The sequence below is a fragment of the Rhineura floridana genome, chromosome 1 (assembly GCF_030035675.1).
Source record: "Rhineura floridana isolate rRhiFlo1 chromosome 1, rRhiFlo1.hap2, whole genome shotgun sequence".
Taxonomy (NCBI): Eukaryota; Metazoa; Chordata; class Lepidosauria; order Squamata; family Rhineuridae; genus Rhineura; species Rhineura floridana.
The window spans coordinates 247,906,217-248,050,395 of NC_084480.1; positions in this window are offsets into that span (position 1 = coordinate 247,906,217).

Sequence of the window (144,179 nt, forward strand, 5' to 3'; positions counted from 1 at the left end):
AATTTAGAACTCTTGCAGAACAAACCCACTGTCCCCCAAAGTCGTACTTTTTGTGATAAGGAAAGTGACAGGAAAAAGTTCACACTTACAGGCAAATCTCCCTAATTCACACTTAGAATAATAGAATCATAGAGTTGGAAGGGGCTTATAAGGCCATCAGGTCCAACCTCCTGGTCAATGCAGGAATCCAAATTAAAGCATACCCAACAGGTGCCTGTCCAGCTGCCTCTTGAATGCCTCCTGTGTTCCTCCAGTGTTGGAGAGCCCACCTCCTCCCTAGGTAATTGGTTCCATTGTCATACTGCTCGAACAGTTTTTCCTGATGTTCATCTAAAATCTGGCATCCTGTAACTTGAGCTCATTATTCTGCATCCTGAACTCTGAGAGGATTGAGAAGAAATCTTGGTCCTCCTCTGTGTGACAGCGTTCAAGTACTTGAAGAGTGCTATCATATCTCTCCTCAGTCTTCTTTTCTCAAGGCTAAACATGGCCAGTTCTTTCAGTCTCTCCTCACAGGGTTTTGTTTCCAGTCTCTCCTCGTAGGGCTTTGGATTACACTTGCTTGGTTCAAGCAACATCATCTATCTTCTCCTCAAAAATCAGAATGAATGTTCAGTGAATAACCAGTCCCATCTACCACACTGCACACTTCGGGCAAACAAATCAGGATGAATGTCCAATAAAGAGGCCATCTGTCAATTTCGGTTTTGTCTGTTTCTCACGTTTCCAGTCTTAAATTCCGTTCTGCATTTCTGCAGCAATTTGTGCTTTAAAAAAATCCTCATGAAAACTCATCAGCATTTTAGTATGATTTTATCCTAATGTACACATTCTTTATGCAGTTTTGACAAACACTATTTGCAAGCACTTTTCCCTAATATAAAGCATGTTTATATGTCATTTTCACTAATATACACATTTACACGCACACTTTACATTTATATAAGTATTCTGTACATATTATTTGATTGGATAACTGCATTGCAAAATTTGGAGAAATTTGCATTTCAAAGGATGTCTCTGTTGGTTTGCAAATTGTTTCATAAAGTGTGAATTGTGTAAGTTTGCTTTTAAATGCAATCTGAATATAACTCCCCCCCCCCAATTTGGAAGTGACCTTACTTTCAACACTAGGGCAATGTACCTGAGGAAAAGCAGGCTCACTTAGGGGTCATAGGGCTCTGTCCTGCAACATCTCACTGGTGTCTCCTTCCCCTGGGCATCTGCTGCCTGAGGTGGCCACCTCACTTAGCTGAATGACCTTGAAGACTCTAAGACACTAAAACATATAATACACCCAATTAAATTGATAGACACAGCAAATACGACCCTCTTACTATAACACAATATGCTAGCTAAGCCAGTCCTGCTAATGACATCCATTGCTACAGTGTCCACCAACCTGGTGCCCTCCAGATGTTTTCAACAATGACTCCCATTATCCTCAGCCAGGACACGCTGGCTGGGGCTGATGCAAGTTGCAGCCCAAAACATTTGGAGGGCACCAGGCTGCATTATGCTATGCTTAAGAGAAAATAAAATAGAACAGGTCCTGCCAGTGGTCTAAATGAATCATACGAAAATTGACATATGAGAATATCTGGGGGGGGGGAAGGGGGGAATGATCTGCAGATGGGCACCAACCAAAGATCAGATTCCATTGGTTAGTCTCTCATTTCATAGTTTTATAACCACTGAAAAAGTCTGCATTTTTCTATCTGCATTTCCCCCCCTTTCCGAGGGCAGTTACATCTTTTGTTACTTCGGGGCCTTTTGTGGATCTATTCTTGATTGACAAGAGGTGTAAATGATGGGAGAAATCAACTTGGCTGTCTTTGTGTAAGTTATCTATCCTGCCATATCTAGCACTGCTGATTTCATTTTAACTAAAAGCTGATACAAGGCAATTGTAGCACAGTAGGTAACAGCCTTCATCTTGGCACTAGCCAACAGTATCAAATGTTTCTCTCTGCCCCTTGCTAGTCATACCACTTCACTCATTCCAGAAGAATTACCCTCCCTCTTGCTAGGGTGCTATGCTGTTCCATATGGGCTACCAAACAAAGACCACAAAATATACTGCTCAGCATTAAAACAGCAGTTCACTCTGCTATCGCCTGACCTTTACAACCCCAATCAGAAATGAAGTGTTATGCTGTGAACAACACTGCTGACTAAAAAGACATACTACAGGTATTTTGTTCTTAGTTTCAAAAATTCTTCCTTAACCATATGCCCTGGAACGAAGATGAGTAGTTTTGCAAGGATTAAATACTCTTCCGCCTCTTCGCTAAAATCTGGGAGTGTTGTAGGTCTGGATATAAGAAGCCTTATGGGGGATCATGTGTATTTAGAAAGCAGGCATCTGGAAGGCCAGATCCAATTAGGCCGTACAATCTATATGCATCACCAACAGTATCAGGCAATAGTGTTGCTAAAGTGCTCAGTTTAGCTGGTACTCTGTGCATGCTCTGAAACAACTTAGCTCCTGTATTTTTCCCATACAGGTGGCTGTGCAATGAATATAGGCTCTTGTCAGCATAAAGTCAAAGGAAACCTTGGTGGACATGAGCTAGTACACATCTTTGTTCTCACTGAATGAGAGAAGCACATACTTGGCATATATGCTAATGCACCTGATCTATTTGCCAACTGCCAACAGAAGCACATGCCTTTCTTTGGTCATTAACTAGGCCTAGTGAAAAAAGAAGCATTCTTCCACTTGGCACTGCCCTACCAGTAACCTTGTCAATGCTCATTTGCAAAACGTAGGGTTAGGTTTTTCCATTTCCATTCTACATCTTTGTTAGACAAGTCCAAATATGGTATGTACTTATCACATTTTGTCTTGATTGCCTGAGGCCTCTCACCTTTGACCCTTTGTTATTGTTGTTCTTATGCACCTTCAAGTCGATCACAACTTATGGCAACCCTATGAATCAGCGACCTTCAATAGCATCTGTCGTGAACCACCCTGTTCAGATCTTGTAAGTTCAGGTCTTTGGCTTCCTTTATGGAATCAAGCTATCTCTTGTTTGGTCTTCCTCATTTTCTACTCCCTTCTGTTTTTCCTAGCATTGTCTTTTCTAGTGAATCGTGTCTTCTCATGATGTGTCCAAAGTATGATAACCTCAGTTTCATTATTTTAGCTTCTAATGATAGTTCTGGTTTAATTTGTTCTAACACCCAATTATTTGTCTTTTTCACAGTCCATGGTGTCCGCAAAGCTCTCCTCCAGCAGCACATTTCAAATGAGTTGATTTTTCTCTTATCCCCTTTTTTCACTGTCCAACTTTCACATCCATACATAGAGATTGGGAATACCATGGTCTGAATGATCCTGACTTTAGTGTTCAGTGATACATCTTTGCATTTGAGGACCTTTTCTAGTTCTCTTATAGCTGCCCTCCCCAGTCCTAGCCTTCTTCTGATTTCTTGACTGTTGTCTCCATTTTGGTTAATGACTGTGCCGAGGTATTGATAATTCTTGACAAATTCAATATCCTCGTTGTCAACTGTAAAGTTACATAAATCTTCTGTTGTCATTACTTTAGTCTTTTTGATGTTCAGCTGTAGTCCTATTTTTGTGCTTTCCTCTTTAACTTTCATCAGCATTTGTTTCAAATCATTATTGATTTCTGCTAGTAGTATGGTATCGTCTGCCTACCTTAAATTATTGATATTTCTCCCTCCAATTTTCACACTTCCTTCGTTTTGGTCCAATCTCGCTTTCCATATGATATGTTCTGCATACAGATTAGAGTGATAAAATACACCCCTGTCTCATGCCCTTTCCGATTGGGAACCAATCGGTTTCTCCATATTCTGTCCTTACAGTAGCCTCTTGTCCAGAGTATAGGTTGTGCATCAGGACAATCAGATGTTGTGGCACTCCCCTTTCTTTTAAAGGATTCCATAGTTTTTCATGATCTACACAATCAAAGGCTTTGCTGTAATCTATAAAGCACACAGTGATTTCCTTCTGAAATTCCTTGGTCTGTTCCATTATCCAACGTATGTTTGCAATATGATCTCTAGTTCCTCTTCCCTTTCTGAATCTAGCTTGGACATGTGGCATGTCTCGCTCCATATATGGTAAGATCCTTTGTTTCAGAATCTTGAGCATTACTTTACTTGCATGGGATATTAAGGCAATAGTTTGATAATTACTGGGATCTCCTTTCTTTGGAATTGGGATGTATATTGAATGCTTCCAGTCTGTGGGCCATTGTTTAGTTTTCCATAGTTGCTGACACATTTTTGTCAACATTTGGACAGATTCAGTCTCAGTAGCTTGTAGTAACTCTATTGGTATGCTGTCTGTTCCTGGTGATTTGTTTCTTGCAAGTATTTTAAGAGCAGCTTTCACCTCACATTCTAAAATTTCTGGTTCTTCATCATACGGTTCCTCCGTGACCCTAGGTTTGCCCAATCATGATATGGTAGGATACTTGGATTGTCACACCTCCCATAGATTATCACATCATCTTTCCTCTTAAAGTATGCTTTCCCCATTCCTAGCCTCACTCTGTTTGTTCTAGGTAATGCCTTCCTTCAGATAACAGAACCTTTAATTCTTGTCCCCAAGAGACTGCATTGTTTGATCTGCCCAGTCTCTGAGGAGTTCATGTTGCTCAGACTTCCATGTGATAATCCAGGACAGATTGCTGCAACCCAGTTTATTCCTCTCCTTGTCTCTGCCACCCCATTCCCTTGCCTCATTTCCATGTTTGTTGTTTTCTTCAAGTTAGTCAGGAGTCCTGAGGAAACATGAAGCCACATGTTTTCCTTAAGCACTCTTCTATATTTGGAATCATATTGGGAGGATTCCGAAGAACCCAAGTTGCTTGCTGGCAAACCACACAGCATGGAGCAAAAGATTTCCTACTTTTGGTTTTGCTATCATAGCCTTTTTTGTAGATTTTTGCAGATAACAAGCAGCATACTGTCATCAAACAGCCAGGCAGATTTGCCACTCAAGAACCTTGGTCTATAGTCCTGACTCCAAATCCTTGGGTCATGAATGCAATGCAATTCAGTGTAAACAAGTGTAAAGTTATGCCCACTGGAGCAAAAAATCTTAATTTCACATATATGCTCATGGGTCTGAATTTGCAGTGTCTGACTAGGAATAAGACTGTGGTGTTGTAGTGGATAACTCGAAGAAGATGTCAATGCAGTGTGCAGTAGCTATGAAAAAAGCAAATTTTGTGCTAGGGATCATTAGGAAAGGTATTGAATATAAAACTGCCAATAGCATAATGGCATTATATAAATCTATGGTGCAGCCACATTTGGAATACTGTGTACTGGTTCTGGTCACCTCACATCAAAAAGGATATTGTAGAACTAGAAAAGTTTCAGAAAAGGGCATTCAAAATGTCAAGAGATGGAGCGACCCCTCTGTGAGGAAAGGTTGCAGCATTTGGGGCTTTTTAGTTTAGAGAAAAGGCAAGAAAGGGGTCACATTATAGAAGTGTATAAAATTATGCATGGCATGGAGAAAGTGGATAGAGAAAAGCTTTTCTCCCTCATAACACTAGAACTCATGGACCTCAAATGAAGCTGAATATTGGAAGATTCAGGACAGACAAAGATAGTAGGTACTTCTTTACACAGTGCATAGTTAAAACTATGGAATTTGTTCCCATAAAAGGCAGTGGTGGCTTTAAAAGAGGATTAGACAAATTCAGGGAAAAGAACACTATCAATGGCTACTAGTCATGATGTCTATGCTCTGCCTCCATAGTTGGAGGCAGCATGCTTCTGAATACCAGTTGCTGGATACCATGCGGCGGGGGGAGTACTCTTTGCACTCACGTCTTGCTTGTGGGCTTCCCACAGGCATCTGGTGGCCACTGTGAGAACAGGATGATGAACCTGATGGGCCATTGGGATGATCCAGCAGGCTCTTCTTGTGTTGTTATGGACAGAGAAACTCAGAAAACATCTTCCTTCCTTTTCTGTTCTCCTTGAAATAGGTAATTATTACTGTTTCACTCCACTCTCCTTCATTTCCTAAATCTCTCTTTTTATGCCTTCATGTGTTCCAAATCTATCTCATTTGCATTCAAGCTTCCCTAGTCTTCTAGGACCTCCGTTTGAGTCTCCCCCGATCCCTAGGGCCACTCCCCATTCCTTATCTTACAACAGTAAGATTCCTCACTACCATCTATCTCTATCATAGAAACAGGTAAGTGTAAGCTATTGTTCAGGTAATGTGACTTTGGGTAGCGTGAGTATAAATTTTACTTCAACTCGCCGTTTTATTTTTCTGGAACATTTTGGCAATTCAAGCTGCACAGCTATTTTACTCTTTGATGTTATTTTATCACTTGTAAGAATGATAAATATATTTTCTTTGAATGCAAATTGGGACTCAGTGGTTCTTGCATATCCCCCCATATAACTGATGCATACAGTGTAACCTCCTCATCGAGGGCCGTGACTCTGGATAAACAATCTCAAATTATCATGCCTCCCTGGCTACATGTGTACACACACACTAGTGTATCATGTGTGATCAAGGGCGTATGTAGGCTTGGTATCAGTATATACACACTCAATATTTTGGAACAAAGCAGGATGAGAAACTCCAACAGCAGAAGCAAACAAGACAAATTCCAGAGTCTGATTTCAGAAAAAGCTCCAGAATGCAATCTAAGAATGGAAAGAACAGGATCTGACACTAATCTGGGAAAATCTAGGCTAACATACCAGGGCCACGGGCCTTTTTCACTATAGCTATGATAGGAACTATTAGAGTGGTAAGAGCAGTCCCCATTTAACTTTTGCTTTTCTGTTTCCCACTTCATTATTTATTACATACCCTTATTTGTCAGAACCTTTTCAAACTTAATTACACAAAGCTTCCGCAGAAAATAATGAGTGTTAAAGCGAGGGATACTTCTAGGTAAAAGCACCATGTGTACCAGCTGCCCCTGTGTTAGTAATAAAAAGTGACAACAATTAATAATCATTAATATTTTCAAAAAATGCAATTAGCTTCAGTGTGGGAGACTCAGTTGATGCTGTAACATAACAAACACCACTTATGGTTATTTATTCTTGGTAGAGCACATATGTATGGAAGCCTGTGCTTAGTTGCAGACACCCCAGCATTTTATACGAGATGTACTCGCATGGAACTGGGTGCTAATATGCAGTCTGATGCTTGATGCTTGAGTGGAGCACAGGCTGCTGCACCGTTGTAAATTTTATGGCATCTCTGCACATCCTAGGAACGCCACTTAGGAAAGGCACATGTTACCAAATTCTTCCAAGCTACACAGGAAGTGGATTGGACTGTGAAAGACCAACCCAAATGGGGTTTGCATTTTGACCAATTTGTAGGGCAGTCCAATATCTCAGAGAGGAGTTCAGGTCTCCTGCTCCCCTGGTGCATTCACTATAGCGGCCCAATTTCCCTGCTTTTTACAGTTTGATAGAAATAGCTGTGGGCTACATGTATGTTCTTAAACCGCAAGGTTTTTTGCCTATTAGTCAATATTTAACTATGTGAAGATTATCTGGAGAACATTCACTATCAAAATACTCAGAGGAGAATTCTGAAGAGAATTTGGTGTGTGTATGTGTGAATGCATTTTAGCTGTCACTTAAGTGAAGATGTTCTTCTGCCCAAAACAGAAATATAGGAAGCTTCCGTATACCACGTCAGACTCTTGGTCCATCTTGCTCAGTCCTTGACTGGGAGTGGCTCTCCACGGTTTTGGATAGGGTTGCCAGGTCAGAAGCATCCCAAAACCTGATATATTAGGGGCGGGCCCAAGTGATGTCATGGGGCGGGCCCGAGTGATGTCATGGGGCGGGCCCAAGTGATGTCATTAAGCATGATACATTAAGCATCAATCACAGTTGCTTGGAGTGTACAATTAAAAACAAAATCTGATTGGAAATTAAGCTAGAAATCTTAGCTAAAACATGGAGCCTGGGTAGGGAACATTTAATCTAGCCTACTTGCTTTCGGCAAGAAGGGTTTAAGTGCCTTCAGGCCAGGCCAGTCACCAGAAGGTCACTGTAGGAAGAAAGGAGCCTAGTGTTGTGGAGATGTTAGATGGGAACATTCAGGAGTAAAGATGGATGCCCCTGAAGGCTGCAATTGTAAACACACGTACCATAGAACTCAACAGGACTTACTTCTGAGTAGATATAGTTTGGATTGTGCTGTTGTTAAAGCTTAACTAGGGATCCTCTGCAAAAACATCCATCTCCAAGCAGGGTTGGCAACCCCCTGCCTGGAATGCCCTGCCCTTATCTTTTAATGTGGCTGCTCCAAACTTCTTTACAGATTTGACCCTTCACTTCAGAAAGAAGTCTGAGAAATGAGTAAGAGTAAGAAGATTCTCTACCCTTTCTGTCTGCATAGATGCCCTCATCCTTCTCCTGCGCCCAGCAGAAGCTCTGCGCCAGGCGGGACGCGGTGGCATCTTGTAGAGGACACCCTCCCCTTTCCTGGGGTATTTGATTTGTGCTGCCGCAGAGCACATTTCAGGGTGGGTACCCTCAGTTACTTACTTTTTTCTATGTGTTTTTGTCCATTTTGATTTTGCATTGATGCACCCGTGCGTGCCCAGTGCCCAGCAGAAGCTCTGGGCCGGATGGGACGCACTGGCATCTCGTAGAGGACACCCTCCCTTTCCTGGGGTATATGATTTGTCCTGGCCCAGAGCAGATTTTGGGGTGGGCACCCCCAGTTACTTATTTTTTCCTGTATGTTTTGGTCTGCTTTGATTTTGCATAGATGCCTTCCTCCGTGCCCTGCGCCCAGCAGAAGCTCTGGGCCAGGCAGGATGCAGTGGCATCTCATAGAGGACACCATCCCCTTTCCTGGGGTATATGATTTGTCCTGTCCTAGAGCAGAGTTTGGGGTGGGCACCCCCAATTACTTATTTTTTATGATTTTATGACATCATTATGTATTTATGATAATATCAGAAGCCTGATGATTTTGATTGCATAAATGTATTGTTATTCTTGACGGGGAGAGTCCCCCGATCACAGCGATATATCATACAGGGTACCCCAACATATATTTTGGGGTTCAGAGACATGTTAAGTTTGGTTTGAACTTGCTGTAGTTGTCAACTCTTCTTCTTTTTTAGTGTTTTGAACTTTCAAGCAAATAAGGAACTGGGAACTAGGAACCAACTTCAGCGTCGTATCAGTTAAATAGATTAAACAGTCGTGGGGGGCGGCGGCTGACGTTTTGGTGTATATCTTGGGAACCAGACCACCTAGAAACTTATTTTTTAAAAAAATTGAAGCTGAGAGTCCGGAGATTAAGGGGTGCTAGCCGGAGAGCCGGAGGGGCTCCCCAAAAAAGCAGAGACTCTGGCCAAAAAGCAGAGATCTGGTAACTCTAGTTTTGGACAGGGCTCTTTCCCAGGCCTACCTGGGGATGCCAGAGACCGAACCTAGGACCTTCTTCAGGCAAGCAGATGTTCTGCTACTGAGCTCCAGGCCTTCCCATGGGATTTTGTCGGATTTCCCATAGGATTTGCAAAAGCAGAGAGAGGGTGGTGACTAGATGCCAACCAGGTAAACAGCAGAATGACAAAGGATTAGATGGGCTCATGATGGACTTGGAAAGGGCTGTAGCTCAGTGGTACAGCATCTCCTTGGCATGCAGAAGGTTCCAGGTTCAATCCCGTCACCTCAAGGTAGGGCTGGGAGAGACTCCTGCCTGAAACACTGGACAGCTGCTGCCAGTCAGTGTAGGCAGTACTGAGCAAGATGGGCCAGTGGCCTGACTGAGTATAAGGCACCCTTCTATCTTGGTACCATATGAAGATAGTCCTTGTCCTTGGGCGTTCATTCTTAAGAGGAAAAAATTGTCCTTTTGAAAAGAGAGGGTTTTTTTCCTGTGCGCGTCTTCCTTCTGCTTCCTCCCCTTTTGCCTGTTGTAGCTAAGTAATCTACCCATGTTTACCCTTTCATCTATAAATTATATCAATTCTTTTCCTCCTGTCCACTTTTATATACACTGTGCAGCTGGGATACTTCTTCATTTGCTCCATTATGGATGCATTTGAGAAGTGCTGCCTATGGCACATGTGTTGCACAGATGTTTGTGCTCTTGAGACCCGGGAGGGGGGGCATGCACCTCAGCAAACCAGGAACCAAGAGAATGGAGGAGCCATCTTTCTTCCTTTCACTCCCAGGGATCAGTAGAAAACTGAGCAGCATCAAATCAAAAGCAAAGCAGGCAAGATGCTGGAGAGGAAGCATACGCAAGATCTGGCAGATAGACGTGCCGGACAGCTAGACAGCTAGAAAAGAAGCTCATTCAATAATATTCATCCCAACATTTCATCATGACCCTTTCAGTTAAGCACACTGTGGGTGTGGGGCAACCCAATTTTTTTGTTTTTTTAAGCCCTAAAATAAATTTATCTTGCCGTTTTTGCTTTACTAGAGAATATGTAACGGTTGGCAGTGTAATACACTTTTTATTTTCATGAGTTATGGATGTGCATGGCCATCTCTAAAAACCTGAAATAAAAACTGTATTACACCGCCAAGCCTCATATATTATATTTATATCATAGCAGAGGAGGTGTCTGCAAAGCAACTATGAACATAAACTTTTATTCTATCTGTACTTCCTCGTATTATTAATATAGTTGTGAAAATAATAGGATTTAGCAAACATTGTTACTCTTGGTAGCGCTACTGATATGATATAATAGGAGGTTCTATATGATATAGTAGGAGGTTCTACAAGTAATATATTGATCTTTGGACTGGATTGAACCATTGTGACAGGTTCTAAAGTGGAATCACCTGCCAAATAATTTAAATGAGGAGGCTGAGTTGAGCAATGTTTTATGTGCTGTTATTGTATAACCTGTACTAAGAAAGAAATATTTTAATCCAAATCTTGTACCAAGAAAATTATGCAAAGCTAAATTATATAAACCAAGTGGATCTGCAACAAAATGTTGCACTGTGAAGTGCTGCTGTTCAGGAGTCTAGGTACTCCATTCTATTTCCTCCCTCCTCACCCCCACCCCAACAGGCAGTCTGCACTCCATTACAACTGAACTCACTCAGTCCTCATTGGACCCAAGTTAGGGTGTTTTTCTAAATAATTTCTGGAAACCTTGGTTTTCCCAAACCACTGATACCTTCCTCTTGTACATAGGTAGTGCTATTACACTATTTAAACAATGGGACTCACAGCCTGAGGCCACATTGACACCATATAAAGCATCCCCCCAAATCCTGGGAACTGTAATTTGTTAAGGGTGCTGGAATTGTAACTCTATGAGGAGTTCCCGGGATTCTTTGGGGGAAGCCATGCACTTAAATTTGCTTTAAATGTATGATGTGTAAGCAACCTGAATATTGATAATAGAAGGAATGATTACTTTGTTTAAATTATGCAAACATTGCAAATGTTATCATACATGCTTAGTCTGCATAACTGAGTCTGTTAGTCGGGGTGGGGCAGCACAGCATGTTGGTGGGACCTAGACAGCATACACCACAGAGACTTCGTTTTTTTTAAAAAAGGAACCATCGTTTCATATTCTTGAATAAGATTTTTTCTTGTTCTCTGGACTGAGTTTTCTCCCAATTAAAACTTTTTAAAGCCCAGATCTAATTGGAATTTTCTGTTCCTTAATACATTCCATTTTGTATTTATTAATTGACAGAGGCCAACTAGGCTGGGCAAAGTCTCTGCAGTCTGCGCTTAATTTAAGCTCCACCTTCTGACCATTAACAATCCAGTTCGGTGCCCCCAATCCTAGCCTCAGCTTCTGAAATTCCATGAAGCATAGCACATTTTCAATTTTAGCTTTACAGCCTTATAGAATCTTATGCATGTTTACTCAGAAGCAAGTCCCATTGTGTTCAGTGGGGCTGATACCCATGAAAGTGTGAACATGATTGCAGCCTTAAAAGCTATAAACTTGTTTTTAAAAAACTGAAAGCTGAGATTCAAGATGCTGAACTCTGGACCCCATTCCAAATCCAGTGCTTGGGCTGTGAAAGCACAGAATCATGCAGTGTACACAGTCCCATTTGTACTGTTATAACATTGCTCTATCCCATGGCTGGGGAAACCTTAGGCCCAGGGGCCAAATGTGGCCCTCCAGCCCTCTCTGTTTGGCCCTCGGAACTCTCCACAGGCCACACCCCTCACTGGCTCTAAGTGCTTTTGCCTGGCTGGAGTATGTCCTTGCATTCTGATAATGCCTCTTGCTTGCCTGGAGAGAGGTCAATGTGTGTGTCTGTGTGTGTCAGTGGTGTGGTGCGTGTGTGAAGAAACTATCCTCCTGTGTAGAAGTTAAATTTACATTAATTGCTCCACCCACTTTAGCCTCTGCCTTCACCCTCCACTGGCATTTGGCCCTTGGAAGTTTCCTCACCCCTGCCCTGCTCCATCCTTTGCTCAAGAACTGCTATAAAAACATCCACTGCAGTTATCAGCAGCTGCTTATCAAAAATTATCTGATTCATAAAGTTCTGTTTTAGATACTATGAAATAAAAATATTTCCTATAGAGAAACGTATAGGAAAGTAACGCATACTTATCAGGCGATAAGGACAAAATTTGACCTGTTAATATTAATTTAAATATTTTGGCTAATAACTGGAATCTTAGCATTCATGTATTTAAATATCAACTTACTAGTCCTGAATAAGGCAGAATGATTACAAGTATTATTTTAAACAAAAATGGTGGCAGATTGGTTCTATTTAACAGAATGTTGGTTCAGTCCTTCTGGAATTTTAATTGATAATGACAACTTTTGCTGGCTCATTTTGGGCTCAGTTTTTATAACAACTATAGAACAGCATACACTTTTTTTCTTTTAGTATTACATTAAAGAGCCACATTTGCTCAGCAGATATAGAACTAGAGGGAAAAAAACATTATTTCTCATTCTTGCCCTTACACTACTGCCAAAATCAATTTTGAAAAATTATTTCAAAGTTGCTTTCAACTCAGTCTGGGCGTGCCTTTATGGCTAGAATATTACCCCATACTCTGGGATCTTTATTACATCACACTAATCTAATTTAAATGCATTTTTACTGTACTTGGTTTAATGAATGTGGAATGTGTCACTATGAAATTGCACCATTAATTTGATAAATAGGACTTGAAGGTATAATTTTTTCCAGCATTGCAGACTAATGAAGCTAAAATACATATATAATAAGAAGTGTAAATAATAAATTATTCTTAGGAGCAAAAAAATTAATTAGATCTTACCACAAATTACATCTCAATGTCAATGGGTCTGGGGGATGATTTTTTTGTAAGACTACTGACTTTCAAACTAGTTGAAATACAACTGCAATCTGTGAAAAGTTTTGCATATTGCCGCCGCCGCCACCACCTCTTCTTGAGAAAGGCAACTTTAAGGAGTTCCACACCAGAGTTTATTCCTAGACTCATTTGCCTAAAAATTACATCTGCTTAGAATCTCAATTGACTTCAATGGAATTTACTTTCCAGTGTGTTTAGGATTGCAGTTTGGAATCCCAGTTCATAGAATTATAGCCAGAAGCAGTCACATGGTATGTAATTCAATGTCCTGTGCAAATATCAGTCTATTAATTGTCCAAACCTCTCAAAAATTAACCTACGTAGCTTGGACTATATGGTGCTAAAGGCAGCAAGGAGATGTAATGAGGAGCAATTGTCTTCAGAAAGGTGATATTACCTTCAGGGGAAAACAAATGTAAAGCATTCATACTCAGCATGGATTTCACAAGCCAGGCAGATTAGCTACTTTACTGGTCTTAAGAATAGCCAGGGCTTTTTTTGTGTGTGACAATATTCACTGGTATGGAGTACCGGCACCTCTTTTCTCTCTCTCTTTTGCTGCCCATAGAAGCTATTTTGTGCTGGCACCCATGGCACTTCTATCAATACATGAGTACTGGCCCTGAGAATAGCTGTGTTAGTCTATTCAGCAAAAACAACAGAAAAGTGAGGACAGCACTTCATTGCATCTGACAAAGTGGGTTATGGCCCACAGAAACATAAATTCGTTAGTTCTTGGGTGCTACAGTGCTCCCTCATGTTTTGATCTTGTTTTGTGGTTTGTTTTAAGACAGCAATTTCGGTGTCTCAGCTTTGATTTGATTGCTTTATTGTTGACTCACAGCCACCTTGAACATATGAAGAGGCAGCATACCCATTTAAATAAAAATAAATAAATCAGAAAACCCCTGTGGATCACTCAAATAAGTTAAGTCAAGCTACAAACTGGAGAGGAAAGGCAGGAGAAACTCCCTCTGAATGCCTATGGTTCACTTAGATCCTTCCTGACAACAATGAATATTGGGACAAGTCAGTAAAACCCATCCACTTTCTCATACTGACAAAAAACATTCACACACCCCAACATCATGTCTGTAGTACAGTGATTCTCAAACGGTGTGCCGGGGCACACTAGTGCGCCGCAAGAGGTGGCTAGGTGTGCCGCGAATATTATGAAAGTATGTTATTATTAAGTTATTTTTATTCATAATTTAAAATATATTAATATATTTTTAATTTTGTACACAAAGTGCGCCAGAAATTTTTTTTATATTTTACAGTGCGCCGCGAATCAAAAAAGTTTGAGAACCACAGCTCTAGTAACAGTCCTGAAGCGATTATGATGTCAGACAGACCACCAAACTGAAACAGATTGAGATTATGTAGCAGTGGTCCTTGATAAGTTTCTCCTGTGAGTAACCTGGTCCTATTAAGACTGTTGTATCTGCAGTACAACAGATACAACACTGAGAGCCAGTGTGGTGTAGTGGTTAAGGTGTTGGACTATGACCTGGGAGACCAGGGTTCGAATCCCCACATAGCCATGAAGCTCACTGGGTGACCTTGGGCGAGTCACTGCCTCTCAGCCTCATGAAAACCCTATTCATAGGGTCGCCATAAGTCGGAATCGACTTGAAGGCAGTACATTTACATTTATATCTGCAGTACATTCTCCACTGTAGACTCTACTATGCGCTGAGTTTCTTAATATTAAGATATTTAGGACTGAAAAGTCCTATGGGTTATATCCAACTAAGTTTTACTCAGGGTAGACCCATTGAAATGAATGCACCTAGGTTAGTTGTGTTCATTTCCTTCAGTGGGTCTATTCTGAGTATGGCTAATACTGCTGGATACAACCTCGTGTACTGAGTTTCTTCATATTTTTAGTATCCATGTGTTTTGAGAAATGGAGAGGAAATGGTGGTTGGGGAGTATTGGTGCTAGGTGGGTTTCTCTATTATTCATCCTGATTCATTAAATACTTCTCTAGTTGTATAGCTACTTGTTGTTGAATGTAGCAAATATCAAAATGAAGCCTTAGCAAGACTGTATTTTTAGATACAATGTCAAGACCTGGGAAAACATGTGTTTATTATATATAGCCTTGCTGGAAGAAGAAAAGAAGGATTTCTATGCAAATTCTCTGCAGAAGCAAGTACATACCTGAACTAGAGTTATAAAACTGAGGAAGACAATGAAGCTTTTGCCAATGAGTGAAATGGGGGAAGGAATAACTGCAAAAAGCACAGCAAACATGTTATGCTTTTCCACTGAAAAAGTCACAGCAGTAAAAGTACACAAAGCAACCAAGCAAGCAAACCCCCCCCCCCAAAGAAACATGCTCAGCGTATTGTATCCCAAATCAATTGTGTTCCTTTTGTCAACTGGAATATTTTTCCCCCACCACTTCTTTGTTCAGGGAGTAAGGCAAAAGTGACATCTGTTTCCGCGCCCACCCAGAATAAAAACACTGAGGGACTGCACTGATCGTGTGGAGTTTCTGCTACCATTTCATCTACTCACAGATGGGCATTTATGAATACTCAGAAAGCTAAACCATTTTCAGGCCTCTGTTCAGTTGCTTGATGGAGGACCCTTGGCCAAAATGTCATCTTTTACTTTTCTTTTCTTTTCCAGTCCCACAGTTTTAACATTTGGATTCCCTGTTGCTTGATTTGCAGCCAAAATTCTGATGTGGCATCAGTTTGGTTGCCAGATAATGCATTAAGCCTTACTAAGGGGTAAACATAATGATCTTCATTAAACCCTCTCAATGAACCTACCTCCTGCTTCTTCAGGTGGAGAAAAGCTTTGACAAGGAACACTCTTAAAGCCCCTTGTGCTTTTTTTCTTCCAAGCTGAAGGAGGGAGAAATGAGTGGCAGCTTTTAAGAAAGGGGGGGTGGGAAGTTCGGTAAACATGAAAAGGGCTTGTCAGATTTCCTTTCCTAATGGCAAAGTTTTTCAGCAATAAATCACAATTCAGTCAATGCCATTAGTTTTGGGGCATTATATCCCTCATTAAAGTGCATAAACAATTATATTTACTGAAGGTAATGTACTGTGTAGTGTATTATAACGATGCTCATTAACATATGTAATCATCATTTGAATGGGCTTTACTACAATGTAAACTGATAATGGTGTGATTACCCACTGGGTTATTAACTTTTCAGTCCTAAGATAATAAAAGGTGAAGCAAGAAAGAGAAAGCACATATGCATTGCCCTCCGTATGTGATTTATGGGTTTTCTCCGTTGAGCTATGAACACAGGTACCCATCATTTGGGGACTGGCTCTTTATTGCACATTGTATCTGACAGAATAATAAATGTAATTGAGTGGTTCTGGGTGACCATCTAGGGAAAAAGAGTCCTTGGAATACGGAAGACACCACGGCAGACTGAGAGTCCCTGCAAAGGAAATAATTTTGTCTGTCTCCCTGTCTGTGCTTTGCTGGCTCTCTGTGGTTAGACATCTATACAGTGTCTGTAAGACTCAGACATGGAGAGGAGGAGGAATCACCACAGCCTCTTTGTCAGCCTTCTCCAGCACACATCCACAGAGTGAGGGAAATATCAGAGCCAGCCACAGCAAAATGAAAGTCCCTGTCGCACTGTTGGGTTAAATTTTGTCAGGTGTTAACACTCTTTGCTTTCACAGTGATGGGCCAGTATATCCGGCTCAACATCTTTTTCTTTAACCTTAGAAGAGAAAATATACAAAGCATTATCAACATTTTATATGATGGAAACTCTTGAAAGGTTCCAAATGGTGTTTACAGATGCAGCTGTAATCATAGCCTATGCAAAGTGATGGCTCTAGATGTGAATGCACATCCACATTTGCATCAAATCCAGGTGGTTCAACAGGGCACAGATATGCATCACAATGTGGAGATACCTCCAGTTGTGCAACTGCATCAACAATGCACCCAAAAGAATGTGCATGGATCATTCTTGCTGGCCTGGGTGAATGCATACTGTATAAACTGCAAATAATTTTGTGAGTGTGTGTGTGTGATTTTAAAGCAGTAGAAGTCAACCAAAGAAGAAATCATTATTATTTTTTTAAAAAGTTTATTTTCTCTCATTAAAATAAACCCCTCTGTCTCTGGTGCTTTCATGATCCTGAAAGTAGAAGAAACAGTGCACTTGCCAGAAGACTAATCCACCAAGTTATTTAATGGTGAAATGAAGCCCACTATTTTGAACAATCTTGTTAATTACCTTGATGTGTAGATGTATATAACATTGAACAGGATTACCATCATAGCTTTTTATGTGTATAGAGACAAATGTGAACAACTAAATTAAGGGCCTAAGTTTTGGATCTTCTAGAATGCTGTTGCATAGATTCATTAAAATAGCAGAAATGAAATTATACAAAAGCTTTTCCCTGGTTTACTAATTCTACTATTTTAACAGTGCAATCCTATTACATGAATGCACACTTAGATCTGAGAGTAAGTGCATTTAACTCAATGGGACTAACTTCTGAGTAGATATATATAAGACTGCACTATGAGGCACAGACTTTTTGGGTGGTGCAAGGACACACAGATTCTTTGTGTACTTTCTTTTGGCATGATTTTGGTGAAAGACTGGATACCTTCTTGCTTTAATAAGATCTACTTTGACCATGATATTCGTGTTCTACTCACCTAATAGTGCTATAGCATGTTAACTTTTTTTTCATTTCATTTCATTTAGAAAATGTATATATTGCTTAATATTTTTGGCCAAAATCCCTTAGCAGTTTACAGAAACGACAAAATCAAAATATAATAAATACAATAAAAGATAAATAAAAGATCAGAATACTATAAATACATTTACAATTCATCATTGAAAACATAAAGTCAGCAAATGAATAGGGTAACACTCTCAACACATGCAAATAAGACTGGGTAAACAACTGAGATTTTAAGAGAGTGAAGCATCCAACAGATGGAGTTTCCCAACTCTCTTTTGGGAGAGTATTCCAGAGGGTTAGTGCTACAACTTCATTTGAGGTTATTAGCATCTGAGGTAATTAGCAAGTTACTGGCAATTAAGGTAAGCTTTAGAAGAGCTGAGTTTGTTAGATGCAAGTAGATTGAGAGATATTAACCAGTCAGAAGATTTTAAAACAATATAATATTCTTCTAGTACAAGTACTTATAAAAATTGTGGGTGTCTAGTCCCATCTTAGAAGAGGCGTTTCCTCCTCAATGAGAGCAAATGGGGAATGCCTCTTCCAAAATGATTCCTGCTGAGGCACATGCATACATAATTTAAAAACAAAAAAATATGTTTTTAATTTGAAAGGATACCTTTTCTCACATGAAAATTCATACAGATTGCATCAATTAATTAATTACTTTGTTGGTTAAGAAGATTAATTGACTACGATGTTTTTAATTGGATGACAACCCTAAAAAAACCCAGGAAGCAGTGTCACCAATAGTGTGATCCTATACTTGTCTACTAAGAAGTAAGTTTCATTGAATTCAATAAATGGGAATAGGATGGTAACTATGTAACTGTGTGCGTGTGAGAGAGAGAGAGAGAGAGAGAGAGAGCTGGTTTGCTACTGGCCTGGCACTGGTCTTGTGCCAAGAACATTCAAGGTCAGACATTGATCACTTCCCCTCTTCCAGTTTCAACTCCTTTTTTGGGGAGGGGGAGGTAAACATCTGAAAACCGCTTAAATCTTCAGTTGCTTTTTGGCTGATGGGAAGGCTAAACCTCTGCTTCCATCTCTCCAAAGAATATCAGAAATCTTGAGAATAGGTTATAGATGGCCATTGGCTTATGTTCTAACAGAGACGTAAGATCAGTTAAGTGGGAAATTTTTCCTATGGAAGGACATAGGCAACAATTTCTTGAAAAAAGTCTCAGAGCTCATGAGGCACGGGATCAGAAGTAAGTAAATATCAGTTTGCCCACTAAGGGGAATTGCAACTTGGAATTTTGCTATAATGTGCATGCAGTTATTTAGGCTCTGTATAGGGCCAAGGTAACTAATGCTTTTTGAAAGCCATACTAGTTGGTAGTGATGGAGGATAAGGCAATCAATGGTTACTAGCCATGATGGCTATGTTCTGTTTCCACTGTTGGAAGCAGTATGCCTCTGAATGCCAGTTGCTGAGAATCACAAGTGGGGAGAGCAGTGTTGTGCTCTGGTCCTGTTTTCAAGCTTCCCATAGGCATCTGGCTGGTCACTGTGAGAACAGAATGCTGGATTAGATGGGTCACTGGCCTAATCCAGCAGGCTCTTCTTATGTTCTTATGCCCTAATGGGATAGCAATTCACTTCAAGAATGCCCCTACAGGGAAAAGGCACAGAGAGCAATGCACTTTCCAGTGACCTGCAAGTGACGTCCAAATGTCTACTGAAGTCCTCTTCCCTGTAGATCCTGTTCATGAGTTGTGCTAAACCATCACACAATTCAAGGGCACTTGATATACCCATTTGGAGTCTGGTGACTCACCAGTTGTCAAACTGAGAAAACTCCAGAGCATGGTATTTCTGCCCCCATCTATATCCTAGTCTGTGGTGAAGAGGTATAGTGCTTAGTGCTATGAAATGCTTATCAAATGATAGCGAAAAAGTTTTTGCTTTGCAAGATCAAGATCATGCAGCTGTGTCTCAGGGAGAAGGTGAGGGGGACAGGAAAGAGAGTTCCCCATCATAGATGAGGGTTCCGCTGCAGATTTCTTTGAGACACTAAGGTAGTAACAAAAGCTATATACAGATTAATATCACATTTTAAAACCAAAGACATTCAAAACCAGCAACATTAACCCAAAGACACTGGGTAATCAAACTAACATAATGGCATGCTCCCAAAGACTAACATAAACATGTAAGATAGCCATTTATAGTTTTAGCCTCTATGAATTCATGTATAGCCCCTTAAAAACCATCCAAGGGTGTGTATACACCATGCATTTAAAGTAAATTATTTTCACCCAAAGAATCCCAGGAACTATAGGTTAGCCCTCATAGAGCTACTATCCCCATCGCCCTTAACAAACTACAGTTCCCAAGATTCTTTAGGGGGCAAATAATGTGGTTTAAATGTATGGTGTGCCCAACCAGTAAGTTGGTGGCCATCATATGTCTATAGTTTTTTAACATCAAAAATAAATATTAAATATTATTCAGTTTTAACAATAAGAACACTGCCCAGGCTTTAGACATAGCCTAGAAAGCATATACTATATTTTCATGAGGACATTTGTTTTTTGTTTATTAAACGTTGCAATGATAAAACTGCTTGCATCTGCCAGGACATGGATTCCATAACTTTAGCAAATCAGTCTGATGAGACATCCAGAGTACTGGCTGCCCAGCATTGACAAACGAGTTTCAGTTGATGCAGCCTGAGGATGTGCACAAGGCACCTGTTTGGGTGTGTGCAACCACTTGTGTCCTTGTAAGATCTAGACATGAGAGGGTGTCTGGTTGGATCAGGGAGATGATTAATGCCTCATTAAGAGAGGGAGTGGTCCCAGTCACCTGAAAGAGGCGGTGGTGAAACCATTCCTAAAAAAGCCCTCCTTTGATAGAGAAGATCTTAATACTTTTAGGCAAATGTTCCCTCCTCGGCTTGGTTCTGGAATTGGTGGTTGCCAGTCAGATCCAGATGCTCTTGGATGAGGCTGATTATTTGGATCCATTTATATTCTGGAGATATTTATATTCTGATTGTCTCAACATTACCTTGATGTTTGGCCCTCCAGATGTTTTGGACTCCCATAAGTCCACCCAGCATGGCCAATTGTCAGGGATGATGGGAGTTGGAGTCCAGCAACATCTGGAGGGTCATAGGTTTCCCATAACTAACCTAGTCTGATCTAACCACTATATACAGTCGCACACTTTTATTTATTTATTTTTGTTTTATTCTTAAATTTATATCCTGCCCAGGGTGGCAAACAAGTGATAAAACAATAGAAACATTTTTAAAACAACATCTTAATACACACTTTAACAACAGAGACACATGCATCTTGGTTAGTTCCCTGAGAACACTCTCAGAACGGTAATTTCAGGACATGACTACAATTTCTCACTTTAAAAACGACCCAAGAAGTAGGAAAAACCCCAAGCTTTAAGCACATTGTCATAATATGAGCAGTATGGAGTTAAATGTAGAACCTTTTATTATTATGAGCTGGAGCAAGACTCTATCCATAGATATTTTCCTCCCAGTTCCAGCACATTTTCATTAATTTGGACACCCTAAGGAAACCCTGGTACAAATAAATAAAAGGCATATATATAGATAAAAGGCAAACTTAAATTACATTAATGTAACTCATTTCTGCAGGGATGGCCAACCTGTGGTCCTCCAGATGTTGCACAATTACAACTCCATCATCCCTGACCATTGACCATTGACCATGGAATCCAACAATGTCTGGAGGGCCAGAGGTTCACAGTCCTTTCATTACAGCATTAGTGAAAACTTTAGTTAGTGAAAGTGAGTGAATTTTGGAAGTGTGTTATAGATTTGTCAAATGCGTCTCAATTAAATTATTTGTATTTTGTGCCTGAGGCACCCAAACAGCTGTGTACACAGGTAAGTTGCCCACTGGCACTAATTTAATGTACTGCCAGCCCATGGATTTGTGATAGGGAAGATCCATCCTCAAGTTTTTATGTTGTTTGCTCTATAAGCGTACATAATAACTGTAGTTTAATTTTAGAATGACTCATGATGTACTCAGCACAGAATGGACATTAAAAAAAAAGGCAGCACCTTGATATTGCCTTGCCCCCTGAGCAGTTGTTCCACTTGTTTTTCAAAGTTTTAACACAAACTTAAGAGCTCTGCTTGAAAGGTACAGTGGGCTTGGTATAATTACCACAGCTGCCACAGATGGCTCATTTTAACAGGAGACCCTAGGTAAACCTACTTGTTTAGCCTGCAGCATAAACAGAAAAATATTCCACTTAAACAAGTGGATTTGGGTTCTGCAGAGATGAAGCTTAAATCTGCCTTGCTAGATTGTGTCACTAAAAAGATCCAAAGGCTGTTGAGGAAATATGGATCAGTTCAAAGCTCATGTTTTAAAAGGTGTATTCAGTTACTCAAGTTTATAATGTATTTCAGAAGCAATACTACCTTGATGGCAAACTATCCAATCCAACAGATCTTACTATGCAGAAGGTCACTTCTCATATTGTAATCTAACAACATCGGAGCAATCCTGCCAATCAGTCTTGTGTCTGTGTCTGAAAATTTAATGCATGTAGTCAGACACAACTGGGTCTGTCTGTGTACATTTATATCCTACTCTTTAAGGGTTTTGAATCTCCCCTCCCACCCCTCGCATGTTCATCTAGGCATTCCATACTCCAGATTTGGAGTAATTTGGATATATTGGCTATAATGCATCATAGATTCAGAATATTTGACATGTTTGATTATAAGGATAGTTATCTAGGATCAGTATTATTCATGTGGAACAAAAAAATCTGAGCTATAGAAAACCAAGAACAAAGTCCATCTGAGATCACAGATATCTCAGGATGGAAGGGTCACATTCCATATCTTCAAGTAGAGCCCCCATCTATTATGCCAGCAAGACTGAATTGTTGTTTTGTATGTTTGTTCAATAGAAAGTCCCTAAACCCTGCCTTAATGTCATATGGCTTTTCCTGTCCATACTTGCCTAGAAATTGATAAATCCTTTCTTTAGGGAGTTGCTAAAGGCAGTGAAGAAACATCTATTAGGATAATGCGGGGTTAGAACCAGAATTCTCCTAGCCAAGTCTTCCCCAGCCTGGTACACTCCCAAAGTCGTTGAAATATGTATTTCCCATCATCCCTGACCATGGACCATGCTGACTATGGCTGATGGGGGCTACAGTCCAACAACATTTGAAGGGCACCAGGTTGAGGGAAGGTTGCCATAGTCTGTGTGCTGGTGCCCCTTTTTGTGAGCCATTCTAGACCAGCAATCGACATACTTCAGACTTGTGGGATCTTCTGTTTTGTTTTATATTTTAAATCTAAACCCAGGATCCATCAATAGGATCTAGTCATAACATGGCAACTTGGGGTAGCTTGAAGAGCTCATCATTATTTGCTGCACCCCACTAACCATGGATGATATCTATTTTGTGTTTGTTCAGTGGACCTTTACTTTAAAAAATGAATAATGACAATGAACAGAACAAAGAAATCCAGAGGGAAGGGTCCAAATAGACAGTATCTTTCTATCCTTCTATACATAACAAGTAGAACCTGCAACAAAATGCTGCAGTACGGCATTGTCTTGGGGTGCTTTGACAGAGGAGCCTTATATCACAAATGGATTGCTAAGATCTGGTTTTTTTGTGTCCCTTGCCCTTCTTGGCTTATTAAAGCTTGCAAAGGGGGTTTGACCGAGTGGATCCAGAGTGTGGTCAATGCATCATTGCGGGAGGGAGTGGTTCTGGGCACCTTGAAGGAGGCGGTGATCCGACCACTCCTGAAAAAGCCCACCCTGGACCCATTGGTTTATAACAACTACCAACCAGTTGCAAATACCCCCTTTTTAGGGAAGGTGATTGAAAGGGTTGTGGCGCAGCAATTGCAAGTACTCTTGGATGAAACAGATTATCTTGACCCATCCCAGTCTGGGTTCAGGCCTGGTTATGGGACTGAATCAGCCTTGCTTGACCTGATGGATGACCTTTATTGGGAGAAGGACAGTTGGAGTGTGAACCTGTTATTCTTACTTGATCTGTCAGTGGCTTTTGATACCATTGACCATGGTGTCCTTCTGGGCCGACTTGGTGAGATGGGTATTGGAGGTGCTGTTTTACAATGGTTCCGATCCTATCTCCAAGGTCGCTCTCAGAGAATAGCATTGGGTGACTGTCTTTCTGCCCCCTGGCAGCTGTGCTGTGGGGTGCCGCAGGGTACCATCTTGTCCCCCATGCTGTTTAACATCTATATGAAACCCTTGGGAGCAGTCATCAGGAGATTTGGGGCGAGGTGTCAACAGTATGCTGACGACACCCAGCTCTATTTCTCCATAACATCTGAATCAGGAGAGGCCGTGCAAGCCCTGGACCGGTGCTTGGACTCGGTGGTGGGCTGGATGAGGGCCAAGAAACTGAGTCTGAATCCTAGCAAGATGGAGGCGCTGTGGGTTGGAGGTTCCCGAGTTCAGATAATTGGTCAGTTGTCTGCTTTGGATGGGGTCGTAAAAGGAGTGCCTTTTACCAGCTTTGGCTGATAAGACAGCTGCGGCCATTTCTGGACCAGGATAGCCTGACCACTGTTGTCCACGCACTGGTAACCTCTAGGCTGGATTACTGTAATGCACTCTATGTGGGGCTGCCCTTGAGGTTGGTCCGGAAGCTGCAGCTAGTGCAAAATGTAGCGGCGAGACTGCTCACTGGGCAGGGTATTGCCAACATGTCATCCTGCTGCTGGAAAAACTGCACTGGCTACCCATTTGCTACCAGGCCAAGTTCAAGGTTCTAGTTTTGGTGTACACAGCCCTATACAGCTTGGCACCAGGATATCTGAAAGACCGTCTTATCCCTTATATACCTAGTCGATCACTGCGCTCTGCAGGTGAGGTCCGTTCTGCACAACATAGGAAACGAACCTTTAGTGTGGCGGCACCTCCCCTTAAATATTAGGCAGGCATCTCTGTTATCTTTTTGGCGCCTTTTGAAGACTTTCCTCCTCCAACAAGCCTTTTAAGTTGAGACCAATCCCAGTCTGCGTCTGTGTTAGAATTGCTTTTAATATGTCTTTTAATATCTTTAACCCTTTTCTTTTTAAAGAATTTAATTTTAAGGTCTTTTTATGATGTTTTAAAGTGTTTTTAGTGTTTCTATTTGCAGCCCTGGGCTCCTGCTGGAAGAAAGGGCGGGGTATAAATAAAATAATAAATAAATGTTAGCTTCTACACACACCGTGTTGTTGGTATGGATAATCATTCCTATTCCACTGCTTGCTGTCCACACTAATGGGTGGAACTTGATGAAATATGTCTGTTTGTGCTCCCACCCACTCCCTTCATTCACTCCTTTCCCACTCTCCACTCTATGTCTCCTTTCCGAGCATGCATGTAGGTATTTATATATCTGCGCGTACCACATACCTTTTTTTAAAAAAAATCCCAGAAAGTATACAAGAGCAAATGTTACCAGCCTTAGGTATTGTGTTTCACAATGAGCAAAATGGAGGGTTGTGCTTTTCTGTGAAGGGGGGGGGATATATATTTCCATCTGACACTTTAAATCTTATGCACAAGTTATGAGTTCATTATGAGTATACAGGATACTGAAATGTGAAATGTAAACTGCAGGCCTGCATATACTGTAGATATATAATGTGGGAAAGTTGTACTCTATGTTTTGGACTTAATTTTAGGATTGTCTATACAATTCCCCCTCCCCCAATGCATTTATTTATTGACAATGTTTTTATACCACCCATCAACAAAATCCTTTGGACAATTCACAAAAATTGTGGAATTGTAGCAGGTGCTGTACCCAGTTTTCCTGGTGGGGCAGCCACATTTCTAGGTAGTACATGGGGAGTGGAAGAGGTGCATAGCACAAGCCAATCCTCCCCCCTCCCACATACTGGTGGAGAGGTCCAGGCCAAGGGAAAGGCAATGCAGTAACCTCCCTCACTCCTCCATCCAGAGAAGGTGCTAACTTATATGAATGAAGTTTAATCTGTTGAATTCTCACTCTTTTTTGAGAGATCCCCAGAAATACGAGCCTCAAAAGCTTGGCTTTGCCTATAGCTTTAGTCCCTTTTCACCTATGGTCTGCCCCTGTGTACTGATTCTTCATTAACTGAATTATTCTGATAATGAAAGTGAGCTTCTGAGCTTGGCTTTGATGCTGCATTAGATGTCTCAGTTTTTGATACCACCTGAAAAATAAACTTTTCCATACTACAAGGGGAGGGCAGAGAGAAAACAAATACTTTAGGGTGTTTGTTAACTCCTCTTTGAGAGTACCTCCTTCTAGTTTTGTTCCTGACTTTTAAATTTTCTTTCCTGTTGGACAAATCAAGGGAAAACATTTTAACCGGCTGCTATATAAAGCACTAACTAACCAATTGGAAACTAATTGTGGAAAGCAGTTGTATTTTTTTTAATGGTTGCTGGGTTGATTTTTTGTCTGGAAACCTTGAAAAGGCCTCATGCTGAGCTGCATATTTTGGGAACGTAAAAACTTAGGCCTTACAGCCTAGGTGGCCAGCCAGCCAGATAGCTAACTGCAGTGTACACAGCAATATTTCTATTCCTATAGGGTTGTTTTCATCCTTTGCCATCAAGTACTCAAGAAAAAGAAGAAAGTATAGCAACTATGATTGTGAGTATAGTAAGTGCTTTAAATGAGTAAAGAGTAGCCATTTTTTTCAGATCACTTTATCTCTTTATTTCACCCTTTAACAATAAACACCAAATCCTGCTCTGCTTATCGTTATACAGCCACGAGAGTAGCTGCATACTATAGCCAGCATGGATTTTTCACATTCTGCAATGTTAAATTGAAAATACCCCCATACCATTCTGCTGCTTCCCATAAGCACATTTCAAAACAAAACCTTACAAAACGTATAGTCCTGAACTCAGAAAGGCTTGCTTAACAACCCTCTAAGTTTTCAGAGTGAAACACTCAGAGAGACTCAAGACTTAAAAGTGTAAAACAAGAGAAAAAAATCCAGACCCCTGTTGGACTTTTTTCTGTCAGTGGCCTCATAATTTGTTGAAATTAATTAAAAAACAGCCATGTTCACAGAGTGCCTGTAATCCTATTACTGATCTTGCTCCATGCTCAGACCTTCATCATTTGCAGATTAAAAGTTAAAAAACGCTGGACTTATTTTTAATTAATTTAAGAAATTTAACACTGACGTCTATTATAACGTTGGGCATGCTCACTAAGAACCAATTGTCAGTGTTTTAAATGCCAGATTCACAGCTGCTTGGCTTGGCTAAGCAGGAGACCATACCCATGCCAGACCTTTATTTTACTTTAGACAGCCATGGCTTCCCCCAAAGAATCCTGGGAAGTGTAATTTGTGAAGGGTGCTGAGAGGAGACTCCTATTCCCCTGACAGAGCTCCAGTGGCCAGAGTGGTTTAACAGTCAGACGATCTTCTGGGGATTGTAGCTCTGTGAGGAGAATTTGGGGGAAACCATGACTGTGAAATAAAGGTCTGATGTGGATGTGGCCAGTGACAGCTTTGGTTTAAATTTGGGTGGGAGGCTATAAGTGCCTGCTGTAGAATGAAAAGGTGGGGGAAACCTTGAAAAACAATGATACTGTTCACAATGTTTTCCTTTTGGAAAGGAAAGGGGATTTCGCTCTGCCCAGTGCTGCCCACCCAATCTCCCCTCCCTCCCTCCCTCCCTCTCCCCCAAGTCAGTTCCACCTATCCTAAGCACGATTGTACAGGAATATATCCCACTGAATTCAAAAAGCATGCAAATGATCAAACTTGCCTCCCCCTCCTCCCCCTCCTATCCCCTCCCTTTTGCCCCTTCCCTCCTCCTTCCTTTGACCCTCCTTCCCCTCCCTTCCTCCTTCCCTCTCCTGTCCCCTCCCCTCCTTCTCCTCCATGGTCAGTTTTAACAATTCTAAGCATGATTGCACAGGAGTATATCCCATGAAACTCAATAAGAATGCAAATGATCAGACTACCTTTTCCCTCCCCCTCTCTCCTCTCCTTCCCCCTCTCCTTCCCCTCTCCTGTCCCATCCTCCTCCCTTCTTCCTCTTCTCTCTTCCTTTTTCCTCCTCCCCTGCCAACTATCAAACTTTAAAAAGTTTCTATCAAACTTTAAAAAGCAGGGGAAATGTGCAGCTATAGTGAATGCACCAAGGGAGCAGGAGACCTGACCTCCTCTCTGAGATACTGTACTGCCCTACAAATGTGTAAAAATGCAAGCATTATTTGGGTTGGTCTTTCACAGTCCAATCCACTTCCTGTGTAGCTTGGAAGAATTTGATAACTTGTGCCTCTGAGCATATGGTGTGGTGGCAATACCTGCAATCAGCCCAAATAACAGAAACAAGACATGTGCTGTGCTGATCTTGTTTTAGCAGGGAGGAAGCAACAATATTAAGAAAGTTGATATAGTTCAGAAAGTCACTTTCAGTATGTTTGATTTACTTTGAAATTTTAGTGAAGTTTCCTATAGTAAATCATTTTCTTTTGCTGATGTTTCTGTGAATATGTGAAGTACAGCAACACTCTGAAAAATTTAGACTAAAAATACTCCAAAAACAATTGTCGAATAATGGCACTGACTATTCTGCAGAATAGTCCCCAGTAGACATGAGGAGTGTCTCATTTTCAACAAGACAAAATAGTGGGAGGTGAAATATATTCTAACAAATTTCTAGGTGTGCTGTGTGTTTTTAATAGACCCTGCCCACCTTTCCTTAAGTGAAGCGGATTAAGCATAGCAGGTTGAACACATGCATCTTGGGCAGGCCAAGTTTGGTTTTTCCAACAGCTAGAGTCATTGCTTAAGTAGCAACATATTGTAATCCATCTGATTTTACATCAAATTGCAGTTTCAGATTCAACTGTTAATGCACCCAAAATGGAAGTAGAACATAACCTCCAGTTTGAAATACAAAAGGCTGTCTTCACCATCATATGACACTGACCAATAAAAAGGCTTTGAAATTAATAAAGTAAATTTGACATAGATTTCTAGGATAAATAATGAGAGAAATATAATTTTCTAGGTTAGATTCTCTGTAGAAACAGTAGTAACACAGGAAAGAAGCAAAGTAAGAAGAACACCAACAAACATACAAAAATGTAATTCTCCATTTTTGGAGATGGCAGGTGTTGCCACCACTCTCCATATGCTCAGAGGCACATGTTATCAAATTCTTTCAAGCTACACAGGAAGTGGATTGGACTGTGAAAAACCAACCCAAATAGTGATTGCATTTTTACACATTTGTAGGGCAGGACAGTATCTCAGAGAGGAGGTCAGGTCTCCTGCTCCCCTGGTGCATTCACTATAGCTGCCCAATTTCCCTGCTTTTTAAAGTTTGATAGAAACATCTGTTGGCTATAGGTACGTTCTTAAATTGCAAGGTTTTTTTGCCTATTAGTCAATAATAATTGCAGAATAAACAAACACTTCTTACTGCAGGCAAAGAAACATGCTTCTTTATTGCTGGCTGGGTAGAGCACACAACTGAAACACAAAAGCAGAGCAAAAGAAAGTCCAAGTGGTGGAGTCTAACTCTAGCCCATAATACCAAGTTCTAATACTTAACCCTTTAAGAGTTATGTTACTATAGAGACTGTTATTTTCAGGATCACTTAAGTAATTATTGGGTGATTGTGATAATGAAAAATCTACCCTCAGTCTTGTGTGAGCAGATGATGTTTTTTGGTTATACATTCACCCTGCCTTATTAACTGAATTTTGCAGAGGGTCCTAATCTTAAAACAAGCTAAATGTTCTTTAAATGGAGGATGTTATTGTCTGTCATGTCACAAATTAAGAAGAAGACAATTTCCCCAAAAAGTCCTTGGGGAGGGTGAAGCACAGCTCTGGGGGGATGCCTTCATTTGCCCCTCCTCCTCCTGGCTGCAAGGCTGGCTGGGAGGGAAGCTAAGAAGAACTGAGGGGTACAATGGTAAAGATTGAGGGGTACAATGGTAAATGGGAGGGATTGTAGGTTTGAAAGTGTCAGTGCTACATCATGTACTGAAGTGATGTTTTTTCATGTGCATTTACTGATGATGATCTACAGGGCCCCTAAGGATTTGGCACCTGTTTAGAACTGGGCAGTGTAGAAAACATACACAGTGAAATAGCAGCTTTCAGATACCGGCCTGACACTGAAAAAATCTAGTATGAAGCCTGTGAAAGGAGCCTGGCCTTGGATGATATGCCAAGGGACTTTTTATCCAGAAACTTCTTTTTGTTCCACTTCTTTCTTGCTTTCTTTTTTACACATGCACAAAATCTATGGAAATGCTGCATTTGTGGAAGCTCCTGGACAATATTTCGCTTTTAGCTGTTATAAAAATGAAAATAATTGTGAAAGCAGAGAGAAATCTGCAGCTGCTCCAGGCTATTCATGCCATAAGAGATCCCATCAGGCCATCTTTATTGTTGCAGTTTTTGGCAAATTATTTTCTTATCGCACACAACCTATTCACTTCTGTTCCTGCATAACCACTTAGGCTCATAAAGCAGTGGGTCAGCAACAGTTTAGCATACAGCACATGGATCGGCTGGCCATGGGGAGCACTGGTGCCTGCCCCTCCGAAAAGCAGCAACTGGAGTCAATAAAAATCTGGCCTGGGCAAGCCAGGCTATTAGCAAGCCCAGCTCTGTCACTCCTCGCATGGCTTATTTTGTGCTTAGCACAACCCTCCTGGTACTGCCATCAGGTCTCACCTTATGGAATGGAAACTAGTGCTCTGTTTTCCCAAGAGCAGATTGCATTGCCCCCATTCTTCTCTTTGAGCTACATGTTTTTCCCTGATGTTTGGGGCAGGAGAAAAAGGGAAAGTACATGCCACGCATGCAGAATGTGCAATCCCAGTTTTTGATGGGCAGCAGTGCTGCAGTGTCGGCCAGTCCAGGCAATGAGTTTATGGCGCCCGGCACACATGTGCACTGGACAAATGCTCTGGCATCTTCAGCGTGGGCAGAGAGCATGCCACTCTTATTATACTAGCCCATTAGGGAAGCAATTTGAAGAAAAATATTTAGCAATTTGGAAGGAAGCTAGGTTCCAGAATGGCTTGTTTCTGCGTGACAGCCTGCCATGTACAGATGAAAGAGAAGGTTTATAACAAATTTTCATTACGCACAAATAAAAAAAGGGGGGTGAGAATAGCAACAGCAGGCAGAGCAAGTGTTTTGAGGCAGGGAGGTGTGGCCAGAAATTTACCCAGGAGGCCACAAAGGAGACTCAGCAAAACAAATCAATCAGTCTCTCAATCACTCACACTTACATAGTTCCCTTTATCGAAATGGCAGTCAGTGCCTGACAGCCTGTCAGGTTTTGGCCTTCAAGCCCTTGCCTGCTAACTATTCATTAAGTTCACCAACATGCCCTCTCCTCAGTGTCCTTGCTCACCTTCCCTCCATGGCATTCAGTGGTTCTACAGAAAAACAGCCGGCATGCTGCACCACTGCGACTGAGGTAGGTGGCAACACGCGGTCCTGAAGTCATTGTAAACAACATGGGGCCTATTCAGAATGCCTTTGTTTCTCTCCTTGGCTGCAGATTTGGATCCAGCATTTTGCATCTGAGTCAATGCTTCCAGGAACTCTACCGCAGTAATTGAAGTGTATCAGAGTGCTGGGTGTTTCCCTCTGCCCTTGCCATTTTTGTCTCTGGCTGCTAACTCGCCCCAAAGAATTTCTACGGAGTGCAAAATGCAGAGAGCAAATGTGGCCATTACTATGTGAGCAAAAGAGAGCTCACTCACCAAATTCCCACTCATCTCTGAATTGATTTGTTCTCCATTTGAGTTCTCCACTAAGTGCACATAGTTTTACTAGGGAATTGGGTTCTACCATACAAAAATGGCTATTATTTCACAGGGATGATCCTGATTATTGTAATATGATCTATGTGGGGCTGCCCGTGAAGATGTTTTAAGACTTTTATTTCTATATGATGCTACAGGGTTGGGCATGGCTGAGCCTGAAGATACAAGCACAGGACACCTATACTGAAACAAGGCGGCGAGTGTGCTTTCAAGCCTCATTCATGGCATTGGTTTTTGACCTGGAAAGCCTTACATGATGTGTTGCTGGGATATCTCAGGGAGCCCCTTCTCTCATCAACTCTTCTTGAAATGTTAAAATTTGCCAGTGCAGCCTTGATTCAATTTCTCTCTCATGTGCAGACCAAATTGGCCCTTATTAGAAGCAAGTCTTTTATGTGGCCAATCCAGAGCTCTGGAGCAGTTTTCCATGAGTGGTTGGTTAATTTGGCTCTCTCTTTCACAGCATCCCAGGTGCAGACACTTCTCTTTGATTCAGCTTTTGAAAAGTTAGCTGCTGCTAGGTGGTTTCTTTTTTTGCTGTTTCTGATAATGGTCACTTTGCCTGTACCAGAACTTTCCATGTCAATTTCAATGTGCAATTTTGCAATGTTTCAGGGAATTGCTCTACACACCTCTATAAGTCTAGAAACAGGCTGGCCATGTTATCCCCAGATTAGATCATGACTGTAATTCATTATATGTGGGGCTGTCTTGGAAATGGCTGTGAGTTCAACATGACTAGTAGTGCTAACTGGGTGTGTGTGTAGGGGGACTGGTCAATGGAAATATCTTTCACCAGAGCTTAAAACAGCTGCACTGGCTCTTGGTCTGTTTACAGCACAATTGAAAGTACAGATTCTTACCATTAGAATGATTTGTATGGCTTAGGACCTGGGCTCCTGAAGGATCACTCCAGTTATGAGTTGGTGGTTGTTGTGAACTTTATTGCCTGGCCATAGGCCTCTGCAAATCATACAATCAATATAAAATCATACAATCTGTATACATAAAACTCATTAAAAGAAGCACTTTCATTAAAATGTCGGGGGTATATCCTTAAGTCCAGTATAGAATTTCAGTTCAACATATCTACCACAAACCTGGTGACTACCAGTATCCTGACAGGAGGCTGGCTATCCTACGGCTGGTCTGCTTGAAATTTCGTCCAGAGCTTCTGTGCTGCCAGAGCAAAAAGAGCGACACGGTACATGACCGTTGGGTCAGTATTGGACAGGAGAAGAGCGATGGAGGGAGCTATCTGTTCAGAGTCCACATGGGGCAAAAGGCCATTCAAAAATTTGGCACGTGGGTGGATATAAAGTGGGCACTGTAACAAATAGTGGGGCAGATCTTCCACCACCAAATCCCCACAAATGCATAGCCGCTGGGACCAGGGGATCTGATTATATCGGCCTTCGAGGACTGCACTTGGCATTGTCTGGAACCTAAGGGCTGTAAATGCCTGCCTGAGGTTTATCGTTAGGAATTGGTCCAGATATCTTGCTCTAAAATGATCACATTTAAAAACTCCAAACCATTTGGAGAATTTAGAGTTAATTATTGCCAGCCTGTTGAGCCAGGCACTATGCTGAAAGATGACCTCTCTAAGCCTGGACTTGTTGATGGAAGTTGAGAGGACATGCAGGGGTATGTGGTGAGAATGACAGATCTTCACAAATTGGGAAGACCAGAATTTATCCTTTAGAACTCTTTCAACACAGGTTTTTAAAATTAGCCTAGCTGGGGCGAGTGGAGTAGCTCTCCAATAGTTTAGCAGAGCAATATGGATCCATGCTCTAATAGAGGGGAGACCCACCTCCGCACGCAGTAAGGCCGCTGGTGTACTGATAGGCAGTAACAGGAGTTTTTTCAAGAAATTGTTTTGGACTGTCTCAAGAATGTGTATATGAGAATCCTTCCAGCCCCAGACGGGAGCTCCATACAATATCTGAGCTAATACCTTGCTCTGTAAGATTTTCAGTGCAGGTGTAACTAAATTACCCCCTGCTGAGCGGGAAAAATTAAGAATAGCTCCGCAGGTTCTTAAAGCTGTAATTTTGGTAAATTCAATATGCTTCTTCCAGGAAAGGTTATCGGTGAAATAAACACCCAGATATTTGAATACCCGGCATTGGTCAATCGGATGGCCATTTATTGACCATTTAAGATTATGGGGGCCTATTTCCAAAAACCATGATCTTTTAGTAGTAGATAGTTTATTTGCAGGCCGTAGGCCATCGCAACACATATATAAATACAGCAGTTACGACAATAAAAGCATCAAGATGACAGAGATATAAAAATTAACAGAATCAAAAGATAAGACATTGGCGTTTAAAACTATTACAGCACAGAATACCACAATAAAACCTTGATCTATAAGATCTGTATTTATCTCATAGACCAATCTTTAATAAGCTACATCAATTATAGTTAAAATGCCGACAGGTTTATAGGTACAGCTCATTTAGTTCTGTAATCCTCTGTTAATCAGAAATTTTGTCCTCAGCTTTTGAGCGGCGAGGGCGAAGTGCGCTACAGAATAGGTGATTTGAAAGTTATTGTCTGCTAATAGAAAAGAAACAAAACAATCGTCCTCCTCATGTCTAGGGTGGGTTATCAAACTGTCAAGATATTTAGATCTGGGGTGTGTATAGATCGGGCATTCAAATAGGTAGTGGTTTAGATCGTCCACCTTCCCTAGGTGACAGATACATAGTCTTTGTTCATATTTAGTCTGTTGATATCGGCCATTTATAATGGCGTTGGGCATAGATTGAAATCTCAAAGCCGTAAAAGCATGTCTTATCTGTATAGGTAAAGGATAAGTCAGATAATTGGCTCTAAGATGATTGGTTTTAACTAAACCATACCATCTGGAGAACTTAGAATTTAAGATAGCCAATCTATCTCGCCATACACTGTTCCTCTCTATCTGAACCCGAAAGTTAAACTTGTGCAAAGAGGGAATTGAATGTATTGAAATGTGATAGTAGGATAGTGCCAACTTAAATTTAGTGAGCCAGAATTTCTCTGTCGTTGCCACATCAAAGCATGCCTTTGGATGTTGTGTTGGGTAATGCAGCCCAGTATGTCAAGAGTGTTTCATGAATCCTTGCTGAGACTGAGAGTAGGCCGGTTTCGGCTCTCATAAACGCGGCCGGGGTACCCGGGGGTACAGATAACAAGCGCCTGAGAAAGTTATTTTGAATGGCCTCTAATGTCGGAAATGAGGGGACCATCCATCCCCAGATAGCCGCACCATATGTTATCTGTGAGATGACTTTGCTCTGAAATATTTTCAAAGCTGGAGAGGCTAAGTATCCCCCTGCCGTCCTATAGAATTTAAGGATCGCCCCTGCGGTTCTAGAGGCGGCTAATTTTATAGCTGCCAGTTGTTTTTTCTAAGCAAGATTATATTGAAAATAAATTCCCAAATATTTGAATGAGCGACATTGCTCAATTGGGAAATTCCCAATAGACCAGTTATGATGGCGATATCTATTACTGTAGACCATGATCTTAGTCTTCTTATAATTAATTTGGAGGCCCTCCTTATTACAGTAAGATTCTAGTTTCGTCAAGAGTCTTCTCATTCCTATAGGAGTCAATGATAGAAGAATCATATCGTCCGCGTATAATAGAAGAGATATCTTTCTGCAACCTACAGATGGAGGAAAGAATTTTGGGCCCTCTAACTCGGTGACAATATCATTCAAATATAGGTTGAAAAGGGTGGGGGCTAATAAACATCCTTGTTTGACGCCTTTATTTATTGATATAGAATCTGTGAGATTATTACCCACTCTGATTCTGGTGGAATTAGAGGAGTGGAGTTCTCTAATTAGGTATAAAAGGCGCCTGTCCATGTTTGTTTGCCCCAATTTAGTCCACAGGCGAACTCTGTCTATTGAGTCGAAGGCAGCCGCTAGGTCTACAAAGGCGGCGTAAAGGTGTTTTGTAGGACCCCTTATCGATTTCCTAGCAAGGTATAATAAAGTGGCGCAGTGATCTATAGTACTCTGCCCACGGCGGAAACCAGCTTGTTCTGGGAAAATTATTGAATTATCCAATACCCACTCTTCAAGCTTGTCTAAAAGTAGTTTGCTATATAATTTGGCACCAGTATCTAACAGGCTAATAGGGCGATAGTTGTTCGGATCGTCTTTCGGTCCTTTTTTATGTATGGGGATAATTATGCTTTGTTTCCAGCCCTCCGGAAAAGTACCCGTATTATTTATCTGTGTGAATAATTTGGCTAGGATGGGAATCCACCACTCGGGAAAGTTATAAAACAATTCCGGGGGGAGCATATCTTCCCCTGGGGCCTTACCCTTTTTCAGTGTAGAGATGAGCAACTTTACCTGCAGTGACGAGACCGGGGGCCAGTTTTCTTCCATGCATCTCGTGGGAGACGCCACGGGTGCCGTCGGGTCGTAATAAATCTTGGTAAAGTCATCAAACCAGACTGAGGCTGATATCTGACTAGTTATAAAGTGTCTAAAATTTCCTGTACCTCTTGCGACCAAATCCCAAAAAAGGCGTTCATTTCCCTCCGCCAGGGCTAGGTGAAGTCGTTGCCACTGAGTTCTCACATATTGTGCCTTTTTTTGTTTGATCAAATTTTTATATAAGGAACGGAGGGTAATTAAATGAATTTGATCAAAATTAACAGGGTCCCTTGTCCTGTTTCTTAGGTGGTTAGATAGTTGTCGCTTTGTCTTTTTACATTCTGAGTCAAACCATCTGGAATTCCATTGGCAGGTGGTTTTATAGGACTCTTTCCGGGTTAGCACAGGTTTTAACACGGAGGTTATCTGTCGATAAGCCTCTTGAACATCGATTTTTGAGACGATGATAGCCTGTCTGAGAGCAAGAAGATAATTATTCTCAAGGTGGCTTAGGACTGAGATATGCAAATTTGTAGACCAGCGAACTCTATGTTCAATTATTTGGAGATCTTCCAAATTGGGGAGGATCGGACATCTCACAGGCAGAGTAGTACTTAGAACTGTTAGTAGAGGAAAATGGTCACTATCATATCTATCAAGCACCGAAAACTCGAGTACTTCCGATACAAGGGAACTTGAAACCAGCGTGTAATCGATCACGCTGGCACCTCTGGAGGATAGGTGGGTGAATGTGCCATTAGACCGATCCACATTTGAGCCGTGTAAACACTCCAAGGAGTGAGAGTGAATTATTTCTAACAACCTCAGGTCTTGTTTGTTTAGTGTCTGATCATAGGAAACTCTAGCGTTGTGAGGGGTAGTGTATATCGGCCCATGGTTTGAACAGGAGTCCTCAGTCCATCCTGAACCCAGCCTGGCATTAAAATCCCCACATAAAATTAACTTATCGGCGGGGTATTGGGATTCCAAGGAAATCATAAGTTCTTTGAGGAGATCCCATACACAGCCTGAGTTCAATGTGCTGGCCATGAGGGGAGGAAAATACACATTTATAATAACAATATCTCCAAACATAGGGCCAGTTAACTTCAGGACCTGTACATACTGCTTACAGGTTGAGCTTAACACAGAGATGTCAACCAATAGGTCATCCGAGATGAATATACACAAACCCCCACTACCTCTGCCATTAAGGTTAAGTTTGAATGCAGGAAGGGGAAAAGCACGGAAACCTGGGAGGAGTATCTCGGTTTCCGCCATTACCCAAGTTTCCTGTAGACAGATAATCTTAAACTGATTTAAGAAGGAAATAAAATCAGCGTCCTTAACTTTGTTGTTCCATCCCAAAATATTCCAAGACAAAAACCCGAGCTGTCAATTGGAACCAGGAATTTGAGAAGGTACAGCCTGGGCTGGAAGTCGTTTCTGGGCTGAATCTGTGTTCATCGTATGCTGCGTTAGACTTAACTGAAGTTCAGCAGACGGCAAAGCAGTCCTTTGGGGTAGCTGAGTCATATAATGGGGAGTTATAGAGTGTAATTCCATTTTTCCTTCCAACATCTTGCCTCCTTCTCGAGATGGAGGGGGTGACACTTCTATCTGTTCATGAATAACTGAGAGGCGGAGCGAAAGTTGGACCAACCTATCAAGAATAGCATTCCGTTCTGTTGTAGGTAGGTGCACAAATGAATGTTGCAAGGATTGTTCCTCTTCAGTCAAGAGGATATCCTGCGTCCCCGATTGATGTAACTGAACGACTGAAGTCAGTTGGATATCACTCTGAGGATAGGCAGAGGAATTGTCAGCATCCAAAAGGTCATCCTCCTCCTCACTCTTCTTCCCAGGGGGATGATGCCGTGGCTGAGACGATAATGTTTTCCCCAGACCATGATCTTTGATTTGGAGCTTTTCAGAGTCACAGTAACTATTGAGTCTTTCCAGAGACCTTCTTAGGCCTATGCAGGTGATAGATAATAAAATCATATCATACTCTGGCTCCACCCTTCAGGGAACACTCCAGTGTTATTTATTTGCGTAAATAGACTGGCCAGGACTGGGGCCCACCAATCGGGGTTTTTGAAGATTTCTGGGGGCAGCATATCCTCGCCTGGCGCTTTACCCTGGCTGAGGGTGGAGATAAGTTCTTTTATTTGAGCAGCTGAAACTGGCGGCCATTGGGGCAGCGATGGGTCCCGTAACAAAGGAAGGGACTCCCAGCCTGCAAACTGGGGTAATTGAAAGCTAGCAAAATGGTCATGCCATGCCCTAGCGGGAATCAAGCATGATATCGTAGGGCTTTTTGAACGAGTCCCTCTTGTCACCAATTCCCAGAAACGGCTTTCATTTCTATCAGTTACCGCATGTGCCAGTTGGTACCAACCTAATCTGGCAAATGTCTCCTTTTTGTATTTTATCAGAGCCTTATATGCTGATCTTAAAGATATTAAACTCTCACGGGAGAATGTTGCTGAATCTCTAGTTGCTCTCCGAGCATAGTTCATCAAATGTTTTCTAGTCAATTTGCATTCTGTATCGAACCAGGTGCTAGCCCAGTACTTAGGAGACTCCAAGGATTTTTTCTGGGTCAGCCAAGGTCTTAAGATATTAGTGATGGCTTGATAATGGGTCAGAATCTCCCCCTCCGAGTTCAGAAGTTTTTGCCTAAGTGAGTGTAGGGGCTCACGGGACAGGAGATACGCCATCATGGTATGAATGGAAGCGGCCCAACGGGTTCTCCGTTCTGGGACCTGCATTCCCTCAGGGTTATACCTGGGGGGGGGATGGATGAGGAAGCTTGAGACACAGCATCAGGGGGAAATGATCACTTTCCACCCTGTTGTCTACTTGAAACCTTACAACCTCCGATTGCAAAATCCCCGATACAAAGATATAATCGATCACACTGGCTCCTCTGCTAGTCATATAAGTATAAGCACCTTTAGATACATCCACTCCTGAGCCATGGGGGCATTCTAACTGGAACAGATTGAGTAACTCTGCCAATCTGCGGCCCTGTTTATTAGACTGGGTATCCTGGGAAACCCTATTGTCCAGTGGAGAGATGAAACTGGGACCCTGGTTCGAAGAGACCTCTTCCTGATGTCCATTAACTTCCATTCTGGCATTAAAGTCACCACATAGTATCACACTCGCGGCAGGAAATTGTTCCCCTACTTTGGACAATATTTATTTATTTATTTATTTATTTTTAAAACTTATATACCGCCCGACTAGCAATAGCTCTCTGGGCGGTGAACATAGATACAATAAAATACAATATAATACAAAACATCAGTCTAAAATCAAATTTCACAGTCTAAAAACAGCAAAGGCTAAAATCAAATTACAAACATTACAATCATTAACAAAAAATTAAAATGCCTCGGAGTAGAGAAAGGTTTTAACCTGGCACCGAAAGGATGATAGTGTCGACGCCAGGCGAACCTCCTCGGGGAGACTATTCCATAGTTCGGGGGCCACCACTGAGAAGGCCCTTGATCTTGTCACTGCCCTCCGGGCCTCCCTATGAGTCGGGACCCGGAGGAGGGCCTTCGTAGCAGACCGTAGTGTACGAGCCGGTTCATAGCGGGAGAGGCGTTCCGACAGATATTGAGGTCCCGCGCCGTATAAGGCTTTATAGGTTAATACCAACACTTTGAATTTGGCCCGGAAGCGTATTGGAAGCCAGTGCAAGCGGGCCAAAACAGGTGTTATATGGTCAGACCGCTTCGTTCTTGTTAGCAGTCTGGCCGCCACATTTTGCACCAGCTGTAGCTTCCGAACCGTCTTCAGAGGTAGCCCTACGTAGAGCACATTACAGTAATCCAAACGTGAGGTTACCAGAGCATGTACTACTGATGTAAGATCCTCCTTACTCAGGTAGGGACATAGCTGGGCTACCAATCGACGTTGGTAGAACGCATTCCGTGCCACAGAGGCTACATGAGCCTCAAGTGACAGGGAAGAGTCTAGAACGACTCCCAGACTACAAACCTGTTCCTTTAGGGGGAGTGTAACCCCATCCAGGACAGGATATGTATCCACCATCTGATTGGAAAAACCATCCACCAACAGCATCTCAGTCTTATCAGGATTGAGTCTCAGTTTGTTAGTTCTCATCCAGTCCATTGTCGCGTCCAGGCAACGGTTCAGCACATTGACCACCTCACCTGAGGAAGATGAAAAGGAGAAGTAGAGCTGCGTGTCATCAGTGTACTGGTGACAACGCACTCCAAAACTCCTGATGACCGCACCCAACGGCTTCATATAGATGTTAAAAAGCATGGGAGACAAAACCGAACCCTGCGGGACCCCACATTGGAGTACCCACGGTGTCGAGCAATGTTCCCCAAGCACTATCTTCTGGAGATGGCCCGCCAAGTAGGAGCGGAACCACTGCCACGCAGTGCCTCCAACTCCCAACTCCGCAAGCCTCTCCAGAAGGATACCATGGTCGATGGTATCAAAAGCCGCTGAGAGATCAAGGAGAATCAACAGAGTTACACTCCCTCTGTCTCTCTCCCGACATAGATCATCAAACAGGGCGACCAAGGCCGTCTCAGTGCCGAAACCGGGCCTGAAACCTGATTGAAATGGATCTAGATAATCGGTTTCATCCAATAGCGCCTGGAGCTGGTCAGCAACCACTCATTCCAAGATCTTGCCGAGATATGGAACATTTGCCACTGGTCTGTAGCTGCTGAAATCCTCTGGGTCCAGGGAAGGCTTTTTCAGGAGTGGTCTCACTGCTGCCTCCTTCAGACAGCCAGGGACCACTCCCTCTTGCAAGGGGGCATTTATCACTTCCCTGGCCCAGCCAACTGTTCCCTCCTTGCCAGTTTTTATTAGCCAAGAGGGGCAAGGATCTAGTACCGAAGTGGTTGCACGTACCTGTCCAAGCACCTTGTCCACGTCCTCGAACTGAACCGACTGAAACTCATCCAACAAAACATGATAAGACTGTGCACCAGACACCTCACTAGGGTTAACTGCTATAAAATGAGAGTCTAGGTCCCGACAAATGCGTAAGATCTTATGCTGGAAGTGCTCAGCAAACTCATTGCAGCGGGCCACCGAAGTATCTACAGTGTCCTGAAGGCCTAGATGGAGTAGCCCTCGGACAACTCTAAAAAGCTCCGCTGGGCGGGAGAGAGATGCCTTAATAGCGGCGGCGAAATATTGTTTTTTCGCCGCCCTCACCGCTCCTATATACCGCTTGGTGAAAGCACAAACCAGTGTATAGTTGCATTCATCAGGAGTTCGTCTCCATCTCCGCTCAAGCCGCCTCCTATCTTGCTTCATCGCCCTCAATTCTGGAGTATACCAAGGAGCTGAATGAGCTCTGCAAAGGAGAGGGCGCGCAGGAGCGATCGTGTCGACAGCCCGGGCCATCTCCGCATTCCACAGATTAACCAGGGCTTCAACAGGAGCGCCAGTCCTATCAGCCGGAAAATCCCCCAGAGCCCTTTGAAAACCTTCAGGATTCATTAGTCTCCGGGGGCGGACCAATTTAATAGGTCCCCCACCCTTGCGGAGGGAAAAGGTCGCTGAAAGTCTAAACTTCAGCAAGCAGTGATCTGTCCATGACAAAGGGAGAGATGTAAAACTCCCCACATCGAGATTTATTTATTTATTTTTATTTATTTATTAAATTTATATCTCGCCTTATGGCCAAAAGGCCCTCAAGGCGGCTTACAAAAACACGAATATAACACATCATAAAGCATAAATACAATAATGCAATTCTCAAAATTAAATAACAAATAACATTATTAAAAGAAAAGAAAAAACATTTAAATGTGTCACAATAAGAGAACCAAACACTTTATAAAAAGGCCTAGATAAAGATCTTCAATTTCCCAGCAAATAAGTAGCATTTTTATTTTAACATATAAATATACACAGTATATAAGTAGCCAAACAATAATAATAAACAACAAACTAATGAGAACATCTCAATAAATATACAATTAAACAATCCCCACACACTTAACAGTGTTTAACAAAAATATGCTATAGTCCAAATAACAGCAAAAATGAATCTCCAAAATTAAATCTTGACCCCCAAAACAACTAAAAAACAACTAACCCCAGTAGTCTATAGACATCCCGAGCAGCAGGTTCACGCACACATACACACACACACGGTCTCTGGCCCCTTCAGCAGTTGCTGCTTTTGTAGCTGGAGAGAGACAGGGCCCCACCCTTCCAGGCCAGGTGGAAATCAGCCAGAAATGCAGGGAGCAGGTCTTGCAGAAACTCACACAGGTAGATGGTCTCTGGCCCCTTCAGCAGTTGCTGCTTTTGTAGCTGGAGAGAGACAGGGCCCCACCCTTCCAGGCCAGGTGGAAATTAGCCAGAAATGCAGGGAGCAGGTCACTATCCCCATGTCCAGTAACAAAAATAAGGTCGAGTGTATGCCCCGATATATGTGTTGGGCCATTAACATATTGGGACAGCCCCATGGTTGTCATGGAGTCCATGAAGTCCTGAGCCGCCCCAGACAAAGTAGCCTCGGCATGAATGTTGACATCCCCCAGTACTAATAGTCTAGGGGATCTCAACAATACCTCCGAGACCACTTCCGTCAACTCAGTTAAGGAAGCCACTGGGCAGCAAGGTGGGCGGTACACCAAAAGGATTCCTAGTCTGTCCCTCTGGCCCAACACAAGGTGCAAACATTCCAGACCAGTAGTTGTATGGACAAGGTGCTTGGTGAGTGAGATGGAACTCTTATAGACCACAGCAACCCCACCTCCCCGACCCTCAGATCTACCATGATGCTGAACCAAATACCCCGGTGGGCAGATCTGGGAGAGACTAACTCCTCCCTGTTTGCCCACCCAGGTCTCGGTTATGCATGCCAGATCGGCTGCCTCGTCCATAATCAAATCATGGACGAGGGTTTTTTTATTATGAACCGATCTGGCATTAAAAAGCAGCAGCTGAAGATCTGAGAGTTGGCTGAGAGGACAACCAACAACCCTGCGGGTATGAGAAGGACCGGAACAAGGCACAGCCACAACATGTCTGGGCCGCGTTCCCCTTACCTGGCACGTCCTTCTCATAACACCATACCTCCCTCTGCCCGTCACTACGGCAATTGGGGCCCCCTCATGTCTCCCCGCTAGACAATTGGTCCCAGATAGAATCGGGGCCCACAGACCTGGCCATAGCTGGGGGAAAATAGACATTAATACAAATAAGGGAGCCTATTGAATTACCCACGAGTCTAATAACCTGCACGTATTGTGGGCAATTATAACACAGAAGCTCAGACTCCACCAGAAGGTCAACTGAGATAAACGTACTAAGTCCACCACTAGCTCGTCCTTTGACATTACGTTTTGTCGCAGGGCTAATATGTGCCCGAAAACCATGGAGAAGTGGAGCCTTCTCAGGAGGGAGCCAGGTTTCCCGAAGGCAGATAATCTTAAATTTTTGGAGATAAGAGACCCAATCTGCATCGCAGAATTTATTATCCCAAACCATTATGTTCCAAGACAAAATTGGGAGTAGTCAGTCCTGGCTAATTAAATCAGCACCCTTAGAGTAGTAAACACAACCATTCGCTTTATGGCGGAGGGTGGGCAGCTCCTGACCTGGGGTGCCACTCTCTCTATGATTTGTTTTGGGAGCACTCTTAGATCTCATCACATCATCTATTCTCCCACGGGTCGCAGCCAGGGTTTGAGGGCAGAGCGTCTTTACCTCAATAGGTACAGGTGGAATGAGTTGGTCTCTACACTAAGCAAATTTTTGGAGGTCCCTCTCTGGGTGCTCCCCCTCTAGGATGCACACCTTAATGTGGTGAGGAGGTTTGAGAGTGTTGAAGAAGCTGACAGCAATGCCGTCAGGAGTCTAGACTGAGAGGCTAGACTCCTAGCAGGGGCACCCAAGGAGGAATGGTCAAAGCTGAGACACCAGACTAAGATGCATCCAAATTCAGAGGAAGGCAGTGGTAAACCAATATCTCTTACCACAAAGACCCTATAAACAGAGTATCCAAAAGGCACTCACCGAGCTACTGGGGAAGAACAAAGGACAAGTATGAGTAGCGCTGTGACTAATGATGCCATTGGGTCAAAGCCGAAAGGAAGCCCAGAGGCTGATGCACACAGATGCGAAAGGAGAGTCTGGAGTCGTACCATGCACACATTAGGAACATGGAATGTGAGAAGCATGAACCAGGGAAGTTAGAAATTGTCAAGCAAGAAATGGAACGTATCAACATTACAATACTTGTCGTGAGTGAATTAAAATGGATGGGAATGGGACATTTTCAAACAGGTAACTACAAAATATTTTATGCAGGAAATGAGAAATTAAGAAGAAACGGGGTTGCTTTAATAGTGAGAAGTGATGTAGGAAAAGCAATTAGGAGCTACAGCGCAAGGTCTGAGTGAGTGATATCAATGAAATGGGAAACCTTTTAACATAACCATCATCCAAGTCTGTGCTCCCACAGCAAATGCAGAGGAAGTGGAATTGGAGAGATTTTACACAGAAGTACAGGAAGAAATTGATCACACATCAAAACAAGATGTGCTGATAATCATGGGGGATTGGAATGCAAAACTGGGGCTTAGGAGATAGAAATGAAGCAGGAGAAAGTTTTATCGAATTCTGTGAAGCCAATAATTTGTTTCTCACAAACACATTTTTTGAGCAACCGAAAAGACGACTGTACATGTGGACATTACCAATGGTCAATATAGGAATCAAATTGATTATATAATTGGTAGCAGAAGATGGAGAAGCTCCATACTTTCTGCGAAAACAAGACCAGGAGCAGACTGTGGTAGAGATCATAAATTGGTGACATTGAAAATCAGAGTAAAGCTAAAGAAGAACAACAAAGCAATCATGATGCCAAAATACAATTTAAATAACATCCCAGAAGAATATAAAGATCAAATAAGGAACAGATTTGAGGATTTGAAGTCAGAGAGATTATCAAGGAAGAATGCAAAAAGACAAAACCTCTAGTTAAAAAGAGAGAAAGCGCTCAATGGATGACTGAGGAAACTCTTAAAAGGGTTAAAGAGAAAAGGAAAGCAGAAGCAAAAGGAGATAGAAACACAGTTAGAACCCTAGATACATCAGTACAGTGACTAATACATAGGGACAAAGAGAACTATTACAATAGTTACTGTATAGAAATAGAAGAGGACAACAAAAAGGGTAGAACAAGAACACTATTCCAAAAGATCAGAGAAATTTAAACCAAGAGTAGGGATGTTGAATAATCAACAGGGGAACACATTGACTGACTGAAACAAAATAAAAGGAAGATGGAAGCAATACACTGAAGAACTCTATAAAAGAGATGCAAGGATGGCAGATTCATTCATGGACGAACCATATGATGAAGAACCAGAAATTTTAGAATGTGAGGTGAAAGCTGCTCTTAAAATACTTGGAAGAAACAAATCACCAGGAGTAGATGGTATACCAATAGAGTTGCTACAAGCTACTGAGACTGGATCTGTCCAAATTTTGACAAAAATATGTCAACAAATATGGAAAACTAAACAATGGCCCACAGACTGGAAGTGTTCAATATACATCCCAATTCCAAAGAAAGGGGATCCAGGGGAATGCAGTAATTATCAAACTATGGCTCTTACCATATATGGAGCGAGAAATGCCAGACATCCAAGCTGGATTTAGAAAGGGAAGAGGCACCAGAGATCATATTGCAAACATACACTGGATAATGGAATGGAGCAAGGAATTTCAGAAGAAAATCACCCTGTGATTTATAGATTACAGCAAAGCCTTTGACTGTGTAGATCATGAAAAACTATGGAATGCTTTAAAAGGAGTGGGGGTGCCACAGCATCTGATTGTCCTGATGCGCAACCTATACTCTGGACAAGAGGCTACTGTAAGGACAGAATATGGAGAAACTGATTGGTTCCCCATTGGAAAGGGTGTGAGACAGGCGTGTATTTTATCACCCTATTTGTTTAATCTACACGTAGAACATATCATACAAAAAGCAGGATTGGACCAAGATGAAGGAGGTGTGATAACTGGAGGGAGAAATATCAATAATTTAAGATATGCAGATGATACCATACTACTAGCAGAAACCAGTAATGATTTGAAATGAATGCTGATGAAAGTTAAAGAGGAAAGCACAAAAACAGGACTACAGCTGAACGTCAAAAAAACTAAAGTAATGACAACAGAAGATTTATGTAACTTTAAAGTTAACAAGGATATTGAACTTGTCAAGGATTATCAATACCTTGGCACAGTCATTAACCAAAATGGAGACAATAGTCAAGAAATCAGAAGAAGGCTACGACTGGGGAGGGCAGCTGTGAGAGAACTAGAAAAGGTCCTCAAATGCAAAGATGTACCACTGAACACTAAAGCAGGAACATTCAGACCATGGTATTCCCAATCTCTATGTGAAAGTTGGACAGTGAAAAAGGCGGATAAGAAAAAAATCAACTCATTTGAAATGTGGTGTTGGAGAAGAGCTTGAGCATAGCATGGACTGCAAAAAAGACAAATAATTGGGTGTTAGAACAAATTAAACCAGAACTGTCACTAGAAGCTAAAATGATGAAACTGAGGTTATCATACCTTGGACACATAATGAGAAGACATGATTCACTAGAAAAGATAATAATGCTGGGAAAAACAGAAGGGAGTAGAAAAAGAGGAAGGCCAAACAAGAGATGGATTGATTCCGTAAAGGAAGCCACAGACCTGAACTTACAAGATCTGAACAGGGTGGTTCATGACAGATGCTCTTGGAGGTCGCTGATTCATAGGGTCGCCATAAGTCGTAGTTGACTTGGAGGCACATAACAACAACAAATCACTAGAAACTAAAAGGATGAACCTGAGGTAATTATACTTTGGACACTTAATGAGAAGACATGATTCACTAGAAAAGACAATAATGCTGGGAAAAATAGAAGGGAGTAGAGAAAGAGGAAGGCCGAACAAGAGATGGATTGATTCCATAAAGGAAGCCACAGACCTGAACTTACAAGATCTGAACAGGGTGGTTCATGACAGATGCTCTTGGAGGTCGCTGATTCATAGGGTCGCCATAAGTCGTAGTCGACTTGGAGGCACATAACAACAACAAATCACTAGAAACTAAAAGGATGAACCTGAGGTAATTATACTTTGGACACTTAATGAGAAGACATGATTCACTAGAAAAGACAATAATGCTGGGAAAAATAGAAGGGAGTAGAGAAAGAGGAACGCCGAACAAGAGATGGATTGATTCCATAAAGGAAGCCACAGACCTGAACTTACAAGTTCTGAACAGGGTGGTTCATGACAGCTGCTATTGGAGGTCACTGATTCATAGGGTTGCCATAAGTCGTAATCGACTTAAAGGCACATAACAACAACTCTGGGTGCCTACACCTAGTGGTGCAGGTAGGAAGTTTTAGATCCTGGACTTAATGGTCTTATGTCCTGCCCGCCACTTTGTAGTATCACTTCAGTTGTGAAGCACACAATTAACATTTATCTTCTCCCCTCCTCACCATTGCATGCTTTACAACTGCTTCTTCATTCGTGATATGTGTGTGGCCCAGGGGCCACATGCAGTCTTCCAGGCCTCTCTATGTGGCCCTTGGAACTCTCTCCAGGCCACATACACTCCTAAAACAAATCCTCACCAGCCCTGCTTTTGGCTGTGTACATACCACATATTTAAAGCACACTTCCCTCCCCCCATAAAATAATCTGGGAGCTGTAGTTTGTTAAGGGTGCTAGGCATTGTAGTTCTGTGAGAGTGAACTACCGTTCCCAGGATTCTTGGGTGTGCGTGCTTTAAATGTATGGTATACACAGCACGGATGTTTTTGCCTAGCTGGGATGTGTCTTGAACTCTGATAATGCTTCTTGCTTACCTGAATGGAAAGGGCTGTGTGAGTGTGCACAGAAACTAGCTTACTGAGCAAAGTCCATGTTTGTTGCTGTGCTCACATTTGCCTCTAACCCCACCCACCAACTGGCATGTGGCCCTCAGAACAGTGCCCAGAAGGGATTGTGGCTCTTGAGCTGAAAAATGTTCCCTAATCCCCACACATGGAAAACTAACAAAAATCAGTTTGTCAAATCTAATGAAAAAAAAGATTCTGAGCATATGCAGTTTTAAATTTTAGCTTCACTTCAGATGTGGGCAACCTTTTACCTCCAGATGTTGTTGAACTACAACTTCCATCAGCCCTCGCAAGAATGGCCAATGGTGAGGGATGATGGGAGTTGTAGTTCAGCAAATCTGAACCAAAGATTCCCCACATCTGGCTTCAGTCACCATTACGACTACAGGAATAAAAGCAAGGTTTGCTTCTGTTGCTAAACACCTGTACTTGGGAATAAACACGTTTTTTATTTGGTAGAACATTGTAATACATTTTCAAGTAAAAAATAATAAATGGAGGATCTAAAACCCTGTACTGTAACCATGACTGGCTCAGCTAGTAATCCCTGTCTTTAAAGTGTTTTTTTTTTAAATCTAAGGAAGCTGCAGTGAACAGTGCTAGCTGTTTTGGCCCCAAGGTTCAGCCCTAGCTGTTCCACTGACTCCAGTGCAGGGGGGGGGGCAGAATTGGGGAAAGAGGGCCTCCTTATTTATAGTATTCCGCTTGCGGAATGCTCTCCTTGGCAAGGCTTGCCCGTTGCCTCCTTTCTTGTTGTTTCTCAGCACCACATGAAGCGCTTTTTATTTTCCCAGGTTTTTAATCTGCAACAGATATTGATCATGTTCACACCATCAACTAGCAGCTTAAGAAGCCAGGATGTGCATGAGCTCTGTGTATTCATGTGCAGCCCCTTCACTCTTTCCTTTTTACAAGCTGGGACATATGTCAACAAGCTGCAGCTGTAATGAAAAAAGAGGTAGATCTGAGTCATCTCTCCAGACCCCCCCCCTTTGGCCTAGGACTTTGGTTGTATACTGGGACTGTCGTTAAACCAGTTGGACAAACAGTAGCCTGGCCAATTCCCTTTTGTTGGAAAGATTGGAGCTGATGGGCTTAAATGGTTGGCATTTGCACAACTAAGGAACTGGCCAGAGATTCCTTCTGCAAGGAGGCATGTCCTCCCCCACCTTTTCCCTCACTGTGGTGGATGATGTTATCCAGCTTAGTGAACTGAGATGGCAGTTTTGATGATACACAGAGTCAGGGAGAGAAGCTACATTTTAGGTCACATCTGCACTATACATTTAAAGCAGTATCATACCACTTTAACAGTCATGTCTTGCCCTCCAAATCCTCGGAACTTAGTTAAGGGTGCTGAGACTTGTTAGACCCTTACTTCCTTTATACAGCTATAATTCCCAGAGTTCCCTGGGAAGAGGGATTGACTGTTAAACCACACTGAGAATTGTAGCTCTCTGAGGGGAATAGGAGTCTCCTAACAACTCTTGACACCCTTAACAAACTACGGTTCCAAGGATTCTTTGGGGGAAGCCATGACTGTATAATACTGTTTTAAATGTATAGTGAGGCATTAGACTTTAGAACATTAAGAGTTTTGGAGGAGCTGTCTGTGTCCCCCAGTGAACTTTGGCACATTTGTTGGAGTTAAGCTTTGTCTCCACCAATGCTCACCTGTATATATATGTAAATAAAACCAAATACCACAAAAATGCCACATGCCTGCTGTGTCCTTCTTCAAAGGAAGCTAGACCACGATGCACACTGAAACCCCGGAACCTTCTCACTGCTCAGGGATTGGGGTGGGGGAACATTTTCCAGTAATTTCCCATTGTGTGCAAGATTCATAAGCCATCTTTAAACCATGGCTTCCTATCTCGACTTCTTTGGGAGCCATTAACCATCATTTCCCAGTTCACATGTTATGGGAAGCGATGGTTAACTCTGGCTTCCTGGGTAGCTTCACCACTTCTGCAAAGGGAAGAGTGATGCAGGAGCAAAGGGACTTCTGCATGACTTACTTGGGCTGTAATCTTACACACGCTTACCTGCTGGAGTAAGTCCCATTGACCTCAATCGGACTTACCTCTGATAAAGTAAGCCAGGATTTGATCATGTGACCCAGGTGTTTTGTTTTTAATGGCTGGCTGCTGTTTTTATTGTGCTTGCCTGCTTGCTTGCTTATTTATTATTATTATTATTATTATTATTATTATTATTATTATTATTATTATTATTGGATTGTTGCTATGGTTTTTGTATTGTTTATTGTTGTGGTAGACTTTATTTGGTAAGCTGCCCTTGAAATGCTTTTGTAAATTGAACAGTGGGAATAAAACAAAATAAAGGAAGTAAATAAATATATAGTGCTTAATTTTTTTTTTAAATACATAAACAAAAGGCCCCTCCAACATTTTGGTAGGCATCGATCATCCTGGTGCTCTCTTAGACTGCCATTGCCATGTCAAGCCTTTGGTCCTGCATATGCTTCCTCTGCCGGATAGGCACAAATGTGACGATAGATTCAACATTGATATTTTCATGGAATGTTAGACAGAAGTGTAGCTCCTAAGACTGCTTTTTAAAAGTCAGTCCCCTTTACACATACCTTAACCAACATAATGACTGCCTACTCCAGGCTTGCTTCCACGCATGGGGTTCATATACGAGGCCACATTCCCTTCTGGGCAGCCTTCTGGGGGCCACATGCCAGTGGTGAGTGGGGCCAGAGGCAAAACTGGGCAGAGCAACTAGTGTGAATTTTGTCTTTGTACAGCAGGTTGCATATTTGTACAGGATTTGACATGTGGGCCTGATATTCTCCATTCCCAATGTAAAGCCTTCCACCTATATGCTTCCTTTAAGAGAGGGATGGAAGACCTATTGCCCTCTTGATGTTGTTGAACTAAAGCTCCCATAATCTTTGACTATTGGCCAGCATCTGCAGGTCTACAGTTTCCATTGCCTGTAGCCTAAGTGTATGTTTTGTATAGCACATGTGTGATATGCCTTCCAGGGGGCCATGAGTTGCTTGAGTGGAATGTGAAAACTCACAGCTAAAGGTCCCACATGGGTGGAAGCCTGTGCATAGCCCACAACTCGCATGGGAGCAACCACAGAGTCTGTGGCAACAGTGCCATCCAGTGTGTGAATGTGCGTGTCATGGAAGCATAGAGTTCTGTGCTTCTATACTGTACCATAGAAGCATAGAGTTGGAAGGGTTCTTCAAAGACATCTAGTCCATCCCCATGCTTAATGAAGGATCTTGCATGCAGCATGCAATCACAGCACCTCTGATAAATGGCTGTCCAGCCCCTACTTAAATAACTCCAGTGAAGGAAAGCCCCTTCTCCCACTTCCAGAGGCAGAGAATGTCATTAGCTCTCTAAAAGGAGTTTTAAGATGCTTCACTTACAAATCCATAGTTCCCATTGATGTCAACAGTCAGTTTTTTAGATCCCTATACTTGTGCAAACCTTTTCCAGCCAATCATAGCCCACAGTGCCTATGTACCACATTTATCCTTGGGAATGGTGTGCTCTCCTTTTGACAACAATCATGTCTATCAAGCCCACACTTTTAAAACCAGAGAGAGATGTTTTTTTAGAAACCAAACCATGGTTTTGATCTGAGGATCTGCAGAAATGGGTGGCTATGACAGAACAGAAGAATGAATCGTTGACATTTCAGGTTCATTCATCACAAACAATACTTCCATCTGCTTTCCCATTCCTTTCTTGCTCATTCTTAGAAAACAAACTATTGATTCTTCTAGCAATTCATTGAAAGTACGGTCACAGATAAAAATGGATCATGAGCAAAGCTATTTAAATGAAAATATAGATTAATTCACATACAGCCTTTGGTACAAATCCAATCTCTTTCTCTAATATATAGGTATAGGACTGACATTTCAATAATCTTATTTATGAAGAAACACCACCTAACTCTTCTTATAAAAGGTAAAGGTGTCCCCGCACTTGTAGTGCGAGTCGTTTCCGACTCTTAGGGTGACGTCTTGTGACGTTTACTAGGCAGACCATATATATGGGGTGGGATTGCCAGTTCCCCTGCCTTTCTTTACCCCCCAGCATATGCCGGGTACTCATTTTAACAACCACGGATGGATGGAAGGCTGAGTGGACCTCGACCCCTTTTACCGGAGATTTGACTTCCTCCTTTCATTGGAATTGAACTCCAGCTGTGAGCAGAGCTTCGGCTGCGTTACCGCCGCTTACCACTCAGCATTTCTACCAGCTTACTGCATGTCTACTCAGAAGTAAATTCCATTGTGTTCAGCAGCACTTACTCCTGGATGTACAGGATTGCAGCCTTAGTCTCACTGTCTTTGACACCATGATTCTAAAGATAGTGGGCACAATCCACCCTTAGTTAGTTGTAAGACAGACCAGTTCTCATTAACAGCTGATGAGGTGGGACATCTCTTTCTGGACTGTACCATTTTAGACTTGGGGAGGGGGCTAACATAACTGAATATTTTGTCATATAAAGACAGTCCTTGAACATAGAAAATTAACGTGTCAGAGAGAAAGCTAGAGTAGAACCCTTCACCCTGTCAAGTTTTCTATTTGCAGGATTTTTTTAAAATTAAGATAAACCATTCATTCACTTGAACTCACACTGACAGTCTGACATAATACAGCCCAGAAAAAAGGGATGTCGCCTTATCAATGATCAATATAACTTAAGTCCCGATAGACCCCAAACACAGTTAGATGCTAATGTCCTGTTGATTTCAGTAGGACTCAGGTTGGATTATATCATACATAATCATATATTTTCATCCATAGAGAAAAAAGCAGCTTGACATAGCAGTTTTGCTCTCTCAACCACACTTCTACCACAGTAGCTGCTTTTCACTTTTTTTAAAATGGGGGAAAGTTGCATGAATTCTGTGTAATGTGTAGGTTGGCCCCTGGTGATTTGTTCCAGGCTGAAATCCCAGCAAGAAATCTGAGGGTGGGTTTAAAATTCCTCTAGAATACACAGAACCATATTAATTCTGCCACTGGATTTTTTTTTAACAAAAAGTTCTGCCTTATCTTAGGCACAGTATAAAAGTAGTAGCAGTAGTAATTAATAATAATAATGAGGAGGAGGAGGTGAGGAGGGTGTGTTGCAGAATGCAGCATATTTCATGCTTCCCAGATTTACATATGATGGGGTCATGGATTGTGGCACAGATACTAGGGGGGGAAAGGGCCAACTTCTTAATGAAAGTAAAGTTTCTTGGAGGAAACACATAATAATCATCAGTGCAATCCTATGCATGTCTTACACAGATATAAGGCTCATTGAATTCATTTAGTTTTCCCCAGGTAAATCTGTACAGAACTGCTGATCCCATTCATTCTCACAATAACCTTGCAATGTTGGTCTCTTTTATTGATAGTTGATAGTTCAGGGTACTAAACTGGGAAGACAGCACTGTAACCAAGGCCAGTCACTCACTGTGGCTAAGGGTGAGCTGGGACTGGAACCCAAAGTTTGGGTCTAAAACTCTATCTAGAACCAGGTACCTGCCGCTCTCCAGATGGTGCTATGCTGCAACTCACATAAGCCCTGATCATTGGGCCTGTGGAGTCCAACAACATCTGGAGGGCTGCAGTTTCCCCTCCCTGATGTACATTAATGATCTAATAAGGTTGCCATATTTAAGGTGTAGAACACACATATTCATTTAACTCTCCTGATGTGATGGGAAAGAAGGCAGCCATGACATCTCCTATCCATTCTCTTCCTGACTCTGTCATCCACCCCATCTCCAACCCACAGTAATTGATCAGGTGTCCAGGTATGTTAGACAGCAGATGGGGTGTGCATGGATGACAGGGCTGGAGAGGGAACAAACATTGTAGGCTGCTACATCAGGAGATTTAAAGATACCCGATTGTTCTCTAGTTTTGAATCTCCCAACCTTATGTAATAACAACCATAATCTAGTGTCAAATGTAGTCTCCACTCTCTATTGACTTTCCCTTGGTTGGAGCATCTGTTATTAAATTTTGTGTTTGCTTTTCTAAATTGGAAATGAAAAGATTACATTCAGGGTTTCCCAACTTCTTAACCAGACCTGTGCCGGCCTTTATCAATGTACAAAAAATGAGAAGGATGAAGCTTTTTCCTGTTGTGGAGATAAAACAACCTGGAAAAGCTTCATCTTCTACCTGTCGGTAATGTCAGGCTGCTGTTAAAGTCACAGATGTGGGGCCAGTCAGAAAGCCATCTGTTCAGGGTCACCCATGGCGGTAAGGTCGAGGGACAGGAACCAGACAAAGAATGATCCAAGAATGTCCTCAACGGGCAGAACAGGTGGAGGATAACAATGTGTATGTTGCAACAGCTGTGAAGGCGGATGAAGGCTGCAGCAGATAAAAGACTTCCAATCGTCGTGGTACCCATGCCATTGGATCAGAGCCTTTTTCTGTCAAGATTGTGTGTTGATCGTTGTGCGCCAATCTCCCCACATAAAACAAACTCAAGTACAGGCGTCTTCCTAAACAAAAGTCCCATGGCGGTCGTTGAATGGCAATGGGGGCAGGACTGTGAAATCCAGAAGCCCCTATGGGCTGTGGATACGGACCCACTGTTAAAGACTTTATTTTGGAAGACAATCTTGGTCACAAGTGATTGCCAGTGAATGAATGAATGAATTTGCAATGAAGAAATGCTGTGGACTCATGCAGTCCTTTTTAAAAGTTTCCCCTCTAGTGAGCAAAATGCTGCAGGAAATGGGTGCTTTCAAAGAGGGTGGTCTTCCACTTGTGTGATTTCCTTGGCTATCGAAGAGACTTTGTATACACACTCTTCCAGAAAAAGGTGAAAAATGCAGACGTTCTGGCATTTAACAAAAAATACCAACCACAGCAGGAAGTCATCTCTGCCCAATTACAAGGTGATCGCAGTTCATTTTATGGTTTGATTTTTTCCCCTCTATCACATATGTTTTCAAACACAGTTCTGATCTCCTGTGGGGATGGCTTTTGTAAAGAACCAGGGCTTCTGATTGAAGGAGCTTCAAAAAATAGCTCTCGTACCCTTCTGTCTGGAAGAAAAAGCACAGCCTTGTAATAACACATTTATTTGCTTTGAAAATGAGAAGGGTGTCAGAGAGAAAGTTAACAGTAAAATTAGCTCTATTTGTTTGGTGGTCCTGTGATTTTTATCGTCAGATGTAGTAGTGGGGGGGGCAGTTTGTTTAATAACCAGAAATTACTATTAAAATGTATGTCATGCTCAAAATCAAATCCAAACAGAACAATCAATTATACAATCATTCTTAAAAGAGCGATGAAGAGAAGGGGAAAAAGCAAAGCTTGATAACTATAGAAGATTTTTCCTTATAGTCAGCACACTGTTCAGTCATCACGTTCAAGACACAGAAAATCTCATTAATTTCGATATGAATGATCTGCACTTCCCACCAGGTTCCCCCCCCCCCCAGTGCTGTGATGGATGCTAGCTGAGCCCATATATAATGCTGTCCTGGCATAGTCGTGAGCTGATTCTGAACGCCCTCTTATTCAGGATGCTGGTGGGAAAGCTCTGAAAGTTGCAAAGGTGTGGATTTTTCTTTTTGCTGTAGGGGATGCTATATGGTACGAAAACAAGGTAAAGGTGTCCCTGCACTTGTAGTGCGAGTCGTTTCCGACTCTCAGGGTGACGTCTTGCGACGTTTACTAGGCAGACCATATATATGCGGTGGGATTGCCAGTTGAGAATTATTCTTAAACTGCACTGTTTTACTCATTATGCTTTGTCTAGGCAATCTCCTATCTAAAACACCATGGGCATTTCCAGACTGCCACTATTTTTGGGTGGGATTTACCTCACCTTGTGCAAATAAAGTGGATCCGGAGCTCCTGAGCAACAAACCAACCTTTCCCAAAATGGGGAATTGCACTGGAAAGTGCAGGATAACATTTGTTTGATGCAATGATGTCTAACCTCACCACAAAAAAAAATCAGAATGAATGCTCAATAAATAATCAGCATAATCTAATCTGCATGCAAATAAATCAGGATGAATGCTCAGTAGACAAGTTACCTGGAAACAACCCAACCGCTTAAAAAAGGTATAGGGTAAATTATTGATTTATATGATGGAGCAACATGGTCAGATCCTAATGCCCAATATGTACTCTGCAATGTGTGTTCCAATAATAATACAGTCTCAGCCATGATTTGTTAGCAGGTATCTGCATGGCAGTTTTGAAGGGGAGGCAAAGACAGATCCTTATTGATCCTCTTTTTTTAAAATATGAACCTTGGGGGCTGGCAATGCCCACTTAAAATACAAGGTGAGCATTACCATCCTGTCATTCTTATCTTAGGTGGAGGGGAATGATAACCCCTCATTCCCCATTCAGCCATCTCTCTAAGTCCCCTCCTTTCCACATACACACAATTCTCTTATCACCACTTCCTTGGCTGCTGGCTCTGGTGGTGGTGGCAACAGCAGCAGATCTCTGTCCCCTCCAGAACTTCCTAAAGTGCTTTGAAGTGCAACAGGTGCAAGAATACCTGGGAAATGCAATTTCCCTAAGGGCTACAAGCATCTGTAGTAGCCCCTGGGAAAATTATATTTCCCAGGTCTGCTTGTGGCTGGCTTACTGTGTAGCACTGCTGTGTAGCAGTGTGCCAGGACCGGAAGCACCTGTTGCCACCACTAATGGCAGCAGCCAGGTGAGAGGGGATTTAGATATGTGGGAGGACATTTGGAGGCTCCTAGGTAAGTGGGAGCAAGAGGGGAAAACGGTATGTGCAGGCAAGAGGGCAGGACAGCTTGGAAGCTCACTAGGACCAGGGAAGGAGTCAAACTCCATCATACTCCCAATGAAATTATCAAGGGCATGACGTGGTTTGTTTTGCCCATAAGTAGGATAAACCAAAGCTAGTTTCCAAGGTGGGGAAAAAGAGGTTTGAATAATGATGCCCCTGAAACTTGAAATTGGGCAGTTCATGTTCATAGGTCAAATATGTTAGGTTTGGAAATATTTTAATGTGTGCCAAGCTCATCCTCTATATATACTTAACTTGTAATGTCTCACTTTAAATATTTAAGTTTTTTAGATAGAAGCCCAGCTCGGCACACATGCAGATTTTTCCAAATCTAATATAGGCCTGTGCACATACCCGCCTGCCTGCTACTGCTGCTCTCTATCCACTAACACTGCCACCCACTTATGCACCCCATCCCCATGTGTGAGAAAAGCCTTCTGGGTGAAGTGGTCTGGAAGAGTGTGTGTGCTGTTGCTGCTTTGCTCTTGGAGGAGACTTCACCCACAATGCCTCACTCTGCTGCTATTAAGACAGCAGGAAAGGTTTTTTTTAAAAAAAGTGGGCCAGGGAGGCAGAGAGGAGATAGAGATACGATTAGCGGAAACACTCATGAAATGTCTATTCGTTTCCACTCCATCCTTTCTGTTTTTTTGTTTGGCAATTTTCCTCACTAGTGCTTTTGACTTGTGCAAAAATCATATTACTTACTGGACCTCAGAAAAATGGAGAATTTTCATCCAAGCTTTACCATGGGATTTGTAATTTGTCAGAGAATGATCATTCCACATGGAGTTCAGTCCACCAATCCCTAGTTTTGAATTGTATACCAAATTACAAGCCTAATGAGGAGGGGATTTCACTACATCACTAACTTTTTAATACAGTTCAGTTTCAACAACTTCAACACCACCAAGGCCACGTGTGTTCACAACTTTAATTTAACTTTAATATTTGTCTTCTTTACATCACTGCCTATTGATGGTATAGGCCAGAGGTGAAGACGCTCAGGTCTGGGGGTCAACTTTGGCCCTCCAGGTGTCTCTATCTGGCCCTTAGGACTCTCCCCAGGCTTCTCCCCATTCTCAGGCCACATCCATCACTGGTCTTGTCCTGCATCCTCCTGAAGTACCTAGGTGGAATGTGTCTTTTAGCTGTAATAACTCCTCTTGCTTACCTGGCTATAGAGATGTATATTTGTGGGGGTGAGGAAACTTCTGGCTTTTGTGTGGCTGGAATGTAGTCTAAAGGTAAAGGTTGCATCAATTGTTCTGGCCACTTGTTACTTCTAGCTCTGCTTGCCATTGGCCTGCGGCTCCCAGATTGTTACCCATGTTCAAGGGTTCCCCACCCTTGTTCTAGAGATTTGTTTCCAGACTAAATTTTCATCCTTGAACATTTTCAAACTCAAGAAACCTTACATTCCTTTTTTGTTTTTGTTTTTTGAACTATTTTTTATGTTCATTTCTCCAGAACTGGCTGCTGCTTCAGTGGCGGTTTTTAAACCTTTTCTAGTTGTTGTTTTTTAAAAGTGAGTGTGATGATGTCACAGAGCTATGTAGCCAATTAGATTTAGCTATCGGGTAACAAGCAGTGAGGACAAACCAAGTCACATGGCCCACCTTTGAAGCCCTGATCCAGTTCTAGAATGTGCACTGGAATGAACATTTGGATATGCATAAGAATAAGTATTCAACCATATACCCCTTTGAGAGCAATATATTGAGGATAGACAACATCCATGCTTAGATGCACTCTTTGATGTACATCCAAACCAACAGCCCTTGCATAGTGGAGGGTTAATTGCTGCCATAGCAGAGCAGAATAAAACAGGGAGTTCTGGGCCAGTTGCTGAGACCATAAGGATGGGTGTCCTCCTCCCCTGCAAACACTCCCCATCTTTTAACATCCAACAAGTATTTTTACCCGCCTTTTCAGCCACAAAGGCACCCAGGGTAACTTACATAAATTCTTGAACCCTTTGATACCCCTCCAAATCTCTAGACATTTTTGAGGGGTGCAAAAATGGCCAGCCTCCTCTCTCAGTTGGGCTTAGTTTTATTTGTTTTAAAACCAAGGGTAAACAACTGATTTCTAATGACTTGGTTTACACCATTAAAATCCCACAGCTCCTGGCAAACATTTCAAGATATTTAGGTTGGATGTGTTTGTGAATAGTCTTTCTTTCTTTCTTTCTTTCTTTCTTTCTTTCTTTCTTTCTTTCTTTCTTTCTTTCTTTCTTTCTTTCTTTCTTTCTTTCTTTCTTTCTTTCTAAAATGATATAAACAGAAGTGGCTGGGCTGGTGGGACAGAGCTACTCTGCTGTTTCCCTGGCAAGTGGGTCGCTGCTGCTTTTCGGGAAGGGAAAGGGGAAAGAGGCTGGGAGACAGTGCAGAGCAAGCACATAGGCAGAGCCAATCCGGTGCTCCTGCTGCTGCGTTGGCACTGCACTGACCTCCCCACTGCCTTGTTCTTTCCCCTTTCCCACCCAGTATGCAACAACCACTGGGCTCCTGCTGGGAGGAAGGGCAGGATATAAATCAAATAATAAATAATAAATAAAACCACCCACCTGCTAGGAAGCCAGGCTCTGATCTGCCTGGCAAGTTGCTTCTATATATGCTCTTCTGCTGTTTACCTTTAGTGCCATGATTTTCAGCACACCGGCTTTTCAAAAACACTGACAAAATTTCCATTGGTCATCTATGGATACATCTGAACTGTAAACTTGTCAGATAGGTCCAGTCGGTTTAGGGACATGATGGGGCAGGGCATAGGTGAAACAAGACAAGGGAGGAAATGGTTGGGGATGATAGGAACTGTAGTCCAGCAACCTCTGGAGAACCACAGAGCAGCCTTTGCCAACCTGGTGCCCTCCAGATGTTTTGGACTATAACTTCCATCAGCCACCAGGCCTGATGGGAGTTATAGTCCAAAGTATCTGCAGGGTGTCTAATGGGAACTTTACAGAAGACATCATAGCTCACCAAACAAATAAGTTCTGAACATCTTTCAAAAGCAGGCACTCTAATCCGCTGGTGTTCACTTAGCTACTCAAATACTCCATACATGCGTGATCCTATCCATCTATAATCTCTGTCCAGATCTTTGGCAGACAGCACAGGCAGTATGAGATCACTGATGAAATGAACACAGGGAGAGGAGCCTGAGAGACTGAAATGTTCGTTATCAGCTAGGCTTTTCTTTGGGAGCAAAAGGCAAGTGCATCTATGTAGTGTTCTTTGTGTATGTGAAAATTAAGCAGTTCTGGTCAACAAATATGTTTCCCTGTAGGAAAAGCCCACCTAGAGCTCTTTCTTTAGAGGGAGCAGTAATGAGTGACATGCAGGTGTGGAAAAACAGTGACACCTAGTGGGTTAAGTACAGAACAGAAGGAGTTTATCATGCCAATCACAGCTACCTGTATACTTGGTTAGTGCAGAAAATGCGGTCCTAAAATGGTGCAGCAATCAGTTTGCGCATCTCTTCTTGCTCAGAAGTAAAGATGCTCCCTTTTACTACATAAGAGTAGTAAAGCAATCAGCTTTACTTACCTGGGGGCTTATGCCTTTGTGACAATGAGGCACTATTAGCAAACCTGTATTACTGTATAGAATTTGGAGCGTCCATTCATAGTGTTTGTCTCAACAATCAGCATAACTTGTTGGCACATCGTTACACATGCATGCTCTCTCTCTCTCTCTCTCTCTCCTTGTCCTCTTGTGGATAGTTATTTATATGGCTTTAGGAGCAGAAATTGAATAGGATACAGATACATGTTACAGGGAAATATATGTGTGCACTTACGAGCAAGAACTCTGAGGATCCAGGGAAACGTTTTGAGTATATCCCTTGTCTTTTGTATTACTAACTATTAATAAAACTTAAGAGAGCAGCATTTGGTGGTGAGGAATGTGGAGCTAGAAAAGAAAAGCACATTGTGCCTAATAACAAACAGAAATAAACAAAAGGGATAGGCTAGTCCCAAGGCTCCTCATCACAGGCATTCTGTATAAAACCTCAAAATGAATGCTAAATAATGTGAAAACAATTGTTTTTGCTATCAGTGTGTATACAGCGTCTTCTCCAATGGGATTCAGTGAACTGATAAGCTAAGTTTCTGTAGGAATTGTTTCATGTGGACACAGACCTTTATCATATCATTACCTGGGACAATATTCAAGAACAGTACAACTTCATTTATCCCCTTATTTGTATAATCAGACATAAGGTGTTAGGAAATTCATTTGTTGTTTTCAGATCATGTAGAGTACATTCACACACTAGCTCCACCACCCCTTCTCCCAGCATACGTCCCAGGAATAGCCAGTGCAGACTCCATCACATCCTGGATGGGATGCATGTGTAACTACAAGCCACTTTTAAGCATGTTTAACTGACTCACACAAAGAACCCTGAGGATTATAGGGTTGAAGACAGACGTAACATAAAAGAGGGATCAAAGTGTATTCCCATTCATGAAAAAGGAGGACTTTGTACTAGTTTTCCCTATCTACGACCACCCAGATTTCTGGATAACACTGATTATCTTGATCCATTTGACTTGTTTGTTCTATCTAGTTTTGGAATGAATAGATGTGGTGTCCTGTGTAGATGAGGAGATGGATAGGGATGTGTTCCTCTTGGTTATCCTGGATCTCTCTGCAGCTTTCACTGCAATTGACCACAGTATCCTCTTGGGTTGCTTGTCCAGGGTATTTTTACAGTGGTTCTAGTCAGTCACTGGAGAGCAGGTCACAGAAGATGGCACTGTGAGATTTAATGCTTCACCCCATGGAGCTGCTGGAGCGCAAAGTGCGGCAATGTTCCATCTTGTCTCCCATGTGGTTTAGTATCTCGATTTGATGCCCAACTTTTATCTTTTCTACTTGATTCTACAGAAGCACAGGAAGTTTCAAACAGGCGTAATGCACTAGATGAAGATAAACATCTGACGTTTTATCCAGACACCACCCTGGGCTCCTACTGGGAGGGCGGGTGGGATATAAATCAAATAAATAAATAATATAATTGATTCTGGATGTGGATTGCACTCCCATAGTTTGGATTTGTGTTTGGATCCTGTGCTGCTCCTGAATGTCCAAGTAGTGGTGGTGGCAGAAAGAGTGGGTTTTTTATTTTTTGGGGGGGCAACTACACTTTTCTAGAAAAGAAACCACCTAGCCACCATAATAAATGCTTTAGTTGCATCCATGCTAGATTACTGTGATACAATTTACATGGGGCTGCCTTTTAAACATTCTCAGAAATTACATCTGGTCTAGAATGCAGCCACGATACTGTTAACAGTATGTTGTGTCTAAAGGAAGAAATGATGCAAGTTCTGAAACAATTCCATTGGTTCCTACTTGGTTTTCTGATATAATTCAAAGGGGTTGTGCTGTCTTTAAAGCCCTAAATATCTTGGACCTGGAGTACTGAAAGGACTGCCTCTTCCCAATCTATTATTATTATTATTATTATTATTATTATTATTATTATTATTATTATTATTATTATTATTATTATTATTACTACTACTACTACTACTACCACTACTACTACTACTACTACTACTAATAAAAATTATATCTCACCCTTCCCGTAGGAGCCCAGGGCAGCAAACGAAAACACTAAAAACACTAAAACATCTCAAAAAACAGACTTTAAAATATATTAAAACAAAACATCTTTAAAAACATATCAAAAACAGCTTCAAAAATACCTTTAAAAAAACTTTAAAAAACCTATCCCAGCTCCTTGTAGTTTGAAATAATAATAATAATAGTTTGAAATAATAATGGAGTGAACAAAGTTGACCTTAGGATGTACGGCACCAATGACCTTACATGAAACAGAGCCTCCAGCTGCCAGTCTTTGGCACCTTACTTCATATGCCACCAGTGCTCTGGGTCTTTGACTAGGCTACTTAGGGCCAGGATGCCCTCTAGGTTGTGGTACTGGCTCAAGTCCTGTCAGCTGAGCCTACAGATGGAATGAGGAGAACTGACTTTGCAAGTCAGTGAAGAAGCACCAGGCCCGAATATCACTAGCACATTCCCCATTAGGATGATGGTGGCAGGGGCAGAGCAGTGTGGAATGGGGTTTTCCCCACACCGTCACCAGTCATTCAGAAATCCTGCTGGAAAATGAGTAGCAGCACGTGTGCTTTTGGGGGGAAAGACTTAGCTTAGTCCTAAATCAACAGGTGGCTTGGCACAGTGTTATTACCAAACATGGAAATCTCACAGTCACATATGTGCGCCACTAACTAGGCAGCAGAATTGTACACGATTGGGTCTTTGCATGTCGAATAGTTCTTCTATGCAATTCCAGTTTTTTATAATATAGTTTTACAATGCGGCTTCAAATAGAATGGCCTCTTACGCATTGCCAGAAAAGAGGAACAAAAGAGGATACAGATTTTCACAAAATGTGCATGTACTAATTTATATGTATAGATGTAAATTTAGAAATGACTATAATATAAACAGAAATGCATCTCACAACAGTGGAGAAGACTGTGATGTGACCTAGGACTGTGACCTATGTGTCTGCTCTGTCTGTTGTCCAGGTGCTAATTGATGACGGACAACTTCCAGGCCCCTGCAGCTCTCCCATGTTATGGTTTGTCACCTTTGAACCAGACTTTGAACAGACAGCTCTTCCAATAGAAAACTCCTTCAAACAGAGGACTGTCCCCTATCAGTCTTTGAAATAGAAGACTGCCCTCTGCAAAGTAGGACAGATTAGCCTCTCTCGTGGGCATAGTGTGGCACAACAAGTGCAGATGTCATCAGATGTATCAACTCCTCCACCCTTTATGTGCATGCATGCTTCTGTATGCCGGAAAACTGCCCCACAGTTCATTACGCAAGTGGCACGGGTGTGATCCCAAGAAGATTGTGGGGAAAATAAAGCACCAAACTCCTGCAATGTCCTAGAGTTAACAGGGTTGCAAATGGATTTTTTCTGGAAGCAATTAACATGAAAATGAGTGCTAAACTTCCACTTGATTCCACTAAATTTTCAGAAGTGGCTTTAAGTGGTGTCTGAATGCAGCCAAGACAAGCCATTCAACTCCCTTGGGAAGGAGTGGACTTGTACTGCGACACTGGACCTAAAATAGAGCCATATGCAGGTGCATTCAGGCTGGTGAGTGCAAGCCTGGTAATGTATTTTAGAAATCAGAGCCCCCACGTTCAAGCCCTACCAGGCCTGCCATAAACACAATTATAGATTTTAAACATGAATATGAACTACAGATTACACACTCATAAGCGAAAAGAGTAATGTTAGAAGTGGTCTTACTGTTTTAGGTCATTGCTAGTATAGTTATAATGATAAAATCCAATAAAAGTGTTGCACAAAAGGCCAAGCCATCAAATCTGAGGCTTCAGCTAGTTTCATACTGGAATAAAGAATGTGGCTTTTATTATTTCTTTTTGCAAAGTTAGCAGAACCCACAAGTTGACAGCTCTGCTTTTCATATAAAATGTTTTGCCTAGCTCCAATAAGACTTTTCCAATGCATTAGCTAATGTAATACAACTTGTTCCAAGAGGTTTCCAGGGTTAGATGATTAAGCCATACATTTTATAAAACATTTAAAGACACTTTGGTAGGGAGCCTCATAAAGTCATATAAGTAACTTGCAGCCATGATTCATGGATTAAAGCACAAAATCAAAATCTGGTTGCACTGAAACTAAGGAAAAAACAGAGCTACATTCTTCTTTCTGAACTACGCAGCAACCAGAGCACAAAGTGTAGTTTGAAAAGTGATGAACAAATTATATATACTAGAACAGTGGTTCCCAAATGTCTTTCCCCGCGGACCACTTGAAAATTGCTGAGGGTCTTGAACAGCTTCATGCTTTTTCTGCCTGTTGTAGCAATTGTCATGTGCTGTGCTACATTCTGTAGGACTTTTAACTGAATTTTTGTTGCTTCTTTTATTTCTTATACCGTATTTTACTATAGTACAGTCTGCATCCCATGGATTTCAAACTGTAGCACAATAAAATATGATATGAGAAATAAAAGAAGCAATAAAAATACCATTATATGCAAAAGACCGCCTGAATGAACCTCACGGACCACTGGTTTGGGAATCCCTATACTTAGAAGCAGGCAATCTAGATGTAAGGGTAAGGTTTTTTAAAAATTACTTTTATGCATAACTTTATGTACAGCCTAGCAGAGATTCTACTCATGGCAACTTGAGTGAGGGCCTCCTCTGCAGTGGCCGCCATGCTGTGTCATAACCTTTTCCTAGAGATATGGCAGGCATCTAGGGTAGTGGTGTGTCTCCAGTTAGTTAAAACATACTTATTCACAAAGGCATTCCCAAACAGTGTTCCTACAGTAGTACCATTTATAATGGAAAGGATGGTGACCTTGAGACATCTGATTCACTGTCCTTAACAGCTGTTGATACTTTCCAGGATTTTATACCACCTTATCAACAGTTTGGTGCATGAGACATTAGTTATTTAGCCACTGGACTGCAGCCATCCTGGAGGTGGGTGTTCTGGGACAGAGAATGAGAGAGATAAAGTCAGGCATGCTGCGGGTGTCTTTGGGTCGTCACTCTCCCTGAAAGTGGCATGGAGATTGCAAGGAACTGGAGATTTCCCAAAGTGAGACACTGGGAGACAAAAGGAAAGCTCCCAGGTGACATCTGGAAAAGTCTGGGGGGGGGATTTTAGTTTTTCACACAGAGTGTATATGAATTTTGTACACAGTTTCTGCACTTTAGGTGTGCTGCTGTTGATTTTCTTTATCTGTTGCTCATGTTAAATATGTATTATGTCTTCATTGCACTTGAGATGAGTAGGTAATCACTTATGTTATTAGATTCTTATATTCGCAGGGGTTGAGTTGTGGAGTTTGTTGCTAGGCTAAAGTTGTACATTGCTGCTTATTATGATTTATATTAATACAACTTTTATTTTTCTGGTTTTTTGTTATTATGCCATGTATGTACATTATGCTATTTATGTTGCAATTATGTTGCAAACCACCTTGTAGCCTTTTAACAAAGGGCAGCAAATAAATTTCTCAAATAAATATATGAATAAATAATTCTGGATATCTGTGGAGGTTTTTTGGGGGAGTTCTTTTTAATATTTTCTGTTTCACCTGTATTGATTTTATCATAAACCATCTTGTTATTTTACATGAAAGGTGGTCCATAAATGTTTAAATTAATAAATAAATAAATAGTTTCCATGAATTCTTATACACCTTGTCACTCTTCTCCTTGATGCCTCACCCTCCTAATATGTCCCAGTTTCCACCGGTACTCTCTGTACTTTTTTTGGATAAGTCAGGGACTAAGATATTCTGGCCAGAAGCTGTATCAATCCAAGAACATTCAGCTTTTCTGGCCTCCATAGAAATGTTAAGGGCTGACAGTACTTTACATAAGCAGCTCAAAAGCCAGACATATGACTGAAAAAGATTAGGGAGAGGTTTTCTGTTATTCTGATAATCACATTCTGTCCCATGTGACACAGACATATGCAACCAAAAACAACCAAACCTAGGAGACAATTCACCATGTGCGATGTATGAATGTATACAGCTCAAAAGTGCTAAACAGTGTAAGCAGATGTGTACAGCTGACATAAGTTAAAACCAAGCTGTTATTGCTAAATGCAAAGGATATTGCTGTCTGCCTTACCAGAGGTTGGCTTCTGGTGTTCATTTGTTCTCCCTGCATTTATTTCTTCAGGAAAATCTCCACACATATGACCAATATGCAACATCCATGGCTCTTTTAGATCCATTGCTATGTAAAGAGTGGTGAATTATTATTATTATTATTATTATCTTGTTATCTGAAGGTCTCCAAGTGACTTACAACAATGTTAAAAACAAAAATACTGTACTATAAAAACAAAACAATAAAACAACAAAAACCCCATGCAGCCACAGGAAACTGGCAGCATACTAATAAAAAACATCATCTCAGTCTATCAAATGCCTGGGAAAAATGTACATCTTTACCTGTCGCCAACAAGATGTCAATGAAGGTGCCAGGCAGACCTCACTGGGAAGTGTATTCCACACATGGGGAGCCATAACTGAAAAGGCCCTCTCGCTTGTCACCACCCTCCAAGCCTCCCTGGAGAAGGGCCTCAGAAGAAGATCTAAGGGTCTGGGTAGGTTCATACCAGAATAGGCATTCCAAAAGTTATTAGGGTCCTGAGCCATAAAGAGCTTTATCGGTTAAAACCAGCAATTTAAATTGGGCTTGGAAACATACAGGCAGCCAGTGTAACTGGAACAGGAGCAGTGTTACATGCTTTGTTTGTCTTGAACCTTCCAACAATTGGGCAGCTGCATTCTGCACTAATTGAAGCTTCCAAACGATTTTCAAAGGCAGCCCCACATGAAGCGCATTGCAATAATCCAACCTTGAGGCTACCAGAGCATAGATTACTGTAACCACATTATCCCTATCCAGATGGTGTCACAGCTGGGCCACCAGCCTAAATTGATGGAAGGCACTCCATGCCACTGAGGCCACATCCACATCAAGCAACAGCAATGGATCCAGTAGAACCCCCCAACTATTAACCTGCTCCTTCAGAGAGAGTGTGATCCAATCTAGAACAGGCAACATACCACTCAGATGGTCAGAGGAACCACCCACCAATAGCATCTCAATATTGTCTGGATTAAGCTTCAGTTTATTTGCCTGATTCAGTACATCCACTGCCTCATCTGCAGAAGATGAAAAGGAGAAATAGAATTGCGTGTCATCAGCATACTCACTCCAAAACTCCAGATGACCCCACTCAGTGGCTACATGTAGATGTTAAACAACATGGGGAACAGAAGTGACCCCCGTGGGACACCATACTAGAGAACCCACAGAGCTGAGCAATGCTCCCCAAGAACCACCTTCTGGAGCTGGCCATCCAAGTAAGGATGGAACCACCACAGTGCAGGTGCCCCCAACACCTAACTCAGACAGTTACCCCAGAAGGTTACCATGGTTGATGGTATCGAAAACTGCTGAAAGATCAAGTAGAATCAACAGAGTCACACTCCCCTTATCTCTCTCCCCACACAAGTCATCATACTGTTTATGTACCAAATCCAGGCCTGAATCCCTATTGAAATGGATCTAGAAAACCTGTCTCCTCCAAGAGTACCTGGATCTGGTTGGCAATGGATTGGACACAGATATCACAGAAGCTCAGTGCTCATTCCAGCTTAATGCTGTGGCTTTTTGAACTCATCCAGCAAGCACATAAACCCAAAAAGCTATATCCAAATGGAATATTCATGTAAACTGTCTGCAGGCAGTCCCTTACTCAAGACCCAACAGAATCCAGGATCCTGCTCACAAATGTTATCCGGAAAGTCAGCTAGATAACCCATATTGATGTAGCTTTTCCATATGTATGCACTGAAGGGATATAGAATGATGTAGGTCCTCATCCTGCTGTGATTCTACAGGTTGTAGCTGCCACCTTACATGAAGTCTGATTCATACAATTAGTGCCTCCATGCTATCCCTTCCACATCACAAACCATATACTCTCACAGGCAAATAATTGAAGGATGGAAAGAGCTGCTGCTTACAAACTCCTTAATCAAAATAAAGCAAATTGTGCCCAAAGAAAAGTGTCTCATCCATTAGAAAATGGATGCATTTTGTGTCTCCAGTACTTTCAACAGCCAATAATAGAATAATTATAATGCTGCACTTCAATTTAGGATTCTTGCCATGCTAACTGGTCTGCATTTTTATTATTAATTGCCACACAAGCTATTTTTGTAAAGCAAGAATACTAGGTTTTTAAAAACGGACATTGTCTTGTTTAGTTACTTGCGCGTCTGTTATTTTAAAAATCCTAATTTAGGCTTATTTATATATATTCATCTTCTTTATTTCTCATACTTAGGACTGGATCCCACAACATAGTTCATGTTTATTGTATTCTAGTTAGTGTTATGTTTTATAGTATTTTTTAAATTAAAAAATCATAAAGTCAAAGATGATCATTAAATTTCTGGATTTCAGATTTCATCATTTGAAATGGCAAGAAGAGAGAAAGGGATGAACTTATATTTCTGCTTTCTGTGGGACTATCTGTGTGCTTCACCTCCCACTATGCCATTGTTGAAGTCCATCATTGCCTGCTCAGGCAACGAAACAACTTCACATGTAAGCTCACCTGCAGTATGAAGTAGGCACTGTTCCTCCCTCCTTTCACCATCCAGATTGTAATCTAAGTCATCTGCTCCTGGTGGCTTGAACATTGTCACAGTAGTGTTCCAGGTGCCAGGGACTCTGGGAAATGCAGTTTGTCTAGAGCATCTTAATATAGACACCCAAAGAAACTCAGAAGTGGAATCAACAGTAAATCATATTATAGAAATAATTTATATATACAACACTTTTCAAATAGCAACAGACTAATAATCATAAAATCATAGCGCTTAATCTTTTAAGTAGAAGTCTTCTTAAAATAGCGAATACAATATCATTAGACCATTTCAACCATGGATGTTCTTCGGCAAGGTGTATGTCACAATTCAACCTATTTGGGGAAAAGAAAAACACCCCCCAGTATAGTTCTGCTCTTAAAGATAGCCTCATTCTAATTTCTACAGATGGAATGTATGGTCTCATATGTCCATTGTGCAGTTGCCAGTGCAGTCTGTAAAGAAACTAGAGAGAAGCATCATCATATTCTAGATGCTCACTTGAGACACACCAAAGTGGCTTCTGCCTTGCTGTCTTTATATCTTTCCCCTTGAGGATGGGAAAGCAGAGGGGCATTTTGCCTGGATAAATAAAAGTGATAAAAATGGTAAAGCAGTTCTTTCTCTATGCCCCCTTCTTCTCCCAGTTGATGCCTCCTAGGCTGTTTTTCCGTAAAAAATAAACATTTAAAATATCAGGAGAAGATGTCTGTGTGTCTCCTGCTTAACATTAGTTTGGACCTAAGGCATATTTGCACAGGCCTTGTTAGAGGCAGCTCCCCTCTGCTTAGACAAGCACGGCATACTCTATGACAAGCCCATGAAATGAACAGTTTGGCAATCTCTATCCTTCAGTCTGTTGTGCAAGACTTTCCTTATGTTCGACAGACAAAAGTCAGCATAACCATACTATATGTACACTGAAACAAAATAGCTGGCTACCAGTTTGTTTCCAAGCCCAGTTCAAAGTGCTGGTTTTGAACTATAAACAAAGCCCTAAATGACCCAAGTACCTTAGCGAACATTTCTAAAACTTAAGACCAGCTAAGGAGACTTCAGGCTGTGGTACCATTAGGGCAGGACTCTAGGTCTCCATGCACACCATACATTCAAAGTACATTTAAAGCACAGACATCCCCTGCAAAGAATCCTGGGAACGGTAGTTTACACCTCACAGAGCTACAATTCCCAGCACCCTTACCATCTAAAGAGTCCCCCTGCCCCATAAGACTATTAAGTCTAAAATTACCAAATTGCGCCACTGGCTTCAGGTTCCAACTAACACAAATGCTGGATTGTTCTTCATATTAAGCACATCCTTTTCCTGTTGTGGCCCCAGAACTCTGATAACTTTTGGTAAAGGAGCAACATCAATTCTGTCTCATTGTGCCTTTGGCAGCTAACCATTTTCCTGCTTTACTAACTTTTCTTGCTTGTCTGTATTATTTGGCTATTTCATATTGTGTATTTCTAGCTGTTTAATAAGATTGTTTAAAATGTTCATTATACACTGCTTTGTTAATTCAAAAGCCCTATTTGTCATCAATAAAAGCTAGGTGTAGTCTAGTAACTGCATCTAAACTACATATATATATATATTAGATGTATTTACTAGGCGAGGGCAAAATACATCTAACATATGTACATATAACACTGAAAAGAATAGTAATTTTGAAAAAAAATCAGAAAAAAGAAATAGAACAGTAGAAAGGGATATAAAGCAGAAACTTTAATTGTTCTATGTTCCACTGTTCACTTACAGTAAAAACATCATAGAAAACTGTATATTTATATTACCAGCTTCTGTAGTCAAATGTTCATTTCCAAGTGGGGTTTCATGTTCCAGAAGGCAGAAAGCAGAGGCAATTCTCCTTGGATCTCATTATCTCCAAAGTATATGGAAAGTTTGAAAATAAGAAATTTGGCCCAGGGTATGGTCTGAAGGCACATGAAGCCATCACCTTGTTGAAGCTAAGCAGTCCACATCTGGGAACTAGATGTATGCTGCCTTGGTTTACTTGACAAAAGAAGGGTGGCACATAAATGTAATAAATAAAATAAGAAGGTGGAAATGAAAAGCATGATTTCCACAGAGCTGCACCAAGGACAACAAAATACAAGAGATCTAGGTTTTTGTTCTGTCTTTTGTAGGTATGGACAGCATCCATTCACAAAGACATTAAGTAAGCACTCCTTTGCTCTCGGGGGGGCAGCTGAGGGACCATAAGTTGTGGCGGATCTTGTATCTCCATATGGGTGGAGAGAGAAAGGTCTCCTGCTTGAGTTCTCCCTGCTGAGGCAAAGGAAGGCTTTGGTGCCATTGCTAGGCCACCAGTGGGGCTTTGCTGGTAGTAAGCTACCACCTTCACCTTGTTCCCTGGCTGGAGCAAGCTGACAGCTTAGAACATGGTAGTTTTCAGTGGAGGCAGGTGTCCACTCTATGTCCGTGAGGCAAGGAATCTGCTCTGGGTTTTAGCTTGAAATTTCAAGGAGCTGTCCAAGATGCTGAAAGCTCAGACTAAAACCTGGAGTGGATTCATTGCCCCGCTGACATTGGAACCACAAGTCTCTACTGTATCTCCCCCACTTTAGGATTGTTTCATTAAACACTTAAATAGCAATAGAAAAACAATATACCAGCAAAAAAAAGCAGAGTTAAAACCAGTTGAATTAATCAGCTGTCTAAAAACCAAAAGTGTTCCAAAAAAAGGAAGCTTCTGGAAATACATTAGAGAGGGTGCAAGACATGTCTCACTCAGGAGGAAGTTCCACAACCTAGGCACAGCCACAGAGAAGGTTCCCCCAGAGCTATAATTCCCAAAGTTCCCTGAGAAGAGGGATTGATTGTTGAACCACTCTGAAAACTGTAGCTCTGTGAGAGGGATGGGGTCTCCTAACAACTCTCAGCACCCATAACAAACTATGGTTCTCAGGATTCTTTGTGGGGAAGCCATGACTGTTTAAATTGGTATAATATTGCTTTAAATGTATAGCACAGATGGGGCCCAGGTCAAGGCTGGTTCAAGAAGTACCTCCACTATTTGTCAGGTTACATGTGTCTCCAAAAGGACTGGGTGTCCTCTCATGCTATTCACAGAAAAGTAAATTTAGCTTTTGGATGCATACAGCCATACATAATTAGAATGGGCAAGTCACCATCGGACTGCACTCACCCTGTTTTGATTAGATATACAGTATAATCTTCTCTGCAGGTTTGAGATGAGGAGAAACCGGTTCAACTATTTCCTAGCAGAAACTGGCTGTGCATAGCGCAGATTGGCTGACCCTGATGATACCACAAAGCTATCTTCACCACTCCTCAGTGTAGGTTTTCTATAACAACAACAATAATACCAAACAACATTTCACTGGATATACGTGCAAAGTGCTTGGTGCAACAAAGAAGGCAGACAAGCCACCTAAAGCATAAAGGGGGGAGAGTGAAGAGGGAGTGAAAATTAGTGAAGGTGTTCAAGGCAAAAGTAGGGGGAGACAAGCATATCCTGCAGCATCTGTGCAGAATCTCAATTTGACTGCCAGGTACAAAGATTTAGCCCGCAAGGCCATTTTTTCCAAACTGCACCCACCTGCCCCACTCCTGATATCATGTGGGACATCAGGTGTGGGGCAGGTAGAGACAGGGTTGCCAGAACACAATGGGGGAACCTTAAAGTGCGCTCCCAGTTGTACATTGGTAAGGGAACATAGGAAGCTACCTTATACTGAGTCAAACCATTGGTCCATCTAGCTCAGTACTGTGTACATTGACTGGCAGCAGCTCTCCAGGATTTCTCTCCTAGCCCTACCTGGAAATGCCAGGGATTGAGTCTCGGACCTTCTAATGCAAGGCAGATGCTCTATCACTGAGCTATGGCCCTAAGCAGACTCTGGTTCTACCATCCATCAGTTTATGGGCGGTAATGCCAACCCCTGCTAGATCAGGTGTGTGAGTGCCCCTGCAATGCCCTCAGAAAGCAGGCTTCTGCTGATGGACAACAGAGCCAAAGCCTACTGGATTGGGTGCAGGAGGCAATTCCTTGTGGGAAACTCCCTCACACAACTGATGCCTGGGCCGCATGTGGTGCTTTGAAGTCCCAATCTGAAAGTGCCACATCACCTGATGTCATTGTGACCTACAGTATAAAAAATGTGCTTGTATCTACTGTAGGACATACAGCATAAAAGTGTGGCTGTGACTGTTTGTCTCACAATATAAGCTGAAGGGTCATTTTTGAAATGGCTCCAGCATGGGAGAGGAAGCACAAATATTCATCACAATAACAGATTTGGGGTTGCAACAGAGGGTAACAGAAAGAAGGGCTGAATGGCATTGGGACAGACAAAGTAAATATATAATTAAATAAGCAGAGAAAATATGATGGATCCTAATATTATGATCTATATGTGTTGGGCTTGATAGGTTTGTGCAGGAACCTTAATAACCATGAGAATGAACAAATAATGAATGAAAAAGGAAGAAAGAGAGAGGTTACAAATTACAGATATTGTAACACTATGTAGAGAATTAATCATATGGGTTATGGACTGAGGGCTACATAATTAAACATGTAAAGTATGGAGGTAAAGTACCAGAATACATGAAGAAGATAATTCCTTTAGTCAGCAAATGGGCAATAACAAGAAAGGAATTTTTGTCTGGGGATACTGAGCAGTTGTATAAACATATGATGCAAAGGCTTTTTCAAATAGACATAACACTGCCATATGTTCCATCAAAAAACTGCAGAGGAACTTGGGAAAAACAGAATGATTTAAGACTGGCTCTACACATCTCTGCCATCACTTGGTTAGCTGAGCACAGACAGCAAAAGGTAAGGAGTGCAGTTAAACGAGGACACATTGAGAGACCAGAGTGTGCCCCAGAGAGCCTTGAGCTGTGATAATGAAAGCTAGTAAACATCACCAAGGAACTGCTGCCTTCCTCAGAGCATAGGAAAAAAAGCAGGCCCAGTTGCATTAAGTCCTTTGATCCCTCATTGCATATGCAAAAGCTCCTTCAGTGGTGCACCAGAAGCCCATTAAAATAGTTAGACCTATCTCCTATTTGCAAACTATGTCCATGTATAGACGACTAGGGATACAAACTGGAGACAGAACAGGATAAGAGAATGTCTCTACTAATGGTAGAGATCCTCTGCTCTTACAGAAAAAATGTGTCTCAACCAAGCCATCACCATCCGACTTAAAACCCTCTAACTATAATGACCCATTATTAGTGCATATGTGCTATGCATATTCTGCTTGGGAAGGCTGACAGTGATCACACTTGTACCTTGGCAAGTTATATGAAGCCATCACTTGCTGAGTGCCAGTCTCTAAGAGGGTTAGGGAAAGTGTGCCACTTGCTGCTATGAGAGCCATAGGAACAGAGACTGGCTGAGCATGTTCAACTGACCTCCTTCAACCCAAGACATTATTGACGTGCAGTGAATAATCCTAGCTCCAAACCCTAACAATCAGTCCAGGGCCAAATGTCATATGAGCACATTCAGCTGACCGCTGCTCCCCAATCAAATGCGAGGGCTATTGTCCTCTCCTCACCCATAGCTCCTAGCGAGTGCAGCAGAGATTGGGAAGGAGTACAAAATGAACACATGGAAAAAATCTTAGAAAAGTTTGATATACTGTGTGAGCATACAAAAAAAGATGTGAAAACTAGAAGCTATTTTCAAACCCAGAAAAGAAAGCCTGGGGCAGCAAGACAATGCTGGAAAACGATGTACTTTCGTAGCCGCGGTCTCAAATATTGTTGTTCTGGGAAAGTTCTTCCTCAGATGGTTGGTCTGAAAGTGCATAGCCTAGATAACTGCAACAACAAAACTAGAAAAATTGATTCCTCACAGCTGACAAACAATGCACTGTATAAAGGCCTAAGTGGATAGTATATACAAAGGGGATTTTCAGAGAAGATTTCCCAGTTATTTGTGGCAATTGGTGTTAGAGGCAAAAATAATAATAATAAAAAAGCCACTGGTGGTCTGCCCTTAGGACCAAATTACACTTTACATGAGAAAATCCATGACAGGATCTCCTGATATTTGGGGTTATTCACTAATAGGCAAAAAACCTTGCGGTTTAAGAACATACCTATAGCCCACAGATATTTCTATCAAATTTTTAAAAGCAGGGAAATTGGGCAGCTATAGTGAATGCACCAGGGGAGCAGGAGACCTGACCTCCTCTCTGAGATATTGGACTGCCCTACAAATTGGTCAGAATGCAAACCCCATTTGGGTTGGTCTTTCACAGTCCAATCTACTTCCTGTGTAGCTTGGAAGAATTTGGTAACATGTGCCTCTGAGCATATGGTGAGTGGTGGCAACACCTGCCATCTCCAAAGATAGAGAATTATATTTTTGTATGTTTGTTGGTGTTCTTCTTACTTTGCTTCTTTCCTGTGTTACTAATGTTTCTACAGAGAATCTAAACTAGACAATTTTATTTCCCTCATTATTCATCCTAGAAATCTGTGTCACATTTATTTTATTAATTTCAAAGCCTTTTTATTGGTCAGTGTCATATGATGGTGAAGAAGACAGCCTTTTGTGTTTCAAACTGGAGGTTATGTTCTATTTCTATTTTGGGTGCATTAACAGTTGAATCTGAAACTGCAGTTTGATGTAAAATCAGACTGATTCCAATATGTTGCTACTTCAGCAATGCCTCTTAGCAGTGGAAAAGAAGTGGATGCATGTTTTCAGCCTGCTATGTTTAAACCACTTCATTTAAGGCAAGGTGGGCATGGTCAATTAAAAACATAGAGCACACCTAGAATTTTGCTAGAATATATTTCACCTCCCAGTTTTTTATCTTGTGCAAATTGAGACACTCATGAGCTCCACCGGAGACTATTCTGCAGAAGTCAGTGCCATTATTCCACAATTATGTTTGGAGTATTTTTAGTGTAAATTTGGCTCTACTTCACATATTCACAGAAATAGAAACAAAAGAAAATGATTTCCTATAGGAAACTTCACTAAAATTGCAAAGGAAATCAGACATATTTAAAGTGACCATCTGAACTATATCAACTGTCTTAATAATGTAGCTTCCTCCCTGCTAAAATAATATCAGAACAGCACATGCCTTCTTTCTATTATTTGGGCTGATTGCAGGTGTTGCCACCACTCACCATATGCTCAGAGGCACATGTTACCAAATTCTTCCAAGCTACACAGCAAGTGGATTGGACTGTGAAAGACCAACCCAAATTGTGATTGCATTTTGAAAAATGTGTAGGTCAGTCCAATATCTCAGAGAGGAGGTCAGGTCTCCTGCTCCCCTGGTGCATTCACTATAGCTGCCCAATTTCCCCGCTTTTAAAAATTTGATAGAAATAGCTGTGGGCTATAGGTACGTTATTAAACTGCAAGGTTTTTTGCCTATTAGTGAATTAGGATTACCGGTACTCTGTGAACATGGGTGATTTTTAATGAATTTCAACAGATTATGAGAATTCTCAGAGAAAAAAGTCCAAAAGGGCTTTGAGGTTTTTTTCTCTCTTTTTACACTTTGAACTCTCGATTCTCTGTCTGTTTTGTGTATCGCCATGAAAATTGACAGGGTTGTTAAGCAAGTGTTTCTGAGTTCAGGACTATACACTTTGTAAGGTTTTGTTTTGAAATGAGCATCAGAATGGCATGGGGGTATTTTCAATTTAACATTGCGGAATGTGAAAAATCCACGCTGGCTGTAGTATAATACTTGAGTGTACTTGCAGGGGGCTCTGACATTTATTGGAGCAGTAGCACTGGCAGTGTTTAACCCTTCCCTGGACATGCTAATTCCCCTCAATGCCTGGAGCTGCTATAATCCCCATAGGTGAGAATATACAAGTACCCACAAGGAGAACAGTAGCTTTTGGGGAAGGGATGGTTAAGATTAGGAAAACAGTAGGGAGGGAGGATATTAAATACCATCTTATCACCACCATCACAACTGCTTCAAATAAACTTGGCAGCCTGATACAGTTGTAGCTTAGTAAAATAAAATAAAAAATGGGAAAGGGAACCAATCCTAGAACTCCTGTGAAAGTGTAGTTTGTCCCTCAGTCTCAGAGTGGTTATGCACTATTACTTCCTATACACTGAATTACATTTATGAGATGTGCCATTGCACAGGGGCAGAGAATATGCTTTACATGCACAGAGTCCCAGATTCAGTCCCTAGCATCTCCAGATAAAACTGGGAAAGGCCTGAAACCTGGGAGAACTGCTGCCAATCAGTATATTGAGATGGATGGGCCAATGGCCTAATTTGATATAACAAGGCAATTGCAGATGTTTATCAACACTGTTTTAATCAGCATCCCCTTGACACCTGGAATCTTGATGGTTGCTCTTAGGAAAGACAAGGGAACTTGCTTTCAACTTTCATCCCCTCACCAGTCACCACCAACTTGTTCTATAAATGGCTTCTGTACAAAACTCCTTGTCACAGCATAGAGTTTTTCTCCATGCATCAGATGACAGAGGGATAGAACAATATATAGAATAATATATAGAGAGAACAATATGGTGCACTTCATACAGAGACAGGACCATAAGTGTGGTATCTATGTCATACTCAGAGTAGGCCCATTGGAATAAATGGAAATCCACAGTTAGTACTAAGAAGTTCATTGATCTCATTGTGTCTGCTCCAAGCATGATGTAGTCAGATACTACCCTATATATATATTATAATTTCCTAATTGCCTACCTTTATAATAAACTGAAAAAAGGAGAGTTAAATAAACAGGTGGCAAAATGGAATATGTTCTACAGTCAGCAGGAAGTGAACAAATTTACAATACGAAGAAGAGTGATTGACTCAGAATATTTTTTAAGATACCGAAACATTAAATTATTCTTTTATATTCTAAAGCAATTTTCATTTATTCTAGACATGCACAAAAAAATAAAAAAGTTTTCATGTAAAAAAACCCCACTCTTACTATAAAATAAGTTGATTAAACAATGGACTTTTTAAAGTGTCCTATTGAAGAAAATGCTGCTAGTTAAATTAGATGTACTCAGTAACATAAACCCTAAGGTAGGTTTAACATAAGGAATTAAATTTTGATTTTCATTTTTGTGGGACTTAGGAGCAAAAGGACTGGGATTTATGAAAATTTAAACCCCCTTTTTATTTCAGGCCAAACACAATATAGTTAGTTTTACTGCAAACTTTGCCCAATAGTAGTTCTAAAGGTAGGAGCCGTAAATTCAAAATTTTAGAGATTCTTACCTGTGCTGAGAAAATTTGCCCCAGAAAGTACTTTTTAATGAGTTAATTTTATACATCATTTGTCTTGTATCTACAAATTTCCACTGGCACACATTTCTTTGGGCTATTACTTAATTTTCAAATGGCCATTTTCAATTTACACACCGCATAGTTGCAAGTTCCAAACTGCAACAATAATGTCAGAGCCCGGGAGGGAGGAGCAAGGATTCCCAGAATGGATTGATATCATAGCTGCATTAAAACTGGTTTCCCATGGAGTGGCTGTTTGAAGTGAACCAAGTATCACTCGTCCTGCTTTACTGGACCTAAGAGCAATTGTGTGTAGCAGAAGGGCCCCCAAAGTGGACATGATATCAAATGTGTCTTTGCATTTAAGGGGCAGATTTTTAAAAAGGCAAATAGCATCAGCTGAGGGTGGGCTGATAATTATCAGGATTGCAGCAGGTGAACTCTTCCACGGGCACCACTGTGGGGATCCCTGCCCCATGCTAGATTCAGAGGAGGGATGTTTCTCAGAACCGCAGTTGGGGAGGGAAAGTAGGGCTCTAAAATTATCTACCCAAATGTGGGGATGTTCCTGTGCATTCCTTCCCAGGCCAATCGAGTAAAAAGAGAAGACCATGCATGGAGAGCATATATGTTGCAGGTGCTCTTCATACCAATGTTAACTCAGTCTCCTGAGAATAGATACTGATGGGCAGATGAACTTCATTGTGGCCTGTCATGCTATCCCAGCAGTGTAGGAAGAAGAGGTGCTGCGGCAACTGCCACACTGCTCAGAAAGTGACAATACTGGGCCTAAAAGAGCCAGTGTGGTGCAATGGTTAGAGTGTTGGACTATGACCTAGGAGACCAGGGTTCGAATCCCCACTCAGCCATTATGCGCACTGGGTGACTTTGTGCCAGTCGCCGTCTCTCAGCCTAACCTACTTCACAGGGTTGTTGTGAGGATAAAACAGAGAGGGGAGAACCATGTACACCACCTTGAGCTCTTTGGAGGAAAGGTGGTATATAAATGTATCACATTAAATAATGAATAAAATATTAAGCACCTCAGGCCCTACAATTGGCAGGGAAGGCCCTTTCCATGGTGTTGCCACTGGGTGCTGCTCAGTTGGCACTGACCTGTGACAGGGCCTTCTCGGTGGTTGATCTCAATTTGTGGAATGCCCACCCTGAAGCAATGTGTCTGCCTTCTTCATTATAAACATTCAGGAGGAAGTTAAAAACATCCTGTTCACTCTGGTATTTAATGGCTCAAGGAGACTATTCCTGCAAACCTTGAGGTTATTCGCTGGGAGGATATATGACTGTTCTTAAAAATTGTTTTTACAAGCTTCATAGTGTTGTATTCAATGTAGTGCTAAGTTGAATGTTTTGTCAGTTCAAGGATTTTTCATTGCACAACAGAATATTCTCCCTTCTCCTCCCCCCATGCACTCCCTAAATCAGTTCTCAGGGTTCCCCTGACTCTCGGGAGCAGATTTGGGGATGATGTGGAGCATGTGCAGAGGGAGGAGAGTGGGAGAAATCCTCTTGCGCTAGCTGAGATTGTTCTGCTAGAGCAAGGACTTAACTGAATACTTTCCTTATTGTTTTAAAATGTGTTTAGCTGTTTTAATGTTTTTTAATGTTTTAAATATGTTTTTATTTTATTTTAAATTGTATTATTTTACTGCTTGCTTGTTTGCTAACCTGGTCTCCTTTGGAAGGAAGGGCAGGATAGATGATAGATAGATGATAGATAGACTAAACTGTATGAATTGGAAAGTTTATACATATCTCTGTATGAAATGCCATGCCACAGGTTCCCAAAACAACTCACGAGTTGGCTAAAAATTATAATGTGGGAAGTAGCTGTGAAGTAATCCCCCTATTCATTCCCAGAGGTGAGGTGGCGGCTATTCATGGACTGTGGATCTTTGGTATAATAATCTTTAGGCTATTGTTGGAAGAAGTAGAACATAGAACAGAATGTTGCAGTGAGGACCAATGCTGTTCAGGATGCCAGTCACTCCATTCCATTCCCCTGCATCTTTCTTCTCCTGCCTCCACAGGAGTCAGTCAACATTCTATGGCCACTCATCCTTGGTCTTTTATGGATGCTCTTCCCCTCAGGTTTTTCCACCAAAACAATTTTTGTATTTCTGTAAATCTTCAGGTTCCCCCAACCCTGCTGCTACCTTCATCTTGTGCATGGGTGGTGCCATTTTGACTTTTTAAGGAATGGCACTCAACTTTGAAATACAGGGAATGATTATAAGAATACATTTTCTTTCATTCATTTTTTAAAAATGTTACTACTTCTGCACACATCAAGTGCTTGTGTGATCATCAAAGGGCCAATTTATAAACAGAAAGGAGAAGAACTGGATCAGATATGGAGTCCAAGAAAAACAATATGAATTCACAGGGCTTCCAACCAGTGGGCGATTGACTCCAGTGGCTCTGCACTATCTACATGGATACCAAAGAATCCATTAGATTTCTGGATGATGAGGGAAGGGAACTTCATTCTCTAGCCAGAAAGGAAGTCAATGGGAGCCAATTGGATGCTTCAATTATTTTGAGTGATTCTGCCTGGGTAAGTGCTTTCCTGGACTAGAGCCATACCGTTGACCTCCAATTTGCATTGACAGGGTCATGGTTGAAAAGAGTTGCCAAACAGAAACAGAATTTTCCCACTAGCTCACACATTGAACTGATGCAGCAATAAAAGTGGCTGTCAAAATGCCTGCGCTGCTGTGCTTGGACCAACTCAGCAGGACTCAGAATGCTGGCTTTCCACACTAATTCAACTAGCCTTATGCAACAAGAGCAGGAGAAGTTCATGCCAGCTGTAGAGGTGGTGGTCACAATAATTGTTCTCTTAACACATTCAAAATGTTTTTGGGTCCCTATCTTGAAACCTGAATTCAAACCTGTGATTTGCAAAACCAATGATTCTTCAAATGGGATCTTCCTAGGAATCTATGCATTTCATCTATACAAGTTATGGGGAACCAGTGGCCCTACAGATGTTAATGGATTCTGTCTCCCATCAGCCCCTGCCAGCATAGCCAATGGTCAGGGACGATGGGAGTTACAGTCCAATAACAACTGGATGACTACAGTTTCCCCATTCCTGTCCTATAATTTAGAATAAAGTAGCCTCTAGCTGCAATATTGAAGGGCATGATTGTAATTATATTGTAATTCATTAGACCTGTTTAATATTTAAGGGATCAATTCCAATCTTTCCCCTATTTTCTATAGGGTCCTTCCTACTCTCCACTGACTCCAAAACATAGGAAGCTTCCTTATACCAAGTTCAACCATTGATTCACCTAGTTCAATAATGTCTACACTGGCATAGTTTCATTTCCCATTTCTGCATTCAAAGCTGGTGCTGTACCACTGAGCAAGGTTCCTCCCGGAATAATTTTTTATTTCTATTCAAACTGTGGGCTGCTAAACCCAGAACCCAAGATCTAATCCTTGCTGGTACATAATGCAGATTGTGTGTGTTATGTGCCTTCAAGTCAATTACAACTTATGGTGACCCTATGAATCAGTGACCTCCAATAGCATCTGTTGTAAACCACCCTGTTCAGATCTTGTAAGTTCAGGTCTGTGGCTTCTTTTATGGAATCAATCCATCTCTTTTCACTGTTCAACTTTCACACCCATGCATAGAGATTGGGAATACCATGGTCTGAATGATCCTGACTTTGGTATTCAGTGATACAACTTTGCATTTGAGGACCTTTTCTAGTTCTGTCATAGCTACCCTCCCCAATCCTAACCTTCTTCTGATTTCTTGACTATTGTCTCCATTTTGGTTAATGACTGTGCCAAGGTATTGATGATTCTTGACAAATTCAATGTCCTCATTATCACATTGAAGTTACATAAGTCTTCTGTTGTCATTACTTTAGTCTTCTTGACGTTCAGCTGTAATCCTGCTTTTGTGCTTTCCTCTTTAACTTTCATCAGTATTCTTTTCAGTTCATTACTGGTTTCAGCTAGTAGTATGGTATCATCTGCATATCTTAAATTATTGACATTTCTCCCTCCAATTTTCACACCTTCTTCATCTTGGTCCAATCCCACTTTCCGTATGATATGTTCTGCATATACATTAAACAAGTAGGCAGAGCTTGGAAGATTACTTTTAAAAAGTAATAAATTACAGTTACAATTACATGGCCCAAAAAGTAGTAATTACTGTTACAATTACAATCGCTCTGAAAGTAACTGATTACTTTACTTTTTCTCAAAAGTAATCACTACAATTACATTTCAGTTATTTTTTAAAAAATGCAACACCTACAAGGTGCTGGCCTTGCCTGCAGCAATGGTGCTCTCTCCGCTGGTAAAGGAGGTGGGGAGGGAGGCAGAGGCCACTATTCAGATCTTTGCACATCAAACCTGATGCAACCCCTCCCCACTCAGCCAGCAAACATAATCTCTCTCACTTAACCACCTCCCAGACCCTGCCCTGCCACCAACTAAGGGACACTCACCCAAGCAAACATTTTCCCCTGAGATGCAAAAAAGTTAAAATACTGCAAATGGAGCACAGTAGCCAGAGAGGGTGGTAGAGGCCACTTTGTGTGCCAAGTGCAAACGCAGTACACACACACACACACTGTTATCTTTCACCTTCACAGTTCTTTATCTCCATTCTGCGGCTGCCTCCTTCTCCTCCTTTATCCATGTTCTTGCCCTCCGGCTCCTTTTTCCCTCCACTCCATTCTTCACCACCACCATCCATTTTTTAAAACAATTGTTTTCTCCACTCCACCCCTGTCTCACTCTCCACCTCCTCCCTCGTCGCCTCCTACCCACCCACAGAGCATGAGGGAAGAGTGACGCTGCACAGAAGCCCAGTTTGAGACAGATGATTTTCATTCACAAATCAAAGGAGCAGAAGACTTCCCCTCCTTCCCTCCCGCAAGTAATGCCCCAAAGTAATGCTGGAAATATTACAATTACTCCACAAAAGTAATAAAATTACTCCTACTTCCTTACAATCAAAATGTAACGTACATGTAACGAATTACTTCCAAGCTCTGCAAATAGGGTGATAAAATACACACCTGTCTCACACCCTTTCTGATGGGGAACCAATCATTTTTTCCATATTCTGTCCTTACAGTAGCCTCTTGTCCAGATTATAGATTGTGCATTAGGACAATCAGATGCTGTGGTGCCACCATTTTAAAAAAATCATTCCATAGTTTTTCGTGATCTACACAATCAAAGGCTTTGCTGTAATCTAGGGGGCAATGCCGATTATCTGTTGCAAAATAGGTACCTTCCCCTGTTCTGTATTTTTCAAACTGTTTCCTTTTAAAGTGAGCAGTGTGTTGAAAGTCTCAGGGCACAGATCTGAGGCTTAGTTCAAAGCCACCTTTGGCACTCCAGTATTAAGACTGAGTAAAATAATGAAGAGGTATAGCAGCATTGGTGCAATATCTCAGGAAACTTTGCTTTGGGATCTTGTCCAAGAGAAACTGTTCCTGTAGCCTCAGGTGTTTCTTAAGCCCTTAAAACAGGGGTGGGGAACCTTTTTCAGCCAAAGGACTGCATTCCCTTCTGAGGAACCTTCCAAGGGCCTCATGCCAATAGTAGACAGGGCCAGAGGCAAAAGCGGGTGGAACTTTGGATGTAAATGTTACCTTTGTACATTTCTACACTCACTCACATATCCTCCATTCAGACAAGCAAAAGACATTATCAGAGTTCAAGGGCACATTTTAGCCAGGCAAAAACACTTGGGACACAAAGAAGGGCCACTGAGGTATGTGGCCTGCAGAGAGGAGATGTGGCTGGGGGAATCCCAAGGGCCAGAGGCCTGGTGTGTCAGATTTGGTCCCTGGGCTTGAGTTTAAATCATCATCAAGAGTGCTTGAAATTCTTTCTGACAATCATGGTGGATAAGCTCTTAATCCTAGGCTCCGTTTTCAAATTCACCCCCAGGCTTCCTTTTCCTTGTGGGTATCAGGCCCAGGACCAACCAGCGGGGGGGGGGGTTCTGGTCAAAGTGTCCTCTGTCAATGGGCCCTGATTGGCTTATTCAGCGGTGGTAACAATGCTCCAAGCAGTGTTAGATGGCTGTGTCTAGCTGCCTGTTTAATTTCTTACAGTTTATCAGAATTATGCTAGGTCTGGGGCATTGTTGGAAATGAAAAGGGTGGTGTAGATCCAGTCTACTTATGCTGCTTGGAGTTCTGGAGCAGAATCTTTAACAGGGCGTTCCCTGGTGCTGGGGCCTTGGCAGCTGCCCAAGGATTCCAGGTGCTGACCCTAGCCCATCTTAAGTCAGCTGCATGTGGCTATGCATTTCCTAGGAGGGCAGGCAAGCAACAGTCAGAATAGTAAAGTGTCCTGTCAACATATGGATATTGATCCAACATAAGGTTCCTGATGATCCACACAGATATTCTACTTAACACACTGATGTGTGCTGCTGACCAGCCACAAGGGAGTAAGTGCTGTCATGTAGAACATAATACAAAATCTAGTGATGGAATGAGGGGATAACAGAAGAGTGAAGAAAAGTTGTCTGAGATGATTATGTCAATGATATGAAGAGAACTGCAGTTAACAGGCTGTGAAAGACCACGAATACTGAAGAGGGGAAACATATTAAGCAGATGAAGTAGTCACTGGGGGGAGTCTATCAGGATGATACGGGAAGAGATTAAACAAGAAATATTCAAGGGTGTTTAGGACAAGTTGGCCAAAGCTCATACATGTTTTTCAGATTATTATTATTATTATTATTATTATTATTATTTATTTATTTATTTATTTATTTATTTCGATTTCTATACCGCCCACAGCCAAAAGGCTCTCAGGGCGGTGCACAACATAGAGTAAAATACAATAAAATTACAAAGGTCAGTAAAAAGCATACATATTAAACAGTAAAACAGCCTGGTATAGATTGAAAGCTAAAAAATAAATTAAGTTAAAATGCCTGGGAGAATAAAAAGGTTTTAACCTGGCGCCAAAAAGATAAAAGTGTAGGCGCCAGGCGTACCTCATTGGGGAGACTGTTCCATAATTCGGGGGCCACTACTGAAAAGGCCCTGGATCTTGTTACAACCCTCCGAGCCTCTCTGTGGGTCGGGACTCGGAGGAGGGCCTTTGATGTTGAACGTAGTGAGCGGGTAGGTTCATATCGGGAGAGGCGTTCCGCTAGGTATTGTGGTCCCGCACCGTGTAAGGCTTTATAAGTCAAAACTAGCACTTTGAATTTAGCCCGGAAACAAATAGGTAGCCAGTGCAAACGAGCCAGGACAGGTGTTATATGTGCGGACCGCCTGGTCCTCGTCAACAGTCTAGCAGCTGCGTTTTGCACTAACTGTAGTTTCCGAACTGTCTTCAAAGGCAGCCCCACGTAGAGCGCATTGCAGTAATCCAATCTAGAGGTTACCAGAGCACGCACGACTGAAGTGAGGTCATCGCTTTCCAGATAGGGGCGTAGCTGGGCTACCAAACGAAGGTGGTAGAATGCATTCCATGCCACCGAGGCCACCTGAGCCTCGAGAGACAGGAATGGATCGAAAAGAACCCCCAAGCTACGATCTGATGTTAAGTGCGTGCATGTGTGTGCATGCACAATTGCATGTGCTTAGAGTCTGTGTGTGCGTGTGCGCATGTGTGCACATGTGGAAATTAGTATACATTTTCACATTGTAATAAATGGTTACTGATTGATAGAAGCCATTGCTTTTTAATGAAAGTATGAACATCATTTTCCAGAAAGGGTGAAGCAGAGGATACCTAATGCGAAATTAAATAAGTAGCTGTGTGATCATAAGCACCACTGGACTTTTATTATTATTATTATTATTATTATTATTATTATTATTATTATTATTATTATTATTATTATTATTTATACCCCGCCCTTATTCCAAACTGGAACTCAAGGCGGCTTCCAGATAAAAGTAAGTACATATCATTAAGAACATATAAACATATAAAACATATAAACATATAAAAATCAGCATTAAAACAGAATTAAACTATACACTTATAATACTGCAACCCAGTTTAAGAGCACACAAGTAAAACAATAACATACAGGATACTAGGATACTTGAGCAAAAATGAAATTGCGAAATTGGTTTTCTGTACACTAGTCACATTAAAATGCCTTAAGTGCTCTCTCTTTTTTTTCCTGGAGTTTTGTTTCCATGCAAGTCAGACACCTGTTGGAGGTGTTAGCATAAGTGTCATATAAAAATGCTAGATATTCAGTGCACGCATATTCAAGATGAACTTCTGTTTTTCTGTAAACAAAACAGAATTCTCCTTCCAGCAGAGCAATACTTACCCAAAAACTGTTTCAAACAATTAAACAAATGAAGACAAGTGGCATCTTTGCCCTGATAAATTTCTTATTGATAATCTGGTGTGAGAAACCACGCCTGGCTGGAGTCATCAGAGATGCACAACCTCTTCTCCTCTTGCTCACAAACACAGACCAATTTGCAGAAATATCTACATGAAGTTAAATTAATCCCTGGTAAACTATTGCGAATGCCATTGCAACTAGATGTTTGTTAGCAGGGCTCAATTCTCTCCCCACCAAGAGTCTAAATTCCATGCTTCGCACTCTGGTGATAAAATCATTTAAACTCCTCTGAGAAATGCCTTTCATCCTCTTTATTGGAGTAGCATTCCTGGTGGCTTTCATATCAGCAGGAAGAGTGTCTGAGATAATTACTCCTTCCATGGAGGATCAATACCACATAATCCATCAAGGTGAGGTAGTCCTTTCTACTTGTCCAGATTCTGTAGACAAATTTTCATTTTCACAGAGTAATGAATATAGTGCTTTACTCCTTTTGCCTGCACGCACACATACACACACAGCTCAGTGGGAAAGACAGGATGATCTAGTTGACTGAAGGTGATAGAATGAATCCTAATGGCATGGGAAAGACTGTAAGTTCCACAGTCTAATTCAAGATGTGCCTTTCCAATTGTAGAAGCAGCAAGGTTTCAGAAATCTATTGTAGATCATCAAAGCCATGCTAGCAAAATATAGCTCCATTAAAACCAAGAAACAATTCGTAAAGACATTTTCTTCCTCCAAAGCATTTATATAATATGCTACCACATCTACAGTGGATGATGAAGAAGAAACATGAACAGCGGTAGCTTTAGGTGAAAACAAAACAGAAGATTTTATTTACTGTAGAAGTATCACTCAGCTACACACATACAAGCAGTGATGGCTGGTGCCCACTGGGAAGGGCCGGGAGGAAGAGGCCAACAGGAAGTGGAGCCTGAGCCAATGACAGGCAGAGCCAACTAATTCTAGTTTTGTCCCCATCCACCTTCCTGCTAAATTCTATAAGGGCAATCCTAAGGAAGAGAAAGCTGACAGAGCCACCCTTTGGGCTGGGGTGGTGAGGGGAAGGCTGGTTGAGAGTAGACTGAAGTTGGTGGGGCAGTGCCTCATTTGCTCTAATGGATCAGCCTCCACTGCATACAAGAAGTATTGTTTCACTTCTTCAAAAAGAAGTCAACAAACATTTTCAGAAAGCCCCAAAGGGTCCTTAAGGCCTCACTGCTATGGACATGTTGAGTGTTACTACTGGAACTGGCGCACATGAACCGTATTTAGGATTTGGCCATAAACTGGCTCATCCCAACTGTTCACGCATGCAAACTCAGTACGTTTCTAGCATGGGTCAAAAATGCTTGCGGTTTCATACAGGAAAAGGAAAGACATTTATGCACATTTCTCCCAACTGAATCCTTATGGAAAGAAAGTGAACACACAGAGGCCAGGACAGCAACATAGGAGAGCTGTCATGAGTCAGAGCTGTGGGAAATCAACCAGAGCAGCATTTGCGTAACTCAGTTAGGAGGGAAGAGGAAGGGAAATGGAAGTGATATAAAGCTGCAAAGAAGATGCAATTAAATATTTTGTCAGGGTAGGTAGGCACATTAGCAGAGTTTAGAGTACTTAATATTTGTTTCTATGTGTCAGTGTATTTTTCCACTCCATCCTTCCTCTAAGGAACTCTGCATAGTGTGGTCATGGCTCTCCCCTACTTTATCCTCAAGACAATCCTATGAGATGGGTCAGGCTAAGTGAGTGTGATTGGTCCAAAGTCTCCCAATGAATCTCATGGCTGAGTGGGATTTGAATGCAACCAAAGTCCTGAGAAAACACTCTGACCAGTAGTGGATGGTGTGTAGGGGCAGTGGCATTCACCTGCCCTCCTTCAATTGTGTCAGTGCTGTTTACCAGGAATTAGAGGGAGAGGGGTGAAGTGGTGAGGTTACCATGGTGCAAATGGACTGGCAGGATCACTGAATTGGCTTCACTGGAGTGTTTCCACTGTGCCAACCTCATTGCCCTCTTGCCCCTCCCTCTCTGTCTCCCCGTAAGCAGCAGCAACACAATTGACTGGAGGCAAGGTGAGCGGTATCATTCCATCATGCAGTCTGCTACTGACTCTAATCACTATGTCACACAGGCTCTCCTGCTGTGACAGTGGTCATAGCTATATTTTGTTATTATTTATATGCCCAGGACATTGGTAGGAAATGGTCATCAACTAAAGTAGATCAATTAAAAAAAGAATAAGAATGGATATAGCTCTTTTCCTATGTGCTCACATACATGATCTTAGTAACAATGACAACAGTTACAATTAGTTTGGCAGTGCTGTTTTCTCTACTCCCATATTGCATATGAGGACCTGAGACTTGAGAGAACAATGGTTTACCTATGTCCGCTGTGTGCATTTATTGCAGAAGCCATGAACTTGGGACTAGTCCAGGAGTAGGGAACCTGTGGCTCTCTAGGGACTTATCCACAAAGGAGCCTAACTTCAAGACGCTGCTTTTACCAGAGGAATAGCTTCTCAAGTTCAACAGTTCTTGATCAATGGTAGCTTCCAAACCGATGTTTTCCATTCACACAAATAGGATGCAGTTGTTCCAGCTTCAAAGCTGAAGCCAGGAGAGTGCCTCAGCGTGCAATTGAAAAGAAACCATGAAACTGACTATATCCCCCTTCCCTTCTCACAATGAAAGCATCCCAGGGAAAAGTCCGAGGGAGAAAGGGTATTAGATGCTCTGGAAACAGAGCTCATCACTTGCAAATACTAAACTCACTTGATCAAAATAATAACGTGGAGACAAGGATGGAGTATTGGGTTTTTTTTAACATGGCTCCTGCTGTGAGTGATTTAGACTTTAATTTTTTTTCTCCAGATGTTCTCTCTCTACCCCTCCTTCTTGTCCGGGACTTACTTTGAAAATGGAAGTTGCTCTTCAGCCCAGAGGATATGATATGAATGAAGGGAGGAGGAGGGAGTGGGCGTGGAGAGGGGAACGATTGACACTTCCACCTAAGAGCATTGGAGCAAAGCAACTGCAAGCCCTAGAGATATGAAGTGGAGAAATTTTTTCCTTCTCTTTTTGGATTATATCAGGATTGGGTTAATACAGATTTAAAGGGGAAAACTGTGTGATAGCTTTTACTTGCCTGCAACATCATATAAACCATGCAAATTAAAAGAGGATGTAAGTAGCACCAGATACACAGTAAATCGCCGTGTGGATTATCCCTAGATGTTGTTTGTCTCCAAGTCCCATCAGTCCCAGGCAGCATAGCCAATGGTCCAGAATGATGGAAGCTGTGGTCCAACAACATCTGGAGAGCCATAGGTTCCCCATCCCTCTCCTGGTCCAGCTGTTCACATTACAAGTTAAGTCTAAAATAAAAGTATACATGACTATAGGAACTGAGTTGTATAAATCTGAAATAAATATAGGACCACTGTGTCCACGTGTTATGAAATCTAGAAAACCATTCAAGATGGAAGGCTTTGCCTCTCCTTTCTTGACTCCAGGTTGAGTCATTGTAGCAGTGATACATACAGAGGTAGAGAGATACCATGAGTAAAGGGAAGGCTGGAAGAGTGCTAAAAAGATGAGACCGGGAGAACTAATGAGGGAGGCAGTGGAGTGCAATGGGGTTGCCTTGTGGAGCTAAGAGAGCAAAAGGGTGGTAAACTGGAGTTAAGAGTCACAGCAGGGGGAGACCCCATCATCAAAAACTCCAGGATTCATAAAGGAGGCTGCTAAAAAACCTAAGAATAGAGAGAGAGAGAGCTTAACTAGATTGGAATACCTGGAACAGAAAGACTGAAAATGTTGAGAGTAAGAATTGGAGGTGTGGATGAACACAGCATGATAGCAATTTGATAGGGTAAGCTGTGGTGCAATTCAGTAAGAAAGTGAGAGAAAGCACCAGGAAAGAGTAGGGAGACGCAGAAGCGGCCAGCTCTGCAACAACAATTGAACAAACACCTGATGCTGTTTTCATAGCAGTAGTTGGGAATGGAGAATTATTAGTGAAGCAGTAAATACTAAATATTAGCAGTACTAAATGCTACTGAAATACATGACATTTGGTAAGGATGAAGAAGACTCCACATTTCAAAATGTAGTGCCAATAAAAACAAATGGATCCAGATCCTGTGCATATGGTAACCAACTGAAGGAAAAGAAAGGCTCCCCCTCGGAAAGGGAAGACTCCTGAGTGACAGGATTAAATCCATAGTTCCCCAAGTGTTAGGAAGTCATATTACCGAACAGAGATCCTAGAGTGTAGCTCCTTGCAAGATGAAGATAATTTATAGGTTCACATGAGCCAGTATTTGGTGACTTTGGATGGCACTGAACTTTACTAGTGATGGAACCTATACTGTGAATATCACTATTTTTTCATAAAAGTCTATGTTACCCAGGCACGACTGTAAAGTGATGATACATTGACTGGCTTTTGAGATTTTTGTGATGCTGTAATAGCATTTATTAATTATCTTAAAGGCATAAAAGAAGATCTAAAGGAAAGCATGGAAGATAAAGCATTCACTCAAAATTAATACAAAAATGCATGGAAAGTAAGCTTATGCTTACTATATATCTATATTAAAAATCTTTGAAAGAAATACATGTAACATATATCCTTATCTTCATACCTTATTGTCCTTCTATTTATCCTTTTAAAACCCTTAAAATATTCATGTTTATACTTTGAGGAGCAGAAGAGGATGAAATATTGCATTTGGCAGGTCTCTTTGAATTTGAAATTTGTTTCTTTGTGCAAATGCAGCAAAGGGTGACTTCTATTATGTTTTAGGTACGAATCTGCATAGAGGAACTTCCAGCTGTTGACCGTGCGATTAGTTCTTTAAAGTGCAAAAATGGCTGTTTACAAATACCCATAATTACTGTAATTTCCAGGCAAGAACTCTGTGTTCACCTCAGACCAGCCCACATGCCAGTTCTTCCCTGGACGAAATGACTTTCTTTATGGTTAGAAATCTCTGTCACATTAAAAAAAAATTAGCAAAATATATTTTGACTGCAGAAATAGATTTTAGCATGAATAGACCTCTGAGACATCCAGCAGTTTCAATAATATTTTCTATTCCAGGGGAGGAAATTTTTTTTTTCCTTGATAGCATTTATTTTATATTCACTGCACTGGAATGACTTTTTCTGAATTCTGCCAGCAAAGACTTATCATATGTGGGTGCCATTGCTGTAACATAAAGATAAGGACGGAGGCTTATTCCAGTCATAAGCTCATGAGTCTGTAAATTGGAACTATCCTTCAAACTACAATAATTTTACCAGTCCAGTTTTTTCTTAAAATAAACAAGGCCGGAGTGTTGTTTTCCACTTAAATATTTTCTTTCACTGACTTAAGGGAGCATATCAAGATGGACCACATGGAAGGGCCTCTGACCCGCTACTAGACTAGGCTCCATGGGCTGCTGTGCTTGTGGATATCTAGCTCAGGGTTAGAGTCATGCTTACTTACAACTCACGCTACAAAATGAATCTTCCCCCTCCATTGAATTCTCATGCACGTGCCATGGGAATGACTTGTGCACAGAGATTTGTTTTCACGTGGAGATCACCCTTTGGGATATCAGCAGTGGGGGCTGGTGCACATGGGGCTGGTAGGGTGGAAGGCAGAGAGACCAACAGGTGGCGGAGCCAGAGCCAATGACAGGCAGAGCCAACTAACCCTAGTTTTGTCTTGAGTCCTATAAGGGCAACACTGAGACTATTCTGTGCCTGTCTATTCAGAAGTAAGTTCCACTAAAATCAACGAGACCTACTTCCATGATTCCAATACTGTGTGGTCCACAGCTCCTGGACTGCACTGAACCTCAGTGCCAGGGAGAGAAAGTTATGAACAACTCCTGCAAGGAGAGAAGAGAAGCAAGACAGCACTGCATCTAAAACCCACCCAGCACTTCAAAGGGGGAAGTTTGATTACTTATGTGGAGGGCTGGCATAGTGGGGATGTACGTTGTGATTTTTAAGTGCTCATATGATTGTTTTGCTACAAGGGCAGGCTGTCCAGAGTGAACTGGATTCATACAAACACCAGAGCAGAAAGCAAAGCAAACATCCTTGATAGCTTCTCTGTAAAACTAGCCAACCTTCACTTGTTTTTTGGGGGTAAAAAAAGGTAAAGGTGTCCCCGCACTTATAGTGCGAGTCGTTTCCGACTCTTAGGGTGACGTCTCGCGACGTTTACAAGGCAGACCGTATATATGGGGTGGGATTGCCAGTTCCTTCCCCGACCTTTCTTTACCCCCCAGCATATGCCGGGTACTCATTTTACCAACCACGGATGGATGGAAGGCTGAGTGGACCTCGACCCCTTTTACCGGAGATTCGACTTCCTCCTTCCATTGGAATTGAACTCCGGCCGTGAGCAGAGCTTCGGCTGTGTTACCGCTGTACATGGCTTGTACATCCATTGATACAAACTGTGTATAGAATTTTCTTGCACTATACAGCATGGCTGTTTAAGAGTGGTTTGCTGTGCAGTGTCAGTTCTTTAAAGCTAAATCCTTGCCCCTCCATTTCTCATGTTGGTATTCATTTCTCTTGGAAGGCACTCAGTCTGTAACAGAGTTCCAGAGAGGGAGAAGCTACTGATTAACAGATTGCCAGAGCTAAGAATGATCTATAGTGAGGCCAAAGTACACTTTACATGTTGTTGCATATATCTTTCCCCTTACTTAAAAAAAAAACAACTCTGGAAAAAATAGCCTTGAAGGATCCCATTAGTAGTGGCAAAGTGGTAGTGGTGGGGTGCTGCTTGACCCTTTCCCTTCCTGCAGTTTCTCCACTCCAGCTGCTTTCCCTGTGGAGAAGCAGCTTTTGAAACTCAGAGGAAAGAAACAAGCAACTGCATGTAACATATAACTTGGCCCTTAAAGAGAGATCCAGATACGTGAGCATTTGTTGTCTGAACTAAGAATACTTTCCATGAACATGAAATCAGAATGCATCTTCTATTTTAAATCATGAAGCTCTCTAGTGAACAGATTAACACCCGGTGTGCTATAGACTACTGAGCTATCCCCTGTCCTAAACAATACAGCCTTTGAGAGCCTGCTAGTCAATAAAATAAAATACCCCATTCTCTTTAATTAACATATGAAATAAACACAATCTGTGACACCTAGTGTGCAGCAGCAATTAAGAGGCAAGGCTTAGTTAAACCTCCTAATATCTCATTTAAATATGCAATTAAAGGATAATTGCCTACAATCAATAAAAAATTGAAATATTTTGCAGAGGCCTCCATTATGATTTTTTTGGGTGAGGCTTTCTGCTACTTTAAACTAAGCCTCTACACCTCTTGTAAAATCAACACTATGCCACTTGACGTTCCCCTGATTTATGCTGCTACAATAACAACTGCCTTAAGCATTTATATAGTAACAACTGTGTGTTATCACAAGAGTTAAAAGCCAACTGTCTCTTCTTCTGCTGTGGGTCCCAGCCAAGCCACCTTGGGAAACTGTAGCTCTGTGATCTCTGACAAATAATTGTCAGCACCCTGACAAACTTCAGCTTCTAAGTTCCTTTGAGGAAAAGCCAGGGCAGTTAAAAACAATTTCAAGACAGTTTATGCTTGTGGTATAGATGTACCCAACATCTGAAAATATTTGCTGATTGTAGCTTTCGTCTATCATTTTTGCTGATTTTGTCCAAATTAGGCAAAAATCAATGTGCAGTCTGGAACTTCCTACAAATATTGATTGCACATTCAATGGATGTGGCAAACAGTGAAATATTATATCCTTTAAGTGATTATATTCCTACCCCACTCCCACCCCCAACAGCCCCCCATGCTTCCACTTAGATTAAGCCCTTCTGGGGATTTCTGTCATGATTCCTCCTGAATAACTCTGATTCAGACCAGGAGTGGCAGGCACTGGTCGAAGAGGATGATGAAGGGGAGGGAGCAGAGGATGAGACAACAGAGTTGACAGAGCAGGCCTCTGCCCCGGCCATGCCTGGCTTTGCTCTGATGTTGAAGCAAGAGTCCCAGAGGCTTCCTCTCCTCTGTTGGAGACTGTAGAGGCTGTTTTCCTACTGGGGACAGGGAGAGCTCTGGGGTGTAGTCTGATGTGACAGAGTGGGAGAATTTAGAGCTAAAGGTGGATCTGGGGTCATCTCCCAGGGAAAGGGGCCACATCAAGAGAAAAGAGGAGATGTGTCCCTGTAAACATAGCACCCACCTTCAAGCCAGGAATTCCTACAGGAGCAAGGATTCTTGTGAGTAACTGGGCATTTACACCTCTACTTAAAAGCTTGGTGGGTAGGCATGAAAACTTGTTGGAACAACTTTGCAGCTGCTATGCAGCCTTGAAATTCTTGTTACTGATCTTGGCAATTTTGTTCTAATTTGCAGCTAGACACATTTTGTGCAGTGTAAGATAAGTTTTTGTGCAGTTGAGCATCTAGGATTTAACAAGGAGCTAGGTAGTTTCTAACAAAGAAATAGAGAAGAAAAGATAAAAAGAAATAGAACATGAAGATAAAGATTTCAAATCTTCATAACCTTAAACTACTAGTCAGTGCTTTTTCAGTAATAAAAATAAAATGAGGCACCAGTACTCATATATTGATAAAAGCAATGTGAGTGCCAGCAGAAAATGACTGGCATAGGCATAAAAAAAAGATGCATGTACTCCATACTGGTGAGCACTGTCACAAAAAAAGCACAGTTAGTAGTATATTATGTGACAAACTACTTGACTAGTTTGGGGATGGGCAGTGCATTGGCTGCTTGTGTAGTGGGGGAAAAAAGCTTAAAATAAACCCTGGATCTTGGACTTGTGAACCTTGATTCTTGTTTGTAGAGCGGACTTATTCCTGCTAGCCCTTTGCCTTGTAAGAGCCCCTGGACTGCATCTGGCTCTTTCCGTGCTGTTGGATCTGTACCATTAATCTGCTCTAATAAAATATCACTTCCTTACTTGTAAATAAATGCACCGGTGGCCATGTATTGGGTGGGAGCCTGAACCATATCCACCAATATTACCCATCTTAATCTATCCTGAAGCAGAAAATTAGCAATGCGTGAACATTGAGATTTTAAATGTTTTAATGTAAATGTATTTGGATGTTTTATTTTGTACATCGCCCAGAGTGGCTGGATAACCAGCCAGATGGGCTACTAATAAATTCAATAAATAAATAAAATAAACAAATAAATTCATCTGATGCATTCTTTCTATACAACAATTATGGTACATGATGTTATGGCTCTGTTGGAGAATCTAATAAATGCCCATTTTTATTTTAAAGCCAACTTTATTCACTGTCTTTCAATGCAAGCACATATACAAGGCCCAGATTAGAAAGCAAATGGGCATGCTAAATTGTAGATATATTTTTAATAACATTTGTATACTACTTAATATACAAAATCTCTAAGTGGTTTACATAAAATACCATAATGTCATAAAAAAGAATATACATACAACATTATACACAGAAATATATCAGTAAAAACAGAGAATCCATCAATGAAACATTGTTAAATATCAATAAATAATAAACTAGCAGTGTGATTAATCTTAAGAGCCTATGTAACTGCATATTTATTTTATATGCTGTTTTTCAGGTGAACTTCACAAAGCTATTTACATAAAAATATTAAAATAAGCATCAATTAAATGTGTATAATAAATCAGTAAAGATAAACTACAAGGAAAAAGTCTTGCTTCAAGGCAAGATGGTTCCTGAGTAGCCCTCTAGTGGTAGTTGTGGGATGGAAAGGTCACCTCAGCTGAAACACTGGAAGCTTAGATGGTGGGCAGTTATTTTTGTAAGAAAAAGTCTGTACTCATGGGCAAAGAATGTGCCACTGTAACTAACTGACCAGACAACTTTGCTGCCCAGCAGCTTCCCTACCCAAGGTGATGTTAGGAGGTGGTCTTAGGAGCAGTGTTGGAAAACCCAGGACTATTGTCTTGGGGGACTTCATTAGTGCCAAGGCTGCAATAACACATAATTGGTTCAACACACAGAGCAAGGCATGGCCTTGATTTGGTCTTTGCACCAGAGCAGGAAATGAATGGTCTGCAGTGCGCTCTCTCGCTCTCTAGCTCCGTGTGTGTGTGTGTGTAACAACTCCTTTGTCATTGTCAAACCATTTCCTGGTGAGATTTAATCTAGCAGTAATTATTTTCCCTGCAGACAGGGGGAACTCATTAGGATGGTCTTATGGAATCTGTAGGATTCCTGAATGCTCAGTGGCAATTTTCCAGATGATGGAGCTGGTGATCCTGTTGAGGCCGTAGTCTCACCATGGAATGGAGAGATGAGATGTGCATTAACATGATTGCTTTTAAATGCCCTCACTGATGGGTTTTCTAGGGAGTTGTGAACAATGATGCAGACAATGAAGCAAGTTGGGTGACGACTGGAGCACAAATGGCACAAATCTTACCATGAAGATGATCAAACATGATCTGGCCTACTGCATGTTGGTGAGGCTGGCAGAAGATGGTTTACTTCTCTACCTCTTTTGCATCCTTAAGTAGCCATCTAAGCAGACTAAACTGCTCCTGTGATTAGGATACATGAGCCCTTGGGGCCTGCTGTGACAAGTTTGCTAAGCACTTTGTGCATAAAGTCACTTGCTTGTGCCAGTTGTTAGGAATAAATTTATTCTAGACCCCAAAAAGTTGCCTGGGGTTGTCAAGAGTGGTTTAAAAGAACCTACATTTCTGTCAGAACCAATGTTACAAAGAATTCTGGACCCTAGAGAAACACAACTCAAAGTTCAGTTTCTTCCCATGAGAAATAACACCCATAGGCGCCTCTCTGGCTGGAATAATAATATCTTGGAAAGATAAAATGTATCCCAGTTGATTGTTGATAGTTTCTCTTGTCTTGCTTCATTTTTTCATACACACCCTGACATTGTAGTTAAATAGCATAACAGAACAAGTGTTCCTAAACACTTTGCTAGAATGAATCCATAGTTTTACATCATACTGCTGACACAAGCACACTAAAGCCTCATGTTTACCTTTTCACCAAATGTCAATCTAACCCTCTTACTCGCATTTCCTCAGTTCTTATCTCATATTAAGCTGCTTAGATTGACATGTGTATGAATTATTTATCAAACTCTCGCTTTTTAGAATTATGAGAAATGTAACAAAGGATAAGAAAACGTGCTTGTTTTATTCGGTAATATTGTATTTTTATTCTATGATTTTAGTAAACATTGCATCTTGTTTTGCTTATGAAACCTATATAAATGAAGCTTTGGGCTAATAAAGTTGTTCTCTCTCCTGACAGACTGTTGTCTGTGTGGTTAGAGATCCCTTTCTTGATCAAGCAAGTAAATGTGTGTGTCTATTTTGTGTCTATTGTAGGTCTATTTTATGTTTATTTGATATCTGGCTGGACCACTGAAACAGGTAAATTAAATTATCAAGCTTGCACCCCTATTCAGGGGGGGCGCTTAGATTTCTTCCTAACACAGTCTAGGTGTTATGGTTGAGATAGTTCCAAATGAGGTATCTAACATACTATCTGGTCTGGGATTGTTGGATCAGTTTTAGCTATTGAGGCCTGAAAATGTGGACAAGGTGCTTGGGCTGTCTTGGGCTTGGACTACATGCTCTGTATCTTTGAATCAAATGAGGGCCTGCAGGTCTTGGATCAGTGCTTCGATGAAGACCATGAAGTCTAAAGCCCCATGGCTGGGTTGTTATCGGGTCCAGGAATTAAATAATTACTTGTTCTGGAGAGGGTTGTGCACTCTCTCTCTAAAGAATAGGTGCATAGTTTGGGGGCAGATGTTCCCATTTTCACCGCTGTCACTGAAGGCACACGTGGAACCCACAGCTAGAGCTCCTTTTGCCATTTTCTGCTGGTGCACCAGCTATGGCCATTCCTGGACAAGGGATAGCCTGGCTACAATGAGCCACACATTAGTAACCTAAAGGTTAGCTTGGTATAACATGCTCTATGTAATGTGGGGCTCTCTGTGAAGATGGTTTGGAAGCTACAACTTGTGCATAATGCAACAACCAGGCTGCTTCTATAAACATATGATACATATTCTGAAATGATTGCACTGGCTGCCAAGTTTATCGTTCATTTATTTATTAGATTTATATTTATTCAATTTGTATCCCGCCCTTCCTCCCAGCAGGAGCCCAGGGCAGCAAACAAAGCACTAAAATACTTTAAAACATCATAAAAACAGATCTTAAAATACATTAAAACAAAACAACATTAACAACATTAACAACATTAAAAAGAACAACCTTAAAAAGGGTTAAAAACATTAAAAAACATATTAAACATATTATATCCTGCCCTTTCTCCCAGTAGGAGCACAGGGGAGCAATTTGAGCTGTCACCAAACCAAATTCAAATTGTATATGCTGTCTTATACAGCGATATACAACTTGGGACCTGATGACTTGAAGGAGTCCCTTCTTCCATATAGACCTGCCTATGCATTAAAATCTATGGGAGAGGCCCTCCTGGTTGTGCTGTAGCCATCTGAAATGTGATATGTGGCAGCCTGAAGGAGGGCTTTCTCAGTGGGGGTGTCCCAATTATGTAACCCCCTCATCTCTGAGATATGACTGGCCCTGATTCTTAAGAGTTTTAGACACCAGGTGAAGACTCACCTTTTTGCTGCAACATTTGCTGAACTTTAGTACCTCTGCTTGTTTGTTACTATTGTTCTGGCTGTTGAAAACGACATGATATATTTATTTATGATGTTTTACTGTATATGTGAAATTTTAACTTTCAGTATAACTGAGATGGCTTTTGCAATGAAGAGGGGTAAAAAATATTTTAAATAAATGCAGTCTGGCCCTTTGACTGTGTTCATCAGTGTGGAAGGGAGGAGATTGTATTTCAACTGACAGCATCGACCATTAAATCTGACAGTGCTGATGATCAATTTGGCTATCTCTTCTGCAGATTCTTGCATGAAGATTATGGCTGCATGCAAAATTCTGCAGTTTGAGGCTTGTGGTTTTACCTACCCTTTGTTGATCTCTGTGGCCATTACAAGTGCAGCAGAGTAGGGATTTTTTTTTTTTTTGCATCTTAAAATCTGGGCTGCAGAACTTTGAAAAAGAAACAGTGAAAAACTCTTGTCTGCTGTGATGTCCACAAGGTATTTAACTATAATTAGGCAGGCAGTCTGAGATATATCATAAGGATCAGCAGTCTTTCTATGTTTTGAACCGATCCAGAAATTGCATTGCATATTTCTTATGGGTTGCCAAGGCTGTGAATACAAAACTGGAAAAATATTTCGTCTGGTTGTTATACCAGCATAACAAATTATAACCACAATCCAACAGGTGTTTAGAAACCAGGTTAGAACTATGAAGGTTTTCTACAGTAGTTACATATATTTAAATTTCGTAAGTGATCACTGTATCTTGCTAGATTTCCTACAGCCTTAGTGTCGCTAAAATGTGGTGCCCCTACACCAGCTCTTTATTTAAATATCTGCTTAAAGAATATAGGATTTGGTTGTTTTTTCCTTCTCCTCCTGCTGGTCCTGTCAATTAATTTACAATTTCACATCTTACCCAACAACAGCAACAAACCATCCATCTTTGAACAGATACCAACTGGAAACCCTGTCATTTTAAATCCCTTCTTTGCTTTAATTTAAAAGATAGCTCACTCCTGTTTGCTGTGTTTTAATGCACTGTGCTCTTTTTTCCCTTCCTACAAGCAATATACGTGTGTAATTAATAAACAATTTAGTATGTTGAAAAACCTAGGAACTTGGTAAATGTTCTGGGGATATGAAATCTCAGGAAAAGCAGCACATTATAAGAAATAGTAAGTAATTACTTATGTAAGCTTTTCTTTTTAAATTCTGAGAACATTAGCTACTAATTACCTACTAATTACCAGTACTTCAGCAGGTGTATGCACTTAACTGTAGGCTAAAACCCCTGTGAAAAACAAACCCCTCACATTTCCTCTCAAGATTAAAAGAGAATCCCCCTGGACCTCATAACATGGCAGAGGTGCAACAGAGCTGTTTACATGGCAGTGCTTTAACTGCTTGATTGCTTAAGGTGAAAGCAGGCTCCAGTTACTCTGCTTCTTTCTCCCCCTCTGTTAATGTCAAGGCAATTTACCGAAATGAATAAGTGGACTAGTAACCAAATGAAATCCAGGGGCTGGGGTAGGGAAAATGCAAATCTAAACTATGATTAAGATGTCTCCATCACAAGCACATTTATCTCACTTCTGTAGTGAGCTGGCAAATTATGGCTGGCTATGAATACACCAGAAACAAAAATGAGTGGGTCAAAACTTTTTGGGCCCAGTCCAGCAAAAGTTACTCGTGGCTTCAGTCCACATGAAACCAAAGGGAATGCATTTGTTGTGGCTGAGGGATGGGCAAGCCAGCCTGTTTCTGAGCTGTGTCACTTTCATGGGTGTTCATCCATACCTCTGCTCTGTCCCATTTCCTCATTAAGTTGCCACTTTAAAAATATCCACATACAGATTGGCATAATATGTTAAAATTCATTTTATCTAAAAAGGCATATTTTAAGAGGCATTTTGATATTTTTAAGCTGAGAATAGCATCATTACATTTGGGAAGTGAGAAAGCCAATGAATAACTAACTAAGCTGATATCTTTCTCTCCTACTCTCACCTTAGAGACAGTGTGGTGTAGTGGTTAGGATATTGGACTAGGACCTTGGGAGATCAGGTTTCAAATCCCCACTGAGCCATGAAGCTCACTGGTGACCTTGGGCCAGTCACTGCCTCTCAGCCTAACTTAATTCACAGGGCTGTTGTGAGGATTAAATGAGGAGGGGGAGAACCATGTATGCCACATTGAGCTCCTTGAAGAAAAAGGTGGGATATATATGCAATAAATAAGTAAATAAGTTCTGGTCTGCACATTAGTCCAGAAGGTACTAGTGATCACTAGCACCTCGCGTGTAAGCTAGAGCTGGAGTCTTCAGTACTGCAATTGGAGCATGAGTAGACCAGGAAGTGTTATACTGAAGCACGTGAAATGGGTGTTCAGGAACTCAGTACAGAGTTGTTAAGCCAGCAAGGGTCCTAAGGAGGCTGAGAGCTCTTCCAGATGACCTATTTATTGGGTACTCATCCTGATATACTTGCGCAAAGCTTATGTAGAAGTAGGAATGGGTGAATCAATTTCAGCTTCAGTTTCTCATTTTTCAGTCTTAAGGTCAGTTCTCCCCATTTCCACATCAGTTTGTGGATTTTTTTAAAAAAAATCATGAACCTTTGTCAGCATTTTAGTGTGAACTTATCCTATAGATAGTTTTGTATGGAAGTTTGTATAATATACACATTTTTGAAATGTAATTCACATAACATAATGCATTTTTCTATTACATTTACCCTAATATATGCATTTCTGTACAAATTACTTGGCTGTAGTACTGCATTGCAAAATTCAGAGAAGCATGAACTTCAAAGTATGGCTGTGTTTTGGTTCACATACTGTTTCAGAAAGTTCTGGACACTGCATATTAAGAAGGATGCAGACAAACTGGAACAGGTTCTGAGAAGGGCAACGAGGATGATCAGGGGACTGGAAACAAAGCCCTATGAGGTCAGACTGAAAGAACTGGGCAAGTTTAGCCTGGAGAAGAGAAGACTGAGGGGAGATATAATAGCACTTTTCAACTACTTGAAAGGTTGCCACACAGAAGAGAGCCAGGATCTCTTCTCAATCACCCCAGAGTGCAGGACATGGAATAATGGCTCAAGTAGCAGGAAGCCCGATTTCAGCTGAACATCAGGAAAAACTTCCTAACTGTTAGAGCAATATGACAATGAAACCAATTACCTGGAGAGGTGGTGGGTTCCCCAAGACTGCATTCAAAAGGCAGCTGGACAGACACCTGTTGGGTATGCTTTAATTTGGATTCCTGCATTGAGCAGGGGGTTGGATTTGATGGCCTTTTAGGCCCCTTCCAACCATATGATTCTATTATTCTAAGTGTGAATTAGGGAAATTTGCCTGTAAGTGTGAACTGAAGCTAATTTCTTCCCCATCCCTATGCAGAAGTTAGATGACATCCGATATTTATTGAGCATTCATCCTGATTTGCTTGAGGGGTGTTTATATTTTATTTATTTTTTAAAATAATATACTGCTTGGTAGTAAGAAAACCTCTAAGCAGTTATATGTCTCTCCATGAATTATTTGTTCATCCCACAGTTTTCAATGCATTTTCCCATCACTTTCCAAACTGCAAAAAGTCCACTTTTCTAAAGTGGATTTGTTGTGCTGGGGTGACAGAGCCCTTTAAATAGTGCGAGCCTAAATTTACAGTATGCATTTCAATCCCTTCAAAAATTAACAATATGGAGGCACCCTGAGAGACTTATATATTTTTGTAACTCCTCCTCTTTCTGGTCATCAGCTGAGTCATTGTTTGCAGCTAGATCTTGTCTCTCCTTCCAGGAAGACTCTTCATCCCAATGGAGCTTCTAACAACCAAATGGGTGCTTTATGGTGGCACTGGGCTCCCGACGAGACCAATGCTACCTTTACTGTAGAGGCCATGTGGATGAAGGAGGAGAATCAGGGATCAAGGCAGGGCTTGGGATTTGTCTGAAGATGTTATTGGGGGGCCCAGCCAAGACATCTACAATGTAAGGCACTTCAGGATGCCTTTGGACCACTGCGGGTTCCTCCAAGTTCTCAGTTTTAATTGGGTTCTCCATTGAATCCCACACTTCTCCCTGAGATCTGGGTTGGGTGGGATTATGATGGATATGAGTCAGGTCAATTTGTATCAGATTTCACAAAGATCAAATTTTCCAAAGATCTGTAGTCATGGCTAATTTGCATATAACTAAGTTTAGCTGGATTGGGATGTCAGTTTTGTGTTTTGATATGGTGAATTTCAGCTCAACTCAAATGGAACAGAAGACTTCACACTTATTGCTTTGCTGAAATTAGAGTCGGAGTAACTTTGATCATTACATTATTTATGAAGAACAGGCCTATGAAATTGGCAGCCTGATATTAACCACATTATTACTTGGAAAGAAATCTGATTTCAATGGCCAGAGCCATAGGCTTTCCTTGAGTCTTGAGTGCTCCTCTAAATTTGGGAACAAACAATATGATTAACAACAAGAGCTGGAATGCTAGAGAAATAACACTTAAAATGGCATATGTTTCAATTTCCTCTCTCCAGCTGGAGACTGGGGGTGGGATGAGGGGAATCTATAGACACTGAATATGTGGGGAAACACCATGGTAAGATAAATACATTTTAACTTCCCTTTCTGTTATTTGAACATCTAGCAAAAAGAAAACTTATACATTTTGAACACTGATTTGTCCTAAACTAAAAATGGGGTTGGGTTGCCATTGATTCTCAAGAGGATGTTTAGTTCCACCCTTAGCACTAAGCAGAGCTTGGAAGATTACTTTTAAAAAGCAATAAATTACAGTTACAGTCAGAGCTTGGAAGATTACTTTTAAAAAGTAATAAATTACAGTTACAATTACATGGCCAAAAAGTAGTAATTACTGTTACAATTACAATTGCGCTGAAAGTAACTGATTACTTTACTTTTCCTCAGAAGTAATCACTACAGTTACATTTCAGTTACTTTAAAAAATGCCTACAAGGTGCTGGCCTTGGCTGCTGCACATCTAGATAGCCTAAAACAACGTCAAAAATAAGCATGCACACCCAGAGGGTAGTAGAATTTTTTTTAGCTGTAAGATTAACAGAATGGCATAACAGCATCTCACATCCCCCCATACTCCCAGCAATGATGATACCCCAACACTTGAAATCAAATTTACACTTGAAATGCTGCTTTTACAATGCATTTCTGTTATGTCTCAAAACAACAAGATGCTCAAAGAGCATGTCAGACAAGGAATGTCTTTTTACAGTCATTACGTTGCCACTGGTACTGAACAGGCGTTCTACTGAATCTTGCTTCCAGTACTTGCTAAAGGACATCATCCTCCATCACAACTCACTGCAGCAGGCTGGCTGAGGGGACACAGAGCAGGCCACGTGGCATGCATTGCTCTGTCCTCCAGCACCTTGCCATCCCTCCTTCTGCCTAATGGTAGCACCGTTCCTGTATATCATAGCTCTAAGATTTCAGGTCTTACCTGAGACTATAAAAGGTGGGAGGGTTAAAGATGACATGCAAGAACCAAGGGTGATTTGAGGTTTTGGTGACTCCCTTCACCTCCTGTCTAGTGGGATTCAGTGTGTTAGGACTGCTAGTGAATCTTTACCTGCCAGACATATGTGGCATTTCTAAAAGAGCATTTGAACCAGAATCTGAGTACATTTAATTATTTTGAATCATTGCAAGGAGATGCACGTATGTTGAAAACAGATCTTCACATCATAAAAACAGACAATATCCAAAGGGACCTGGATAGACTAGAAAATTGGGCCGAAATTAATAAAATGAAATTCAATAAAGACAAATGCAAGATTCTGCATTTAGGCCACAAAAACAAAATGCACGGGTACAGGATGGGAAATACCCGGCTTAGCAGTAGTGCGTGTGAGAAGGACCTTGGAATTGTAGTGGATCACAAGTTGAACATGACCCAGCAGTGTGATGCTGTGGCAAAAAAGGCAAACATGGTTTTGGGCTGCATAAACAGAGCTATAGTTTCCAGGTCGATGGAAGTAATAGTCCCACTATATTCTGCATTAGTCAGGCCTCATCTGGAATACTGCGTTCAGTTCTGGGCGCCTCATTTTAAGAAAGATATAGACAAGTTGGAGCGGGTTCAGAAGAGGGCGACGAGGATGATAGCCGGTATGGAGAACAAGTCTTATGAGGAAAGGTTGAAGGAACTTGGCATGTTCAGTCTGGTGAAGAGAAGGCTGAGGGTTGACATGATTGCACTCTTTAAGTACCTGAAGGGCTGTCACATAGAGGAGGGTACAGATTTGTTCTCTGCTGCCCCAGAGGGTAGGACTAGGTCTAATGGTTTTAAGTTGCAGGAGCGTAGATTCAGATTGGACATTAGAAGGAACTTCTTGACAGTAAGGGCAGTTCGGCAATGGAACCGACTGCCTAGGGAGGTGGTGGGATCCCCTTTGCTGGATGTCTTCAAGCAGAGGCTGGACAGCTATCTGTGGGAGATGCTCTAGCTGTGGATTTCCTGCTGTGTGCAGGGGGTTGGACTTGATGGCCTACAAGGCCCCTTCCGACTCTATGATTCTATGATTCTATGATTTATCATTGCAGAGGTACCTCTTCCCCCCATGCTAGGGGCAAACTATATGTTACATACTAATGTGTAACAGTGCTCCAATACCATTTTTTTAAGCAAAGCTGTTTTGGGAAAAAGGTTTTAGAACAGAAAAGTGGTTAGAGGATAGGTGTGATATTTAATCCTTTATCAGCCTGACTAGGCAAAGAGCCAGTCAAGCTACCTAGACCCACTGAGTTCTGTGATTTTCCACAAACAGCCCACAGCACCCTTTTGTTCTTTTTTTAAAAAAGAAATACAGTGGGGAGGTCACAGCTGCTCGTGTGCATAATTGTAGATGCTTGTTTCATTATATTTACTTTAAGCATGTATTATTTTCCACAACAAAGGGATGCTTATTCTCAAATAAATGTATTTCACATCAGGCCAGCAGAAGCAAACCCCATGTTATTCCTGCAGTCATGACAGTACTATGGTTTTAAATGAGTTTAAAATATGAAACTGCTCACACAGTATTTATTTTTTCCCAAAGAGCAGGTAAATTGTTCTTTGTTTTGCTGGAACAAGCCAGGAATGCAGAAGTGGTGGTAAATAATGGTGCTGTGGTGACAAAAAGAGTGGGGGGTGAGCTAGCAGGGGCGAGAGAGCAGGGGTGGGGGGAGGTAGGATGAGTGAGGGAGTGAGCAAGTGGGGGGCGAGCGAGCGATGACAAGAGAGCAGGGTGGGTGGGTGGCGCTAGGACAAGTGAGGGAGTGAGTGAGCGGGGGGCAGCAGGGCGAGTGCATGAGCAGGGGGCAGGGGGGAGAGGGGGGGAGGGGTGTGATGTTCCTATATTAATGTATATATGGTAAGTGTTGGTTGTTTAGAAGATACATGGTAAGTGGAGTGAAAGAGGAGGGAGAGTGAATGGGCAGTAGAATGCTAGATGATTGGCTGAGTGTTTAAAATGGCTGAACGTATAAAAGGAAGAGTGAGAGTGAAATCGGGGGGGAGAAGAGAAAGAGTGGGTTGCTTGGTGGGGTTTGAGAGAGTTGTTTGCCAGGAGAGAGTGGAGAAGTAGGGGGGTGGAGTTCGGATTAGTATTGAGTAAAACCATATGCTTAGGTGCCTTAAGAAGAAATCTTGTTAATCTTGTTAGCTTTGTTATCTTTAATAAATACTTACTTTGGTTTACTAAAGGCCTGATCCTTGGCTGGGGTTTCACAGACCAGAAGGGAGGGTAAGGTAATGACCAAGGCTGAAGGGGAACTGTAACAAATGGTGGCAGCGGTGAAGAGAATACCAATACCAGTATTCAGAGTCTCTAGGAATACTAGTATTAGGATGTGACTGGTGGTTGCCTAGCAGGGGGATCTGTTGAGATCTGTGCTAGAGCGGGGAGAGAAAAAATAAAATAAAGGACAGTCCGGACTGGTGGAGTCCCTGGTGGTGCCTAGAGACAGGCAGTAACCACGAGCAGGTAGGAACCTGACAGGGAGAGCCAGGGAAGGGCGTCACATGTGGTGGCAGTAGTGGTGGGATACGAACCAAAGAGAGTCCCAAACACACGTGGTGACAAAGGAGACTACGTCACAGGTGTTGGCAGTAGCAGTGGGATACGAACAACAGAGAATCCAGATACGAATACTAGAGAATCCAGAACAGTGGTGTGGCAAACAGAAATAACAAAACAAGATTACTTGTGAGAGTGACTGGCAAAGAGTGTGTGGCAAAGAGTCAGTGAACTCAAACACCATGGCTGAATACATAAAAATGAAAAGAGAGGAGCTGGTGGAGAAGTGCATAACATTCAATTTACCTCACGAGGGTAAAGGGGTAGATGAATTGAGGGTAGCACTTATAGGATTTGCTACTGCCCAGCAAAAACAACCTGTCAGGGAAGAGACCCCAGAAGGATATTTAAGCAATCCCGCTTATATAGAGTACTTGAGAGAGAAGTTAAGATGGGAGGCTGAGGAAAAAGACAAGCAGAGGGAGTTGGAAGCTGAGAGATTGAGGATGGAAGCTGATGGGAAAGACAAGCAGAGGGAATTGGAAACTGAGCAGTTGAAGATGGAAACTGAGAGATTGAGGATGGAAACTGAGAGAATGAGAGTGGATGCGGAATTACAGGCAGAAAAATTAAAATTGGATAGAGAGAAATTTCACTCTGAGGAGACAAGGAAAGACAGAGATGGAGCAAAAATAAAAATTACTCCAAAGGACTTTGAAGTCTATGAGCCTGGTCAAGATCCTCAAATTTACCTCAGCACCTTTGAAAAGGCAGCTCAGTTGTGGGGGCTACCTGAAGATAAATACATGCAGTATTTATCAAACCTGATTAAAGGGGAATTGGCTGAGGTATACCAGTATTTCCCCTCAGACAGGCCCGTCACCTATGCTGAATTCAAAGAAGCAGTGTTTAAAAGATTCAGACTGGGGCCTGATTATTTTAGAAAGCTTTTCAGAAACTGCCAGATACAGACAGGGAGGTCTTTCGTGGAGCTGGGGGCAAAACTGATGGACATATTTGGGAAATGGCTGACAAGTGCAAAAGCTCAGTCTGTGGAGGAGGTGAAAAACCTCATGATATTGGATCAATTATACCATCAGTTACCACCAGAAATAAGGCTCCTGGTCAAAGACCGTTCCCCTACATCGGTGCAGGAGGCCACAGAGATGGCGGATCACTTTGCCTCCAACAGAACTGGCTGGGTGGGGAAAACATCAAGAGATTTTAAACCCAGACCATATAACGCTGGCAGAAGGGATGTGGTACCACAGCGAGTGAGTCCTCCAGTAAAATCTGAAGGGCACAGGACACCCCAGAGTGGATCTGTGTACGCTAAAAGTGAGGAGAAATTATGCTACAAATGTGGTAGACCGGGGCACCTACATTTTCAATGTGAGGTTGCCAACCCCATTAGTAATCCTGCTCAGACAAGGGCAGTGAAAACAGAGCCCAAGGCTTTAGAAACAGCGAAAAAGGTTCAGTTCTGCCAGATAAACTGGACAGAAGTAACAGACCTTGATTCAAGTCTGAGAGAGGAAGTGAGAGTACAAGGGGCAAATTATTGGGCATTGCTTGATACTGGTGCCGCTCAGACATTACTGAGGCCAGATTTAATAAAATCTGAGGTAATATTACCTCAGGAAACTGTGACTATCCAAGGAGTGAGGGGTCAACCAGAAAGTTTGCCTGTGGCCCTGGTGGAAATGACTTGGAGAGGCTGAGAGGGCCGATATAAAGTAGGCATTAATGCCCAGCAACAAGAACCAGTAATACTGGGAAGAGATGTAATGGGAGCCCAAGGAAAGATATATGTAGTGACCAGACAGCAAATTGGCAGAGAAAAAGAAGCCATATTAAGGGGGGCTGAAACAAACAGGGTGGAATCTGTTAACCAGCCTCAGGTCACCATAGCAACCACTAGCAGGCCTGCTGAAGGAGACAAACTGTATCAAGTGGTCTCTGATAAGAAAGAAGCAGAGCAATTCAGGGAAGAGCTGCATAAAGATATAAGTTTGAAGCAGATAAAGGAACAAGCTCTGACCCAACAGATTCCTTTCACTGACAAACTGAGGAATCAAGTTGTGTGTGAGAATGGGATTTTATATAGACTGTGGATGCCCGCTGAGAGAAAGGATGAATGTGAACCAGTGAAGCAATTGATAGTACCTAGCAAATACAGAACCAGATTGCTAGAGGTAGCCCACGATGTCCCATGTGCAGGACATCTGGGAATAAAAAAGACCAAGAGGAGATTGGCAGCACACTATTATTGGCCAAACATCTCCAAAGATGTAAAACAACATTGTCTATCTTGTGGAATATGCCAAAAGGTGGGAAAAAGTGGAGTAAAGACTAAGGCACCCTTAAAGCCCCTTCCTATAATTGGACAACCCTTTTATAGAGTGGGAATAGATTTGGTGGGCCCTTTTTCCAAACCCACAAGGCATGGCAAGAAATATCTAGTGGTGGTGGTGGATTTTGCCACCAGGTACCCAGACGCAGAAGCACTAAAATCTTTAGAAGCCCCTGTAGTGGCAGAGGCTTTATTAAAAATCTTTATGAGGCTGGGTTTCCCTCATGAAGTGCTGACAGATCAAGGCAGTGTATTCGTGGGAGATATGGTTATGGCGTTCATACCCAGGAAACATGACAAATTACAGGCTAACTGGGAAGGACCATATACCATCAGAGAAAGGCTTGACACAGTGACATATGTAATCACCACAGACCAATTAAACAAAAGCAAAGTGGTTCATGTAAATATGTTGAAGCCTTACCATACCAGGGATGTACAGGTGTTGCAAGTTACCTTATTCCCTGAGGGAAGTGGGCCTGAACTTCCAGATTTGGTACAGGAAAGCAAAGACAAAGGAGGGGTAGATCAAGTGGAATGGTCAGAGGAGGTGAAGGAGGAAGTAAAAGAAGAGATTCTGAGAGTTTTGAAAACCTATAGGAATCTCTTTAGCAACAAACCTGGCTGAACCAGTATAGTTATACATTCCATTGATACTGGAGATCATGCCCCAATCAGATCTGTTCTGTACCGTGTGAATGGGAAAGTTTTGAATGAGATCAAAAAGGAGGTGGAAGATATGCTGGAATTAGGAGTGATCAGGGAATCCATCAGTCCCTGGGCCTCAAGTATTGTCCTGGTTCCGAAAAAAGATGGAACGACCAGGTTTTGCATTGATTATCGGCTAATCAATAAAATTACTGTCCCAGATGCGTATCCTATGCCTAGGGTAGACGCAATGTTAGAGTTATTGGGGGCAGCAACCATTATCTCTACACTAGATCTCTGTAAAGGATTTTGGCAAATGGAACTAGACGAGCAATCCAGAGCCAAAACTCCCTTCAGTACACCAGATGGGTTATATGAGTTTGTGACCTTACCCATGGGACTAAGGAACTCACCAAGTTCATTTCAGAGGCTAATCAATACTGTGTTGCGAGGCATGTCAGATTTTGCAGTGGCCTATATCGATGACGTGGCCATTTTTAGCAAGTCGGTGCCTGAGCATGTCCAACACCTGACAACAGTATTGGAGGCCTTAAGAAAAGCAGGCCTCACAATAAAAGCTAAGAAATGCCAGTTTGGACTAAAGGAAGTAATCTATTTAGGACATAAGGTGGGGAGTGGGAAAATCACCCCCTTATGGAGCAAGGTGGAGGCAATACAAGCGTGGCCGATCCCCTTAACCAAAAAACAAGTAAGGAAATTTCTGGGTGTGGCTGGATTTTATAGGAAGTTTGTGAGAAATTTTGGGGAAATAGCAACCCCCTTGCATGAATTAACAAAGAAGAAGTGTTCTGAGCGTGTGGTATGGACGGATGAATGTCAGAAGGCTTTTGATCTACTGAAGCAAGCCTTGTGCCAAGGACCCATATTAATAGCACCAGACTATGAGAAACCATTCATCGTGGCTACAGATGCATCGGACCTGGCGCTGGGAGTCGTCTTGCTACAGGAGAGAGAAGGCACCAGACATCCAGTGGCGTACCTGAGTCGCAAGCTGACGCCGAGGGAGAAAAACTATTCGTCGGTCCAGAAGGAGTCCCTAGCGGTCGTGTGGGGACTGAACAAGTTGCGCCCATACGTGTGGGGACGAAGATTCACAGTGACTACAGATCATCGGGCCTTGTTATGGTTGCAGACTATGAAAAACCATAACACTATGCTGCAGAGGTGGTCCTGGGCCCTACAGGACTATCAAGTGGACTTCCAGTTCATAAAAGGCAAGGACAATGTACTGGCCGATGGACTTTCCAGGCAAGTGGCTGGGACTGCAGTGACGTGACCAGACGGAGGAACAAAGAAAGACATTTTCCCCATAGAGACTTTTATTTGTTAACGCGACGTATAAATCCTGGAACAGGAATAATACTCTGCCGTTGTTTTAAGGGGGGGGGAATGTGATGTTCCTATATTAATGTATATATGGTAAGTGTTGGTTGTTTAGAAGATACATGGTAAGTGGAGTGAAAGAGGAGGGGGAGTGAATGGGCAGTAGAATGCTAGATGATTGGCTGAGTGTTTAAAATGGCTGAACGTATAAAAGGAAGAGTGAGAGTGAAATCGGGGGGGAGAAGAGAAAGAGTGGGTTGCTTGGTGGGGTTTGAGAGAGTTGTTTGCCAGGAGAGAGTGGAGAAGGAGGGGGGTGGAGTTCGGATTAGTATTGAGTAAAACCATATGCTTAGGTGCCTTAAGAAGAAATCTTGTTAATCTTGTTAGCTTTGTTATCTTTAATAAATACTTACTTTGGTTTACCAAAGGCCTGATCCTTGGCTGGGGTTTCACAGACCAGAAGGGAGGGTAAGGTAATGACCAAGGCTGAAGGGGAACTGTAACAAATGGTGGCAGCGGTGAAGAGAATACCAATACCAGTATTCAGAGTCTCTAGGAATACTAGTATTAGGATGTGACTGGTGGTTGCCTAGCAGGGGGATCTGTTGAGATCTGTGCTAGAGCGGGGAGAGAAAAAATAAAATAAAGGACAGTCCGGACTGGTGGAGTCCCTGGTGGTGCCTAGAGACAGGCAGTAACCACGAGCAGGTAGGAACCTGACAGGGAGAGCCAGGGAAGGGCATCACAAGGGGCAGCAGGGCGAGTATGTGAGCAGGTGGGGGAGAGAGAGGGGGTGGGGTGGCAGGGTGAGTGAGCAAGCAGGGGGAGTGAGTGGGGGATGGTAGGGTGAGTGCAGGGGTGGGTGAGTAGGTGGGGGAGGTAGGGTGTGTGGGGGTGGGCAGGGGGTGAGACAGCAAGGGGTGGGGGCAGTAGGGTGAGTGAAGGAGTGAGCGAGCAGGGGCAATGGAGGGCAAGAGAGCGGGGGTTGGGGGCAGTAGGGAGAGTGAGCGAGTGGAGGGCCAAGAGAGCAGGGTGGGGGGCAGTAGGTCAAGTGAGGAAGTGAGCAAGTGGGCAGGCAGGCGGGCAGGCGGCGGGCGAGGTAGGGCAAATGGAGATCCACCATCCAGAGTGAGTCCGGAGATCACCTGCAAGCAAAAGGGTAACCCTAACACACACACATCATTGTCACTTACCTGCACAGCTCTTCACCTCCATTCTGCTGCTGCCTTCTCCTTCATCCTTGCCCTTCGACTTTCTCCCTCCACTATCCATTTTTTCTCTCTCTCTCTCTCTGCTCCACGACTGTCTGGCTCTTCAACTCCTCCCTTGTACCTCCTAACATGGAGCATGAGGGAAGAGCAATGCTGCGCAGAAGCCCAGTGTGAGGCACATGTCTTTCATGCACCAGTCAGAGGAGCAGAAGACTTCCCCTGCTCCCCCCCAAGTAGTGCCCAAAAGTAACACTGGAAATGTTACAGTTGCTGCTGAAAAGTAAGGAAATGAGTAGGCGTTCTATTACTAGCAAAATGTAACAAAATTACCCACTTGTTACTTTAAAAAGTAATAAATTACAAGTAACTTGTTATTTGTAACGAGTTACTTCCAAGCTCTGGCACTAAGTGACACTATTAGCATTAGGTCATACTGTCACACTTGCTCTGTGTTTCTATGTATGAATAATGGTCTGAGGGCAAATATGAAGAGCAAACTTTCATCTCCATGATAACGTTCTCTAATCTGGCACCCTCAGATGTTGTTGGAATACCATTCCCATCATCCCTGACCATTGGCTGCCTGGGGTCAATAAGAGCTGTAGTGAGGAAAATACAAAATTATCCAGCTCACTTTTGGGGAATTTAGCAGTGACTAACAAATGCCAACATTTCCTCACTTGCCTAATAGGATTAGCAAGAACCATACAATTTATTAGAAGTATAGGTTTATGTACACCAAATGGCTGAGACAAAGTAAAGATAATTTGGTAGTTTGAAGTGCCAGCACAGCAATATGAAAGAATAAAATGGTTAGTTGTTACTCATTACACAAGCTACCCATGCTAAATTCTTAAGCTTTGTAGATAAAGAGATAGGAGAAGAATGCTTAATTAGGATATCTGGGGTAGGCATTTAAACCCAGCATAACTGAAAGGAGATTAAATAAACTAGACGGGGGGGGGAGTTCACATGCAAATAGTTGGATTCAGTGCTCGCAACAGCTGTAGGTGACTGAGACCCATGAAATAAGAAAGGCAAACAAAAGTGAGCTGATGATGATGATGATGATGGTGATTATTATTATTATTATTATTATTATTATTAACCACCCTTTCTCCCAGTAGGAGCCCAGTGTGGCAAACAAAAGCACTAAAACATTTTAATACATCATAAAAACAGACTTTAACATATATTAAAACAAAACCACCATTAAAAACATATTAAAACAAAGTATCTTTAAAAACATTTTTAAAAGCTTTAAAAACATCTGTTTTTAAAAACAGAAGGTTTAAAAACATACAGTGTTAAGTAGCACACAACAGTTACCTGTCTTGAGGAATAGAGAAGCAGAAAGAGGTTAGATGGATGTTTCTGGGGTTTTCTCTGTAACAAATTGTTATATGACTATAGTCAGGTTCAGACACTGCTGCAGAGTCTTGTTATATGAGAGATTAAGATAATCCTTCCCCCTGCCCAACACCTGAAATGAGCTGCTGGTAAACAAACTGTAGGGCTGATCTTTATATTTTCCTTTGGATTCCTTACAGTCCTGCTATACAGTCAAAACCAGAAAAACTTCCTTGCTGGATGGTGTCCTCTGGATGGTACCCTGACTAATCCTGAGGAAAACAACAAACACAGAACAGAGGCAAGAAAATTGGGTTGAGGGGCAAGAAGGGATTCTAACTAAAGCTGGAGAAAATTATGCCTGCCACAATGAACAGGGCTGAGTCATCTTAAAAGGACACATGTAGAACAGCTTTCTGGATATGACCCCAAAGCTGTACAAACTGGAGATGCAAAGAGGGTCTAGTTTTGGGAAGGGATTTATCTGCAGGAATATGACTTAATCTTGTTAATGTCTGGGCTAGCCATGCATGTCATTAAATAACAAAGGGACACAAGTAATAAGCTGTCCTGAGCAATTATAAGTCATAATAATTAAAATTTCCTGCTACAAAGTTACAGTGGGCATCTTCACCAATTAGGACATGTTCAAGAAATAACTCTGTGCTCACGGAAAGGCTTGAACTTTGTTTGTTTGTTTGTTGCATTTCTAAATTGCCCTCCCACCCAAAGGAGCCCAAGGCAATGTACAATATAAAAACACAAAATGTATATAAGACATAACAATCACCAACACACTTTAAGATATCTATAAGACTCAGAACCATCAATACACACCAGAACAGAATATGCTTGCTGGAGAGAAGCCATTCTTTGCTAGGGATAATCAATGGCAATTTGAGGTGTTACCTACATTAGATGTGGCTTATTTAGATCTGCTCGTGTGTGGTTTGGGATGTCCCCTTGCCATTATCTCACCAGGATCAGTGTTGGCTTACACTATACCCAGGGGAGGCTAGTCTATTTGGGCAAATGGGGTGCTGCCCCCCCAATCTCAGTCTGCCCCCACCTGCCTGCCTTCTGTCTTTCATCCAGTCCAGGGATAGTGCAAGCTCTCAATTTCCTCCCTCTTGGTCTCAGCATTGCTCCTTGTTGAACTCAGTAAAAAGGAAGATGGGAACAAAATTAGAATTAATTGGCTCTGCCTGTTATTGGCTCCAGCTCCACCTATCATTAGCTCTGATTCTACCTACTCTTGGGCTCCTTGCTTTCTGCCCTACCAGTCCCAATGGGTACCAGTCACCACCACTGACTATACCCATTTCCTCTGATTTACCACAATGATACTTGTATTCACTGTTCAGAGCACAGCCAAATTATGCATATGTAGTCTCAGGGTATGTACAAAGTTCCAACTGAACCAAGCTTCTTGGTAACACTGCCCCATCAATGCATGAGAGACGTTCTTGTGAACAAATCTTAATTTGCTATGGTAATACAGCATGGAATAGAAACTATACATTCCATGGCGTTTACCCTATTAGGAGGACTTCAGCTTAGCTTCAACTGCAGTTGACTTCAAATTCACTTGTCCTTTGGGATCATGTCTAGATGTTACATGTCAAACCTTTCAAATCAGAAAGAATAACGTGAGTAAGGATTTTACCATGATTTAAAAACCTTCTATTTTAAAACTTTATTTTATGATAAAATTGAAATGTGAAGAGACTTTTTAAAAAAACAGTTTTGATCAAGGCCTGGTTACCAATGGTGCAATTGGAGTAACAGCACCATAGCCTATGTCTGCAAGGGCCCTCTTACCTCCACCAGCTCCTTGTTTCAACCAGTGGACTTAGGGGAGCAGCCAATGCTAAAGCAAAAAAAAAAAAAAAAAGCCCACATGTATGGATGCTTGATAATCAGGTTTTCACAATAATCCGACCACAAACAGGATGCGTATGGATCTTGAGGCCACCGACCAAATATGGAAAACGTGGATTTTGTGGTTAGGTATGGATGGGCCCTCAGACTTGGATGATGCTAGCCATTCCCAGGAACTCTCTTTGTTATGAGATTTAGAGGGGGGGTGAACTGTGTTTGGGCCCTGGGTAAGAACCAGGGTGGATGCATGGAATCTTGAGTGAGAGCCAGGAGGCTGCAAGGGGCAATGTGTCAGAAGTAACAGGTATTGGTGTTAGTTTATATTTATTAATTTGTATTAATGTAACATTGTGTATTTTTGTAACATTTGCAGTTTAAGCTTTTTTAGTTTTTTAGTTTTCTGTAAACTGCTTTATCGCTGATATAAACCTTTTTTTTAAAAAATCATGCATTCTTTTCTGGGGGAAGGGAGGGGCTTTTGCAGAACTGCACCAGCCCACCAGCCACCTTAATCCAGCCTTTGTTTTGATGGACAAATGGATATTAGCTCAATGAAGAATAGTTTGCTCCTTCTTAAAATGTACAATCTTGTGTTTGTCTGAGGCTGTCACTTCCTGTTTCATTTCCACTGACTAATTACTCCACTTTATTGGAAGTGACTATACATTCCTTTTTTTTTTACATTACTGTGTTTCCTGCTACTAATTCCAGTAATACTTGTATTATATTATGCATCTACAGTCCTGGGCTTCCTTCTTTGATTACAAATACTAACCTGTCCACAGAAAATGGGATAGAACAATTTAAAAAGAAAATCTACTGTGTGCAGATATATCCAAGTATTCTACCACTTTTTGGGTGCAGCCTGCTAAATCATTAGAGCTTGACTTTCTATGGGCTGATATTAGCTCTAGGCAGCAGCGCTAAAAAGGCTGGATGAAGGAAATGTACTTTGTTTCCTCTTAGAAAGAGAGATTCTTTCTGACCAAATGTAATAAAACCTACATCTCATCCAAAATGTACTCTGTGGTCTAAGCTTGTGAGTGCAATGTCTGCTGTGCATTTATGCATTTAAAAGTTTTCCTTTCTAGCCACATCAGAGTGCACTTTTAAGTGGTGGAAAGGTCAGAACAGATGAAACCAATGGCCACCAATGAAGCAGTTTCAAGCCTTTGTAACTGGGCCCCTAATATCAGCAGCTTTAAAAGCCTCCTCATTAAAAAAAATGAGGGATTTCCTGTAATTTCACTTTGACATGCCCAATGGAGTTCAAAGCATAAATAGTGAGACTTTGTCTACAAATAGTACAAAAGAAGAAATCTCTGGCACAAGGACACATAGATTTTTAAAACTGAAATAAACTGGAGTCTGAAGAGTATCTATGTGTAAATAGCTTTTGCAATTTCCTCTTTCCTGATCTTTTCACCTGCTATATTTTCCCTTCTAGATTAATTCCATGTTCCTCTCCCATTATTATGACCACATTATCTCTCCCTTCAGGTTCCTCACTGCTCCCTACTTACCATAGGTAGACAAGCTGCAGACAAGTGTTCTAGTCCTCACTTTTAAAACTCTACATTCTGCTCAGACCATAGGCAGTATGTACATGTTTATGTCTATTGCATGTGGCCTCTTCATGGTGACTCGAGTCTCCATGACTCTGAGATCTTTTTGTGCCGTCTGCCCACCTTTCCTTAGTACTGGTGAAGGTGGGAACTAAGGCACTCCAACTAGCAAGGATTGGGAGGAGCTGCCTGTGAGGAGAGAAGTACCAGCAAAGTAGAATCATGGCTGGGGCTGCCTTGATAGGCCATCATTTCTGTTCCATTGCCTTGGAGGATTCTGTAGGCAAGGTGGCCATTATTTGGATGGTTGCTGGGTGCTTGCAAACCACTGCACAAAACACTTTGCCTGCCCTGTGCTTGGTGCAAGGTAGTATATAAACCAACCATCTTCTTCCCCAATCTCCTCTTATACCCCTTCTGTTTGTTAGTTTCTCTTGGTATGATTTATTCTCTTAGTATGTTTTATCAGGATTGTATTAATCCACTGTTGTAAACTGCTTTTCATTAAAATTAAAATAAAATAAAAAGTGATATAGAAAGATTTTTAAATAAATAAATAATGCAGCTGGGAAAGTCACTTTGTTGTTGCTGTGGTTAAACAGCTGGGAGCCAACCGCTAGACTGATCCACTGCTGATCATCCAATGGATTCCAGGGTACCTTCTGTCCATCCCTGTTGCAGAGTATTCTGCCATAATGGTAACAGGTTAGATTGGATAACTTATTTAAATTCCATTATTCATTTGTGCCATTCTGTTTTTCATAAGATAATTAACTCATCCAAGGGGGGAGGGAATATTAAAAGTGAAAGTTTTTTTTTTTTTTTTAAATTGCCTTTTAAAAAATATATAGTTTGAAAATATCTATCAAGTCTTCAGGATTGTCATTGGGTGTTCACACATTTAAAACAGTAAAAAGGACTACTCAAAAGTTACTTCTGTCGTTCAGAAATGTTCTGTTTCCCAGGTCTGCTTTTCTGGCTCTGCTTATTTTATCATTTTTGCACTTAGTGTTAAAAAAAAAGAAATAGAAAAAAGAAGTGCCAGAGCACCTGCAACTCTCATGTATATGTATGAAATGGAATTACATCCCTCTGGGATGCTGGTGTTGCGACTTGGGGGAGCTGGCAAAGTAACCATGACAACATGCCTCAGTGACATAACATTCTGCTTTTAAGTGATAAAAGTGTGGTTCATGCTGGTAAACAAACACAGTTACAACTTTACTTCAGCAAGTGGTGGCACCTTTGGAATCTAGATTGGCAATGGTCTAGCCCTAGGTATCTCTTTATTCATCTCTTTCCATCAGTCTCATTGTTAACTAGATGTGATGAAGTGGCATACAGTATATATTCATCTATCCACCCATCCAAATACAGGGTATGCAAGATCAGGGGAATATTCTCTTGGGAAAGTCTGAAGTGAAAATAGCCTTTGTGTCTGTGCCAGGGTATGCTGCTGCCAGCCGTTGCTAGGTATGGTGTAACACTGGTATGTACACTGGCAACTGTCCATGTCAGCAGGCCAAGCAAAATGGAAAATAGCTTGCCATCATTACAGATCTCCTGTGGAGTCATTGTGGTGAGGAAGTCACTCCAAGGGAGTAAGGGACGGGGCATATCTTGGCAACAGAGCACCTGGGTGGTCCCAGGCACCATCTCTAACATCTCTAGTTAAATGGATCACGTAGTGGCTGATGTGGAAGACCTCTCCCTGAAACCCTGAGATAGCCCCCCCCATCTGTCAATTCCAGTTCTGTCAGTTTCTCATTTTTCCATCTTAAATTCAGTTCTCCATACTTGTGCAGCAATTTGCAAGTTTTTTTAAAAAAATCAAGAATTCATCAGCATTTTAGTGGAAATTTCTCCTAATAAACACATTTTGTATGCAGTTTCGACTAACAAATACATTTATGCAAGCAATCTCCCCTAATATTATGCATTTTATGTTATTTTCACAAATATGTGTATTTTTTGCACACCTTCCCCTAATACTTGCATTTTTATATACATTGTTTGGTTTGAAAAACCACACTGCAAAATTCAGTGAAGGGCAAATTTCAAAGAATAGTGGTGTTTTAGTTTGCATATTGCTTCAAAAAGTGGGGATAGGGTAGTTTCTCATTAAAATGCAAATGAAATTAAATTTCTTTCTCATTCCTATATGGGGAACTGCTGCCAGTCCCAGTATATCAGGGGTAGTCTACATAATTCCTACCAGATGTTGTGGATTACAGTTCCCATCATCCCTGATCATTGGCCACAATGGCTGGGGCCCCAGACATCTAGATTCCTTGCACTGGATAATAATAGGGAAGATCGACAGCTTCCTATGTTCTAATATGATGTCTTCTTCTTCTTCTTCATCATCATCATCATCATCATCATCATTTATACCCTCCTTTCCTCCTAGTAGTAGTGTCTGTAACATTTGAATCAGCCCTAGGTTTTCAAATACGAATTCCTGGAAAGAAGGTTGACCACAACATTTGTCTTATCCTTGCAAGTGATACCCAAATGGATCCTCTTAACCTGATTCAACAGTCTTAGTAAGATCCAGAGTAAAATGGATTTCCTGATATCATCATCAGACAGCACAAAGAGAACAGCAAAGGAGATCAGAATTGACTGCTACAAATGTTTCTAAAAAAAAAAGATATTATGCAACCAAACAAATATGAAATATCTGGCTTCTTATGTGGCTCATTCGCCATTCAATGTTCATTTGGACATTACCATTACAATAAAATAATAATAAAGGAACACATGCTCTGTGCATACGTTCCTGCAGAGTTAAGATTTGGAAATATTTCCTAGCAATAAAATAACGCGGAGTCCTCAGCATATATGTACCTCTTGTAAAATTTTGGTTGTGCAATGTGGTCATTATTAAAATAATCATAATAATTGAAAGGGCGTTCAGAACACAAATCTCTTTCTATTGTCCTGCTCTATAATTTCCATAATGTTGAAAAACAAAGCTACCCCTCTTGCAAAGAAAATGTGGAATTCTTTTATTCTTAGCAGAGCTTTCAGAACTCAGAAAAGCAACAAAGGAAGGAAAATTGAAGAGGTCAGATTGAAAAATGAGAGGGAAATTGCTCTCCAAAATGAACAGAAAGTGCCCCTGAAGCAGACCAGATATGGCTCTTTTGTGAGGCCTGAAGTTCTTTGGAATGGCAGCCATCCTGTTGTTACTCTTTAAAATTGAAGCTGCATGCTGAGGAGAGTGCCACGGTCCATAGCCCAAATGCTTACAGGGAGAGCTGCTGCCACCTCGGCTCCAGGCTCTAGAGCCAAAATGCAATTGGAAACATTTTCACCATTCTCATCCTGGCCAGAAGCAAAATGGCTCCCTCCAATGCACAACTACCAAGGGCAATGTTGCACCCTCCACTGCCCAACTGCTCATGGAAATGCTGCTGGCATCACTAACCAAATGTCATGGGCAGCTTTACTTTCGAGCCCACTAACTAGCTATGCTGTGTCACTGATCTGCTTTCCCAACAGTCATGGAAGAAGATATCAGGCACAGGCACAGGCCATAATGATTCCATGTTTATTAATACCCTTACTTAGAACACAGATGCGCTAGTGACAAGTACCATCACTGCTACAACTATGTTTTTGACACAACAAGCCATGGATTGGAACCAAAAGGCCAGAGGATGACAGTCTTGTTACTCCTATGGTTTTATTATTAGTATTGCATCGAGTGACCTGTTTTTTACTGGTACTGGGAGAATAATGTATGAGTTTGTAGAACCTGACAATTAATTTTTTTAAAAAAAAAATCTGGTTATTTTCCAAAGTATATAATTATCAAATTTAGCAGAATGTTAACTTTTTAAAAAGGTAAATGAAATAGCACATTCCATACAGATGATGCAACATTAGAGCAGTAGCTGCAGCTCAGTGTATACAGTGTGCAGCAGAACTATCTTAAGGACAAAAATCCAGTAGAAGCTTCACAGATGCTTAGGTATTATGGGCAAATGCATTATACAGATCCTTACTTTAGACAGCAGGAAATACTCCTCTAACAAGCTACCAGGGTGATATGCCCGCCCCCCAGTTCAATGCATGCTAATAGGTTCAGTGGGGATTATGAGCAGAGAACCATGGGATAGTAACTATTGGTCTATTAACAAGAGTTTGCAAGGATGTTGTCATCTTGTTATATGGCATTAAGGTACAAGCCCAATCCTTTGCTGGGATTAATTATCCTTGAACACCTACCTGCAGAAAGTAAAGAAGATGTAAATAATGAGAGACAAAGAAATGGGATTATCCACCCAAAAAAGTTAGAATTCTTGGTACCACAAGTATTATGGTTTACTCTTCAATTATTGGAATACTGGAATAGGAACAATTACAAATGTTGATAACATATTAATGGTGATGATGGCTGTATTCTAATGATTAACAACAACAACAAATATATACTAGAAATGGGAAAATATTTCCAAATAAGAGAAACTATATTTAAGTTTTTAAAGCCTTCAAATATAAATTTCAACTCAAAATGGCCTGAGAAATTCAGCTTGCTTCATTCAGTTTGATATTAGGGTGGCACTGGTGTTTATTAAATTGCATTATACTCTTCCCAAATAGCATGTGAGAGGGGCTGCAATGAGCATTTCCTCCATATGTGGTGGGAATGTGGTCCCGTGAAAGGGTTCTGGGAGCAGACATGCATCAAAATTTTGAGCCAGCACATTGATCCTGATACAGTGGTGACATTGCTATTTCTAACTGGGGTGTCTGGTCGATAAGGGGCTTTTAACGTTCATCTTAGTGGCCGCTCACATGAAAATTGTGAGACACTGGAAGACCAGTTTAGGGTTTACAATGAGAAGGTGGTTGGAAAGAATCTGGGAGACAGCGTTATCTGAATGACTAGTGAAGCATAGTAGAGTGGTAAGAGGTTTAGCAAAGCATGAGTGCTTAGAGGATTTGTGGTTCCCTTTTCTAACTTATGCAAATAGAAATCTGCAGTGATTAATTTTCCGGTATCCCAGCTGGCTTTATTGCAGGGCCTGATATACTGTTAGAAGATCCCTGAGAAATAAGCTGTGCTTCATTAGGAAAACAACAGATATGCATGTAAGTGGAAAGCTTTATTATTGTACTTTTTTTTTTGGTAAAGTTCTCTTTGGTAATTGTTATAAAAATTAATAAAATATAGTTGCTTGTAAAATATGTATATATATTTCCAGAAACTATATATTCCAGAAATAATTTCCCACACACTCTCATTAGATTAAGGAGAATTGGGTGAGAAGACCCTTGAATAGATTTTGAGCTGGAAGCAACTTTCAGCTCACAGCTCTCTAACTCTTTTAGCAGGTGGGATACCTGTGGGCTGCTTCTCAGCAAGCAGTGTTATCTGCAGGTAACTATAAATAGGCAGCTCCACAGTAGCTGCACGGCAGGAGGCTCTCAACAGGCAGCAGCTTACAGGTCTCCCAGATCCAGGGAAAGTCACAGGAGGTAGGGGAGAAGGAAGAGCTTCTGTGGCACAATGACCTCATCCATCTATCCTCAGTGACCTCTTGGTCACAAGGAACAGTCTTATTACTACAGAATAAGCATTTCTCATTTGATGCTTTTAAGTCTTCCAAAACCTCAACTTTCATGTTCAAGAGATACTTTCTAACTCAGTCTGTGACACATTCTGTTTATATTATGAATCCACATCAACTGTTTCATGAGTAGGCAGGGCATACAGAAGTGAAAAAAAGACAGGTAAAACCTCATTCCTGAAATGAATATTGATGGTCACTCTTTTCTACATTTATTAGAGTGGGAGTCTGTACTGGCACCGCACATGATTTTTTCAAAAATGTATACTTACTTTTCACTATTCGGGCCCCAAAGTAGCTTACAACACAAAATTCATATACAAAATGAACAACATAAATCAGACTTCAGAGAATTAGACTTGGATTAGCAGGATTAGCAGTCAGACTTTGACCTGCCGTCCTTGGTAGTGTAGGAGAAGGGCAGGTAGCAGGTGGGTTGTGGCCCATCAATGGACCACTGATTAATTTTCAGTTAGACCATCAAATACTTACTAATATCATATAGCCAGATGTTAGCCCAATCCAGAAATTAGTGCTGTGCCAAAACCTGTCCTTCAGTTCCTTGAAAGTTTCCTTCCTCTGCTTTACTTGTTCTGCCTCTTTCCCAGGGCAGTTTAGATTTCTTTTTAGAATTTTGGTGGCTGATGGTTTTAGCTTAGCTAATCATTGCAAGGTGGCTAAGGGTGGTATGTGTGAGTTTCTTTCTATTAAAAAAATATCCAGTGCTCCATGTGGCCCCCACTACTGCCTGCACTTCCTGATCTGAAAAAGGCCCATGGGAGGTGCTACCTCATGACAGCTTCTCATGAAGCTTTAATGAAAGCACAGGAAGCCAGGGAGGCTGTCTACCAAGCACCTGAGATCAGTTCCGTTGCTGACTGTATTTTTAAGGGAAATGTTTCCTTTTACCTTAAAAAAACGTTTTCATGCCATTTTCTTTAAAAGTAAAAATACCTGACTTAAAAAACCAAACTAACAACAAACAGCTATCAGGTGTGTAGCACCAGCTTCCTGACCTTACTGTGTTTACAGGAAAGCCCAGCTGAAGACATCATGGGGTTTTCAGAGTACAGACCATTGGAGAGATGATTTGCAGAATGAAAGGAAGGACACTGATAATCACTAACACCCCATGGCCACCTTGAAAGGAAGGAAGGTGCGACAAAAACCTTGCACCTCAACCCATGAGGATTTCACAAAAAATTTCTCTCTCCTTTCATAATTTTGAATCCATTCTTTTCCCTCAGAAATTGGCAGAAAATGGATGAAAAATCTTAGGAGATTTTTTTGGATAGCACTACCAGAAATATGCTGCTTAATTGTTCTGTTGTTAAGCAAGAGTACGTACTCAGGATCACTTATCACAGATTAGTGATGCCATAACTGCTAAAAGATCTAGTATGCAGCCTCAGCATAAGAAGCAGCAAGAGAGAACACAGCAAATTATTTAAGACAGCAAGAGCCACAAGGCAGAGGAGACTGGAAGAGTCACAGTAATACATCAGTAGAGAAGAGCAGCTCACATGGATATTATTAACTTTCATTGCTTGTTGTTGTTGTTATGTGCCTTCAAGTCAATTATGACTTATGGCGACCCTGTGAATCAGCAACCTCCAATAGCATCTGTTGTGAACCACCCTGTTCAGATCTTGTAAGTTCAGGTCTGTGGCTTCCTTTATGGAATCAATCCATCTCTTGTTTGGCCTTCCCCTTTTTCTACTTTTTCCCCTTTTTCTGTTTTTCCCAGCATTATTGTCTTTCTAGTGAATCATGTCTTCTCATTATGTGTCCAAAGTATGATAATCTCAGTTTCATCATTTTAGCTTCTAGTGACAGTTCTGGTTTAATTTGTTCTAACACCCAATTATTTGTCTTTTTCACAGTGCATGGTATGCGCAAAGTTCTCCAACACCACATTTCAAATGAGTGGATTTTTTTCTTATCTGCTTTTTTTTACTGTCCAACTTTCACAGCCATACATAGAGATTGGGAATACCATGGTCTGAATGATCCTGACTTTAGTGTTCAGCGATACATCTTTGCATTTGAGGACAGCTTCGGACTTTCCGGAAGGATTGCTCCGCCTGTGGCTGCCTCTGAGATGAGCTCAGTCTCAGAGGAAGCTTTTTTCAGTTTAAAATCAGTCAAAAGGGAACTTTGACTGGTATAAATGTTCTCCCAGGCAAGGGTGAACCGAAGATTATCCACAGAAACTTCGTTAGGCTGTTGGTGGCTGGAATCGATCAGGAATTCCCTGGGAAAAGAAGGCATACCTAGCAGCCGAGGACGGAGTTAGGACTTCCAGCAAGCTGGGCTGAAAAAAGCGAGACGTTTTTTCTTTTAAATGATCCACAACGGGCGAGCTTCCTTCTGTCTAATCTTATCATTTGGCTTAAATTAGTACAGTAAAAGAGATTTGTTTAAGAATCAGAAATCAAGATACCTGGGTGAGTTACACTTCTCTCTTTTATACAAGGAATTAAGGAGAAGGAAAGAAAATTTAAAAAGCTTATCTTATTTTTTATGGCAAAAAGCTGGCCTGAATTTGGAAACGGATGAGGGGCAACTTACCCGAAGAGAAAATCTGATCTAGATGATTATTTGATTGATATATGTCTGGGACTACTTTTTCTTGGACTACTTTCTTTAGACGAATCTGCTGTTTGTGTATGTTACTAATTGTTCGGCGTTGTGAACCAAATTTGTTTTGCATTCTTGGACGTGCGGGAGATAAGAACTGTGCTGGCCAGATGATGTCAACAGGCCTGGAATATTAACCCCCTTATTGCTGGAAAAAGAAGCAAATTACTCTTTGCTTGGGAATTGTGGCTATAATGGAAATTTGAAGGGTTTTTTCTTCGGCTTTAAGAATGACAATCAAAGAAGTGGCAGAGACCCTGGATGTATCCCTGGAAGGGTTTTCCCCTCTGGATATGTTTCAGAAGATAATGGATGAGATTAAGATAACGAAACAAGAACTGGGACAGAGTAGACAAGAGATGGCAACTGAATTTGGTAAAGTGAAACAGGAGTTGAAAAATAAAGGATTATATGAGAAAAGGAGCAGATGGACAAGCAATAGAAGATGAAAAAGAAATTAAAGGGAAGGAGCAAATTCTGGAGATTGGATCAGATATATTAAATGTGGAATTGGAAAAAGATTTGGACTTTATGGCAAAAATTAAAGGGAGGATGCAAGTCCTGGAGATTGGAACAGATATATCAAGCTCTCTCTCCAGATGGTTGATGTCCGACATGCCCTAGATGGGGTTACACTCCCCCTAAAGGAACAGGTCCGTAGTTTGGGGGTCTTATTAGATCCGCTCCTGTCACTGGAGGCTCAAGTAGCCTTGGTGGCACGGAATGCGTTCTACCAGCTTTGGCTGGTAGCCCAACTACGACCCTACCTGGATAGGGAGAACCTTGCCACAGTTATCCATGCTCTGGTAACCTCTAGATTGGACTACTGTAATGCACTCTACGTAGGGTTACCTCTGAAGACGGTTCGGAAACTTCAGCTGGTGCAGAATGCTGCGGCCAGAGTTCTTACTGGGACAAAAAAAATTGATCATATAACACCTGTCCTGGCCCAGCTGCACTGGCTACCAATATGTTTCCGGGCCAGATTCAAAGTGTTGGTTCTTACCTATAAAGCCCTTAACGGCATCGGACCGCAATACCTGGCGGAACGCCTCTCCCGCTATGTACCTACCCGGTCGCTGCGCTCGACGTCGAAGGCCCTTCTCCGTGTCCCAACGCATAGGGAGGCACGGAGAACGATAACTAGAGCTAGGGCCTTCTCAGTGGTGGCCCCCGAACTATGGAACGCCCTCCCTGATGAGATACGCCTGGCGCCTTCTTTGTTATCTTTTCGGCGCCAGGTAAAGACCTACCTCTTCGCCCAGGCATTTTAAAAATTTTAAAAATTTAAAAATTTGAATTTAAAATTGAAAATTTTTAATTATGTTTTATTGTGTATCTACATCCACTTGTATTTTAACCTGTTTTATTATGCTGTACACCGCCCTGGGAGCTTATTGCTATAGGGCGGTCTAAAAATGTAATAAAATAAATAAATAAAATAATAAATAAGTGTGGAACTGGAAAAATATTTGGAGTTTGTGGATCCTGGAGATAAAGATTACTGTTTGGAATTCGGCGTTGTCCCTGGAGAAATTGATGAAGATATCAGAGATAAAGTTATCAATGCTTCGATGGAATTTCTGGACTGGAATGATTTGATGGAACTTGAAAAAGAGAAAATTTATAGAATTAATTCCAGATATGTGACAGTGGAAAAACTCTCAAGAGATGTGCTAGTGCATTTCGTAAAAAAGAGGAACAGAGATATGACTTCACAACAATATTTCAGCAACACATTCAGAATTGACGGCAAGGAAATATTTGTGATGAAGGAAATTCCCATCAGACTCTTACTATATGACTATGACTATGACAGCAAGATTATTATGGGTGCAAGGATGGAAGTTGGAAGATGGAATTAACACTGATAATGGAAAAATGGCTGTTGAAATTACTGGACCTAGCAGACTTGATGACATGGATTAATTGACATGTTTATTTGGAGAAAAATCGATGGATATATTTCTCAAGGAGTGGAAACCTCTCTTTGACTTTTTGTGGAAAGAATAAAGTGATGTTAATGAGTTTTGATGATTAATTAAGATAACTACTGGAGGAAAGTGATTTTGTAATATATTAAGAGACAGGTTTGTTATATATCATAGACCTATAACTGATCTGCGACAAATCGGAAGTCAACATTTTATTTTATTGTTTAATCTGTTTCCTTTTGTTTTGTTTTGTTTTGTGTTTGAAAATTTGAATAAAATTAATGATTAAAAAAAAGCATTTGAGGACAGCTTCTAGTTCTCTTATACTGCCCTCCCCAGTCCTATCCTTCTAATTTCTTGACTGTTGTCTCCATATTGGATAATGACTGTGCCAAGGTATTGATAATCCTTGACAAGTTCAATATCCTTGTTGTCAACTTTAAAGTTGCATAAATCTTCTGTTCGCATTACTTTAGTCTTCTTGACATTCAGCTGTAGTCCTGCTTTTGTGTTTTCCTCTTTAACTTTCATCAGCATTCGTTTCCAATCATTACTGGTTTCTGCTAGCAGTATGGTATTGTCTGCATATCTTAAATTATTGATATTTCTCCCTCCAGTTTTCACACCTCCTTCATCTTGGTCCAATCCCGCTTTCCGTATGATATGTTCTGCGTATAGATTAAACAAGTAGGGTGAAAAAATACACCCCGTCTCATATCGTTTCCAATTAGGAACCAATCAGTTTCTCCATATTCTGTCCTTACAGTAGCCTCTTGTTCAGAGTATAGGTTGAGCATCAGGACAATCAGATGCTGTGGCACCCCCATTTCTTTTAAAGCATTCCATAGTTTTTCATGATCTACACAATCAAAGGCTTTGCTGTAATCTATAAAGCATAGGGTGATTTTCTTCTGATATTCCTTGGTCCATTTCATTATCCAACTTATGTTTGCGATATGATCTCTGGTACTTCTTCCCTTTCTAAATCCAGGTTGGTCATCTGATATTTCTCGCTCCATATATGGTAAGAGTCTGTGTTGTAGGATCTTGAGCATTTCTTTACTTGCATGGGATATTAAGGCAATAGTTCGATAATTACTGCATTCCCTGGAATCCCCTTTCTTTGGAATTGAGATATATATTGAATGCTTCCAGTCTGTGGACCATTGTTTAGTTTTCCATATTTGTTGACAAATCTTTGTCAAAATTTGGACAGATTCAGTCTCAGTTGCTTGTAGGAACTCTATTGGTATGCCATCTGTTCCTGGTGATTTGTTTCTTCCAAGTATTTTAAGAGCAGTTTTCACCTCACATTCTAAAATTTCTGGTTCTTCATCATACAGTTCCTCCAGGAATGAATCTGTCATCTTAGCTTCTCTTTTATAGAGTTCTTCAGTGTATTGCTTACATCTTCCTTTTATTTCATCTTGGTCAGCGTGTTCCTCTGTTGATTATTCAACATCTCTACCCTTGGTTTAAATTTCCCTTTAATTTCTCTAATTAATTTCATTGCTAATATATATTTTTTAAATTGTGTGATCTCTACTCCCAGGTGAAGAACCTGAGGCCTGGAGGCCAAATGCAGCCCTTCAGGCTTCTCTGTCTGGCCCTTGAAATTCTCCCCAGGCCACATCCCTCACACCTGACACCCCTCACTGGCACTGCTTTGCAGTCAGGTGGTTTTGCCAGGCTGGAATGTTTCTTTGAACTCTGACATTGCCTCTTGCTTGTCTTGATGGTGGATGGAGGGATGTATGAAAGTGTTCTGAAACTAGCCAATTGTACAAAAGTAAGCACTACATTTGTTACTCCGTGCACCTCTGCCTCTGGCCTTGCCCACCACTGAAAGTTGGCCCTCAGAAAGTTCTCCAAGGGGAATGTGACCCTCGGGATGAGAAAGGTTTCTTACCCCTGTTCTACAGTTCACCTTCTATTTCAAAGCTTTTTCTTTGGTGGCCTTTTTGTCCTTCTGCCTCCTTATGTCTGTGGCTTGGTGAATCAGTATCTCTTTCCCTGCAAAATTCTTACTGCCCCCTTTCCTCCTCAGCAACCCTTTGTACCTGCTGTAAGAAATTATGATTTTGTTCTATGCTTCATGTACTCCTTAAACTTGTTCATCACTGACATTCTGCCTCATAATACAACACCTACAAATATCGTGGAGAATGACACAGAGAAGCTGAACAATTCAACTGTTCGGTCAGATGCCTTAGAAAAGAAAGGGAGAGGGGAATCTCCTGACCTAGCTATTGCAGAGAAAAACAAAACAACTTGCTGAAACATCACCTAAAACAGGAGGTTCCAATTCATTGGAACTCGACTTATTACATGGTTGAGCAGTTTCTGGAACAACAAAATGCTGTGCAAGATTTTGTAGACCATTGCAAGGTACAGAAAAAAAGTAGATAATCTCCTAACCTTTACACTACTGAGTCTGACAGCTGCTCTGGCTACCATCCTCCTTGGGAAGTCAGTGCTGACAGGGCATGTCTGTATGAAGGACCAAATAAAGAAACCCCCAACTGTGTTTCTTTTATGTTTTCTAACCAGACAGAATCCTATTCAAATCATTTGGCATTTGACTGCAAAAAGAACTGGAAGACAGACCTCTGACTTGACTCAACATCCTATCCAAGAAACAAATAAATACACGATTCATTTGGAAATAAAAATGGATAAATCTCTATCCAAAACCCTACTTCCAGAAGGCTTCACACTGTCCTGGGGCATAGGGTGAGTCTTCCATCCATGGAGAAGCTGTCATCTGAGCTCATCACACGTTCATAGGAAATAGGTCTCTCATTTCACGGTGGAGCAATTGAACAACTACTTGATCATAGACTGAAAACTTAGCAGTCCTTCAAAAATCAGGCACAAGCACACCTGCAGTGCACATGGTTAAAACATATTTAGTTAACCAATAAACTATACTGATACTTGTAATGGGCATTTGAATCGCAATAGTTTCAAATTTTCCACAACAAAATCACAAAAAGTCAATTTCTTCCATTGCCAGATCTGCCATGACCACTATTCCTATCTTTTATCATGTTCTGCCACAGATTATAAAATCTGTGCTAAATAAATGTCATATAGTTCTAGGAGTAGCAATACCTATGGACTGAAAAGCAGCCCGTGTAGCTGTTGCTAAATGTAATCAGTTTTACAGAGCAGGGTGGAATGTGGGAAAGTGTCTACTTTCAGCAGCTAAGTCATGTTGCCTAATGATTTTAACTGCTTGAGAGTTAAGAGTTTGTTGCCAAAAAACGTCATGCACCTCTTCAGTCTAAAAGCAGACATATTGGCAGGGATGGAGAATGCCTTGTAGGCCATGCAGCTACACAATACACTGTATTTAAATCAGAAAGGCATTCTGGAGGCTGCATAAAGATCATGTGTGCTTATTACTACTCCTGTTCTACTGGAGTTTCTATTACTTTGCAATGTAAGTGTGTAGGTTTAGCCTTAGATATTCAACTGTATCTCTTCAGGAGGAGGAGGAGAAACAACTTGAAGCATGTAATTAATAAAACAAACCCAACAATGCCTTAATTGCTCAGGTCCCAGAAATCACTCAACAGTACTTCTATACCATTAGCGTAGTCTGAAGGGTTCATAAATCAGGTACATGCCCCTTTTGGTGGACATCTACCACACATGAGACTTCTCAGCTGGCATATTGTAACAGTGGTAACGCTAGTTCCAATTTCCTTTCTTGGCATATGAAACAAAGTGGGATGTGAGTGTCAGGGGAAGATTTAAAGGGTATGTGGTTAGAACGATGCCAAATTTTAGCTGAGATTCTCAGGGGTAGATAAAGCCAGAACATAATTCTGAATAGCCTGGAGGTGGCCTCCAGAATGACTCACACAAGAGATTGAGCAAGCTTCCTCTAACTTGGGAACACACGGAATACAAATGAAGCTTACAACTGCCTCTGTCCCTTGCTCTCTTTTCTGTCTGTTTCTGAATAACTCTTAAATCATTATTATAGAAATAGGAAACCAAGCCTTCTAAGTAGAAGTCACTAATGGCTAAACCACAAGGGCAAACAACACTGTTGACAGTAATGAGCATCGCCTGGTGCTCCTGGAAGCACAAACGAGGAATAAGTGGAACTTGTACATGCTAGTCAACTACCAAGGGTTTTATAGTACAATAAATAATAGACATAAACTGTACACATTTATTCCCACTTTGTAGCTGCTGATGCGCTAAAGGTGCACACCGTGGAATCAAAGAATATTCTAGAATACAATCATTTCACCCTTATGTGTGCCTGAGTTAACTTTTCAGGGCCTGCTACTAGGATCTGCTTGTTTGTTTCTCCACACAAAGATTCCTTCAATGTAGTAAAGTCTTAGTAAAATCTGTGGGCATGTTACAGAACATTGAAAACGCTTTATATTTTGTCTGTACAAAAGGTACAGGCTCTGGTGTAATGTAACTAGATGAGAGCAAAGTTAAGACAGAAGTACATTACGTGAGACAAACACAAGATTCCCAATTCTGTATTTGCCTCACAGTGTGAATACAGAATCATGGGACATTTGTAAAGAGAGTAATAGGTAAGAGAAGGATTCTTTCATCTGAACCTCCCCCCCCCCACCGGTATGTTTTTACACACAGGTTTTACACACACACCAGACAGAGACTAAAAGGGAACCCTTATGAAGGAAAACAGCCTGGGGAGATGTATCTAGAGGAAAAACAGCAGACTCAAGAAGGATTAAATGCCCTACCATTTGCCAGTTCTACCCTGCATATGAACCTCAACCTTTAAAAGAAAATGCTACCTTGGCAATTATTATACAACCACGAGAGTAGCTGTATACTATAGACAGGGTGGATTTTTCACATTCTGCAATGTTAAATTGGAAAAAAACACCCATGCTATTCTGATGCTTCCCATAAGCTCATTTCAAAGCAAAACCTTACAAAACTTATAGTCCTGAACTCAGAAATGCTTGCTTAACAAACCTTTCAATTTTCATGGCGATACACAAAACAATCAGAGAGAATAGAGAGTTCAAAGTCTAAAAAGAGAGAGAAAAACGCAGACCCCTTTAGGACTTTTTTCTGTCAGAGTTCTCATAATCTGTTGAAATTCATTAAAAATCAGCCGTGTTCACAGAGGACCTGTAATCCTGTTACAAACCCTCCGTCCCCCTTCCTTTGCCCCCCTCCAATCCACTCCTTCCCCTTCCCCCTCCCCCTCTCCCTCCTCCATGGTCAGTTTTAGCTATCCTAACCATGATTGCATAGGAGTAAATCCCATTGAACTCGATAAGCATGCAAATGATCAGACCTGGCTTTCCCCTCCTTCCCTTCTCCTCTCCCTTCCTCCTCCCCTCCCCTCTTCCTTCTTCCTCCTTCCCTGCCTACTCCAGCTGTCCCTCCCTCTCCCCTCTGGTCAGTTTTACCTATCCTAAGCATGATTGCATGAGAGTAAATCCCACTGAACTCAATAAACATGCAAATTATCTAACCTGTCCTTCCCCTCCCCCTCCTGCCTGCTCCCATCCGCCTCCTCCCCTCTGCCCTTACTCCCCACCCTCCTCCTCCTCCCCCTCCTGTGTAGAAGTGGGAATGGAATGGATGGCTGGTAAGGGTGGGTGGAGAAGGAATGCATAAGTATATGTGATGCCCATTGTGTGGCATGTTCTCTCTACTGAAATTAGGCAGGCACTGGGGCTGGAAAGATCTGTCAATTTCAGTTCTCTCAGTTTCTTAAGTTTCCAGTCTTAAATTCAATCTCTACATTTCTGTAGCAATTTGCTTTAAAAAAAAAATCCTCATGTAATTTTTTCTCCAGCATTTTAGTGCAAATTTCTCCTAATAAACACATTTTTGTATGCAGTTTTGACTACACATTTTTGCAAGCAGTTTCTAGTCATATAATGCATTTTTGTATGTTATTTTCACTTATAGCTTCATTTTATACACATTTTCCCCTTACACATGCATTTTTGTAAACATTGGTTGGTTTGTGAACAGCACTGCAAAATTTGATTAAGTGCAAATTTTGAAGGATGGTGTGTTTCGGTTCTCATATTGTTTTGGAAAGTGTGGATTTGATAGATTCAGCTTGCAATGTGAACTGAATCAAATTTCTTGCCCATCCCTAGCAGGCATTTACTTTGGGCTGCTTTTGCCAACAATTAAAAACTCATCTGATTACGTTGCCCTTCCCTGACTGCTAGTATTGGTTCTGGGTGCCTTGGCATTGTGCTTTTTTACTGATGCTTTTGCTTTTATTAAATTTTATATTGTGAACTGCTTTGCTGAAATGAAAAGTGATTATATAGAATTCTCAAATAAATAAATAAAGGCAGCTAGCCAAACATTCACTCGTTTTCTTACCAACTGGCACCTGCCCATTCACTCACTCGCTCTGGGAAGCCTCCACCAAAGAAAGGAGAGCACTGAAGGCTCACACACTTTGTTGTGAGACTCCTCTTGTTTAACCTATTATCTATCAATGTCAATATTTCCCAGAACTAGGAGGAAACAATATAGACATGTTTGTTAATATAACAAAATCCTCTTAAATATTATAGCAATACAAAAGTAGCACAGCAAAGAGAAGCTCAGAACCTGTTTTTCAGAAACAACATGAAATGTCAGTGAAATACTTTGAGGTACTCTCTAGGAAGCTGCCTGCAGAGAACTTGCTGCCTGCTGAAAGCCCCCTGTGAGTCGCAGCCTGCTGAGAAGTGGCCTGCTGAGTTGCTGCCTGGTGGAAGTTGCCTACACAACATCACTGATGGAAAGTTGCTCATAAGTAACCTATGAACAAACTAAGGGTCCCCTCACTTGGTTTTCCTAAAGTGAATCCGAATGAGGGTGAATTGCTCTGAAATAGAGCTTAGCTGAGGGTGTCTGGAGAACCATAAGAACATAAGTAGAGCCTGCTGGATCAGGCCAGTGGCCCATCTAGTCCAGCATCCTGTTCTCACAGTGGCCAACCAGGTGCCTGGAGGAAGCCTGCAAGCAGGATCTGAGTGCAAGAACACTCTCCCCTCCTGAGGCTTCCGGCAACTAGTTTTCAGAAACATACTGCCTCTGACTAGGGTGACAGAGCACAGCCATCACAGCTAGTAGCCATTGATAGCCCTGTCCTCCATGAATTTGTCTAATCTTCTTTTAAAGCCATCCAAGCTGGTGGCCACTACTGCGTCTTGTGGGAGCAAATTCCATAGTTTAACTATGCGCTGAGTAAAGAAGTACTTCCTTTTGTCTGTCCTGAATCTTCCAACATTCAGCTTCTTTGAATGTCCACGAGTTCTAGTATTATGAGAGAGGGAGAAGAACTTTTCTCTATCCACTTTCTCAATTTCTCAATATGTTTTAAGAATTGTAATAGATGTTTTGTTTTCTATTTTTTTTTAAAAAAAGTTCTTAGTGTTTTATCACTTGCTTGCCATCCTGGGCTCCCTTTGCGAGGAACGGCAGGATATAAATGTAATAATAAAATTGATTAAATAAAAATGGAGGTGCTGGGGAATAAACCTGGGACCTTCTGCATGCAAAGCAAATGCTCTACTACTTAGCTATGGCCTTATACAGGACTATGCAGATAGAAGCTGGCTCAGTTCTTAATGGAGTCCTTTGACAATTCTAGCCCTGTTTGGGAGTTCAGTCCACATGGAGCAGGACAGCCTGCTGGCCCCATCAGCCCTGTCCTCCTTGCCATCCATATGTTGCAGGGGAGTGGAGCCTGCTCTGTGAATGTAGACTCCTTTCGTGACGTTGCTCTGCTTTCCTGCTCCTTCAGTCACAGGTATTCAATGCTCAAACAGGGCTTATGTGACAGGGCAAGTAAGTAGTAATCTGGAGTACACATGAGAGATGGTAAAATCTAACTCTCACCTCATTCAATCAACCTTTATGTTTTCTAATGTAACTGAATGGCTGCCTGGTGCTCAGATGGAGGAGAAAATAAAGTTTTGCTCTCAGAAGCACTATTGCAGGGCAATGTTGCACCCTTAATAGCATGCAGCCCAGTCCTCACTGATATGGACTCTAAGCACAGAAACACATTGCACTCGCGCAGGCCTCAGCCATTTACATGTCCACACGTGACAATCAGTTATTTATTTAAGAAAACACATTCATCTCCACGCTGTATATATATTAATAATGTTGTACATATAAGTATTCTTTATTGTTTGAAATCAGGCATGGAGAGCCTTTGACCCTTCAGATATTGTGGGATTTTGGAGTTTGATGACATTGGGGGAGCACATGATCCCATCCCTGTTTTAAATTACCTTTCATATAACAGAATTGGGAGCAAATAAACAATAAATGCCATCTGTACATTGGCTGGGATGCAAAGGGCTGCACCAAGCATTCCACACAGCCACTGGGGTCAAGGAACCATTTGTAGTAACGTGCAAAGGAATGTGGGAGGTTGCACCTGAGGATGGAGATGGGCATTGGTGCGCACCCTGCATTTGCAAGTATTTCCACAGGGCTCTTGAGTTCCAGACCATCATTTACAGAATCAAAAGTAAATAAAAATAAATAAAAAGCTCTTCACCTGATAATTTTTGTCTCTAAGAGCATTTCAAACTATTACAATAGTTATTGTATAGAAATAGAAGAGAACTACAGAAAAGGTAGAACAAGAGCCCTATTACAAAAGATTAGAGAAATTACAGATAAATTTAAACCAAGAGTAGGGATGTTGAATAATCAACAGGGGAACACACTGTCTGACCAAGATGAAATAAAAGGAAGATGGAAGCAATACACTGAAGAACTCTATAAAAGAGATGACAGGATGACAGATTCATTCACGGAGAAACCATATGATGAAGAACCAGAAATTTTAGAATGTGAGGTAAAAGCTGCTCTTAAAATACTTGGAAGAAACAAATCACCAGGAACAGATGGCATACCAATAGAGTTGCTATAAGCTACTGAGACTGAATCTGTCCAAATTTTGACTAAAACTTGACAACAAATATGGAAACCTAAACAATGGCCCACAGACTGGAAGTGTTCAATATATATCCCAATTCCAAAGAAAGGGGATCCCAGGGAATGCAGTAATTATCGAACTATTGCCTTAATATCCCATGCAAGTAAAGTAATGCTCAAAATTCTACAACAAAGGCTCTTACCATATATGGAGCAAGAAATCCCGGACGTCCAAGCTGGATTTAGAAAGGGAAGAGGCACCAGAGATCATATTGCAAACATATGTTGGATAACGGAATGGACCAAGGCATTTCAGAAGAAAATCACCCTGTGCTTTATAGATTACAGCAAAGCCTTTGATTGTGTAGATCATGAATAACTATGGAATGCTTTAAAAGAAATGGGGGTGGCCACAGCACCTGATTGTCCTGATGCTCAACCTATACTCTGCACAAGAGGCTACTGTAAGGACAGAATATGGAGAAACTGATTGGTTCCCAGTCGGAAAAGGTGTGAGACAGGGGTGTATTTTATCACCCTATATGCAGAACATATCATACGGAAAGCGGGATTGGACCAAGATGAAGGAGGTGTGAAAACTGGAGGGAGAAATATCAATAATTTAAGATATGCAGACGATACCATACTACTAGCAGAAACCAGTAATGATTTGAAATGAATGCTGTTGAAAGTTAAGGAGGAAAGCACAAAAGCAGGACTACAGCTGAAAGTCAAGAAGACTAAAGTAATGACAGCAGAAGATTTATGTAACTTTACAGTTGACAGTGAGGACTTTGAACTTTTCAAGGATAATACCTTGGCACAGTCATTAACAAAATGGAGACAATAGTCAAGAAATTAGAAGAAGGCTAGGACTGGGGAGAGCAGCTATGAGAGAAATGAGGCCTCACTTACTGCACTGCTGGTGGGTGAGGCCTAGTTGCAGCCGGGAGTGAAGCTGCTGCCTCCATATCTTGTGGGGGCAGAGTCGCGCGTCGCGGCTATTACGCGCGCGCGACGCACAGAGTGAAGGGGTGGGGCTTGATGGGCCTATTTAAGCCCAGCCACCCCTTCCAACCTCCTCCTTGCTCAAGCGACGTCGAGAACGACGGGGGACCAGATGGAGAGAGGAGACGAGCGGCGGCGGCGGCCATTTTGCGACTGCAGCGAGGGACAGGCAGTTTGGTGGAGGCTGCTACTTTACTGAGACAGCCATTTTGTATAGGCCGCATGGTCGACGCCATCTTAGGCGCGCAATTCACGGCGTCTTGCATTAATTTCGGGCCGATTTACATCCCCATACAATTAATTTTGGTTGCAGGCAAGGGTGTTTGTGCTCCATAGGAGTGCCTGCGGCCGAGGGGGCCTTAGTAACGCCCCCCCGGCCTAATACAGTGTGCAACCACCCAACAATAACTCCCACCCTAGCGAATAAGGGAGGGAGGCACGGGGGCTCTCTTTTAACGCCACCTGTGGGTTACCTGCCTCCCAGTTAAGCAGCACATTTATTGTCTTATATAATTAGTTAGCTGTTATAGCTTAGACTACGCGGTTTACAGTTTTATGTATTAATCCCCCCCCAACCCCCCCCCCCAAAAAGAGAGAGTTTTGTTTGGCGTTCAAATCATAGGCAGTGCCTTGCAATTAGCATTTTGCTGCTGGTGCTATTAATTAGTGAAGGCCTGCACCAAGGTTTTATCTTTTAATCCTTTTGGCCAAGAGCGTTTTACTGCAGTTATGCCTTCTAAGAAAGGCAAAGGGGGGGCAAAAGGTAAGGGTAAGGCTGCTACACAGCCACAAAAGCGTCCCCCCGCCACCTGGTTCATCAGACGAGGAGGAAGCGCCATGGGCTGCCATTCTGGCACGCCTGGATGCTCTTGAACATCGGGGGAGGGCAACACCAGCCCCGGGGCCTGGGTTATCACGGCCTGCTCCTGTACAGGAGGCCACTCCAGGGACTTCCACTGGAGGTGTCACTAGGCCAAAGCGGTCAAAAGCAAACACTCCAGGTGGCCCAAATGTCGGGCAGCGTCAAGGGTCTAACAGTACTATGCTTGCTTTGATTTTAGCGAGGCTTGACGCTCTTGAGAACCATCCTGAGGCTACTCAGAGGGTGAGTGATGGGCCGGTGAATCCTCCTGTGCCAGCAACTGTGACAGGGACTGGAGGGGAGGTGGCAACACCCCAGACCGGAGTGACATCAGCAGCTGTGGTGGACCCCCCCAGGGCTGCACCGCTGGTGGTAACGGGTGAGTCTGCCACGCCTGCTCAGGCGATTGGGCCGCCAGGTTGGGGATGGACTTCTCCGGGTCCATGGGTTATCAGTCCGAGTGCAAGATCCACTCCTCCTAGCCTTGACGTAGGTGCTGCTTCTCAACCACCGCTTCAAACTGCGTGTAGCCAAATTTGGCAACACGCAGGTGATGAACAGGTAACAACATCCTCTGTGCCACATGCCAGGCCGGTTCTCACAGCCACTCAGGCCGAGGAGCGGCAGCTGTCCATTACAGCGGCCAGTCAGGGAAATTTGTCTGACCCGTTGGGGGCCATTGCAGCTAACGCTATACCTTTCGGGGACACATCCATCACCCTGGGTTTCCACCTGCTCCCTTCGACGAAAGAGAAAATTTGGCGAGGGGAATATGTGGACGTTTTTTCCCTACTATATACAGAGCGACCTAAGAAAGATAAAGATAGGAAGGTGGATGGCGATGTAGAGAGGCCCAGACGTCGGAAGGTGGAACGCACATGGGCCAACTGGTTACCGGTGTATTTAATATACGCTGGAGTGCTGATGGACAGCCCCAAAGAGGTTTGTCTCTCCTGAAATACCTAGATATAATCTACAGGGCTTATGTGGAGTTCTCGGGGCTGGCCTGGTTATCCTATGACGAGGCATTTCGTATGCGTGTGGCATGCAATGGGTCTCTGCCATGGGACAAGAAGGAACCAGAGCTTTGGCTGCAGTTTATGACTGTGGCCCGTGCCATAATAGGAGACAGATGTGATAGTGGGCACTTAATGAGCAGGCAGTCGACGGCTCCTCTTCCCCGCGGTGATGCGGGGCAAGGGGTTCAAAAACAGCTGCTATGCTGGGACTTTAGTTCCCGGGGGGTCTGCACGAGAAACCCATGTCGCTTTCGACACGAATGCTCCATCTGTGGGGAAGCACACCCGTGTACCACCTGCCCCAGGGGCAGGTTTTATAAAGGAGGTAATAGGGAACAACAGGGAGGTAGAAAGCAGCCCCCATCTGGGGTGGCTCAAGGAAAGGGGCCCCTTCCCAATTAAATTGCAAGTTTTGCAGACCTTATTAGAAGGATATCCGGCAATTGCGGATGCACATTTTCTTTTCCAGGGTTTTTCGTTGGGCTTCCGTATTCCTTACACTGGGCCAAGGGCTGCCTTCATGTCCAGAAATTTGAAATCCGTAAAGGGCATGGAGGTCATTGTACAAATGAAAATTGACAAAGAAGTACAGGCAGGGCGGGTTCTTGGCTCATTCCAGTCGCCCCCGCTCCCCACCCTCAGGGTATCACCATTGGGTATAGTGCCCAAGAAAGTAACAGGTGAATTTCGGCTGATTCATCACTTGTCCTACCCGCATGGATCGTCAGTGAATGATTTCATTCCTGACGGTCTTTGCGCAGTTCATTACACCTCCTTTGACGCTGCAGTGTGCATGGTGCGCGCTGGTGGCCGAGGTACACTCATGGGCAAGTGTGACATTAAATCGGCTTTCCACCTTCTGCCCGTCCACCCTACAGACTTTGAGCTGCTGGGCTTTGCATTTGATAATAAATTCTATATGGATCGTGCACTACCCATGGGATGCTCGATCTCCTGCGCAGTTTTTGAGCGCTTTAGCACTTTTTTGGAATGGGCTATTAAGCAAAGGATGGGTTTGAATTCGGTGGTACATTATTTGGATGATTTTTTATTTGCTGGGGGGGCCGGCACTAATGAATGCCTATATCTCATGACATGTTTTCAGGACCTAGCAACGGAACTTGGGGTTCCGCTGGCCCTGGAAAAAACGGAAGGCCCAGCCCCCATTCTGACATTTTTAGGTATCGAAATTGACACTAGCAGGCAATGCTGCAGGCTGCCCCTAGAGAAACTTTCAATCCTCCAGAAGAAGATGGCGGAAGTCATAAGTGCAAGAAAGGTTCCCCTTTCCACCCTCCAGCAGTTGGCAGGACACTTGAATTTCGCCTGCAGGGTAGTAGCACCTGGCAGGGCATTTTTAAGACGGGTTTATGACGCCATGAGCGGGCTGTCATGACCCCACCATAGGTTCCGGGTTACAGCAGCGTTACGCGCTGACCTGGCGGTGTGGTCCTCCTTCTTAGAGGATTTCAATGGAATCTCTTTCTGGAGGCAGGACAGACTCTTGGAAGCCGAATTACAGGTTCAGTCCGATGCGTCTGGGACTTATGGCTTTGGGGTAGTCTTTGGGTCTTCCTGGTGTAATGGCCACAGACATGGGTGCAAGATGGTTTGGACAAGGATCTAACCTTTTTAGAATTTTTCCCTATAGTGGTGGCCGTTTATTTATGGGCTGAGAGGCTGAGGGACTCTACAGTCCATTTTTGGTGTGATAACATGGCTATGGTCCATGTTATCAATTCCCTTACGTCTAGGAACGCCAGAGTTATGGGCCTGGTCCGGGCTTTTGTTCTCCAGTGCCTGCGTTTTAATGTTCTTTTTCAGGCACGGCATGTTCCTGGCATTGACAATAGTGTTGCTGATGCTCTGTCACGGAACCAGATGGACTGTTTCCGTCAGCTGGCGCCGATGGCCAGGGCTCAGCCAGAAGCCGTGCCCCCTACAATCTGGGAGATTGGAGAGCAGAGTCGGAGAGGGCCATAAGCCTATCCATTGCCCCCAGCACGCTCGCCAGCTACCAGAGAGCAGGTAGGGCGTTTCAGGAATTCTGGGCTGGCAAGGGCTACGCACCAGAATGGCGTATTCCAGTGAATCATCTGCTGGAATTTCTGGTGGACGGCAGGAGACGTGGCCTGTCAGTCCGGGCTCTGCAAGGTAAGCTGGCAGGGCTTTCCTTCTTAGCAAAAGCAGGTGGCTTTCAGGATAATGCGGGGGACTTTTGGGTCCGCCGCATGTTGGCAGGGTGGGCTAGGGAGCATCCTGCCCCCCTTGACTCTCGTCGACCTATTTCCGTCGACATTTTGATAGCCTTACCCGGCCAGTGGGACAAACTTTGTTCCTCCAGCTACGAAGCCCTGTTATTTCAGGCAGTGGCACTCACATTGTTTTTTGGTGCCTTCCGAATAGGTGAAGTCCTAGCTGGCTCCAAGCGAGACTCCTCTCATTGTGCCCTTCAATTGGCAGATGTTACCATAGCAGGAGGTTGCGTTTGCATAAAGCTGAGACGGTCCAAGACCGACCAAAACTGTGAGGGACAATATGTCCGGTTGGCCCCATCCACAGTGCCTGCCCTCTGCCCAGTGTGGGCTTTACACGCGTTTATGGCAGAAAGGGGGCAGAGGGATGGATATTTATTTGCCCACGCAAGTGAGGTTCCCCTCACAAAATACCAGTTTTGGGCTTTAACTAAGCTAGCTTTACATAAGCTGGGGTTTGACCCCTCACAGTTTGGAACCCATTCCTTCCGAATCGGAGCTGCTTCCACGGCAGCAGATATTGGTTTTCCCCAACCAAGAGTACAAGCAGTCGGACGTTGGTCCTCTGGTGCCTTTAAGGCCTACATTCGCCCCTTTAAGGGGCTGGGGAACGCGGAAGCCTGATACGTTTTACTTATTTTGGCAGGTGGCTGGACGGGGCAGGAGCGGACGCGCATCCTCATATGCGGCCACAGCATGATCTTCTGGGCAGCCCGGAGGGCAGCGAGGTCGAGCATGGGCTCGCAGCTGGGCCTCAGTCGTTGGGCTACGGTACAGTGGCTGGGCCGGCGAGGAATGCGTTGGGAGGGGCTCCTACCCACCCTGTTCCAGCAGAATGTAGTGCGGACGGACCCGCACGTGGTGGTCATTCACCTGGGTGGTAATGACCTTGGTTTGCTGCAGGGCAAGGCCCTCAGGGTGCAGGCATGTGAGGACATGCAGGTGTTAAGGCAAAGGTGGCCTTCGGTACGTCTGCTATGGTCAGACATACTACCACGTAGGGTATGGCGTGGGGTTTGGAATCCTGGGGTGCTCGACAGGGCATGGAAGAGGGTCAACCGGCATATTCGGTTGGCTCTTCTTGGGCACGGGGACTTAGCCATTCCGCATCCCCGTATTCAGCATTCCAGGGTTGAACTATACAGGGCCGATGGCGTTCACCTGTCTGATGCAGGTAATGACCTCTTCCTGCAAGACCTGCAGAGGTGTCTGCGAGAGTTTCTTCTCGGCAGTGGGGTAAAGGGGGACTAAATAGAGATTTGTCCCCCTTTTGTGGTGGGAAGGTGCAGAAGGGAGATAGGTAAGGACAGCTAGGTGGCCCCCTTAGGCACCTTTGGAGGTGATTGGCGGTTTCGGAGGCCTGTCTGTCAGAGCTTTCCAGCTTGAAGGCAGGATATGGGCTGCCTCTGGGGCCAACTTATCTCATCTACCCAAGGGTTATCCAGCCCCAGGTGGGGATGACGTAGGAAGGCCCCCCTACTCACCTACAAGGTGTGGCCTGGGTAAAGGTAAGCACATGGGCTTGCCCTTCCTCCGGCAGGGGCTGGTCGCCCGAGAGCTGTGTGGCAAGATACTTGCTTAGAGACAGTTCCCGCACCTAGGTTTTCCTTCTGCAGGTCACTTTAAATTGGGTTTATTTTAATATAATTTAATAAAGTGGCCCTTGTTCAACCCAAGCTGATGTGCCTGTGTTTTATTTCACACCTCGACTGCAACTAGAAACAGTCCTCAAATGCAAAGATGTATCACTGAACACTAAAGTCAGGATCATTCAGACCATGGTATTCCCGATCTCTATGTATGGATGTGAAAGATGGACAGTGAAAAAAGTGGATAAGAGAAAAATTAACTCATTTGAAATGTGGTGTTGGAGGAGAGCTTTGAGGATACCTTGGACTGGGGACAAGACAAATAATTGGGTGCTAGAACAAATTAAACCAGAACTATCATTAGAAGCTAAAATGATGAAACTGAGGTTATCATACTTTGGACACATAATGAGAAGACATGATTCACTAGAAAGACAATAATGCTGGGGGGAAAAAGAAAGGAGTAGAAAAAGAGGAAGGCCAAACGAGATGGATTGATTCCATAAAGGA